At 39.9% G+C, this 144,179-nt stretch overlaps 2 protein-coding genes across 3 annotated transcripts; both read left to right on the top strand.

The window, feature by feature from the left end:
• Window positions 1–34,492: 34,492 nt before the first annotated feature.
• Window positions 34,493–71,742, top strand: LOC107400468 (uncharacterized). Its single transcript, XM_076558935.1, is given in 9 exon segments — window positions 34,493–34,609; window positions 36,721–36,838; window positions 40,909–41,006; window positions 45,769–45,781; window positions 46,747–46,841; window positions 57,180–57,306; window positions 57,509–57,569; window positions 68,878–69,196; window positions 69,198–71,742. Coding segments are annotated over 9 exon segments (2,235 nt in total). The 3' UTR covers window positions 70,485–71,742.
• A 4,234-nt stretch (window positions 71,743–75,976) lies between these two features.
• LOC102915466 (uncharacterized) lies at window positions 75,977–119,252 on the top strand. Of its 2 annotated transcripts, none has more exons than XM_076559029.1 (4): window positions 75,977–87,503; window positions 109,645–109,771; window positions 109,975–110,035; window positions 114,623–119,252. In XM_076559029.1, the coding sequence occupies exons 1-4, from the start codon at window positions 87,462–87,464 to the stop codon at window positions 116,844–116,846; spliced, it is 2,454 nt and encodes an 817-aa protein (XP_076415144.1). In that variant the 5' UTR covers window positions 75,977–87,461; the 3' UTR covers window positions 116,847–119,252. The 2 variants fall into 2 exon arrangements, with proteins under 2 accessions (XP_076415144.1, XP_076415145.1); XM_076559030.1 differs by having other exon boundaries at window positions 75,977–107,465.
• The last annotated feature ends 24,927 nt before the right edge of the window (window positions 119,253–144,179 follow it).

Below are 144,179 nucleotides of genomic sequence, written 5' to 3'. Positions count from 1 at the left end.
CCATATTAGATCTGGGGATGAAACTCATGTCTTTTCCAAGAGCAATATGTGGCCTTCACTGCTGAGCCATTTCTCTACTCCTAAACTTGACAGATTATCAGAATTGTGTGTGTGTGCATGCAGAATCTCACCGTGAAAACTGAGTGTTCAGAGAGTTGAGGTTTGATTAAAATTGGGTGTTTGGGCGCTGGAGATGATTCAGTAGGTATCAGATTGTCATGTAGGCAAAGATTGTCCCCTTTCATTGTAAATCTCCACAAGACTGACCACAAATAACCACTGTGTAGAATAAATACTAGTCTGTCTTGAAATCTCTTCTCCCAATGCCATTAATCTAAACCTCTTCTATTTAGCCTCCTTCAGAAAGCAGGGCCCAAAGTGACCACATTCTTTGTCACAATACCACTGGAATGGTCTCTATGGCACTTACTGATATTCTCCACTCACTTCTCTTGAGCAGGACCATCATTGTCTACATTTTTCTCTGCACCTCTGCCTCCAAGCTCTTTCTAATATGGCCCACTATCCCTCCCTTAAAACATTCAGCCACTTTCCTAATCCAAAGTGCCAAAGTCCACAGTCCACCAACAAGCATCATTCTGGATTGAGTGTAGTTGTTATTGTTGGGGCCCCATCCTCCTTCTGGAGACTTCAGAGATTGCTATTGGAAAAACTTATTTTTTATCAAAATGAAAGTTTGGATTTAAACATGACATGACATGTAAGAAAGGATTCTGAGAAATCAAGATTAAGAGAAAGGACCCATTCAGTATTCTTTATGAATTTTATTCTCTTGCTTTTGGGATAATGGTTATTAATCTCTCCCAAAAGGTTACTGCAGGGTCTCTGCCAGTATTCATTATCTTTCCATAGTGATGAAATTTCCTCATTAGTTAAAGGTACTCCAATTTCTGTTGGGTGCATTCCTGTCAACTGGTGAAGTCTTAATTTACCTTTTTGAATCAAATCAGGGATCTTTTCTATATAAGTCTTTAATTTCTTATTTGGTTTACGTGGTAGGAATATCCATTCCAATATAATATCTTCCCTCTGCATCAAAATACCTGTGGGGGAATGTCTGGATGGGGAAAATGACAAGAATGCATTTAAGTTCTGGATCTACATGATCCACATGTGCTTCTGGAATTGTCTTTTCTACTAGAGCCAATTCCTTCTCAACTTCGGCTGATAATTCTATTGGACTATTTAATTCTTTGTCCTCTTCTAGAGTATTATTAGCCAAATTTTGTAATCCATCTTTGGGTATTCCCACGATACCCAGTAACTTGGAAATGCTTCCTAACAACTTTTGAAAATCCTTAAGAGTCTTCAGTCGATCTCCCCTTAGTTGTACCTTTTGGGGTCTATTTTTTGTAGCTCTATCTTATATAATAAGTAATTAGTAGAAATCTACTCTTTGTATTTTTTTCAGGAGCAATTTCCAGTTCCCAGCAAAGCAAAACTTTTTTTTTTACTTCTTCAAAAATGCTTTTTAATGTGTCTAACATTGGATTGGCTAATAGGATATCATTCATATCCTATTAATATAAATTATGGATTGTGGAAACTTTACATGAATTATCTCTAATTGTTTTTGCACAAAATATTGGCACAAGGTAGGGCTGTTTAACATTCCCTGTGGGAGGACCTTCCATTGATATCACAGTATAATTAGGGACTGTGAAGGCAATTTTTTTCTCTTTCATTTTCTTTTAAGGGTATGGTAAAGAAACAGTCTTTTAAGTCAATAACTATTATATGTCATTCTTTGGGTAGCAGATAGGGCACGGGCATCCCAGTCTGTAGGGAGCCCATTGGCTGAATTACTTTGTGAATAGCTCTCAGATCTGTCAGCATTCTCCAATTACCAGACTTTTTTAAAATGACAAATACAGGAGAGTTCCAAGGGCTGGTAGATTCTTCAATGTGTTGAGCATTTAACTGCTCTTGAACCAGCTGTTCTAAAGCTTGTAACTTCTCTCTTCAAAAGCCATTGTCCAACCCAGACAGGTTTATTAGTTAGCCATTTTAAAGGTAAGGCAGTTGGTAGTTCTGGGAGTTCAACAGCATTTGTGCTCTGTTTGTGTACAGATTGAATAGTTGGTGACTTTTTTATAGCATGTTATGATGTTATTCCTAGGAACATGTGTTGATCTGTATTCCTTTTCTGAGAGTGTAGGAATTTTAATCTGGGTATTCCACTGTTGTAACAGATCTCGGCCCCAAGGATTTACTGCTACATTTGCTACATATGTCTTCAGCCTTTCTCTCTGTCCTTCTGGCCCTATGCATTCAACCCATCTCAAATTCTGTTTTATCTGAGATAGGATTCCATTCCCTAGAAGTTGGACATCTACCTCTTTAAGAGGCCAATTCCAATGCCATGGTTTTGGTATAATTATAATCACAGCTGTACCTATGTCTACCAGGCCCTCCAGAACCAGGCCATTAATTTGAATTGTAAGCTTTGGTCTTGGTTCATTTATGAAAGTCAGCCAAAATATTTGTTTTGTTTTGTTTTTTGGAAATTGTGATTTATCTATCAGAGGTGTTTTATCATGCATTGCAGTATTGATTTTTACATTAGGCATTGGTTTATTCAGTTGTCCTGGAGAGGAATTTCTTGCACAGTGGCTGGAAAGGTTTGTAGCATGTTTGATTTTGGGGCCTTTAAGAGGCCCCCTCTGGTGACAGGTTGTTGTGTGTTTACCCACCAACCCCACAGCTCTCCATGGTTTTCTTGAGTGTGAGCAGCAGGAAATAGTAGATAGAAGGAATTATATTGTGGAGAATATTGCGGAGATAAGTAGAAAATAAAGGATAGCCTCAAGAGGGCCTGGAACCCTTTTCAATGGGCCCTGACTATCTCTGCCTCAGGGTATTTATAGAGACACCAAGGGGGTGGAGCAAACCCCCCCCCAGATCAGCCAAGTGCAGACCATCTCAGACACCTGTACTGAGGCCTGTGGTCCTAATCATCCTCTATGTGGACATGCTGGGTAAAGCCACAACGAACCCAAAAATGGGCTCCCACAGGTCCCCCTTTCTGAATATATAAAAAATAACTAATTATTAATGGCTTACAGCAAACTCCAAGCTGTTACACCTCTCAGTATGGAGTAGAGGATGATAAAGATGGCATTTCTCTTTTGAATTAGGTCCAAGTTGACTACAGCAGTCTTAGCTGCCTCAAGCCCTTTCTAAACCAAAAACTCTTAAGTCAACTACAAACTTAAAGAATCCCTTAGCTTCATGATTACCATTAACAGGTTAATATAAATAATGCTATACATAATCACAATCTCCCAATCTTACAACACAAAGCAAACTCCTAACAGAATCATTTGAATTAGCATATATGGTGCAATATATAGTTAATAATTTTTTCACTCTTACAACTTTAACTCTTAATCATTTGAATTTTCTTGCTAACAGAACATAGGAAAAACTTCAGTGTATTCACATCAAACTTAAATATTTCCTTAACTCCACAAAACCAGTGTGCATTAATATCAATAGGTTAAACATAATTTCTGCAAACATACATTCAACCTTAATTCACTCATAACTCCTTCTTTATATTTTTTAAAGAAAATCTCAAACCTAGTTAGAGGAACTGAAACTTACACAATTTATATAAACCCATATTGAAATGCAGTATTCCCAATCTAACCATTAACACTTTGAAAACTTTTAGCAAAACATCCAAAAGCAGTTTCATAAAACGCTTTACACTTTAAAAATAGTCTTAGTATACCCCACTTGCATTTCTTACGAACAAAACATGACATTAATCCATTCAAACAATTTTTTTAATTAAGTAGACTAAGGAATATTAACTCTCCCTTTTCTTTATAATTTTTTTTAAGTAAAATCACAAGCTTAGGTAGAAAACCCAAACTTTTCCATTTATAACACAAAACCAGTTCGATAAGTCATTCCATTTTTACATAAACAGTTTCACAAAACAATTGCATTTTAAACACAGAACAATTCATGGATCACCAGCATATATGCATACACAAAACTGCATCTTGAGCAAGGTAGAAACAATAAATTTCTTCATTTAAACAGTTCCATTTTTAACCCAATTCCAGAAAACAGTTCTTTGGTCATTACTATAAGTAAACTCAAAATTGTCCCATTGCAATGAAATCTCTGTTGTTCATTTCATCTCTTAAGTCCCAAAATTCAAATGATAAATTCCGGTACTAGCCTTCCAAATATGAAGAAATCCATAATTAAAATCTTTTTGTAGTCTTATCTCATTTTAAGTTCCAAAAGTTCAAAGAAGAAATAAATTCTAGTATCAGGCTTTCACTTCCAAATATGAAGAGACATTTATGAGCAAAACTTTTGCAGTTACCAATTTTAGTTCAAACAAGCTTCTCTACAACTTTTGCTCTCACAGACAGAGACCTTTCTAGGTAAAGTAGTATTCTAAACCACACCATTTTTGATGTTAGCTCAGGTTTTTCTGTGTTGCATTGATATTCCACAGATCTCAGCTCCAGATGCCTTGTGCTGGTTCTGGCGTCCACCATTCTTAGCTTCTTAGCGGCTTCTGGAGCTTTTGAAACCATTGAGACTGCCTACTTTGCAGTCTACTAGACACTACCTTCTGTGTCTCAGGTTCTTTTATCATATACATTAAGCATAGATTCACACTCAATATTTACACTTTCACAAACTCACATATAACATGTGCTTAAGCATAAACTCACACTCAACATTTACACATTTTTACAAACTCACATAGAACATATTAACATCTACTTATTTATACTCTTTAAGGAAAGTATAGAAATACTTTAGCAAATACATTTCTTATTACTTCTTATATACTTCTTATATTCATTCCATCTTCTTATTTAAACTTACATTTACAAGTGGTATCTTACAAGTTTATTGCTACATGTCTTAAAACTACCTTAGATACTTCTTGCACGCTTATATTCTTAAAGGAACTCTATAGATCTATTTTACAAACTTATATAGGGCTACCATTAGCATATATCTAATTTAGCAAACACCCAAAGATTTCTTAACACAGAGATCTAACAAGAGAATAATTTCTACAAACTCACATATCTTATTTTCATCTTTTTCTACTTCTTACTCTTAATTATTATCACTATCTCTATTAGAAAGATTCTCTTAACTAGACAGGAAGTATGTACATCATTTCTAATGTTTAGAGTTTATAGTCAGCTTTGCTATACAACACTGGGATTCAGTGAGTGTTGTCATTATAGAGTTGTGATACTTGTTGCTAGGGGACTGTAACATTCTCGGGAACAAGCCACACCCCAAAGTTGCCAGTTCTCTCAGCCATTCCTGAACCGGCAGAGATGCACTGTCAGCGGTAAATGGATTTAGCTAGAGGCTGTCCCTTCACCCAAATTCATAATAGCTCCCCTAAGTGCTTCAATTCAGACAAATGTTTCTATTACAGCAGTACTTTTGGTTTGTTCTACAGAAAAACTTCACTTCACGCTGAGGGTGAAATTACCTTATTTAGCTACTGTAATGCTCTTCGCCAAAGACTGCACAGCTATTAGGTGATATAAAGTATTTTTCTAAAGGAGCTAGTAAAGCCAAAATCGGCACAGCTCAGAACTCTATTTCCTCACTGTTTGCATTAAACCATGACAAAACCTCAGAAACACTAATTGAGCCACTTTCGTTCTGGTTCCTTTATAGGTTTTTTGCTTTTGCAATGGGAGATGTGAACAAGCATTTTACATTTTCAACTATGGGACATTGGGAGGTTTCTGGTCTTTCCTAAGCTGGCCAACAGGTGACTCTCCTTCATTTGACACTGGCCCCAAATCAGAACTGCACCTGCCTCATTAGCCGGCTTTGAGGCTGGCATTTCTGATCACAACTTTCCTAGGGCCTTATGTTTGCCTTAGCCAGTCAGTGAAAAAAAAAAAAACAAACAAACAAACAAAAAAAAAAAACATTTACAACAGAACTTTTCAATAGCTCCTTCAGAGACATTTTCTCCCACTGATAGATCTTTATCATATTTTACTTGTTTCTTTCCCCTCCTGTAAATGTAACCAACTGTCTTATTAAATAAGAAACACAGAACCAATGCAAAGAAGAAAGCCAAGAGATCAAAGCTACTGCCTTACCCGCCTGCTGCAGCTAGCCTCTTCAGCCAAGAGACCTCTCCCTAGAAGACCTACTTCCTGTGTGTTTATCTTTGTATAGTGTTTCTGTTCTGCTTTCTCTTTGGCTGTAAACCCAACCACATGACTGCCTCATCACTGCCTGTCTGTTCAGACTTCCAGGTCTTCTATGGTTGGTATTGACATTAAAGGCATATGTCTCCAATGCTGGCTGTATCCTTGAACACACAGAGATCTACCTAGCTCTGCCTACCAAGTGCTGGGATTAAAGCCGTGCACCACCAATGCCCAGCTTTTGCTATGGGTCTAATAGCTCTGACCCCTGGGCAACTTTATTTATTAACATACAATTAAAATCACATTTCAGTACAAATAAAATATCACCATATTTCTCCTTTTATATTTTAATAAAAAGAAAAATGGAAAAAGGTTATAACTAACATAAGAAAAACTATATACAAAAGTACAATAACTATATACAATATATACAAATAATAAATACCTAAACAATGTCTAGTCACTTGGTATTTGACAAATTCAGAGAAAATAATTCCATTATCTATCCTATTTTTGTAAGTCCAAAATGTACCTAATTCACTTTCTATCCTAACTATTCTTCAAGTATAACTAACTAATCTTCAACTCCCTCAGAGATCCATGATGGAAAATAATATTACCTAACAAAAGTAAAAACAGCAAGTGCATGCAAGCAACTTTCAAAAAATTTGTGAGTTGACAGAAACAGCTAGCTGCCTGGACATTCACCCAAGGTTTCTCCACAGTGTTGGTGCATCATCTTCAGCCTATGGGCTTAGCATATCTGACAGACTCATTTGTGAAGTAGGGTGTACACAAGGTCAATATTTGACCTCACATTGGGTGAGAGCAGTCCATGTACCAGAAACACCTGAATTCTACTAGTGTCCTGTTATGATTCAGGATTTTAAATTCTGGAAATTGTTGATGTTTTTTGAATTTAGCTGTCCATTCTTCTTGCCTGTGTATATGTGGCTTCATCTCAGCATCCCGTTCTTCACATCCCTCTATTAAATGCCAGTCTACTATTGAGAGGTGTGAGCTTAGTTACTCTTCAAGAATAACTGTTTCAGCTGCTGTTCCATTGCACAACAGAAGCCATCGGCCCACTGCCTGTTCAGCTGCCTTCAAAGAAAAGGGCACTGTACCTTTTCCGGGTTGCAAAGGCCATTTCAGGGATGGTGCCATATTGTCCTGGCCTCAGAAGATGCCTTTTGATAAAGCCATAACCACACTTGTTTTGGAAAGAATCAGTAGTTCTTTGTTTCATTTCCTGTCTGTCCATTTTGTCCTGTTTTTTCAAGGATACTATGTTGTCCAGTGGCTAACTTTTGCCACAATGAAAGTTAACTCCATGTGCAGTTTCTACAATGCCCATATTTTCTCTGAAGTAGATTGGTACTGCCAGGAGCTGACGTGTCTCAGAGTCATAACAACAACAAAAAAATTCTAAGTTATTAAAACATTTTAAATGCCATATTCTGTAGGTCTGTGAAGGGTTTGCAGATGACCTGTCTGTATAAAATATATCTGCTCAATTTTTAAAACATACCTAATATGGCTACAAGTTCTATTATACTGTCTAACTACTAACTGTCATTTCTTTATATCCTAATAGGTTGTAATAATAACATTTAAGGATCAGAAAATTGCATTACATTGTTAAATGAATGATATTAGTACAAAAGAAATATACATATAGCATTTTCTAACAATATCAATTTCAATATATATAATTTGCATACAATATAAAACAATCCAATCCAATGTAAAGTATTTAAAACTAGTAATTGTCTTTTTCTTTTTCTTTTCTTTTTTTTTTTTTTAACAAGAACCTTACATCTAATCTTTGGTTAGCCTTTTTCCTAACCTCTCAGGAGAACTCAGCTAGGTCTACCTCCAGCAACCAGGGTCCAGGAACCAAAGAGCTGTCCTATCTGGATCTCAGGTCTTCAGTGTCCTCTCTCAGCACCACCTTGTAGGCATGACAATTACCTAAGCCTCAATGGGGGTTGGAGCTTCCAGATCAAAGCTGGAATGACTACCCTCTACAATAATCTAATTTTATTGATTGAATTTTTGATATAACTCCCCAGTGATCTCCTAGGAGATTTGAAAACATACAATTATGGTTTCATTTTTTTTGGCCATCATATTATCAAGAATGGGGGAGCCCATTTTCGGGTTCCTCGTGGCTTTACTCAGCATGTCCGCATTAAGGATGATTAGAACCACAGGCCTGAGTGCAGGTGTCTGAGATGGTCTGCACTTTGCTGTGCTGGGGGAGGAGATCTTTTGCTCCTCCCCTTGGTGTCTCTATAAAAACCCTGGCACAGAGACAGTCAGGGCCCGTTGGAAAAGGTTCCAGGCCCTCTCGAAGCTATTCTTTATTTTCTGTCTGTTTATCTCCACAATAAATCCTTCTATCTAGTATTTCCTGCTGTCCACACTCAAGAAAACTTTGGGAAGCTGTTGGTGGGTAAACAGCTCACACAAGCTGTGTGTGAGGGGTTGGTGGTTAAACACTCCACACAAGAAGAAATCCTTTAAAAACTTTCTTGATTTCAATTTACTCCTGTTTTTAAAAATGTGTCCATGTTTGTTCATGTTGTTTGTTATCACTCATTTTTTGTTATTTTGTACAAAAATGTAAATTTCAAAAAACCATTTGATAATAAAACACTATAAAATTTCTTTTTCTAAAGGATCTATTTATTAGATATAATTTCTTATTTTCCTAGTGAGTTATTAGATAGATGCATAATTTCATCAACAACCAGCTATTCACTATACCTGATTTTAAGCCAACTTTTTTTTTTTAGTTAATTGTTTGAGGCCTAAGATGAGAACATATATAGAAGGGCAAAACTTGTTTTTAAAATGAATCTTATTTCTCCTCGGCAAGACTACAAGTTAGCTTTGAGCACTTTAAAGGATTTGATCCTCATATGGTGATTGGTCATTACATGTCTTAATTATCTTTAACAGTTTACAACAAGCTTGTAGCTTTCATAAGATTAAGATTTTATAATTTTAGACAGAGATCTCTAAGTTAACTCTTCTTAGTTTGAATATAACTTTGTAACCTTAGGAATTTATCTTTGTATAAAACTCCATTCTAATCTAAAATAATTGGGAGATTTGCTGTTGCTTCTCAAGTTTGAAAGAAGATGTAATAATGAACAGAGGACACATTAGCACTAAGGAATGTCAGAGTTGCTGCCCTTTTCCAGTAACAGTCAGAGCTGCTCCTGGCTTTCCTCCTATGCATGTTTCTCCTGTTAGTGTTTTCATGAGATGGAGGTGCCACAGGTTCAGTATTACTGTCATGCTTCAATAAGGTTTTATTTATTTATTTATTTATTTATTTATTTATTTATTTATTTATTTATTTATTTATTATTTTATAGCAAGGAAACTGAGGGGAAGCAACACATTGAGCCTTTTTTCCACTTTTTGTCTCCTTTCCATTCCTGTTCCCAAACAACGAAGGTTTCATCCATTCCAACTTTCTGTTAAGTAGACTTCAGACTCAAGTAACTCATTCCAAATGTTTCCTCCTACTATATCCTTTCTACATTCAGAATCCTTCTGCAACTTTCTTTTTCTTTCACACTAGCCCTCTCTCATTTTTTAAGTAGCTATATGTATTAATTTTGTGACTTGATAATTCCACAAATGTATGCTTATATGGAACCATTATATTGCCTTTCTATATATAAAACTTGTAAAATATTTTACATATTAACTATAGTTTTGCCTCCATGCCCTCCTCCCATTACCTCCCCCTACTCCCAATATTCCCCTTTTCCCATCCACTTCTCTCTGTTTTAATTCAGAAAGGGACAAGACACCCATGGTCTTAAACAAAAAATAGTACATCAACTTGAGGCAAGTCTGAGCTCCTTCTATGGAATAACGCTCTTTCAGGTAATTCAACAAGAGGAACAGGTTCCCAAAGCTATCTAAGCACCAGAGACAGGTCCTGATCTCATTGCTAGGAGCCTTACAAATAGACCAAACTACACAGCTATCATACACATGCAGAGGGCCTAGGTTGGTCCCATAAAGGCTCGCTAATTGTTGGTCCAGAGTTTATAAGTTCCTACCAGCTCAGGTCAGCAGTCTCTGTAGGTTTCTCCAACATGACCTTGATCCCCCCCAAACCCAGGCTTTCTTCAGGAAAATTCCTGGCACTTGTTCTAGTGCTTGCCTGTGGATCTCTGCATCTCTTCCATCAGTTATTGCATAAAGGCTCTCTGATGACAATTAGGGTGGTCACCAATCTGGTCACAGTACATGGCCAGTTCAGGCACCCTCTATACTATTGCTAAGGGTCTTAGCTGACATCATCCTTGTGCATTCCTGGGAAAATTCATCACCATGTGGATCAAACACCTCAACATAAATCCAGTAACAACCAACTTGATAGAAGAAAAGGTAGGAAGTAGCCTTGAATGCATTGGCATAGAAGCTACTACCTGATTACAACACTAGTGACACAGACGATGAGATCGACAGTTAATAAATGGTGCTCCCTGAAAGTCAAAAGCTTCTGTAAAGTAAAGGACACTGTCAGTGAGATAAAACAGCATCTTACAGAATGGAAAAAGATCTCCACCAACTCCACATCTGAAAGAGGGCTGATCTCCAAAATATGTAAAGAACTCAAGAAACTAGACATGAAAATACCTTTTCATGCTCAGAATGTGTATTTTGGTTTCTTTACTGCCCCCATTTTCATTCATGGTACACTATAAAAGGATCAGTAAAGTTGCCAGTCTCTATATGGACTATAATGAGGCATAAAAGTTTTATTTTGATACTAAAAGAGCTGCAATACAAAACCATTTTAAGGCAAAATCCTAACAGGGATGGAACACATATTCCTACTCGTATGAAAGTTACTCACTTATTGTAACCTGTTAGGGATGCCAGTTAATGGTCAGTCACCTTTAATCCAATTGAAATGTAAAGTCTTAGTCTTATGAAAGCTCCTAACTTATTGTAATTTTTAGAGATAATTAAGAAATATAAGTTAATGGTTAGTCACCTTTTAAATGATAAAATTCTTAAATATTCTCAGAACTATACTTATAGTCATTCTATGCACTAATATAATTAATTATAAGAATAAGCCTTATTTAGCCCCATGTATATATTTTCAAAGTTAATCCTAAAATAAGTGACTAGAAGCAAGCAAAGTTTCTCTACTCAGACATACCTAATAGACATACCTAATAGGTTCTCAAATGCTTCAGAGATCTGCAGAATATGGCATTTAAAATGTTTAAGCTCTTGAGGCCAGCCTGGTCTACAGAGTGAGTTCCAGAGCAGGCACCAAAACTACACAGAGAAACCCTATCTTGAAAAACTAAAGAAAAAAAAAGTTTAAGCTCCTTATTAAGATAGAATTGCACCAACATAGATGGAACCATTAAGCTATCTGAAGAATATAGATAGCACAGGTCAACTCAGTCTGGATTGTGGTAGCACTAACTGCTAATGGACATATCTTTCCCACCTGCTTATTCCTAAATAACCACTCAGAGGCTTATATTAATGATAAACATTTGGCTGATGGCTCAGACATATTATTAGCTAGCACTTACATTTAAATAAACCCATTCCTATTCATTGATGTATATTTGCAGGTTCTGCCCTGACCCCACCCTTCCTCATTCAGTACTTAGTTTGAATGGATTGCCTAACCTATTCTGCCTGGCATTGGGACAAAATAGCTTTATTTATCAACCAACAAGAGCAACACATATTCACAGCATGCAGAAAGACCATCCCACAGCAACTAACCACTGGGAAAACTGCTCTATGCCTTACCTGCTGTCAGGTCTCTGCTCAAACTGAATATTTTTGGATTCATTGCCGTTCTTTGCCTAGTAAAAATACTGTCACTCCCCCAAGTTGTTCCTCCACAGAACAAAATTTCAGACTTGTGTCTGACAGCCAAAGCAATGTGTATTGTGGGAATTCATTCCATTTAGCCAATGGCTTTGGCCCACAAGAGATAGGCTGTGGCTTTGTCTGCATATGTGACCCCTTAGGAGCTGAGGGAGAGTTGTCATTTATATTCTTGGATCGTCAAGACTGGGTCAGGTGGTGGAGAATGGCTTTCAGTTGGTCCCCATTGGTCTTGAGGTGATTGGAATCTGGTTCAGCAGCAGATCAAAAGTGTGTCTACCTTGCTTTGTATTAGTGAGTCTGTATTCCCATTGCACCCCTTAATAAATTGAGATATATACATTTGTGGGCTCTTGCTACACCTATGCTGTCTTGTATGACAGCTGAAGACCTAAAACTACTGTCCCCACTGAAACTGTGGAGACTACTACAGTGCTGTGGGATATCTTTCTGTGTGCCATGAATATATGTTGCTCTGATTGGTTGATAAATAAAGCTGTTTAGCCTATGGCAAGGTAGCTTAGAAGCAGGCAGGAAATCCAGGAAGTGACAGGAGGAAGAAAGGCAGAGGCAGAGGAGCCATCCTGCTGTCCAGGGAGCAGCATGTAATGGCACACAGGAAAATCCATGGAACAGTGGCAACATAGAGATTAATAGAAATGGGCTGAGTTCAGTTATAAGAGCTAGATAGCAAGAAAATTGAGTCATAGGTCATGGCCATACAGTTCATAATTAATATGAGCCTATGAGTAATTATTTTATAAGTGGCTGTGGGACCGCAGGCTAGGTGGGACTGGAGAAATCTTTCCACTACACTGCAGATTATGGTAACCTGTATAGATAAAGGGTCACTCTCATTTTATTTGATACATAGATCATTTAGATTATATTTCCAGTTATAATGTATCCTAGTTAAATCTCTGAGGATATTGACTGACTAGGTTTATCAGCTGCAAGCACCCAGCTGCTTTCCTAAGGCTTCAGCTGCCTTCTCTGTTCTCTTCATATGTAAAAATATGCCCACAGGCTTCACTTTCCTGGAGTTACTAATGAGTCTAGTCACCATTTACCCTGTTATCAGACTCCAAAGGAGAGAAACTCACAAAACCTATTTCAGTGTAATATTTGCTTTTTTTAAAGGATAATTGTGTAAAAATGACCTCTGTCTCATTGTGAATGTTTGGAATGAAAAAGGTGTAACATTTGAAGCTTAAGTTTTGAAGATCTTTGAAATGTTTTAAGGAAGGGGTTTTGAATTGTGTAAATGCAAGTTTATATAAGGTGTGAAGATGTCAAAGTTTAAATTATGATAAGATATTGATGTAAGGGATATAAAAAGAATGAATAATGCTTCAAATTTCTGTCTCTCACCATGCTACATTTATGTTAAGACTTCAAAGCTCAAAGTCTTATTAATCAATGCAGTTCTGATAAGCTATTAATCTAGCCCTGGGAAAGCTTTGCTTCTATTGTTAGAGTCACAAGCTTGAGATTTTAAATTCCATTTGGATGTTTTTGAGGTACAGACTTAAAAGTTCTTCTTATTGAGCTAAAACACCAGAATAATCTACATACATCCAGACTTCTGGATACAGAGAAGAGACCCTGCTTTTTTTCATATTTAAAATCAAGATCAAGTGAGCTATTGCCCTTCTCCTCCACAGAATGTTCCTGTCCTCTCTGAGATCACCTTAAAGAGTGAGTGTTCATGCTTTTAACCCTGAATTATTTTGGATCCCCAAGGTTTTACCATGACATAAGGGCGTGAGTCTACTGTGCTTCCTACAATGTGATATTAGTACATATTACAGATAGTAGTAATGCTAACATATCTACAACTTGTGCCTCTTTATATAAATTTTAAAAAGTCTTGTAAGCTTCAGGTCATCTACTTTCACCCACCTCTCACATGTCAAATGGACTCAAGACAAATGCTCTTGTCAATCAATGGCCTGCTTCCCCACCTGACTATTCCTGAGGGTGGAATCTTCCCCTTTCTCTGGTCTTGGGACTCCCCTCCCAGAGTGACAAGGACTGTGGACCTAAAGGTTTCAATGGACACCTAAGAAACAAATTTCCCCCTAACCTCCTTAGCTTTATCTTCTCTTGCTAATATGTGTCTCTTCCAGCAGATTTCCAAGAAATCAAATGCTGTAGACTGCTCTAACTGCTACCTGATTTTCTATCAACAAAAGGCTGGGATGTTAAGTTTCAAGCTTGGGAAAACCAGCTGAGGTGACTATTTATCATAGCATATCTGGATTTGGTCACCAGTTTCTCCCAGAATCTTTCAGTCTCTACCTGTTACAGGGTATGGCTGGCATACTGAACCCCCTACCCTGAACTCTTCTGCCCAGAGGCTGGGCTATCCTCCCCCCAGAGGCTCTTCCATATGTAATTTAGACATTTTGTTCACCTGTCTCTTTTGTATGTTTGGCCTCCTGACTGCTCCACCCGGTTCCCATCTCTTCTCCTCTCCTCCCACTCTCTTTACATGTCCCAGCTCAGTGTGATTTTATCCACTCTGGCCTCCCTCAGATATTCCTGTCTCTGGCTATGCTCTCCCACACAAGTACAGTAAACTTTCTCCTCCACCATCCTTAGGAGCACTCATGTCCTTTTCTTTTGATTCTTTTTCTCATTCAAGCACACCAAATGATACAGTTCAAAATTATAAAATTTGCTTCATTAGTTCATATACCATGAAATTAAGCATTCATTTAAGCATTAACTAAAGGATCAGGAGAAGAGATCTGAGTTTTAGTCAGATCTTGTGAAAGGAGAAGTCCCAAAGCTCCATGGCTGGTATGGAAGTCTAATGGTCTAGAAACGATTTGGTCTTTGTGGCCAAGATGTGTCCAGAAGAAAATTCCCTCTCTCCCCTTTATAAAAACTCTTTGACAGGGACTTTAGTGCCAGAGTCCAGCTCTGTCGAGGTTCAGGTCCAAAATTGGAGGTGTGGAGTTGGTGAGGGAAGCAGACTGACAGAATCTGAGGCTGAATCTCAACAGCTGCTGTTTATTTCATTAGTAACTGTGCAGAATTACTAGAAGTCATGCAGAGTGGAGCAGCCCTTTAATCTAGCACTGTAAAGCAGAGGCAAACTTTTCTTTATGATTCTTATGCCAGTCTGGTCAGCAGATCAAGTTCCTGTCCAGTCAGGGCTGCAGAGTGTGACCCTGATAAAAAAATGAAATAATAGTATGATATAAAAATAAGTATTCTTAATTTGCTTTACTTATTTTCACTAATGATGCAGAAGTAAGAGAAAACAAATCTATTGACTGTAACACGAATCTTAAAAGGTCTTATTAATAAAAACAAAGCCAGAGCTAAGTATTGGGGTGAAAACAGAAAGATCTGAGAAACAGAACAAGCCACATCCAACCTCACGTTGCCAATTCCTCAGCTGATCTTGTTTCCTCAGACTGAAAGCTTCTGAGTCCTCATGGGAATGGATCTCAGTTGAACTGCTGCTGAAAGCTAAAAGCTTAAAAAGACTAGTTTATGGTGATCTTTTATTTAAAATGTTTTTAGTATGTTAATAAATAAAGTTGCCCGGGGGTCAGTGCTATTACCAAGCCATAGGAACGCAGGTCAGTGGTTGTGTATGCTTGTAATCCCAACACTTGGTAGGCAGAGGTAGGTAAGTCTCTATATTCAGGGATACAGCCAGTATTGGATACACATGCCTTTAATCTCAATACCAAACATTGAAAACCTGGAGGTCTATACAGACAGGCCGTGATGAGGGGGTCATGTGTTTGGGTTTACAACCAATGAGAAGACTGAACAGAAACTCTATATAAAGACTTTAACACAGGTAGTAGCTCTGGTTCACGAGAGGTAGGACCACCACAGGAGGAAAGGTAAGGTTTTAGCTCTTAGCTCTGACCTCTTGGCTTTCTTCTTTGCATTGGTACTGTGTTTCTTATTTAAAAAGACGGTTGGTTACATCTACATTAGTTCCTGATTCATTCCTTATATACCTTTCTGCTTCCTGCCATCACTTCCTGGGATTAAAGCCATGTGTCACCATTCCTGGCTCTATCCAGTGTGGCTTTGAATTCACAGAGATCTGGATGGATCTCTGCCTCTGGAAGGCTAGGATTAAAGGGTTGTGTGCTCTCATTTTCTGGCCTCTATGTCTATCTAGTGGCTGTTCTATTTTCTGACTCCAGATAAGGTTATTAGGGTGCACAATATATTGGGGACACAATATCACCACAATAGACTCCTATGTCAAATGGGCAATTATACATATATATGCTTATTTAAATATATAAATTATATATAATTTAGTCATTAGACTATTGAGGTTCTCTAGTAAATATCATTATAAGTAAAAAAGCTCACTCTGATCCCATAGTTTTACTTCTCTAAATCCTGTATTTACATTGATAGGCCATTTCCACAGAATAATAGTTTGAGTGCATATTAGTGTATCGTTTTTTTAATTACATTTTTTTTACACAAATGAAAATCATAGCACGTTTTCTACAGCACATCTGAGGTATTGTTAGTTCAGAAAGTGGCAGGTTTTCTTTGTCCTTTCTCAGTTCATAGCAAAACCTAATTCCCCAGAAAAGAGTCCTCCTGAGGGCAGGAAGAGTTCAGGGAAGACTTTGCAGTCTAGCCCCAAGTTCTGCATCAATGTCAATTTCTGCAGGTCTGGGGCAGTTCAAGCACCTGGGGTGAAAGCCAGGGATGCCAATCCTTGGTCTTCCTCACTTCACAGCACTGTCCCTAAGGGAGCTGTTCAGATCACTCAGGCCTCAGTAGCCAGTCAGGAACTCCAGATGGACTGTCAATCAGAATGGGGAGGGCACTTCCGGTCCGCCCTGCAGGATGGTTTGTGGCTGGGTGATTAAAGGTGGATCTTCTGTTCTGTGTGCTGGGCTGTGATAACTGCTGCTGGAAGCCATAAGGAGAGAGTGTGAGCATGTAATCTGTCATGGTGAGTGAGTGGCCACCATCCCTAATGGGGAGAAGCCTCGGGAGCCAGTCAGGGGTCGCCCCCCCCCCCCCCCCCCGCCCGGGGCTGTGGAAATGACCTCAGGACGCAGTGTCTGGAGTGATTCCCTTTGGTCCCCTGAGGTCCCTGCAACTCCCAGGCAAAAGCGGGACCTCTGAGTGATTTATTGCTCGTTTTGGCACCTTCACAGAGCATGGGGGAGTGTGAGCTTTTGTGCGGAAATACCCTAGTCACCATGCAAGGCATGGTGATCATGGTGATCATTTTTTTATTTCATTCAGTAAAATCTGTCGCCAGAGAGGGCAGATTTGCTAACTTCCAGAGCCCTGATCACTCTAGTGTCTTCTAAAAGTTCTGCAGTTGGCACTGAAAATTCAGGTGTAGATCCGTCTGCAGTTAATTCTGTGCAGGTGTAAAGTCTGTGTCATTAACACATTTGCATGTAGATGTCAGGGTCGTCAGGTCACGTGTGTCAGTAAGGCCAGACTTACTATGATTCCTGGCCTCATGTGGCAAAATTGACTCTATATTTATTGTGGTTTTATCATGTTCTGTTGATCTCTTTATTCTTTGCCAGACTACACAGTCCCACACACACACACACACACCATATGTTTTTTCTGTGTAGCCCAGGCTGTCCTGGAACTCACTCTGTAGATCAGGCTGGCCTCAAACATCCAAGTGCTTCGTTAAACAGTGTATGCTGCCACCACCGCCCAGTTCAGTGCAGTCTTTATTTCAATTTCATTCAAAGTTGGAAGTCAGATGGTGTCACAGTGTTTATGTACTGTTTATTCAGTCGTGTGTTGATCAAGTTTTCATTAATGATGACATTTTTTCATGTTATTTTTGTTTCTCATGCAATTTAGTTTGTAGCATAAATTGTTAGAGTTTAATTGAACTTTGCTCTATCTGTAGCTCAAATTCTGCATTGTCATAATATAATAGTGACATGATAGACACATGGTTGCTTTCTACTCAAGGTTAGTCCTGCTCCCTGCTAAGGCAGCCCATCCTCCATTAGGCACAGTTCCCAGTGGGATCCCCAACTCTCCATGGTTAAATCGTACTGTTTTACCCTTTCCTAAAAAGACTCTTTAATTAGGTTTGCATGCATGTAGGATGAGATGGTCCTTGTATCTTAGGCAGGTAAGCCCCATGCAGCTAGGGAACAGAGGAAAGAATTCCATGGCTCCAACAAGAGACAGCTGAATCCATTGACGAGTTTCACCAACTGATTGTAACAGTTGAAGCCAGTTGTTGTCATCCAGGTCTTTCACCTTCTCCTTAGTCCCCAAACAAAAGATGTTGCTTGGCCCCATTTTCTCCCAAATGAGTCTGATCTAGGCTGTGATCAGACAGATGTGTGACTCTCCATGTTTCCTGGACTGAAGTCTTTTGGGTTTAATTTGTTAAAATGTTTAAATCAGTGGTAGTGTTGCTTGCTATTAATCCCAGCACTTGAGATGCAGAGGCAGGCAGATCTGTGAGTCTGAGGCCTGCCTGGTCTACAGAGTGAGTTCCTAGGACAGCCAGGTCTGTTACATAGAGAAACCCTGTCTGGAAAAACAAAAACAAACAAAAAGAGTTCCCTTGGACATATTCTTTCACAGCAAGGGAAAAGTCAGTAAGATAGGTTATGTAGTATTTTGTTATATTATGCCTGTATTCTCCACATGCCCTGGGAAATCAAGTCAGGCTAAATGAAAGAGTAATGTGCTGTGGAATATTATCTTAACTGGACAAAGATTTGTTACCTTTGTTTATGATGTGGAATATTATCTCATGTGAAGATGTTATATGTGTACCTGCTGCATTTGTTTAATGATGCAAGGATGTGTTACATTTGTTTATCCTGCATTTGTTTAATTATGAAGAGATGTGTTGCTGTTTCACCATGCCTGTCTAAGGCACCTGAGTGATCTAATAAAAAGCTGAATGGCCAATACCTGGGCGGAAGAGGGATACACAGGTGGGCAGAGAGAATAAACAGGAGCAGAATCTATGCTCCAGAAGAAAGAGAGGGAGGAAGAAAGGAGAGAATCAGGTGGAAAGAGAGGGACACACCCAGGGCCAGGAGCCTGGCAGCCCCCAGGTAGACATGGAGACAGCAGGAAAGATATACAGAAAGAATGAAAGGCACAAAGCCCGGGGGCGTAAGGCAGATAAAGAGAAACAGGTTAATTTAAGTTGAAAGAGCTAGCCAGAGGTGAACCTCAGCTAGGCCAAGCATTCAAATCTAATAATAAGTCTCTATGCCATGGTGTGGGAGCTTGCTGGTGTCTACCTTAAAAGTACCTGGTACATTTGGTGTTTCAGTGTGGAGCATAGAATTTCCACATACAGCCTGAGAAAGGTGGGAAAAAAACAGTAAAAAGAAAACAACAACAACAAAAAACCCTGATCCAGTTCCTTTAAGAGGTTCTGCCATAGAAAAAGCATTTAAAGAGCCCTTTTCACCTGTGGACAATCAAACAGTATTGGACTATCACATAATATGGGGATCTTTGAAATCAGACTAAATGCATTGTGCATCATGATTTGACTGTGAACCTGTCATGACCTGTGTCAAAAGGTTGAGGGTTGAATGAAAAATCTTCCAGGTAGTGTGCTGACTTTGAGCATTTGTCTTTGGTGTGAGCCTTCATTGGTGACATACAATAACAATTGGCAACTTCTCCTTAGGAAGAGGATCCTTGTAGATGAACGGTCTTGTTAAATAAGAAACCCAGAGCCAATGCAGAGATGAAAGCCCAAGAGGTCAGAGCTAAGAACCTTACCCTTCACTGCTGCTGTGGTCCTCTTCAGCCAGAGAGCTACTTCCTGTCTGTCTTTTTTATAGACTTTCTATTCTGCCTTCCCGTTCATCATAAACCCAACCACATGACCTCTTCACTGCCTGTGAACTACTCCAGGTCCTCTATGGTTGGTATTGAGATTAAAGGCGTGTGTCTCCATGCTGGCTGTATCTTTGAATACACAGAGATCCACCTAGCTCTGCCTACCAAGAGCTGGGATTAAAGTTAACTCCATATGCAGTTTCTTCAATGCCCATATTTTCTCTGAAGTAGATTGGTACTGCCAAGAGCTGGCATGTCTCATAGTAATAACAAAAAAAAATTTTTCTAAGTTATTAAAACATTTTAAATGCCATATTCTGTAGGTCTCTGAAGGGTTTGAAGATGACCTGTCTATCTGAAATATATCTGCTCAATCTTGAAAACATACCTAATATGACTATAAGTTCTATTGTAATGTCTCATTACTAACTTTCATTTCTTTATATCCTAATAGTTGGTAATAATAACATTCAAGAATCAGCAATTTGCATTACATTGTTAAATGAATGGTATAAGTACAGTATCTTGAACAAAATTAGAAATATACATATAGCATTTTCTAACAATATCAACTTCAATATATATAATTTGTATACAATATAAAAAAACAAATCCAATGTAAAGTATTTAAAACTAGTAATTGTCGTTTTCTTTTTTTTTTTTTAAATGACCTTAAATCTAATCTCCTTTGCTTAGCCCCTTTTTAATCATTAACAACAACTTGTAACCAACCCTCCTAAACAATGAAAATTATCCCAGACCCAAAATCCATTAAAAGGCCAAAAAACCCACCCACCCCACACCACCTCTTTGGGAATGTGAGCATCGTATTCTTAAAATTACTTCCTGCTGTGTATGGGTGAAGGCATCTTTATCCTGAAAAGAAAAATTGTGGGTTAATTGTCAAATTCTAGGGAAGGTAGCTATATCCTTCGTTATCCAGTCTGTGCATAGTGCCAAAGTTCAGGGTTTATCTCAAGTCCTTATTCAAGTAATCTTTGAAACTGGATCATCTCAGCTAGTCCTCTCAAAATTGCTCTGAGCACTTTCTAGTCCAAAGCTGATCTGTAGATGATGTTTGTCAGCTTAGTGATATTATTGTCCACGTGGGATTGTTGTTGTTGTGGGGCCCCATCTTCTTCCTGGAGACTTCAGTTGATGTTAGGCCTGGCCATGATTTCCTGCAGAAAACTGATAAGAGACTCGAACACAAAGACATATATATGCAGCTAATTGAAGCCTTATTTCTAGAATTAGTTAGTACTCTGTATGACCATTCATATCTTAACAAAGTTTAAAATGTATATATATATGTACATATATGTATATTAATGTTGTAAATTTTGATATAAAATTCATACTTTAAGAAAAGTTTAAAGAATTAGAATAGAATCAAAGAGTTGAGATTAGTAGTAGACTAGTCTTTTAATTAATTTAGTTTTTTTCCTGTCCCATAGCAGAAGATGTCTCTTTTCTTCTGGCATGATACAGGGAGTTTGCATTTTCCTTTTAACAACATGCTTGAGTTTAAAAAAGGAGAGAGCCATTCTCAAACTCCAAAGTCAGCTTTCAATTTTAATTGAACTGGGACTACAAGAAGACCAATAGTGTTAAATGTCTTTAGAGAAGAGCAGAAACAAACATTTAGGAAGACATATAAAATTGTATAGATGATATACTATGAGGGACTATGGTGTTCCAGCCCCTCAATAGTCCCCTCCCAGGGTCTGGGAAGAATCTACAACCAGCTGATAATTAATCTTTGATGAAAAGAAATGAATCTATGTACACAAAACTCCTTAGTTCATACATTTGATTATTCTGTGATAATTCTCTCTCTACACAGCTTCTATTCTGCTCTCATGTCTAGCTCCTTTTCTGCCTGATTTCTCTATATTTATCTACTGTCCCCTCTAGGTTCTATCTTAATTCCTTCATCTAGTTCTGTCCCTTCTAGGTTCTCATCTATCTAGTTCTTTCTCCTATCAGCTCCTCTCTCGTCTCCTTCTCTTGTTGCTAGAGTTTGCCGCCTTGCCCACAGGACAAATCTTTGTCACCCGCCAGTCCCACAGCCGCCCAGACCCAACCAAGCAAACACAGAGACCCACATTGCTTACAAACTGTATGGCCATGGCAGGCTTCTTGCTAACTGTGCTTATAGCTTAAATTAGTCCATTTCCATAAATCTATACCTTGCCACGTGGCTGGTGGCCCACCGGCATCTTCACATGCTGCTGGTCATGGCGGCATCTGGCAGTCAGTCCTTCTGCCTTCCTGTCCTTTTATTTCTCCTCTCTGTTAGTCCCGCCTATCCTTCCTGCCTAGCCACAGCCGATCAGGTTTTATTTATTGATCAATCAGAACAACTTGACATACAGACCATCCCCCAGCACAGCCAAGTGCAGACCATCTCAAACACCTGCACTCAGGGCCATGGTCCTAATCATCCTCTATGTGGACCTGCTGGGTAACGCCAGAAAGAACCCAAGAAGGGCTCCCACAGGACATACAGAACATCCCACAGCATTCTCTCTCACCTGGCTCTTCCTCATCTAGTTCTTCCCCATCTGGCTCTTCCTCATCTTCCATCTCGTTCCTCTAGTACTGTCTTCTAGCCCTTCAATCTAGTTTTTCCCCATCTCAGTTTGTTCCTCTCAAGTTCTTTCCCATCTAGTTCTTTCATTCTGTTTTCTCTTCTCTGACCTTTGCCATGGAAGTCCCGGTATATAAAGGGAGGGTCCGAGCTAAATTGTGTAAAGCTATTACTTAACATCCACCTCTCCTAGGCGGAGTCTCCTTGTGGAATTTACCTCAAGTCAGGAGAGTTGCCTGTGGGCTGCTATCATTGTTAGTCCTCCAACGTTGCCCCCCCCCCCCCCCCCCCCCCCCCCCCCCCCCCGGTAGTGTTTCCTGTAGTCCTTGAAAGTGGCTAAGGAAGATATCTGATTCCAGAAGAAGCCTTTCCTGAGGCTGTTCTCCAAATACCTGGAATGTGTACAGAGAGTGATCAGTCCACATTGTTAGCCCTTCTTAGGGAAAAGTCAATTGGGAAAACTATGAAGGCACACATGATTTTCATAACAGAATACAGCTGATATATAACAAGCCCAGTAACACCAAAAACTCCTTGGGATTTGGCTTCCTCTGGAGGAATTCCCTGATCCCTCCAAGTAGTGACTTTGCCATAACCAGCTGAGTTCTTATGATATATTCCTGTGGCCTGCAGCAATACACCAATAGGCCATTTTACTCTGTTTCCTCAGGTATATGATTTGTCCTTTTCTTCAGTTGTCTCATTTGTCCAGTGTTCTCCAGATTTCTTAACTTTCATTCTCCAAAAAGACAAAAACAAAAACCTTTCCCCAAGACTAATTTTGGGGACATTCCTTTTTGGCAAGTTATTATCTGATTAAATGTAGGCATGTGTTGCTGGTACAAGTTAGTTTAAATTGGATGTTCATGCTGGTTGATCAACTATCACCTCCTCTAATTAAGAGGTCTCTCTTGTTCAAATTGAACTTTTATCAATTTTGGTGGTATCCACAGCTTATCTTCTCCTGTAGAAACAAAAGCAAAACCTCATCCCCAACGTAACACATATCCTGGTTTTCATTCTGAGATCAGTACATCCTTAAAGTATATAGGCTGATTTAATTCTGTAGTTTTTTTCTATTATCCAATGTTTCTCTGCAGCTGCTGTTCCTTTCTCATTGACATTGAGAAAATTCAAAGTTAATAGAGCAATATGCAGTCTCTTTCTGGGGATTTTGTTACCCCTTTCTGTTTATTTAGCATATCCTTAAGAGTTCTGTTTGATCTTTCTATAATGGCTTGACCTGTAGGATTATGTGGTATGCCTGTAATATGCTTTATATTGTAATAAGCAAAAAACTATATCATTTCAACAGAGACATATGATGGAGCATTGTCAGTTTTGATTTGTGCAGGTATGTCTATGATGGCCATAACTTCTAGCAAATGAGTGATTACAGAATCAGCTTTGTCAGAATTCAAAGCAGTTGCCCATTGAAATCCTGAATAAGTCTCGATGGTATGGTGTACATATTTCAATTTTCCAAATTCTGCAAAGTGAAACACATCCATCTGCCAGATCTCATTCCTCTGAGTACCCTTTGGGTTACATCCTGCTTGGAATGGTGTTTGATTGTAGAAGAAACAAGTAGGACATTTCTTTACTATTTCTTTGGCTTGTTACCAGGTTATGGAAAAATCCTTTTTTAAACCTTTACTATTGACATGATGTTTGTAATGAAATTCTGAGTCTTCCACATTTCCTATCAATAATTTATCAGTCTCACTATTGCCTTATGCTAGAGGGCCTGGCAGACCAGTATGGGATCAGATGTGAGTTATATGTAAAGGATGACTCCTTTTCCTGATTGTATCTTGTAATTGAATAAATAGTGAAGTTAATTCTCAAGCATCAGGGATAAATTCTGCAGTCTCAACATGTAACACCACTCTTTCAGCATACTGAGAGTCAGTTACTATGTTGAGAGGTTCTGAAAAATCCATTAATACCAACAAAATAGCATACAATTCCAATTTTTGAACTGATTTATAAGAACTTTGAACCACTTTACTTAAAATTTCTGATTTGTAACCTGTCTTTCCTTGTTTGTTGGCATCTGTATAAAATGTAGAAACTCCAGATATGGGTTTTTCCTGTACAATTTGCGGCAAGATCCAACCAGCTCTCTTTATAAGATCAATTCTATTGCTTTTTGGATATTTGCTGTTAATTTCTCCCAAAAAATTACTGCAAGCTCTTTGCCAAGGTTCACTTTCTGTCCATAATTTTTTAATGTCCTCCTTAGTTAAAGGTACCACAATTTCTGCTGGGTCTATTCCTGCTAATTAACCAAGTATCAATTTTCTTTTCCAAATCAAATCAGATATTTTTCCACGTAAGTTTTTAATTTTTATTCGGTTTATTTGGTAAAAATATCCATTCCAATATAGTATCTTCCCTCTGCATTAATATTTCTGTTGGGGAATGCCTAGAAGGTAAAATAACCAAAGTGCAATCCAGCTTTGGATCAATATGATCCATGTGCCCTTCATGTACTTTCTTTTCTACCAAGCCAATTCTTTCTCAGCTTCAGGTGATAATTCTCTTGGACTATTTAAGTCCTTGTCACCTTCTAAGGTTTTGAACAAATTATTCAGTTCATCATTTTTTACCCCAACAATAGTTCATAGATGAGAAATGTCTCCAAATAATCTTTGAAAGCCATTAAGAGTGTGTAGTCTATCTTTCCTAATTTGCACCTTTTGAGGTCTAATTTTTTGTAGCTCTATTTTATATCCTAAATAACTAATTGAATCTTCTCTTTGTATCTTTTCAGCAGCAATTTGTAATCCCCAGCAAGGCAAAATTTTCTTTATTTCTTCAAACATTTCTTTCTAAAGTATCTGCATTTGAGTCATCTAGTAAAATATCATCCATACAATGATAAATTATGGATATAGGGATTTTTTTACATATCACTTTCAATGCCTGTTTAACAAAATATTGGCACAAAGTTGGGCTATTCAACGTTCCCTGTGGGAGGACTCTCCATTGAAATCTTTTAACCTGTTGAGAATTATTGTAAGTAGGCACTGTGAAGGCAAATCTTTCTCTGTGTTTTTCTTGTAAGGGTATTGAAAAGAAACAGTCTTTTAAATCAATAACTATGAGAGGCTATCCTATGGAAATCCCATTGGCTGAATTACCTTGTTAATTGCTCTAAGATCTGTTACCATTCTCCATTTACCAGATTTCTTTTTAATAACAAATACAGGAGAATTCCAAGGGCTGGTTGATTCTTCAATATGTTGATCATTTAACTGTTCTTCTACCAGCTCTTCTGAAGCCTGGAGTTTCTCTGTTGTTAAAGGCCATTGCTGAACCCATACAGGCTTGTCTGTTAACCATTTTAAAGGCAGAGCTGTTGGTGTCTTTGGAAGATCATCAGTTGTTGTGCCCTGTTCTTGTATAATATGGATGGCTGGTGACCACTCATTAGAATAATATCTTCTAATATTTCTCTCAGAAACATGTGCTAGTTTATGATTTGTTTCTGAGATTGGAGGGATGTTATTCTGAGTATTCCATTGTTGCAACAGGTCTTGACCCTACAGGTTCATAGCTATGTTACCCACATATGGTTGTAATTTTCCTCTCTGTCCTTCTGGACCTATACATTAGAGCCATCTTGCACTCTGTTTCACTTGAGATAATGTTCCAATTCCTAACACTTGAACATTTACCTCCTGAAGAGGCCAAGTTGGATGCCAAAATTCTGGTGCAATTATGGTAATGTCAGCACCTGTGTCTACCAGAGCAGACAACAAAACACCATTTATTCTTACTGTTAATTTTGGTCTTTGTTCATTTATTGTGATGGTATTGTGTTCCCCAAAATATTGTTTACCTTAATAAACTTATCTGGGGTCAGAGAACAGAAAAGCCACTAGGTAGGCAGTGATAGCACACACCTTTAATCCTAGCATTCCAGAGGCAGAAATCCATCTGGGATCTCTGTGAGTTCAAGGCCACATTGGAAACATTGAGGCATGGTGACTCATGCCTTTAATCCCAGAAAGCGAGCATTTAATCCTAGGGAGTGATGGTAGAAAGCAGAAAGGTATATAAGGCACGAGGACCAGAAACTAGAAGCATTTATCTCGTTAAGCATTTGGCTTGTTAAGCTTTCAGGCTTTGACACAACACAATTCAGCTGAGAGCCATTGGGATGAGGACACAGAAGCTTCCAGTCTGAGGAAACAGGACCAGCTGACCATCCGGTGAGGTGAGATAGCTGTGGATTGTTCTGTCTCTCTGACCTTCCAGTATTCACCCTATAACTGGCCCTGGGTTTGATTTTATTAATAAGAACTTTTAAGATTCATGCTACAATTTATAGAAGTTTGCCAAAATTTTTTCTTTATGTTTTCTCCTGAATTTTCTATTCTCTCTGTTTCATCATCCTGACCAGCATGACTTATTCCAATAGGCATTTGGTTATTTAATTGCTCTGAGTAGGGGTTTTCTCTGTGACTGCAGGAATGGTCTGAACTGGATTTGCTCTGGGGACCTGCCTGAGGCCCCTCTGGTAGTTTCCAAAAGAACAAGGCAAAATATTACCTTGCCTGTCCCTTGGTGATCTACATTCATTGGTCCAGTGTTTTCCTTTACCACACCTTCTGCATACTCCAGAAGGAAGGGGCATTCTGTTGCCATTATTCCTTGAAGAAACATTGTTTCTAGGAATGCCCTGTTTACAGTCCCTTTTCAAATGTCCTTGCTTTCCACATCCAAAACATCTAACATTCCTCAAACCTTTTGAAATTGCTTCTCCTACCCACATATCATCTTGGTCATGAGCCTCTACATTAACTGTGTCTCTAATCCAATCTTCCAAGGGTACAGATCTTGCTTTTAACAGCCTGATTATTCTCTTGCATGCTGCATTTGCTTTCTCAAAAGCCAGAGACTCAATTATTATCTGTCTAGCTTCTGAATCCTGGACCATTCTCTTTACTGCTGAAGCCAGTCTTTGTAAGAAATCTGTGAAAGATTCTTTTGGGCCCTCTATAACCTTTGTAAATGACTCAGTTTTCTTCCCTGGTTCCTCAACTCTGTCCCATGCATTCAAGGCTGCCATTTGACATAGAATTAAGTTTTGGATATCATATAAACATTGTGTTTGTACTGCAGCATATTGGCCTTCTCCAACAAGCTGATCCTGGAAGACTTGTATTCCTTGATCCCTCCATTGTTTTTCTATGTTTGCAGCCTCCTCTTTGAACCACATTTGCCACTGGAGCTGTTGTACAGGTTCCAGAACAGCATGTGCCAGCTCCTGCCAGTCCTGTGGTATAATCTTATTATAAGTTGACGGCATGTTTAACATTTGATTTACATATGGGGAATGCATGCCATAAGATATTATTGTCTACTTAAACCTTTGTAAATGTAACATTTGAATTGGAGTCCAAATATTTTGTGTATTCACTTGATCAGCTAACTGCTGTATGGTTCCTGGATAAATTAAGGGTGACTGTGTGAAAACAGGCTTTCTTTCTGTAACCTTATGATCCAATCCTGAAACAACTTCACTGTTAATTTCTTCTGACTGAATTTGAGTTTCTCTGTAATTTATTTTAACAGGTTTTCCTAAAACTTTTATCCTGGCACTTAAATTGACTATCTTTTTAAATATTAATATGAGGATAAGAAAAATAATAAAGTGCATAATTTGATCAACATTAATCTTCTCATATAGTTGTTCCATTGTCAGACTGCCTATTTAAACAAAGCCCAATTTTCTTCCAATGTACACATAAAACCCATTTTTTTTTTTGTTTTTTCAAGACAGGGTTTCTCTATGTAGCTTTGCACCTTTCCTGGAACTCGCTTGGTAGACTAGGCTGGCCTTGAACTCACAGAGATCTGCCTGCCTCTGCCTCCCGAGTGCTGGGATTAAAGGCGAGCACCACCACCGCCTGGCAAAACCCATTTTTTTAAATGTAAAAAAATAATTTCTCTTTTAAATAGTTTTCTTTAAAATATCTGATATCTTAAATGACTTACCAAGTCTGCATAGAAAGGTAGAAATCCGAGGAAATTTCAAAACAGCTACCTAGTGTCTAAGGTGTGATTCCAAAGAAAGAGAGAGAGAGAGAGAGAGAGAGAGAGAGAGAGAGAGAGAGAGAGAGAGAGAAGGAGAAAGCAAGCAAGAAAGTGTAGCAACAAGTAGTTCTGGCTAAAAGTTTAAATCCAGCCTGGGCTCTGGCTTTCTTAAACTCTGACCACAGCAATTAGTGGTAGCTCTGGCAGGGCAGGCCTGAGTTGTTTGTAGCACCAGCTTTAAGCAAGTAGCTCCAGCTGTGGGTAACTGCTTGGGGCTACAGTCAGTGTGGCCTGAGACTAAACTGACCTGGGCCTGAGCTAGGGAGCCAGGCCGCCTAGGCGGGAAACTGGACCTGCTGCCAAGCCAAGCCAAGTGGTATTTAATGAATTGTTGCCCCATGGGTGCCAAATGTAGATGAACGGTCTTGTTAAATAAGAAACCCAGAGCCAATGCAGAGATGAAAGCCCAAGAGGTCAGAGCTAAGAACCTTACCCTTCACTGCTGCTGTTGTCCTCTTCAGCAAGAGAGCTACTTCCTGTCTGTTTGTGATTTTTATAAACTTTCTCTTCTGACTTCTCATTGGTCATAAACCCAACCACATGACCTCTTTACTGCCTGTGAACTACTCCAGGTCTTCTATGGTTGGTATTGAGATTAAAGGCATGTGTCTCCATGCTGGCTGTATCTTTGAATACACAGAGATCCACCTAGCTCTGCTTCCCAAGAGCTGGGATTAAAGATGTGCACCACCACTGCTGAGTTTCTGCTCTGGCTTGCTATTAGCTCTGATGCCCAGGCAACATTATTTATTAACATACAAATAAAATCACATTTCAGTACAATTAAAATACCACCATAGATCCTTTATGGAGGACTATAGTCTCACCATATATCTTTGTTTTGTTGAAAGTGAGCAGCCTCCTTCCTTCTCATGTAGGCATGCCATCAGCAACAGTGGAGACTCCATTCTGAAATAATGTAAGGTAAAGTAGAAGCAATTGCTTTTCCTTGGCAATCCATATTTCATGCCTGATATTTTCATGTTTATATTTTTGGCAGATTAAATCAGGTTTTTGTACATGTCAGGCATTTGCTCTTGTGCTGAACTTTAGCCCTGTAATGACTTAGAACTTTGGCATTGGTTTCATTTTTCAGAGCAAAAATCCATTCATTCATGAAATTAATAGTGATCTCCTGAATCACTGAATTGTCAATGTGTAACATTGTCCCTACCTTTGTGTATGTTTTTATATTTTTACATTATTTTCAAATGTGTGATCATATCTGTTGACCCATCCGTATATACTCCTTCCCTTTTGGTGTTTGTTTTACTGTTTTAGGATCAGCATTTACTTTACTAATGTTCTTGAGAACTCATTGATCTTTCAGACAGCAACTGAATAAAAATGCTTTGCTTCTTGGGAATTATTAGTTTTACCTGTCAACAGACAAATATAGAACTGGCATGAATGTTTAACTCTAGGGAGAAATTTTGAGTGAGGCCTGAGTGCTTATTGTTTTTTTTTTTTGTTTGTTTTTTTTTTTTGTTTTTTTTTTTGTTAGAGACAGGGTCTCACTATGTACCTTTGTCTGTCCTGGCAATCTCTGAATAAACCAGGCAGGCTTGGAAATCACAAATTTCACCTGTCTCTGCCTCCTGAGGGTTGGGATTAGAGTTGTGCACCACCCACCCTTATTGCCCATCCTTTCTTGAAGTTAATAATTTTGATAAAGTTCTGCTGATGTATACTAAATAGTGTTGCTCTGTTTGCATGTCTCTCTGTATAAATCCCTAGGCATTTCTCCTGCTGTGCCGTAATCTATTCTGTGGACAGTGGAATGGAAGGTGTCATTCTCTCTTGATGTTTCCTTTCAAAATGAGTTGGTGACTGCATTTGCTATTGACTGACCCATGTCAGAGAATGTATCAAGCACATGGAATTATGTAAATATATTCTCAATGAAGTGTACATTTGCAATGCAGTCAGTCTCACCATTTCTATTATGTACATATATGGGATACTTTAGGATGCAGTGACCTATGAGGATGTGCATGTGAACTTCACTCATGAAGAGTCGGCTTTGCTGGATCCTTCCCAGAAGAGTGTCTACAAAGATGTGATGCTGGAAACCTACTGGAGCCTCACTATTGTAGGTAAGAATGTGAGCTTTCTGTCAGTTTTTAACTTAAGGGAAGAAGCCTTTCTTGGAGATTGGTGATCTCCTATAGTTTTGAATGTTAAAGAAGAAAAACATCTGGTGAATATATTGGGCATTGTTCTAAGGTTCTTGAAAGACATTAATTTCAATTGTTCCTAATTTCCAGTAATATATCACATTTTCTGGTACTGTATTTTAGGGTACAAATGGGAAGACCACAATATTGAAGAACATTATCAAAATTCTCCAAGACATGGCAAGTAATTTTCAAGTGTAAGCTGATATATATGTATGTCTGTGATAAGTACTGGATTCCTGGTTGCTGGGTTCCTCTTTCACTGATGCAATAAGTCAAATCAAACCAAATTAATAAATCCAGATTTAATAAATAGAGCATAGTAAAGCAGAGCACTCCAGGTTCTCTCAAGAAGGCATGAGACAGAAGAGGAGAGCACCCATGGCAGCTCTATGGGCCAGGTCTTAAATAGCCAGTAGGCATGGGCATGGTCCCAGGCATCTCTGGGGGGAGGAGCTGCCAAAGGTGGGCTTTCTGGAATGAGGCCCCCTCAGCTGGAGATTCTGAACAACACAAATTTTTGGTTATGTATGTGTAGCAGGTTTTTTAACAATTCTTATTATTAAAATCAGACCTGAGGCCAGTTATTGGGCTGAATGCTTGTTGTTGATGCAGAACAAGCCACAGCTATTTCACCTTGCCAGTTCCTCAGCTGTTCCTATATTCTCAGACTGGAAGTGTCTGTTTCCTCATTCCAGTGGCTCTCAGCTGAACTGCTGCTCCAAAACCTGAAAGCTTAATGAGCCAAAATGCTTAACCAGGCCAAATGTTTCTAGCTTCTAGTCTTCACACAGTATATACCTTTCTGCTTTCTCCCACCACTCTCTGGGATTAAAGACTTGCTTTCTGGGATTAAAGGCGTGATGAGTCACCATGCCTGTCTGTATTTTTTAACACATGGATTTCTGCCTCTGGAATGCTAGGATTAAAGGTGTGTGCTACTCCTACCTATCCTTTATGTTTAATATTGTGGCTCCTCTGTCCCTGACCCCCGATAAGTTTATTTGCATGCACAATATTTGGGGGAATACAATACCACATATATGGGTGCAGGTTCAAGTCTGTCTACTTCCTGTTAGCATGGGACCATGTGTGTCAGAGGGAGTTGGGAGTCAGGTGGGCCCATGCTCAGCTGGGGTATGGGTGGAGAAGCATTTGGATAGCTGCCATCCAGGAGACCTCATGCATCTGTTCTTGAGGCAGAGAATGCAGGTTGCTAGGAGAAAAACAATAGCTTTTTATCACTGGCCTTATGAACAGGGATCCCTTTGGTAGTAGGAAGAATGATAGAAAGAATGGAACTGAGAAGTGTCCTCATTGTACAGAAGAGTCAAGGGTGAATGAGTGAGGCATGAGGGCAGATATGCCCTTAATTGGGACATCTTGGAAAACAAGGTTTCAGTTGCTGGGTAGGTGCCCACTTGTGTCTGTAGAGGTGGTACCAGCAGTGAAGTCCCTGGAGCTTGGGGAGATGGCATGCTAAATCAGGGATGATGTTTTCCAGGAGTACTGGAGTCATAGCATCTGCTGTTTTTCTGGAGGTTGGGAGAGCACCCATCCTGCAAATGTGTCAGGAAGAGTTAAGAGATATGGAGCCTTTTTATGAGCAGGCATATGGGTGAAATCCACCTGTTAGTATTTGTCCAGTTGGCATCCTTGGTTGGTGGTTGGCACCCTCAGAGCTGTTCTAGGAACTGGTGTATCTGCAGGTCCCCTGGGGGTTTGGCCTTGGCCCAGGCAGGAGGAGTGAACCTACAGAATATGCTCAAAAATGGTTGGGGTAAAAAATAGGCTCTGGAAACAGAAATTAATTTCCATTAAGTCAGACTTCTTTATAAAGTTCCAGAGCTCTTTTCCCAGGAACGTTCAGGTGTCTGTAAAACTACTGGAGCAGATTTACATCTTGGTGTCATAGTACAAAGCTATGGATTTAGGTTAAAAGGCATGAATAATTTTAAGTCTAAATTCACTGAACAAAGGAGGTTGTGTGAGTGAAGGAGGAGGGAGTTGAACATGCCTGCAGGGTTTTGTATCCTCTCTAATGCTAACCTAGCTCTAAAAGCTGGAGCAATAAAATCCACAGGAATTTAAGGACCCCTGAAAACTGTTTGTAATCAATGCTTTATTAGTTTGTCAAAACTGAATTTATCAAAGCTAAAACTTTGAACCTCTGAAGTTATATCTGAAACCAGTTTATCCTGTACCATGGAGTCTGTGAATGAGGTACACCTGTATGTGTTTTTAACAGGAAACATACTAATGAGCTACTAAGGTGCTTGTAGGTTTGGGGTTGGTTATGGTGTTAAACTGGCAAATCTCTTAGTACCCTAGTCATCAAACACCATCAGATCTGAGAAGGATAAGTAAATGAGCAGGAGTGAGCAGGCTTTCCAGTTACCCAGGCAGTCCCAAGTCTTTCCATGTCCACTGGGTGACAAGTCCCAGAGGTAGCACTTGTTCAGATGCCAAGCTCAGAGGATCTGACAGATTCTCTGTAGAGTAGAAATTTGGGGAAATCAGCCTACCTGTCTTGGAAGATTTGCACAATTGTTCCCCCAATGTTCCAACTATTCATAGTCTGGAGATGATCTCAGCAGCAGTTAATGTTGTAAAGCAGGTTTTGTCTGTGTGGCTGGCTTTGTTACTTTTGAGGCAAGCCTCGAGGTGGAAGTTCTTCTGTGGCCATCCATCTTCTTGGAGAAGATACAGGATACTTCCAGGAGTTGGCATGTCTCTCCTAAAAAGCTTTTCTATTAGATGCCATATTCCCAGATCTCAGAGTGTTTGAGAATGGGGGAACAAAATCTGTTAGGTATATCTAAATTAGACAAATGTTGTTTAGGTTTAACTTTGAGGGCATATGTAAGTTAAGTCTAAACATACAGTTTACCCAATTAGTTGTAGCTTACCAATGTTAGTAAAAGCCAGAAGATTCAGTCTGTAGTTTTCAGTGGTGATCCTAAGATATATCAGGCAAAACCAAGTTTTAACCTTGCAAACAATTTGTATGTTAATATCAATGATCAAAACCAGCATTGTTTTAAATCCTGTTTAATAATCCTTGTTTTTAGGACAGGACAGAAATTATCAAACAGAAATATATCCTAACCCAAATGATATTGGAGTCCTAATGTCTCCTTGGTGGGGCCAGTCCAAGTGGTTACCCTTACCAAAGATGATGGTGAAGTATTTCTTTAACCTCAGTCAATATGGCAGCTGATGATGTTCTTCAGAACAGTTTTGATCTGGAGTCACAAGCCTTACAGATTTTAAAACATACCCAATTAGCAAGACACATTCAGGACACGTAAACTCAGGCATTCAAAACTAGTCAGAAACACACTTGTGTGGCCACACCATTCACACATTTCCACCACACATAAGAAGTAAACAGCATCATTAACAGAAACAATTTTTTTTTAATGAGTATCCTAGCAGTCCAGGCATCCTGATACCCGGATCCCAGGGAAGGCTCTGCAGAGGGAAACTGAAAAACAGAGAAGCAACACATGCTGCCCAGTTGAGTAAGTCAGAGCAGCCGGTTGAGAATTTTGGAGAAAGATTTTTATGATGGCAGATGGTGTAGCAGAGTGTACTGAAGGAGAACAGTTTTAAGGTTGGAGTGGGCAATCAGAATTTTAGGGGTGGGGAGTATGGGAACAGGGACCCCCCTGGGCTGAAGCGAAGTTGTGGCAGTGGTGGTGGCAATGGTGGTGGTGGGCGTGAAATTGGTGGAGGCCGCAGTGAAGATGGTGGTGGAGGTGAAGGCAGTGGTAGTGGTGGAGATGATGGAGGTGGTGATGAAAGTCGTGGTGGTGGTGGAGGTGGTGGTGGAGGTGAAGGCAGTGGTAGTGGTGGTAGTGGTGGAGATGATGGAGGTGGTGATGAAAGTGGTGGTGGTGGTGGAGGTGGTGGAGGTTAGTGGTGGTGGTGACAGCATCTCTGGTGGGAGGGAGGAAGAAAGAGGAAGCAAACAGTTACACCAACAAGGAGGAGACATTTATGCAGTAGTTCAGGGTGTAAGAATAGACAGGAATACAGAGAATGGATGCATTGTGATGAGAATCCCAGTGTGACCAGATCATATTTCAGGAAGGAGAGAGGCTGGCAGACAAACAGTACTGGGGAAGGAAAGGAATGGGAGCATTAGAATCACAGTGTGGCCGATCTATATGCTGGGAACAGGATGCAGAGTAACAGGGAAGAGAGAGGAATGGGGCCAGTATTCTTGCAGCCCCAATTTGTAAGAGACAACCCCAGAGTTTCTGGGGACTGAACTTGGACTTAGAAAGCATTCATTCACAAGCCATTTGCAGGGGATGTGGTTGTGAGGGCAGGTACACAAATCGCATCTGGGAGCTGTGTGTGGGGTGGACTCTGTGATGAAGTCTGTGTCACACAGGGGAATTCCAAGGGCAGCAACTGTTTCTTCCCTGAAACAGGCTGGAGTAGCCTGGCACTGCAGTGGCTCAGCAGGCAGTCTGGAAGTTGGAAGAGGTCCTGAACCTCTTAAGACATTTTTGTTTGGGAAGGGAGGCTAACTGAGCGGTTCATTCAGTGTGGCAAAAGTAGAATGGGGAGAGAGAATGAATGGCCTTCCACAGCCACACCACATGGTTGTGGAAGGACTACTCACCCTGGCCAGTGCACCAAAGATAAGTATTGAATCTCTGGTTGGTGGGTTCCTCCGTCACCAATGCAATAAGTCAAATCAAACTGAATTAACAGGGCAGCCCAAAGGAGAGCACTCTCAGGTGGCTCTCAGGAAAGCTGGAGTCAGATCACGAGAGCACCCATGGCAGATGTATGGGATGGGTCTTAAATAGCTGGTAGGCATGGTCCCAGACATCGCTGGGGGAGGAGCCACGGATGGCGGGCTTTCTGCAATGGGGCTGCCTGAGCAGGAGATTTCAAATAATTTGAAAAAATGTTAATATGCCCTGAATTTTTAATGAGAAGCAACTGTGTAAATAGGCATAGCTGTGTGAGGATTATTAAATTCTCACAACACCATTCACTCCAGTGTTAAGTAGCTGATCACTGTTTGCAAAGCATTCATTTAAGGACAAGACAAGAAAACAAAGCCATAATAGATGTCACAATTTCAATCATAGCCATGTGAGAGGCATGCTGCAGAACTGTCCAACCAATTACCATCATGCCTTCCCATTATCATATCATTGATGAGGGATTAGTGTATGGCCAAGACCTTTTATAAGCAAAGCTTTGGTATTAAAGCTAGTGTTGCTCATATACTTGTAGTGATTGATTTAGCATAGTTTAGTGAGAGGAGCACTTTATGAGAGACTAGGAGGTTGTCTTGGTGTAGAAACATGAATCTCTTTTCCACATCTGTATGACACACAAAACATTTGACTATGGGAATGCAATGTGAAAATCCTTTATTTGTTATCTTCCTCTAGCAGGCATGTCATCTGTCACTCTGGATACAATCCATGTGAGCATAAGGGGTATGGAAAGAAGCATTGTATTTCTGGCACTCTCAGAACAACTGGAAGATATGTGGTAGTCCCCACTATGAGAAGACATGATGACTGTGTTGCAAGTTTACAATTAATTGGTTTTCCACGTTCATTGGGAATTCATCAACAAACTCTCATTGCAGAAAAACCTTATGAGTACCAGGAATATGGGAATTCACCTCTCTCTACTGGTTCACTGTGCATATGTAGTGTGGCTCACAGTATAAGAAAATGTTATAAATGCAATCAGTCTGGTCAGACCCTGAGTTGTTCAAGTTCTCTTCAAAGATGTGAAAAATCTCATGTGGGAAGAGAAAAAAATAGATGTGAGTCATTTACTAAAGGCTTTAGGCTTCACAGCCATCATCAAACACACCAAACAGACAATAACGAAGAGGTTCTCTATGAATGTAATCAACATTTTAAACCCTTTATATCTGATTGTTTTTCAGAAGTATACCACAGAACTCATTTGGAAGGAAAACCCTATGAGTATAATCAAAGGAATAAAGCCTTTGCATGTGACAGTCTTCAGCATCAAGTACATAGAATTCAAACTCCAGAGAAATGGTATGAATGTAATCAATGTAGTAAAGCCTTTGTGCAGAAGAATAGCCTTGTAGGTCATGAAAGAATTCATAATGAGGAGAAATCCTATAAATGTGACCAATGTGGTAAATAAAGCATTTGCAAAGAAGAGTAATTTTCAAGTCATGAAAAAATTCATACTGGACATTACCATGTGGATGTAATCAATGTGGTAATTTCAGATGTGAGCTGATGTGAGCTGCCATGTGGGTGCTGGAAACTGAATTGTGTTTTCTACAAGAGGTACTTGCTGGAGTCCAGTGTCATAAGGCTTCAGGTCCCAAAGAAGAGATCACTCATTAGTAGAGGAAGGAGACTGCCATGATCTGAGCATGAAGCAGTATAGCTGCTGCTTTATTGAAAAAACGACTACACATTTTATGCTCTATAACTGAATCTTAGTTTAGACTCAAGCAGGTTAAAAACAGACTTAATGATTCCAGGATAAAGGCAGCCACCAACCTCATTACAGCATTTTCCCCAAGGCAACAAGTGATAAATTCAGCAAGTATCTTAATGCCTTTCTGGATGTGATCCTATTTTTTTCTTTCATAGTTGCTTTCATCCTTGCAACTAGGTGTATCCAGTTAGTAAATCATTAATTTCTCTATTTTTGTTGTAATCAGGTGGACTCAATGGGGCTTCTTGTGGGGGAGTAGGCATAGTAATCACATTGTGTGGTTCCTCGGTGGTGGGATTTTTTCCAAGAATTTTGTTTAAAGAGACTGCCTTTCTCTATGTATATGTTCCCATCATCCAGTGTAGCCAGCAAAATGAATTTCCCACAGTAAAAGGCATAAGGAAACTCCACAACATATAGTGAGAATTATTAAAATTGAAATAAAAATGATGCTGGAGAATTAAGATTGGCAATCAGGAAATGCTGGAACTTTGTCAAACAGCAATGGTCACTGTGCAGTCCACGCCAGGTGGTAAACTGCTAAACAATTTCTCATCCCTTTTCATTTGTTTTAAGATTCTTTTTATTATTGTTACCTTTGTGGGTCCACATGAATAGTATAGTTTGAAATCAGATGTCAGCCTGTGTGACCCAGTTCTTCCTTTCTTCCACGTCTGTTCTGAGGACCACACCAGGTCCATCAATCTTGGCTGCAATCACTTTTACCTGATGAGCCATGCCATGATGAACTGTGATATTTTTTGCTAATCGTTGATTTTTTTTGTTTGTTTTTTTAAACAGCCTGATGAAGTTCAGGCTGACCTTAAACTTCAGCCCTTTCTGCTTCCACCTCCAGTTACTGGGATGATAGGCTTTACTTCTATGCCCAGTGTATGCAGAGGTCTTTTGTGTGATGAGCAAGTATTCCATCCAATGACCGCCATCTGATATGAAAACATTGATGTAGCTGCGTTTTTCATATACAAGTCTACACTGAGAACCTGCCTCAAAACCAAACCAAAACTGCAAACACAAACTTTTGTTAAAATAAACTGTATGTATGTGTTTTGAGATGGGGTCTATCTCAGTTTCCTAGACTGGCCTAGAACTCACACTGTATCCTGCCCCTTGGCTTGCCTTCCTAAGTACCAGGAGAACAGGGCTGGACTAGGGAGTGAGCAATCCAGAGCACAGAGTGGACTACCTGTGTGTCCTGGGGCTCACAGGTAGTAGCCAGAGGTACTTGACAAGATCAGAATGTTCCTAGGGTTGGGTTATATTCCAGAACCTTGCTTGAAATGGAATGCCAGCATTTCAGCATGGAAGGATGGGAAGAGGCCCAGGATTCAATCCTCTTTGGGGTAGAAATGTCCTAAGAGTCTCATGTAGACTAGGGCCACAAGTGCAGTGTGAGGCATTGCTTATGAAAAGAGAGATATACACTGTCGAGTCCATGGTCATGGCTTAGGTGCATCTTCAGTGGCCTCATATAGTGGGTGAGTGAGCATGCCAGGGCTAGAGCTGTGCCCAGGAGTCCATGGACAAGGAAAAGGAGAATGATGGAGAAGAGGCTTCCTTCTTGCTCATTAGTGGAGCACACTAAGCTGAGGTTACACAAAATTAAAAAACTTCCCAGGGTGCAAAGTATTGCAGAATCCGTCCACTTCTCACATGGGAAACTGAAACAGAGAAGGAAGAAAATCATGGCCAGAGCAATTCTGGGTATTGTTCCAATTAGTTATTGTAACTATAGTAACAATTGTGGTGCACTTACATCTGTCTGAATAACAGGCATAGGGTCGGGAAGTCACTCAACAAAGGTGAAAGACAATAAATGGACCATTAGTAGGATTTGAACCCATATATGCCATGTGTACTTGTATAAAATTTTTAAGTTTCCAAGTATTTATTAGTGTAGGGGCGAGAGAATGCATGTGTGGGAAACAGAGGACAACTTACCTGAGTCCATTTTCTCCTTCAACCATTTGGTTCCCAGGGATGGTTCTCTGATAGAACAGGTTTGGCAGCAAGTATCATTACCACCACAATCATGTCTCTAGCCCTCAGTTGTATCCTTTTGTTTGTGTGCTTTGTGTGAATGTGCATGTGTGGAGGTCACAGGTCAAAATTGGGCATTTCATAAATTGATATTATACTCCAAGTTGACTTTATCATTATTGGGCATAGCACAGCATCTCCAGACTCTAGAATTCCCCAAGATGTTCCAATGGAGACCATATGGACAGTGGAGGCATTGTGGCTTTCTATCTAGAGCCAAATAGATAAAGTATTTGCTGCCCTAAAGTTGAGACAGTGGACAGTGACTGGTTTATTTGTGCTGTGAGTAAACAGGGCCTTGAGTCATTAAAAGATAATCTGTGTTTTTGATTGTGGTAACAAATCACACCCCCATAAATTCATGGCTGTATTGTCCACATATTGCTTTACTTTTCCTGTTTGTCATTCTGGCCCTATATATTCCACCCCTTTTGTACTTTGTTTTTACCTGAGATCAAGTTCAAATCCCTAGGAGCTGAATATTTCCATCCTGAAGAGGCCAATGGATGCCATCATTTCATGAACATCAAAACATGATCTGTTATCCCTTCGAGAGTAACAAAGTAATTGTTTGTATGTTTTTCTTACCAAACATTTAAATGAGAAACATTTTCAGCACCTGGGGCATTCAAACACAAGTTCTGTGTTGGAACAGCTCCTGTCCTGAATCTGGTATCTTGTACTTAGTTCCAGTGAAGAGGTCCCTGGTTGCATCCTGGCTCAGGGTGACCGCTCATAAAACCGCTTCCCCCTTCAGATTACAGAACTTCCAAAGAAGCCTTTCTGCTAAAGGAGTCCTTGAGGTACAGCAGGCTATCCTGGCCAGGTCTGAGGAGGAGGAAGAGGAAGAGGAGGAGGTGAAGCCCTGAGAAGTCAAATCACAGACTTGCTGCAGACAATATAGTTATTACTGGCTCTATGGAGCATGGTCAGGTGATGGAACATAGTGAAAACCATCTCTGTACAGAGAGGGATAGTTTGCTGGATCCAGCCTGGGCCAGGTGCCTCAGGGACATGTCCCTGCTTCAGCCATCTATGACCAATGAATGTGGGGATTTGATTTATGATCAGAGTTGTGTGGATGTGTCTTGCTATAGATGCAGCTGATGCAAGCCCTGGCCTGTTGAGGAGACAGCTCAGTCATTCAGTCTCCATCATTGACCTCTGCAATATAAAACCTTAGGGACCACCTTTCTCGGCCTGCAGAATGATGACCAGGACTCCTGCACTGGGAGATCAGCCTGAACATTAACAATTGTGCTCAGCCAGCCCCATCACACCATGACTCCCTACACTCTCACTGTGATTCCCATTACTCTGCAACACTTCACATGTTACAGCTTCTGATATGCCACTTACATCACAAGAATACACCAGGGAGTGTAAACTCACTGTGAAAGGGAAACATAACCAATGTGGAACATGGGGTGATTGCAGAAATATTATAGATGGGCTTAGTAGATAGTTTTGAGCTTCTGGACCCAAAACTCAGTTATGACAATAAACATGAGTACAGAACAATATTTAAGAAATCCAGGAAATGTTGTGGCTCATGGGTAAAGCCCCTGCATAGAATGTACATCATTTTTTCTAGAGATAATTAAAAAAGGTCTCAGCCTCCTGGAGTATGCAGAAGGTGTGGCAAAGGCTGGCATGGTAATGCTGAATTCAGATATTGAAGGGACAGACAAGGTAAACCTTTGACATTGGGAAATGTTCTGAGTGGGCCTTCTGAAGGCCCCAATATCAAATTTGATCTAGTCACTATCTGTCAGCATCAAAACTCCCAATGTCAGATTACACAGTGATTTATTAACATCAAATTTATATATGCCCTTGAGAATAGACAATAGGCACAATGAGATAATGTATAGTACAAATAACTTTTGAATTAAATTAGTTTGTATATTTTAAAGATGCATTAACCTCAGAATGGAAACTGGGATATGTGTTCCATTGGGGAAGAAATTTTACCTTTGCTTTCACAGGAGAAAAATAGCGGGGAATACTATCAGGATTGATAAAGGTAAGGTTTGAATAGTGCTGCGGGCCGCAGGAATATATCATAAGAACTCAGCTGGTTATGGCAAAGTCACTACCTGGAGGGATCAGGGAATTCCTCCAGAGGAAGCCAAATCCCAAGGAGTTTTTGGTGTTACTTGGCTTGTTATATATCAGCTGTATTCTGTTATGAAAATCATGTGTGCCTTCATAGTTCTCCCAGTTGATTTTTCCCTAAGAAGGGCTAACAGTGTGGACTGATCACTCTCTAGACGTACACATTCCAGGAATTTGGAGAACAGCCTTAGGAAAGGCTTTCTCTGGAACCAGTTATCTCCCTTAGCCACTTTCAAGGACTACAGGATACACCACCCAGGTGGACGCCTAACTGCCAAGGACTAACAATGATAACAACCCACCTGAAAGTCTCCTGACTTAAATTCCACAAGGAGACACCACCCAGGGGGGCGCCCAACTTCTAAGGACTAACAAGTGATAGCAGCCCACGTACAAGTCTCCTGACTTACAGTAAATTCACAAGAGGACGCCGCCTAGGCCAGGTGGACACTAAGTAATAGTTTTACGCAATTTAGCTTAGGCCCTCCTTTCTTACAGCCTTACTAACTTTATAGACCTCTAACTACTTACCTAACCACTTTTAGGAATATTTAGATTTCTAACATTTTTTACCAAACACATTTTAGAGTACAATTGTGCACATAAGATCCCTCTTAGATATTACCCCAATTTAACCTTTAGTCAGTTCACTAGTCACTCCCCTTTGAGTTGCAAATGATAATTAACAACTATTGCCCCTCATCGTAATTCTTATTACCCCTCCATTTGATCCTGATAATGGACAATCACTGCCTGAGGAAGTTCAGGCTGGGTGTCCTGGGTGGAGGGGAGGATGGTGATTTTGGGGGGATATATAACTGTAAAGGGAGGGATGGAGAATTAGAATTAAAGCGAATGGACCAAAGAACTCTGCGTGCGTAGTCTGATTTACCGACCCTAAAGATTCTCTGCTGGTTGATAGAGCCTTCTGCGGACCCTGGGAGGGGACTATCGAGGGGCTGGACCCCCCATAGTCCTCGTTACCTGGCGCCACGAACAGACTTAACTGTTTAGGTACTCAGGGACCTGTTTAGGTACTCAGGACCTGCTCAATAAGAAGAGGTGACAGTTCATCAGCTTGGTCATTCAATCCAAGCTAATATGAAGACTAATAAATGCCCCTCATGTGATCAGACAAGAAAAAATTAAAAAAAAATTCAAATGATAATTTACCAACATCACACTTGTCTTACTGGCATGAAATGAAACATGGGTTTTCTTGTACCACATGTCTGAATTCCATGCTACAGTATTAGACTGTAGATTGTAATGTGACCCATGACATTTTGGACATCAGCTTTTGAGTTTTCTTCTTAAACAAAAAGGACAATTTTATTATTTGCTGTTAAAAATTACAGTTAAGAGATTTAAGTTTTTTAAAGTAAATTCAAAGGGTTACTTCAGCTCAAACTGTTTTTCTAAATCTCTCAGAGTTAGATTGGGAGCTAAGATGCATGAGAGAGCAGTGATGGCCCATGCTCTTTATCCCTGCAGAGACAGACAGATCTCTATAGCTTACTTGTTTCTTAAAGGGGTGGTAGTTCACCTTTTTAATGCCACTACTCAGGGTCAAAAGTCAGATACAGTGTCTATAGGTTACTGTAATAAATCCTCTACAGAATTACTAGAAAGGCAGCTAATTTCCAATGGGGACAGGAGCAAAGAGCAGCTTTTGTGGCTGCCTTTATGCTCTTCTCTGTGCATGCAACCTTGACCACTGTTTAACCAGATGGTATCCTGATGATAGATATCATCATACTTATTGCTTAATTGGCATCTATGGACTCTTCGTAAAGCAAAAAGAATCCACCTACATTTACCATATGGATTCTATTGCAAACACTTTCCATATAAGGAGAATAAATATCCTTTCAGAAAAAAAATCCACATTTTTTTTGAGGCATGGAGAACCTGATAGTGAAGGCCAACTATCCTATGGTGATCTGGGCACTCCTTATAATGCTGGATTGGACCTCTTCAAAGTCTGAGTCCTCAGCATGGAAGGAAAGGTATTACAGTGGAAATAGTACATATCAGAATTCCTTAGACTAGGATATGGGTAGCACTGAAGAAATAGTTCAGAGCCTAAAGTCGTCACCCCTCGTCCAAGAGAGGCAACTATGAACTGCAGGAACCTACAGAATGGTCAAATCATTTGGCTAAGTCATGGTTTACTGATTGCTCATCAACCATTGATGGATCTCAAACTAAAATAGAAAGTGTCAGCCTCTAGACTTGAGATGGAATGGCCAAGTTTGAGGAAGAAGACACCACAAAATCATTAAACCACAATTATATTTAGGACAAACAGCTAAAGAATGCCAAAGGAACATCTGCAGTTCACGGGGCCTGTGCAGTAGCATAGTTATATGGCAATCAAATGGAAAAGCACTCACTGGCAGGTGAATGGCAAAGACAGCTGGTTATGGGAGGCATGGATGGAAATGGCAGCACTGGGCAAAGAGGATCTATGAGGTTGTGTGAGAGTTTCCATGATGACCCAGGTGGTCTTATGAGGTTCCTTGAGGTCCCATGACTTCTCATGGTGACCAGTGAGGTCCTGTGGGTTTCTCCAAGGAAACATGAAATCCTTTGAGGTGGGTTTCATATCCTCATTTGTCAACACCGACTACATTTTTATTGTATCTATTTCTAAGGTTTTTCTGCTATTCTGTTAATGTCTTTATTATTTTCCAAATAGTACAGTCTTATTGTAGGTAAATGGGAAGTTTTCAAGCTAGTTGATGTCACTTAGTCTTGTGTAGATCATTTGTTCTTCATGGTGATCTTTTTTCATTTTTCTGTAGTTGAGAGCATTAGTAGTTAGATATTTTGTTGGACTATTGTTGAATCTATAGCTTAAATCTGTACTGACATAGTAATGAAGCTTCCTGTCTACAGTCATAGAAATCTATCCTTTTATCTAATTCCTTGATTCTTTTAATTACTAATTTATAGTTTTAGCTACAGATATTTGTCACATTTCTATGTTTCCCTGGCTGTTTATCCATGATGATGTATAAGAGATTGGGGGTTGTGTTTTTAATTTACTGAATTTCCTTATTTCATTTCAACTGTATGGGTGTTTTACATCCATGTATGTATGTACTTGACGAGTGTTTGGTGCCCATAAAAGACAAAAGAGGGCATCAGATCCTCTGCAGGAAGATGTAGGCATGATTGTGCATCACCATGTCAGATCTGGGGATGAAACTCATGTCTTCTCCAAGAGCAATATGTGGCCTTCACTGCTGAGCCATCTCTCCACTTCTAAACTTGACAGGTTATCAGAATTGTGTGTGTGTGCATGCAGATGCTCACACTGAAAACTGAGTGTTCAGAGAGTTGAAGTTTGATTAAAAGTGTGTGTTTGGGCACTGGAGATGATTCAGTAGGTATCAGAGATTGATATGTTGGCAACGATTGTTCCCTTTCATTGTAAATCTTCACAAGACTGACCACAAATTACCACTGTGTAGAATAAATACTAGTCTGTCTTGAAATCTCTTCTCCCAATGCCATTAATCTAAACCTCTTCTATTTAGCCTCCTTCAGAAAACAGGGCCCAAAGTGTCCACATTCTCTGTCACAATACCACTGGAATGGTCTCTATGGAACTTACTGATATTCTCCACTAACTTCTCTTGAGCAGACCATCATTGTCTACATTTTTCTCTGCACCTCTGCCTCCAAGCTTTTTCTAATATGGCCCACTATCCCTCCCTTAAAACATTCAGCCACTTTCCTAATCCAAAGTGCCAAGGTCCACAATCCACCAACAAGCAGCATGGTCTGGCCTGTCACAGCTGTACCCTGTTCCCTGCACCAGTTCCTGTCTCAGTCAGTGTTCTCTTCCTGTGAAGAGACAGCATGACTAAGGCAAGTATTTTAAAGAAAGCATTTCATTACAGTTTCAGATGTTTATTCTATTATCATCATGGTGGGGAGTGTGGCAGCACCCAGCCAGCCATGGTAGCTGATACTTCTACCTCCAGATCCACATGCAGCAGGAAAAGTGAAAAGCAGTGGGCCTGGCTGTGGCCCTTGAAAGCTCAAAGCTCATTCCCAGTGATAGACTTCCTCCACCAAGACCACACCTTCTCCAACAACACCTCACCCCCTAATTCCTCCTTAGTAGCATCACTCCCTGATGTCTAAGCTTTCAGACATATGGGCTAAGGGAGGCCATTCTCATTCAACACACCACAGTACCTCTCTTTTTTATTGCATTTTTTGTACATAATGTCAATAAGTTGTGTTTCCTACATTTCTGATGTCTCTCAGTCATTAGAAACTTCTTTTGATTTTCCACAAATTGCTATTTATTTCTTTTTAGAGCAAGTTTTCAGGTAGGTGTCTTAGTTTTGGATTATTTGCTGTGATGAGTCACCATGAGAAAAAATACATATTGGGGAGGAAATGGTTTATCTGGCTTACACTTCCATGTCATCAAAGGTAGTCAGCACAGGAACTCAAACAGGGCAGAGATTTGGAGGAAAGAGCTGATGCAGAGGCCATGGAGGGGTGCTCCTTATTCTGTTGCTCTCCATGACCTGCCCAGGCTTCTTTCATATAGAACCCAGGAACACTAGGTTTGAAATAGCCCCACTGACCGAACTGCCTGTTCCCTATCAATCACTAATTAAGAACAAGCCTTACAATCCAGCTTACTACCTGAGCATGCAGAGGAATTCGTTTTCAATATCGGTCCCTGGTTCCCAGGTGATTTCAGCCTGTATCAAGTTGACACCAGACAACCCAGTCCATTAGGCCAGATTTGCCTTGTCATTGAGAATTGCTTTGAACACATCAAACTGCATGTGTCACTCAGTGCTGGGAACAAAGGAATGCAGGTCAACAAGGAGAGTGAGACAAGGGAATGAATGTCCTCATAGCTCCAAAGCAGGTCCTGTTGAATGCCTTGGCAGGTGGCAGAGTGAGCACAGGCAGTAGGCAGTTCTTCTGGTGACTCCCTGGAGCTTCAGTGCATCGAGAATTCCAGGCTGAGGAGAGTTCCAGGCCACTCTAAGCCACTCTCTTCCACAGGACTTCCACAGGAGGTCTGCCAGCACGCACGGCTCCAAGCCCTCCTTGTGCCTAAGTAGGGTGCCAGCAGGGACAGTGCCAGTGTCTATTTTAACTAGGTGAAACTGTGGAAGCATCAGAATAGGGCAGGGAGCCAGCAGTCAAGGAGGAGGGGGGATGTCTCACTCACATCAGTTTCGTAAGTCTGGGAGTTAAACTTGCCTTAGAATTGAGAAGGGATTAGCTCTTTTTCAGAAATGAAATCATGTAGTTTTTCCTGGTTTTCCAGAGCTCTGCAGGTGGTACCCTGCTGCTTCAAGTGCCTGCCAGCCAGGGGAGGAAGATGAGGGTGGGAGCCACCCAGGCCGTTGGAATTTGTCCCAGGTGAGCACCAGATATTGGTGAAAGTATTAACGCTATTCCATGTAGTTAAAAGGGAGGTTTATTTTGTGGGGTAACTTACAAGTGAAGGGATAGGTAACAGGGTCTGGTAAAGGACACTGTCAGTGAGACAAAATAGCAGCTTACAGTATGGGAAAAGATCTTCACCAACTCCACATCTGAAAGAGGGCTGATCTCCAAAATATGTAAAGAACTCAAGAAACTAGACATGAAAATACCTTTTCATGCTCAGAATGTGTATTTTGGTTTCTTTACTGCACCCATTTTGATTCATGGTACACTATAAAAGGATCAGTAAAGTTGCCAGCCTCTATATGGACTATACCAAGGTTAAAAGTTTTATTTTGATACTAAAAGAGCCCCAATACAAAAACATTTTTAAGGCAAAAACCTAACAGAGATGGAACATATATTCCTACTCTTACAAAAGTTACTACTCACTTATTGTAAACTTTTAAGGATGATTATGAAATGCCAGTTAATGATAGGTCACCTTAAATACAATTGAAATGTAAAGTCCTAGTCTTATGAAAGCTCCTAACTTATTGTAACTTTTAGATAATTAAGAAATACAAGTTAATGGTTAGTCAACTTTTAAATGATAAAATTCTTTAATATGCTCAGAACTATACTTATAGTCATTTTACGCACTAATACAATTAATTATAAGAATAAGCCTTATTTAGCCTATTGTATACATTTTCAAAGTTAATCCTAAAACAAGTGACTAGAAGCAAGCAAAGTTTGTCTATTCAGACATACCTAATAGACAGGTGGTTCTCAAATACTTCAGAGATCTGCAGAATATGGCATTTAAAATGTTTAAGCTCTTGAGGCCAGCCTGGTCTACAGAGTGAGTTCTAGGACAGGCACAAAAACTACACAGAGAAACCCTGTCTTGAAAAACTAAAAAAAAAAGTTTAGGCTCCCTATTGCAGATAGAATTGCCCCAACATAGAAGGAACAATTAAAGTATCCGAAGAATATAGTGAGCACAGGGCAACTCTGTCTAAATTGTGGTAGCACTAAAGTTAGTGGACGAATCTTTCCTGCCTGCCTGTTCCCAAATAACCACTCAGAAGCTTATATTAATGATAAACATTTGGCTGAGGGCTCAGACATATTATTAGGTAGCTCTTAAACTTAAATTAACCCATTTATATCCATCGATGTATATTTGCATATTCTGCCCTGACCCCACTCTTCCACATCCAGTACTTAGTTTGATTGTAATGCCTAACCTTATTCTGCCTGGCATTGGGACAAGATAGCTTTATTTATCAACCAATAAGAGCAATACATATTCACAGCATGCAGAAAGACCATCTGTCAGCACCTAACCACTGGGAAAACTGTCCCACCCCTTATCTACTATCAGGTCTCTGCTCAAACTGAATATTTTTGGATTCATTGCCATACTTTGTCTAGTAAAAGTAATGTCACTCCCCCAAGTTGCTCCTCCACAGAACAAAATTTCAGACTTGTGTCTGGCAGCCAAAGCAATGTGTATTGTGGGAATTCATTCCATTTAGCCAATGGCTTTGGGCTACAAGTCATAGGCTGTGGCTTTGTCTGCATATGTGACCCCTTAGGAGCTGAGGGAGAGTTGTCATTTATATTCTTGGATCATCAAGACTGGGTCAGGTGGTGGAGAATGGCTTTCAGTTGGTCCCCATTGGTCTTGAAGAGATTGGCATCTGGTTCAGCAGCAAATCAGTAGCATGTCTACCTTGCTTTGTATTAGTGAGTCTGTATTCCCATTGTACCCCTTAATAAATTGAGATATATACATTTGTGGGCTCTTGCTACACCTATGCTGTCTTGTATGACAGCCGAAGGCCTAAAACTACAGTCCCCACTGAAACTGTGGAGACCACTGTAGTGCTGTGGGATATCTTTCTCTATGTGGTGAATATGTGTTGCTCTGATTGGTTGATAAATAAAGCTGTTTGGCTTATGGCAAGGCAGCTACCTTAGAAGCAGGCAGGAAATCCAGGAAAGAGACAGGAAGAAGAAAGGCAAAGGCAGAGGAGACACCCTGCTGTCTAGGGAGCATCATGTAATGGTACACAGGTAAAGCCACTGAACAGTGGTGACATATAGATTAATAGAAATGGTCTGAGTTCAGTTATAAGAGCTTGCTAGCAAGAAAATTGAGTCATAGGTCATGGTCATACAGTTCATAATTAATATGAGCCTCTGAGTAATTATTTTATAAGTGGCTGTGGGACCGCAGGCTAGGCGGGACTGGAGAAATCTTCCAACTATACTGCAGTCTATGGTAACCTGTTTAGGTAATGGGTCACTCTCATTTTAATTGATACACAAATGATTTAGATTATATTTCCAGTTATAATGTATCCTTCTCAAATCTCTGAGGATATTGACTAGCTAGCTTTATTAGCAGCAAGCACCCAACTGATTTCCCAAGGCTTCAGCTGCCTTCTCTGTTCTCTTCATATGTAAAAATATGCCCACAGGCCTCACTTTCCTGCAGTTACTAATGAGTCTAGTCATCATTTACCCTGTTATCAGACTCCAAAGGAGAGAAACTCACAAAACATTCTTCAGTATAAATTTTTACTATTTTTTAAAAGGATAATTGTGTTACAATGACCTCTGTCTCAATGTGAATATTTGGATAGAAAAAGGTGTAACATTTAAGATTAAGCTTTCAGGATCTTTGCAATATTTTAAGGTCCAAAAAAAAGGGGGGTTTTGAGTTGTGTAAATGTAAGTTTATATAAGGTGTGAGGATGTCAAAGTTTAAATTGTGATAAGATATTGATTTAAGGGATATAAAAAGAAGGAAGTGCTTCAAATTTCTTTTTCTTACCATGCTACATTTATGTTTAGACTTCTAAGCTCAAAGTCTTATTAACCAATGCAGTTCTGATAAGCTATTAATCTAGCTCTGGGAAAGCTTTGCTTCTTTTGTCATAGTCACAAGCATGAGATTTTAAATTCTATTTGGTGTTTTTTGAGGTACAGACTTAAAAGTTCTTCTTATTGAGCTAAAACACCAGAATAATCTATATACATCCAGTATTCTGGATGGAGAGATGAGGCCCTGCTGTTTTTCATATTTAAAATCAAGATCAAGTGAGCTATTGCCCTTCTGCTCCCCAGAATGTTTCTGTCCTCTCTGAGATCACCTTAAATAGTGTTCATGCTTTTAATCCAGAATCATTTTTGGGTGCCCAACCTTTTACCATGACCCAAGGGCATGAGTCTACTGCTCTTCCTACAATATGGATATGAGTACATTATTACAAACAGTAGTAATGTTAACATATCTAAAACTTGTACCTCTTTATATAAACTTAAAAAAGTCTTGTAAGCTTCAGGTCATCTACTTCCACCCACCTCTCACATGTCAAATGAACTCCAGATATATACTCTTGTCAATCAATGGCCTGCTTCCCCACCTGACTATTCCTGAGGGTGGAATCGTCCCCTTTCTCTCGTCATGGGACTCCCTTCCCAGGGTGACAAGGACTGTAGAACTAAAGGTTTCAAATGGACATCTAAGAAACAAATTTCCCCCTAACCTCCTCAGCTTTATCTTCTGTTGCTAATATGTGTCTCTTCCAGCAGATTTCTAAGGAATCAAATGCTGCAGACTGCTCTAACTGCTGCCTGATTTTCTATCAACAAAAGGCTGGGATGTTAAGTTTCAAGCTTGGGAAAACTAGCTGAGGTGACTATTTATCATAGCATATCTGGATTTGGTCACCAGTTTCTCCCAGAATCCTTCAGTCTCTACCTGTTACACGGTATGGCTGGCATACTGAACCCCCTACCCTGAACTCTTCTGCCCAGAGGCTGGGCTATCCTTCCCCCAGAGGCTCTTCCATATGTAATATAGACATTTTGGTCACCTGTCTCTTTTGTATGTTTGGCCTCCTGACTGCTCCACCCGGTTCCCATCTCTTCCCTTCCCTCCCACTCTCTCCACATGACCCAGCTCAGTCTGGTCTTGTCCACTCTGGACTCCCCCAGATATCCCTGCCTCAGACTATGCTCTCCCACACAACTACAATAAACTTTCTTCTCCACCATACTTAGGAGCACTCATGTCCTTTTCCTTTTATTCTTTTTCTCATTCAAGCACACCTAATGATACAGTTCAAAATTATGAAATTTGCTTCATTAGTTCATATACCATGAAATTAAGCATTCACTTAAGCATTAACTAAAGGATCAGGAGAAGAGATCTGAGGTTCAGTCAGATCATGTGAAAGGAGAAGTCCCAAAGGTCCATGGCTGGCCTGGAAGTCTAAAGGTCTAGAAACGATTCGGTCTTTGTGGCCAAGATGTGTCTGTAAAATGAATCTTAAAGAGTCTTATTAATAAAATCAGACCTGAGGCAGGTATTGGGGTGAACACTGGAAGATCAGAGAGACAGAACAAGCCACAGCTAACCTCACCTGGCCAACTTCTCAGCTAATCTTGTTTCCTCACACTGGAAGCCTCTGTGTCCTCATATCTGAATGGATCTCAGCAGAACTGCTCTGCTTGAAAGCCTGAAAGCTTAACCAGCCAAATGCTTCTAGTTTCTTGTCTTCATGCCTTATATATCTTTCCTTTCTACCATCACTCCCTGGGATTAAAGGTGTGAGTCACCATGCTTGGCTGTATCCTTGAACAGATGGATTTCTGCCTCTGGAATGCTAGGATTAAAGGTGTGTGCTACCACTGCCTATCCCCTATGTTTAATATTGTGGCTGTTCTGTCTCTGATCCCAGATAAGTTTATTAGGGTGCACAATATTTTGGGGAACACAATACCACCACCTTTGTCCAGCAGAAAATTCTCTCTCTCCCCTTTCTAAAAACTCTTTGACAGGGACTTTATTGCCAGAGTCCAGCTCTGCTGAGGTTCATGTCCAAAAGTGGAGGTGTGGAGTTGGTGAGGGAAGCAGACTGACAGGATCTGAGGCTGAATCTCAACAGCTGCTGTTTATTTCATTAGTAACTGTGCAGAATTACTAGAAGTCATGCAGAGTGGAGCATCCCTTTAATCTAGCACTCTACAGCAGAGGCAAACTTTCCTTCATGATTCTTAGGCCAGTCTGGTCAGCAGATCATGTTCCTGTCCAGTCAGGGCTGCAGAGTGAGACCCTCATAAAGAAAATGAAACAATAGAAGCGTGATGTAAAAATAAGTATTCTTAATTTGCTTTACTTATTTTCACTAATGATGCAGAAGTAAGAGAAAACAAATCTGTAGACTGTTACATGAATCTTAAAAAGTCTTATTACTAAAAACAAAGCTGGAGCTAAGCTATTGGGGTGAACACAGAAAGATCAGAGAAACAGAACAAGCCACATCCAACCTCACCTTGCCAAATCCTCAGTGATCTTATTTCCTCAGACTGAAAGCTTCTGAGTCCTCATGGGAATGGATCTCAGTTGAACTGCTGCTAAAAGCTAAAAGACTTAAAAAAGACTCTTGTTGCCTTTCTTCATGCCTTATATACCTTTCTGCTTCCTGTTATCATTTCCTGGGATTAAAGGCATGTGTCACCATGCCTGGCTCTTTCCAGTGTGGCTTTGAACTCACAGAGATCTGGATGGACTTCTGCCTCTGAAAGGCTAGGATTAAAGGGGTGGGTGCTCTCTTTTTCTGGCCTCTATGTCTATCTAGTGGCTGTTCTGTTTTCTGACCCCAGGTAAGTTTATTAGGGTGCACAATATATGGGCGGACACAATATCACCACAGTAGAATCCTATGTCAAATGGGCAATAACGTATACATTTATTATTTAAATAATGAAAAAATAAATTTATATATTATTAATTAAATAAATATATAAGTTATATATAATTTAGTCATTAGAGTATTGGCGCTCTCTAGTAAATATAGGTATAAGTAAAAAGCTCACTCTGATCCTGTAGGGTTTACTTCTCTAAATCCTGTATTTATATTGATGGGCCTTTTCTATAGAATAACAGTTTCAGAGAGTGCATATTAGTGTATAGGTGTTTTTTAATCATATTTTTTTTTTACAAAAATGAAAATCATAGCACATTTTCTACAGCACGCCTGAGGTATTGCTAGTCCAGAAAGTGGCAGATTTCCTTTGTCCTTTCTCAGTTCATAGCAAAACCTAATTCCCCAGAAAAGAGCCCTCCTGAGTGCAGGAATACTTCAGGGAAGACTTTGCAGTCCAGCCCTAAGTTCTGCATGAATGTCAATCTCTGCAGGTCGTGGGCAGATCTGTGCCTGGGGTGAAAGCCAGGGCTACCAATCACTGGGCTCCCTCACTTCACAGCACTGCCCCTAAGGGAGCTGTTTAAATTACTCAGGCCTCAGTAGCCAATCAGGACCTTCAGATGGACTGCCAATCAGAATGGGGAGGGCACTTCCGGTGCGACCGGCAGCTTAGTCTGTGGCTCGGTGGTTAAAGGTGGATCTCCTGTTCTGTGTGGTGGGCTGTGACTGCCTGCTGGGAGCCAGGAGGAGAGCGGGTGAGCATGGAATCCGCCATGGTGAGTGAGGGGCCACCGTCCCATGTGAGGAGAAGCCGCGGGAGCCGGAGTGGGGTCCCCCGCCCCGGGGCTGTGGACATGGCGTCAGGACTCAGTGTGTGGAGTGATTCCCTTTGGTGTCCTGAGGTCTCTGCAACTCCCAGGCAGAAGCAGGACCTCTGAGTGATTTATCGCTGGGGTTTGCGCCTCTCAGAGCATGGGGGAGAGTGAGCCTTTGTGAGGAAATACCCTAGTCACCATGCAAGGCATGGTGATAATTTTTTTCATTTCTTTCAGTAAAAACTGTGGCCAGGGAAGGCAGATTTGCTAACTTGCAGAGCTCTGGTCACTCTGCTGTCTTCCAGAAGTTCTGCACTTGGCATTGAACATTCATGTGTAGGATCCGTCTGCAGTTAATTCTGTGCAGGGTGTAAAGTCTGTGTCATTAACACATCTGCATGTAGATGCCAGGATGGTTCATTTACCTGTGTCATTAAGGCCAAACTTACTGTGATTTCTGGCCTCGTGGTAAAATTGAATTTATATTTATTGTGTTTTTATTTCTAAGTTTGCTTTCATGTTCTGTTGATCTCTTTATTCTTTCCCAGACAGTACAGTCCTGCCCCCCTCCCCCCCGACACACACATACGTTTTCTCTATGTAGCCCAGGCTGTACTGGAACTCATTCTGTAGATCAGGCTGCCTTCAAAAACCAAATGCTTCGTTTAAAGGTGTGTGCCCCGACCACCACCCAGTTCATTGCAGTCTTTATTGCAATTTCATTCAAAGTTAGAAGTCAGATGGTGTCACAGTGTTTATGTACTATTTATTCAGTCGTGTGTTGTTCAGTTTTTCATTCCTGATGACATTTTCTCATGTTATTTTTGTTTCTCATGCAATTTACTTTGTAGCATAAATTGTTAGACTTTAATTGAACTTTTGCTGTATCTGTAACTCCAATTCTGCATTGTCATAATATAATAGTGACATGATAGACACATGGTTGCTTTCTACTCAAGGTTAGACCTGCCCCCTGCTAAGGAAGCCCATCTTGCATTAGGCACAGGTCCCAGTGAGGTCCCCTAGTCTCCATGATTAAAAGTGTGTGGTTACATCCTTTCCTTAAAAAGACTCTTTTAATTTGGTTTGCATGTATGTGGGTGGAGATGTTCCTTGTGTCTATGCAGGTAGGCCCCATGCAGGTAGGGAACAGAGGAAAGAATTCCATGATGCCAACCAGAGACAGCTGAATCCATCGATGAGTTTCACCAACTGATTGTAACAGTTGAAGCCAGTTGTTCTCATCCAGGTCTTTCACCTTCTCCTCAGTCCCCAAACAAAAGATGTTGCTTGGCCCCATTTTCTCCTAATTGAGTCTGATCTGGGCTGTGATCAGACAGATTTGTGACTCTCCATGTTTGCTGGACTGAAGTCTTTTGGGTTTAATTTGTTAAAATGTTTAAATCAGTGGTAGTGTTGCTTGCTATTAATCCCAGCACTTGAGATGCAGAGGCAGGCAGATCTGTGAGTCTGAGGCCTGCCTGGTCTACAGAGTGAGTTCCTAGGACAGCCAGGTCTGTTACATAGAGAATCCCTGTCTGGAAAAACAAAAATGAACAAAAAGAGTTGCCTTGGTCATAGTCCTTCACAGCAGTAACACAGGTTATGTAGTACTTTGTTATATTATGTCTGTATTCCCCACATGCCCTGGGAAATCAAATCAGGCTAAATGAAAGAGTAATGTGCTGTGGAATATTATCTTAACTGGACAAAGATTTGTTACCTTTGTTTATGATGTGAAATGTTATCTCATGTGAAGGTGTTATATTTGTATCTGCTGCATTTGTTTAATGATGCAAGGATGTGTTACATTTGTTTATCCTGCGTTTGTTTAATTATGAAGAGATGTGTTGCTGCTTCACTTTGCCTGTCTAAGGCACCTGAGTGGTCTAATAAAAAGCTGAATGGCCAATACCTGGGCGGAAGAGGGATACACAGCTGGGCAGAGAGAATAAACAGGAGCAGAATCTATGCTCCAGAAGAAAGAGAGGGAGGAAGAAAGGAGAGAATGAGGGGGAAAGAGAGGGACACACCCAGGGCCAGGAGCCTGGCAGCCCCCAGGCAGACCTGGAGACAGAGGAAAGATATACAGAAAGAATGAAAGGTACAAAGCCCGGGGGCGTAAGACAGATAAAGAGAAACATGTTAATTTAAGTTGAAAGAGCTAGCCAGAGGTGAACCTCAGCTAGGCCAAGCATTCAAAACTAGTAATAAGTCTCTATGCCATGGTTTGGGAGCTTGCTGGTGTCCCCCTAAAAATGCCTGGTACATTTGGTGTGTATACGTGGTGCATAGAATTTCCACATACAGCCTGAGAAAGCTGAAAAAAATAGTAAAAAGAAAACAAAACAAAACAAAAAAGAACACAAATCCAGATACAGCTCCTTTAAGAGGTTCTGCCTTACAAAGAACATTTAAACAGCCCTTTTTATGTGTGTATATTCAAAGAGTATTGGGACTATCACATAATATGTCGATCTTTGAAATCAGACTAAATGCATTTTACATCATGGTTTGACTTGAGCCTGTCATGACCTGTGTCAAAATGTTGAGGGTTGAATGAAAAATCTTCCAGATAGTGTGCTGAGTTTGAGCATTTGTCTTTGGTGTGAGCCTTCATTGGTGACTTACAATCACAATTGTGACTTAGATTCATAATTGGTGACTTCTCCTTAGGAGGAGGATCTTTTCTGGAGGACTATAGTCTCACCACATTTCTTTGTTTTGTTGAGAGTGAGCAGCCCCCTTCCTTCTCATGTAGGCATGCCATCAGCAACAGAACAGACTTCATTCTGAAATAATGTAATGTAAAGTAGAAGCAATTGCTTTTCCTTGCCAATCCATATTTCTTGCCTGATTATTTTTATGTTTATATTTTTGGCAGTGAATCAGGTTTTTGTACATGTCAGGCATTTGCTCTTGTGCTGAACTTTACCCATGACATGACTTTTGAACTTTGGTATTGGTATCATTTTTAGAGCAAGAATGCATTCATTCATGAAATTAATAGTGATCTGCTGAATCACTTTTATATTGTTTTCAAATGTGTGGTCTTATCTGTTGACCCATCTGTATATACTACCACCCTTTTTGTGTTTGTTTTACTGTTTTAGGATCAGTATTTACTTTACTAATGTTCTTGAGAACTCATTGATCTTTCAGACAGCAATTTAATAAAAATGCATTGCTTCCTGGGAATTATTAGCCTTACAGTTCAATAGACAAATATAGAACTGGCATGAATTTTTAACTCTAGGGAGAAATTTTGAGTGAGGCCTGAGTGCTTTCTGTTTTTTGTTTTTGTTTGTTTGTTTTTTTGTTAGAGACAGGGTCTCACTATGTACCTTTGGCTGTCCTTGCAATCTCTACATAGACCAGGCAGGCTCAGAAATTACAAATTTCACCTGTCTCTGCCTCCTGAGAGTTGGGATTAGAGTTGTGCAACACCTACCCTTATTGTCTATCCTTTCTTGAAGTTAATAATTTTGATAAAATTCTGTTGATGTATACTAGATAGTGTTACTCTGTTTCCATGTCTCTCTGTATATATTCCTAGGCATTTCTCCTGCTGTGCCGTAATCTATTCTGTGGACAGTGGAATGGAAGGTGTCATTCTCTCTTGATGTTTTCTTTCAAAATGAGTTGGTGACTGCACTTGATATTTACTCACCCATGTCAGAGAATGTATCAAGCACACGGAATTATGTAAATATATTCTCAAAGAAGTGTACATTTGCAATGTAGTCAGTCTCACCATTTCTATTATGTACATAAATGGGGTACTTTAGGAAGCAGTGACCTATGAGGATGTGCATGTGAACTTCACTCATGAAGAGTGGGCTTTGCTGGATCCTTCCCAGAAGAGTGTCTACAAAGATGTGATGCTGGAAACCTACTGAAGCCTCACTATTGTAGGTAAGAATGTGAGCTTTCTGTTAGTTTTTAACTTAAGGGAAGAAGCCTTTCTTGGAGATTGGTGCTCTCCTATAATTTTGAATGTTAAAGAAGAAAACAATGGTGAATAAATCAGGCATTGTTCTAAAGTTCATGAAAGACAGTAATTTCAATTGTTCGTAATTTCCAATAATTTATCACATTTTCTGGTGCTGTATTTTAGGGTACAAATGGGAAGACCACAATATTGAAGAATATTATCAAAATTCTACAAGACATGGCAGGTAATTTTCATGTGCAAGGTGATATATATGTATGTCTCTGATAAGTACTGGATTCCTGGTTGGTGGGTCGCTCCATCACTGATACAATAAGTGAAATCAAACCAAATTAATAAATCCAGATTTAATAAACAGAGCACAGCAAAGCAGAGCACTTCAGGGGCTCTTAGCAAGTCAGGAGACAGAACACCAGAGCACCCATGGCAGCTCTATGGGCCAGGTTTTAAATAGCCAGTAAGGATGGGCATAGTCCCAGACATCTCTAGGGGAGGAGCCATTAATGGTGGGCTTTCTGCAATGAGGCCACATCAGGTGCAAATTGTAAACATCCCAACTTTATTTTGGGTATATATGGGAGCAGGTTCCGGTCTGTCTACTTCCTGCTAGCATGGGATCATGTGGGGAGGGGGTAGGTTCAAGTCAGGTGGACCCATGCTCAGCAGGGGTATGGGTGGTGAAGCATTTGGATACTTGCCATCCAGGAGGCCTCAGGCATCTGTCCTTGAGGAGGCGGAGAATGCGGGTTGCTAGGAGAAAAAAGAATAGCTTTTTATCACTGGCCTTATGAACAGGGATAGCCATTGGTAGTAGGAAGAATGATGGAAAGAATGGAATTGAGAAGTGTCTTGGTTGTATAAAAGAGTCAAGGTTGAATGAGTGAGGCATGAGGGCAGATATGCCCTTAATTGGGACATCTTGGAAAACAAGGTTTCAGTTGATGGGTAGATGCTCACTTTTGCCTGTAGAGGTGGTACCAGCAGTGAAGTCCCAGGAGCTTGGGTAGATGGCATGCTAAATCTAGGGATGATGTATTCCAGGAGTATTGGAGCCATGTATCTGCTGTTTTTCTGGAGGTTGGGAGAGCATCCATCCTGTGAATGTGTCAATAAGAGTTAAGAGATATGGAGCCTTTGTATGAGCAGGCATGTGGGTGAAATCCACCTGTTAGTATTTGTCCAGTTGGCATCCTTGGTTGTTGGTTGGCATGCTCAGAGCTGTTGCAGGAGCGAGTGTATCTGCAGGGCCCCAGGGGGTTTGGCCTTGGCCCTGGCAGGAGGAGTGAACCTACAGAATATGCTCAAAAATGGGTGGGGTCAAAAATAGGCTCTAGAAACTGTTATTATTTTCCATCAGGCCAGACTTCTTTACAAAATAGCTGAGCCCTTTTTTCAGGAAGCTTCAGGTGTCTATAAAACTGGAACAAATTTACATCTTGGTGTCATAATAAAAAGCTATGGATTTCAGTTAAAAGGCATGAATATTTTTAAGTCTAAATTGTGTGAGTGGAGGAGAGAGTTGAACTTGTCTGCAGGGTTCTATATCCTCTCTAGTGCTAACCTAGCTCTAAAAGCTGGACCAGTAAAATCCACAGAAATTTAAGGACCCCTCAAAACTCTTTGTAATAGATGCCTTATCAGTTTGTCAAAACTGCATATATCAAAGCTAACACTTTGAACCTCTGAAGATATATCTGAAACTAGTTTATCCTGTACCATGGAGTCTGTGAATGAGGTACACTTGCATGTATTTTTATCAGGAAACGTACTAATGAGCTACTAAGGTGCTTTTAGGTTTGGGGTTGGTTGTGTTGTTAAACTGGCAAATCTCTTGGTACCCTGGTCATCAAACACCATCAGATCTGAGCATGATAAGTAAATGAGCATGAGTGCACCAGCTTTCCAGTTACCCAGGCAGTCCCAAGTCTCTCTATGGTCACTGGGGGACAAGTCCCAGAGGTAGCACTTGTTCAGATGCCAAGCTCAGAGGATCTGACAGATTCTTTGTGGAGTTGAAATTTGGGGAGATAGGCCTACCTGACTTGGCAGAGTGGCACAATTGTTACCCCATTGCTCTACTTATTCACAGTCTGGACATGATCTCAGCAGCAGTTAGTGGTGTAAAGCAGCTTTTCACTGTGTGGCTGGCTTTGTTACTTTCGAGGCAAGCCTCCAGGTGGAAGTTCTGTGGCCATCCATCTTCTTGGAAAAGATACAGGATGCTTCCAGGAGTTGGCCTGTCTCTCATAAAAAGCTTTTATATTAAATGCTATATTCTCAGTTCTCTGAGCATGTTCGAGAATGGGGGAAAATCTGTTAGGTATATCTAAATTAGACAAATGTTGTTTAGGTTTAACAATCAGAAACACACATGTGTGGCAATACCATTCACACAATTCCACCACCCATAAAAAGTAAACAACATCATTAACAGAAGCAATTTGTTTTTAATGAGGCTCCTAGCAGTTTTTGCATCCTGATACCCAGATCTCAGAGAAGGCACTGCAGAGGGAAACTGAAAAACAGAGTAGCAGCACATGCTGCCCAGTTGAGTAAGAGCCGGAAGTTGAGAATTTTGGAAAAAGAGATTTTTCGGAGGGAAGAAGGTGTAGCAGAGTGTTGTACTGAAGGAGAACAGGTTTAAGGGTGAAGTGGGCAGGTAGAATTTTAGCGGTGGGGAGTATGGGAACAGGGAACCCCCTGGGCTGCAGTGTGGTGGTGGCTGTGGTGGTGGCTGTGGTGGTGATGGCAGCGGTGGTAGTGGAGTTAGTAAATACAGTGGTGGAGGTGGTGCTGGAGGTGAAGGCAGTGGTAGTGGTGGTGGAGATGATGGAGGTAGTGATGGTGGGGGAGTTGGTGGAGGTTATGATGGAGGTGGAGGTAGTGGTGGAGGTGGTGGAGGTTAGTGGTGGTAGTAGTGGTAGTGTGGTGGTGGTGGCAGCATCTCTGGTGTGAGGGAAAGAGGGAGTGAGGAAACAGACAGGCTGGAGACATTTATGCAGTAATTCAGGGTGTGAGAGCAGAGAGGAACAGAGAGAATGGATGTATTTCAGGGAGAATCCGAGTGTGATCAGATCATATTTCAGGAAGGAGAGAGGCAGAGAGACAAACAGAGCTGGGGAGGGAGAGGAATGGGAGCATTAGAATCACAGTGTGGCCACACTGTACACTGGGAACAAGATGCAGAGTAACAGGGAAGAGAGAGGAATGGGGGCAGTATTCTTGCAGGTCCAATTTGGAGGAGCCAACCCCAGAGGTTCTGGGGACAGAAATTGGTTTTAGCAAATACTTATTCACAAGCCGTTTGCTGGAGATGTGGTTGTGAGGGCAGGTACACAAATCGCATCTGGGAGCTGTGTGTGGGGTGGACTCTGTGGTGAATTCTCTCTCACACGGGGGAATTCCAAGGGCAATGACTGTCTCTACATTGAAACAAGGTGGAGTCACCTGGCACTACAGTGACTCAGTAGGCAGTCTTCAGGTTGGAAGAGGTCCCGGACTTCTTTTTTTTTATTTTATTTTTTTTTTTTAGTTACCTCAACTTTATTCCAGAGTATAGGTTATATATAGGATTGGGGTGGTATCTGAGGTGGCACACTCCTACCACAGAGCTGGGTTAGTAGCAGCACAGCCCCATGAAAATAACTAGAGCCTGCTACTTAATTACCAGTTGGGCAGCAGGGGAAGAGTATTTGCAGGGAACTGTATCAAGTGTCATTCTTGAGGTAAGTCAGGCATCCAGGCCTAGAGGCATCCTTCAGATAAGGCTAGGTAGAGATCAGGAAGCTCCCACTGGGGGTTAGAGAGTCCTCCATATTGTTTTGAGCCTGAGGAGAGCTGCTAAGCTATGGTAGACTGCAACTTCTGACCAGTGGGGCCTCCCAACATCTCCCTCTGTTTTATTTTATAATGGAGAAGTGTCATCCTAAGCCTTGAAGAGCCTGTTGTCTTCATTGGATGGGTCTGGGGCTTGGTAGTAAACCTGATTGGTGGTGGTGTTAGACATAGCGGTGTTCTGCTGCTGGAGGAACTGAATAAGGCAAAGGGCATGCTTCAAATAAAATATAGCACAATTGGATGACTGATAAGGGGTTTCTAAGCCAGGAAAACAAGGGGTTACTGAACCAGATAAGTTGCTCTAGGGGCTGGAATTTTGAGAGCCAGTCTTTGTGGAGTTTTTTTTTTTTTTTTTTTTGTGTGTGTGTGTGTGTGTGTGTGTGTGTGTGTGTGTGTGTGTGTGGTCTGATTGTTCTTTATTTTATATCTAGAATCCACTTGTGAGTGAGTACATACCATGACTGTCTTTCTGGGTTTGGATTATCTCACTCAGGATGATTTTTTTCTAGTTCCATCCATTTGCCTGCAAATTTCATGCGTTCATTGTTTTTCCCTGCTGAGTAGTACTCCATTGTGTATATGTACCACATTTTTTTCATCCATTCTTCCATTGACGGGCATCTAGGTTGTTTCCAGGTTCTGCCTATTACAAATAGTGGTGCTGTGAACATAGCTGAGTGTGTATCTTTATGGTATGACTCTGCATTCCTTGGGTATATGCCCAAGAGTTGGATGGCTGGGTCTTGAGGTAGTTCGATTTCTAATTTTCTGAGAAACCCCATACTCATTTCCACAGTGGTTGTACAAGTTTACATTCCCACCAACAGTGGAGGAGTGTTCCCTTTGCTCCACATTCTCTCCAACATTGACTGTCATTGGTGTTTTTGATTGTAGCCATTCTGACAGGTGTAAGGTGGTATCTCAGAGTCGTTTTGATTTGCATTTCTCTGATGATTAAGGATGTTGAGCATTTCTTTAGATGTCTTTCAGCCATTTGTGATTCTTGTTTTGTGAATTCTCTGTTTAGCTCTTTAGCCCATTTTTTTAATTAGACTGTTCAGTACTTTGATGTCTAGTTCCTTGAGTTCTTTATATACTATGGAGATCAATCCTCTGTCAGATGTGGGGTTGGTGAAGATCTTTTTCCATTCTGTAGGCTGTCTTTTTGTCTTATTGACTGTGTCTTTTGCCCTGCAAAAGCTTCTCAATTTCGTGAGGTCCCGTTTATTAATTGTTGTGCTCAGGGTCTGTACTGGTGGTGTTTTATTTAGGAAATGGTGTGCAGTGCCAATGCGTTCAAGAGCGTTTCCTACTTTCTTTTCTATTAAGTTTAGTGTAACTGGATTCATGTTCAGGTCTTTGGTCCACTTGGACTTGAGTTTTGTGCATGGTGACAGATATGGATCTATTTGTAATCTTTTACATATTGAGATCCAGTTATGTCAACACCATTTGTTGAAGATACTTTCTTTTTTCCATTGTATAGTTTTGGCTCCTTTGTCAAAAACCAGGTGTTCATATGTGCATGGATTAATGTCAGGGTCTTCAATTCGATTCCGTTGGTCCATATGTCGGTTTTTATACCAGTACCAAGCTGTTTTTATTACTATAGCTCTATAGTAGAGTTTGAGGCCAGGGATGGTGATGCCTCCAAGGGTTGCTTTATAGTATAGGATTCTTTTAGCTATCCTGGGTCTTTTGTTTTTCCATATAAAGTTGAGTATTTTTCTTTCCAAGTCTGTGAAGAATTGTGTTGGGATTTTGATGGGGATTGCATTGAATCTGTAGATTGCTTTTGGTAAGATTGCCATTTTTACTATGTTAATCCTACCTATCCATGAGCATGGGAGATCCTTCCATTTTCTGATATCTTCTTCAATTTCTTTCTTTAGAGATTTAAAGTTCTTATCAAAAAGGTCCTTCACTTGTTTAGTTAGTGTTATCCCAAGGTATTTTATATTATTTGTGGCTATCGTAAAGGGTGATGTTTCTCTGACTTCTTTCTCAGCCCTTTTATCATTTGTGTATAGGAGGGCTACTGATTTTTTTGAGTTGATCTTGTATCCTGCCACTTTACTGAAGGAGTTTATCAGCTGTAGGAGTTCCTTGGTAGAGTTTTTGGGGTCACTTACGTATACTATCATATCATCTACAAATAGTGAAAGTTTGACTTCTTCCTTGCCAATTTGTATACCTTTGATCTCCTTTTGTTGTCTTATTGCTCTAGTTAGAACTTCTAGTACTATATTGAATAAATATGGGGAGAGTGGACAGCCTTGTCTTGTTCCTGAATTTAGTGGTATCGCTTTGAGTTTCTCTCCATTTAATTTGATGTTTGTTGTTGGCTTGCTATAAATTGCTTTTATTATGTTTAGAAATGTTCCTTGTATTCCTGGTCTTTCGAAGACCTTTATCATGAAGGGGTGTTGGATTTTGTCAAAGGCTTTTTCAGCATCTAAGGAGATGATCATGTGTTTTTTTTTTTCTTTCAGTTTGTTTATATGGTGTATTACATTGACTGATTTTCGTATGTTGAACCATCTTTGCATCCCTGGGATGAATCCTACTTGGTTGTGATGAATAATTGTTTTGATGTGTTCTTGGATTCGGTTTGCTAATATTTTGTTGAGTATTTTTGCATCAATGTTCATGAGGGAGATTGGTCTGTAGTTCTCTTTCTTTGTTGTATCTTTGTTGTTTTTTGGGTATCAGGGTAATTGTAGCCTCATAAAAAGAGTTTGGTAGTGTTCCTTCTGTTTCTATTGTGTGGGACACTTTGAAGAGTATTGGTATTAGTTCTTCTTTGAAAGTCTGGTACAATTCTGCACTGAAACCATCTGGTCCTGGGCTTTTTTTAGTTGGGAGACTTTTGATGACTTTCTATTTTTGTAAGGGTTATTGGTCTATTTAAATGGTTTATCTGGTCTTTATTTAATTTTGGTATGTGGTACTTATCCAGAAAATTGTCCATTTCTTCCTGGTTTTCCATTTTTGTGGAGTATAGGTTTTTAAAGTATGATCTGATGATTCTCTGGATTTCCTCATTGTCTGTTGTTATGTCTCCCTTTTCATTTCTGATTTTGTAAATGTGTGTGCTCTCTTTTTGCCTTTTGGTTAATTTGGCTAGGGGTTTGTCTATCTTGTTGATTTTTTCAAAGAACCAACTCTTTGTTTCATTGATTTTTTTGTATTGTTCTCTTGTTTTCTATTTCATTGATTTCAGCCCTCAATTTAATTATTTCCTGGCCTGTATTTCTCCTGGGTGAGTTTGTTTCTTTTTGTTCTAGAGCTTTCAGTTGTGCTGTTAATTCATTGGTATGGGATTGCTCCATCTTCTTTATATGTACATTTAGAGATATGAATTTTCCTCTTAGCACTGCTTTCATAGTGTCCCATAAGTTTGGGTATGTTGTACTTTCCTTTTCATTGAATTCTAGGAAATCTTTATTTCTTTCTTTATTTCTTCCTTGACCCATTGATGTTTCAGGTGGGCATTATTCAGTTTCCATGAGTTTGTGGGTTTTCTATCATTTTTGTTGTTGTTGAGGTCTAACTTTAAGGCATGGTGGTCTGATAAGATACAGGAGGTTATTCCAATTTTTTTGTATCTGTTGAGATTTGTTTTGTGTCCAAGCATGTGGTCAATTTTTGAGAAGGTTCCATGGGGTGCTGAGAAGAAGGTATATTCTTTTGTGTTAGGATGGAATGTTCTATAGATATCTATTAAGTCCATTTGAGTCATAACTTCTGTTAGGTCCTTTATTTCTTTGTTAAGTTTCAGTCTGGTAGATCTGTCTTTTGGTGAGAGTGGTGTGTTAAAATCTCCCAGGACTAATATGTGGGGTCTGGTGTGCATTTTAAACTTTAGTAGTGTTTCTTTTATGAATGTGGGTGCTTTTGTATTTGGAGCATAAATGTTTAGAATTGAGACTTCATCTTGGTGGGTTTTTCCCGTGATAAATATGTAATGTCCATACTGATCTCTTTTGATTGATTTTAGATTTAAGTCTATTTTATTAGATATTTGGACAGCTACACCATCTTGTTTCTTAGGTCCATCTGCTTGGAAAGCCTTTTCCCAGCCCTTTACTCGGAGGTAGTGTCTGTCCTTGAAGTTAAGGTGTGTTTCTTGTATGCAGCAGATGGATGGGTCCTGTTTTCTTATCCATTCTGTTAGCCTGTGTCTTTTTATAGGTGAGTTGAGACCATTGATATTGATGGATATTAATGACCAATGATTGTTAATTCCTGTTATTTTTTGTGGTTGTGTTGTGTTGTCCTTCTTTGGTGTATGTTGGTGTGGGATTATCTATTGCTTGATTTTTCATGGATGTGTTTAGCTTCTTTGGGTTGGATTTTCCCTTCTAGTGCTTTCTGTAGGACTAGGTTTGTGAACAGGTATTGATTAAATCTGGTTTTATCCTGGAATATTTTGTTTACTCTGCCTATGGTGATTGAGAGTTTTGCTGGGTATAATAGTCTGGGTTGGCATCCATGGTCTCTTAGTGTCTGCATAAGATTTGTCCATGATCTTCTGGCTTTCATAGTCTCTATTGAGTAGTCTGGTGTGATTCTGATGGGTTTGCCTTTATATGTTACTTGGTCTTTTTCCTTTGCGGTTCTTAATATTTTTTCTTTGTTCTGTGTGTTTAATGTTTTGATTATTATGTGGCGAGGGGACTTTTTTTTTGATCCAGCCTATTCGGTGTTCTGTACGCTTCTTGTATCTTCATAGGTATTTCTTTCTTTAGGTTAGGAAAGTTTTCTTCTATGATTTTGTTGAATATATTTTCTGTGCCTTTAAGTTGGTATTCTTCTCCTTCTTCTATCCCTATTATTCTTAGGTTTGGTCTTTTCATGGTGTCCCAAATTTCTTGGATGTTTTGTGTTACAACTTTTTTTTGTCTTTAGTGTTTTCTTTGACTGACGAATCTATTTTCTCTATTGTGTCTTCAGTGTCAGAGATTCTCTGTTCCATCTCTTGCAATCGGTTGGTTATGCTTGTTTCTGTAGTTCCTGCTCGTTTAGTCATGGATTCTGTTTCTAGCATTCCCTCAGCATGTTTTCTTTATTGTCTCAAATTCATTTTTCAGATCTTGGAATGTTTCTTTATCTGTTTAATTGCTTTTTCTTGGCTTGATTTGAAATCTTCCCATTTTTTGTTCGTTTTTTCTTCCATTTCATTAAGGGAATTTTTTATTTCCTCTTTAATGTAGTTTTTCATTTCCTTTTTAAGGAAAATTTTTATTTCCTCTTTAAGGCAAGTTTTTATTTCCTCTTTAAGGGAATGTTTTATTTATTCTTTAAGGGCCTCTATCATCTTCTTTAAGTCATTTTTTAGGGTTGATTTCTTCTGTTTCTTCTGTCTTGGTATGTTCAGGTCTTGCAGGTTTAGAATCACTAGGTTCTGATGTTGCCATATAGGTCTTTATGTTGTTGCCTGTATTTTTGCACTGGCTTCTACTCATCTCTTCCTCTGCTCGGTGCAGGTGGTGTCTGTGTCTGAGAGTGCCTCTCGTTCTATTTTTTAGTCTTGGTTCAGTAGGAGTTCCTGGTTAAATTGGTGCTATTGGGTTGTTTCTTCAGTAGTAGATGATCTCATTCAGTGAACTATATACTCATAATTCTGGTTTGATGGCTGGGCAGCGCCTTCTGTTCCCAGATCACTTTTTGTTCATTTGTCAACTCCTCAGCTGATCTTGTTTCTTCAGACTTCAAACTGTAGGGATGTGAATCCTCTCCCGGATGGATTTCAGCTGAGCGAGGTAGTCTCACCAACACCTCCAAGTTGTTGGGTTTTGCAGGATCAGCAGCTGGGCCCTGGGTTGGCCTCAGATGGAGTGTTCAGATTCGTTCTGGTTCTGTCACACGGAAATAGCTTCCTCCCCGGGTTAGAGGCATCCCTGTTCTAAGGTTTTGATTAAGTTTGTTTTCACTAGCTCTTCAGTGGGTAATAGCTCAGTTTCTGGTCTTTATTGCAATTGTGTTTCGGCCGCCGCCTGCTGTGGCTGCCTGCTTCCGCTCCGGGCCAGCCTGCCTCTGCCGGGCCATTATACCTCTGCTGGCCGCCACCGCGGGCCTACCTGCATCTGCTTGTCTCCGCCGCCGGGCCTGTATGTCTCTGTCGGCTGCCTCCGGGCCTGTATGTCCCTGCCGACTGCCACTGCCAGCCTTATCTGCCTCTGCCTGTTGCCACCACTAGGCCTGTATGTTTCTGCTGCCACTGCTGCAGGTCTACCTGCCTCTGCTTGTCGCCACTGCTGTACCTGCCTACCTCTGCAGGCTGCTGCCACGCCTGTATGTCTCTGCCGGCTGCCGCCACTGGGCCTGTCTACTTTTGCGGGCCACCGCCAGGCCTGTATGTCTCTGCCGCCGCCGCCGCCGCTGTTGGCCTACCTGCCTCTGCCTGTTGCCACCGCTGGGCCTGTCTGTCTCTGCAGGCCGCCGTCAGGTCTGTATGTCTCTGCTGGCTGCCGCCCGGCTTGTATGTACCTGCTGGCCACGGCCGCTGAGCTTACCTGAATCTGCCTGTTGCTGCCGCTGGGCCTGTCCATCTCTGCTGGCTGCCACCGGGCCTGTATGCTCCTGCTGGCCGCCGCAGCTGCCGCCGGGCTTACCTGCCTCTGCCTGTTGCCGCCGCTGGGCCTGTCTGTCTCTGCGGGCTGCCGCCGGTCATCTATGTCTCTGCCGCCACCTCTGCAGGCCTTCCTGCCTCTGTGTATCGCCGCTTCCGTGCCTGTCTACCAGTCCCGGACATGTTAAGACATTTTAATTTGGGAATGGGAGGCTTACTGAGCTGTTCATTCCGTGTGGTAAAAGTGGAATGGGGAGAGAGAATGAATGTCCTTCCATAGCCATACCACATGTTTGTGGAAGGACTACTAACCCCGCCCAGTGCACCAAAGATAAGTATACAATCCCTGGTTGCTGGGTTCCTTTGTCACTGATGCAATAAGCCAAAGCAAACTGAATTAATAAACCCAGATTTAACAAAAAGGACAGCACAAAGGAGAGCACTCTCAGGTGGCTCTCAGGAAAGCAGGAGAAAGATCATGAGAGCACCCATGGCAGATGTATGGACTGGGTCTTAAATAGCTGGTAGGCATGGTCCCAGACATCTCTGGGGGAGGAACCACGGATGGCGGGCTTTCTGCCATGGGACTGCTTGAGCAGGAGATTTCAAACAGTTTGAAAAAATGTTAATGTGTCCTGAACTTTTAATGTAAAGCAACTGTGAAAATAGGCATAGCTTTATGAGGATTATTAAATTGTCACAACACCATATACTCCAATATCAGGTAGCTGATAACTGTTTTCAAAGCATTCCTTTGAGGACAAGACAAGGAAACAATGCCACAACAGATGTCACAGTTTCAATCATAGCCACGTAGGAGGCATGTTGTTGAACTGTCCAACCAATTACCATCATGCCTTCCGATTATCATATCATTGATGAGGGCATTAGTGTATGGCCAAGACCTTTTGTAAGCAAACCTTTGGTATTAAAGCTAGCGTTGCTCATATACTTGTAGTGAGTGATTTAGCATAGTTTAGTGAGAGAAGCACTGTATGAGATTGCAGGAGGTTGTCTTGGTGTAGAAACACGAATCTCTATTCTGCATCTGTATAACACACAAAATATTCGACTATGAGAATGCAATGTGAAAACCCTTTATTTTTTTATCTTCCTTTCCCAGGTGTGTCATCTGTCACTCTGGATACAATCCATGGGGGCATAATGGGTATGGAAAGAAGCATTGTACTTCTGGCACTCTCAGATCAAATGGAAGATATGTGGTAGTCCCCACTATGAGAAGACACGATGACTGTGATATAAGTTTACAATTACTTGGTTTTCCAACTTCAGTGGGAATACACCAACAAACTCTCATTGGAGAAAAACCTAATGAGTACCAGGAATATGGAAATTCATCTCTCTCTACTGGTTCACTGTGCATATGTAGTGTGGCTCACAGTATAAGAAAATGTTATAAATGCAATCAGTCTGGTCAGACCGAGTTCTTCAAGTTTTCTTCAAAGATGTGAAAAATCTCATGTGGGAAGAGAAAATAATGATTGTGAGTCACCTACTAAAGGCTTTAGGCTTGACAGGCATCGTCAGTCACACCAAAGAACCAATAACGAAGAGGCTCTCCATGAATGTAATCAACATGATAAACCCTTTATATCTGATTGCTCTTTAGAAGAACACCAAAAAATTCATTTTGAAGGAAAACCCTATGAGTATAATCAAAGGAATAAAGCCTTTGCATATGACAGTCTTCAGCATCAAGTACAGAGAATTCAAACTTCAGAGAAATGCTGTGAATGTAATCAATGTAGTAAAGACTTTGTACAGATGAGTGATCATCACAGACATGAAAGAATTCATACTGGAGAGAAACCGCATGAATGTAATCATTGTGGTAAAGCCTTTGCAATGAAGAGTTATCTTCTCAACCATGAAAGAATTCATGCTGGAGAGAACCCTGGTGAATGTAATATTTGTGGTAAAGCCTTTGCACAGAAGAGACGTCTTCAAAATCATGAAAGAATTCATACTGGAGAGAAACCCTATGAATGTCATCATTGTGGTAAAGCCTTTGCATCGAAGATTTATCTTCACAATCATGAAAAAAATACTGGAGAGAAACCCTATGAATGTAATCAATGTGTTAAAGCCTTTGCATTGAAGAGTAGTCTTCACAAACATGAAAGAATTCATACTGGGGAGAAACCGTATAAATGTAATCAATGTGGTAAAGCCTTTGTACAGAAGAATAACCTTCTAGGTCATGAAAGAATTCATACTGGAGAGAAACTATATAAATGTAATCAATGTGGTAAAACCTTTGCACATAAGATTTCTCTTCAATGTCATGAAAGAATTCATACTGGAGAGAAACCCTATGAATGTAATCAATGTGGTAAAGCCTTTACACAGAAGAGTTATCTTCTCACCCATGAAAGACTGCATACTGGAGAGAAACCCTATAAATGTAATCAATGTGGTAAAGCCTTTGCATTGAAGAGTCGTCTTCACAATCATGAAAGAATTCATACTGGAGAGAAACCGTATAAATGTGACCAATGTGGTGTAGGCTTTGCACAGAAGAATACTCTTCAAAGACATGAAATAATTCATACAGGAGAAAAACCCTATGAATGTAATCAATATAGTAAAGCCTTTGTACAGAAGAGTAGCCTTCTAAGTCATGAAAGAATTCATACTGGACAGTACCATATGGATGTAATCAATGTGGTAATTTTAGATGTAAGCTGCCTTGTGGGTGCTGGAAACTGAATTGTGTTTTCTACAAGAGTTACTTGCCTGGAGTCCAGTTTCATATGGGTTCAGGTCCCAAAGAATAGATAGGCATCAGTAGAGGAAGGAGACTGCCATGGTCTGAGCATGAAGCATTATAGCAGCTGCTTTTTTGAAAAATGACTACACATTTTATGCTCTATAATTGAATCTTAGTTTAACTCAAGCAGGTTAAAAACAGACTCAATGATTCCAGGATAAAAGCAGCTATCATCATCATTACAGCATTTTTCCTGGGGCAAAAAGTGATAAATTCAGCAAGTATCTTCATTCCTTATTGGATGTAAGCCCATTGTTTCCCTTCATAGTTGCTTTTATCCTAGGAATTTGGCGTATCCAGTTAGTAAACCTTTAACTTCTGTTTTTGGTGTAATCAGGGGAACATAATGGGGCTTCTTGTGTGGGAGTAGGCATAGTAATCACATTATGTGGTTCCATGGTGGTGGGATTTTTTCAAAGAATTTTGTTTAAAGAGACTACCTTGCCTATGTATATGTTCCCCTCCTCCAGTGTAGCCAGCAAAATAAATTTCCCACAGTAAAAGGCATAAGGAAACTCCATAACATATAGTGAGAATTATTAAAATTGAAATAAAAATGATGTTGGAGAATTAAGATTGACAAAGAGGAAATGCTGGAACTTTGTCAAACAGCAATGGTCACTGTGCAGTCCATACCAGGTGGTAAACTGCTAAACAATTTCTCATCCTTTTTTATTTCTTTTAAGATTCATTTTATTATTGTTACCTTTGTGGGTCCACATGAACAGTATAGTTTGAAATCAGATGTCAGCCTGTGTAACCCAGTTCTTCCTTTCTACCATGTGGGTTCTGAGGACCAGACCAGGTCCATCAGTCTTGGTTACAAGCACTTTACCTCCTGACTCATGCCATGATGAACACTGAGCACTGACATTTTTTTTTTGTTGTTAACTGTTGATTTGTTGTTTGTTTGTTTGTTTTTTAAACAGGCTGATGAAGTTCAGGCTGACCTTGAACTTCAGACCTTTCTGCTTCCACCTCCAGTTACTGGGATGATAGGTTTTACTTCTATGCCCTGTGTATGCAGAGGTCTTTTGTGTGTTGAGCAAGTATTCTATCCAATGACCACCATTTGATATGAAAACATTGATATAACTGAGTTTTTCATATACAGGTCTACACTGAGAACCTACCTCAAAACCAAACCGTAACTGCAAACACAAACTTTTGTTAAAATAAACTGTGTGTTTGTGTGTGTGTGTGTGTGTGTGTGTGTGTTGAGATATAGTCTCTCTCAGGTGCCTATACTGCCCTGGAACTCACACTGTAGCCCTTGAATCCTGCCCCTTGGCCTCGGCTTCCTTAGTACCAGGAGAACAGGGCTGGACTAGGGAGTGAACAAGCCAGAGCACAGAGTGGACTACCTGTGTGTCCTGGGGCTCACAGGTAGTAGCCAGAGGTGCTTGACAAGATCAGAATATTTCTAGGGTTGGATTATATTCCAGAACCTTGCTTGAAATGGAATGCCAGCATTTCAGCATGGAAGGATGGGAAGAGGCCCAGGATTCAATCCTCTTTGAGGTCGAGGTGTCCTGAGAGTCTCATGTGGGTTAGGGCCACAAATGCAGTGTGAGGCATTGCTTTTGAAGAGATTGATATACACTACCAAGACCATGGTCATGGCTCAGTTGTACCTTCAGTGGCCTCATATAGATGGTGAGTAAGCATGCCAGGGCTAGAGCTGTGCCCAGGAGTCCCTGGACAAGGACAAGGAAATGGTGGAAAAGAGACTTCCTTCTTGCTCACTGGTAGAGCACACTAAGCTGAGATTACACAAAATTGAAAATCCTCCGAGGTGGTAAAGTATTGCAGAATCCGTCCACTTCTCACATGGGAAACTGAAACAGAGAAGGAAGGCAGTCATGGCTAAAACAATTCTGGGTATTGTTCTAACTGGTTATTGTAACTGTGATAGCAAGTGTGGTGCACTTACATCTGACTGAATAACAGGCATAGGGTCGGGAAGTCACTCAACAAAGGCGAAAGACAATAAATGGACAATTAGCAGGATTTGAACCCATGTATCCCATGTGTACTCTTATAAAGTTTTTAAGACTGCATCTATTTATTAATATAAGGAGGAGGGCATGCATGTGTGGGAATCAGAGGATAACTTACCTGATTCCATTTTCTTCTTCAACCATGTGATTCCCAGGGAAGGAACTCAGATAGAAAAACAGGCTTGGCAGCAAGTATCTTTACCACCAGAATCATCTCACTAGCCCTCAGTTGTATCATTTTGTGTGAATGTGCATGTGTGGAGGTCACAGGTCAATATTGGGCATTTCATAATTGATATTATTCTCCAAGTTGACTTTATGGGTTATTGGGTATTGAAAGGCATCTCCAGACTCTAGAATTCCTGAAGATGTGCCATTTGAGACCCTAAGGACAGGGGAGCCATTATGGCTTTCTGTCTGAGCCAAATAGACAAAGTGTTTGCTAATCTGAAGTTCAGACGACAGTGCCTGGTTTATTTGTGCTGTGAGTACACAGGGCCTTGAGTCATTAAAAGATAATCTGTGTTTTTGATTGTGGTAACAAATCACATCCTCATAAATTCATGGCTGTATTGTCCACATATTGCTTTAATTTTCCTGTTTGTTCTTCTGGCCCTATATATTCCACCCCTTTTGTACTTTGTTTTACTTGAGATCAAGTTCAAATCCCTAGAAGCTGAATATTTCCCCCCTGAAGAGGCCAATCTGTATGCTATGATTTGAAGAACATCAAAACATGATCTGTTATCCTGTCAAGGGTAACAAAATAATTGTTTGAATTCTTACCTTCCCAAACATTTAAATGAGGAACATTTTCAGCACCTGGGGTATTCAAACACAAGTTCTGAGTTGGGTCATCTCCTGTCCTGAATCTGGTACCCAGTACCAAGCTTTAGTGAAGAGGTCCCTGGTTGCATCCTGGCTCAGGATGGCCACTCATGAAACCCCTGGCCCCTCCAGATTACAGGACTTGCCAAAGAAGCCTTTCTGCTAAAGGACACTTTGAAGGTGCAGCAGGTTATCCTGGCTAGCTCTTGGAGGAGAAGGCACTGAGAGACCAAATGTCAGTCTTGCTGCAGAGAATCTAGTTGCTACTGGCTCTGTGGAACACAGTCAGGTGACAGGACATAGAGAAAACTGTCTCTGCAAAGAGGAATAGCTTGCTGGATCTAGCCTGGGCCAGGTGCCTCAGGGACATGTCCCTGCTGCAGCCATCTATGACCACTGAAATTTGGGGTTTAATTTAGGTACAGAGGTGTGTGGTTGTGTCTTGCTATAGATTCAGCTTTTGCAAGCTCAGGGCTGTTGAGACAGCTCAACCATTCTGTCTCCATCATTCACCTCTGCAAGATAAAGCCTATCAAGGACTCTAGGAGTCCAGCCCCTTGATAGTCCCCTCCCAGGGCCCGGGAAGAATATACCACCACCTGATAATTGCTCTTTGATGAGAAGAAATGAATCTATGTACACGAAACTCCTTAGTTCATACACTTGATTATTCTGTGATAATTCTCTCTCTACACAGCTTCTATTCTGCTCTCATGTTTAGCTCCTTCCTTGCCTGATTTCTCTATATTTGTTTACTGTCCCCTCTGGGTTCTATCTTAATTCCTTCATCTAGTTCTGTCCCTTCTAGGTTCTCATCTATCTAGTTCTTTCCCCTATCAGCTCCTCTCCCGTCTCCTGTCTCATCTGGCTCTTCCTCATCTTGTTCTTCCCCATCTGGCTCTTGCTCATCTTCCATCTCGTTCCTCTTGTCCTCTCTTCTAGCCCTTCAATCAAGTCCTTCCCTATCTCAGTTTGTTCCTCTCAAGTTTTTCCCATCTAGTTCTTCCATTCTCTTTTCTCTTCTCTCCTGTGCCCTGGAAGTCCCAGTATATAAAGGGAGGGTCCGAGCTAAATTGTGTAAAACTATTACTTAACGTCCACCTCTCCTAGGTGATGTCTCCTTGTGGAATTTACCATAAGTCAAGAGATTTGTATGTGGGCTGTTATCATTGTTAATCCACCTGGGACTAACAATGGGCACCCACCTGGGTGGTGTTTCCTGTAGTCCTTGAAAGTGGCTAAGGGAGATAATCTGATTCCAGAGAAAGGCTTCTTTTAGTCCTTCTTAGGGGAAAGTCAATTGGAAAAACTATGAAGGCACACATGATTTTCATAACAGAAAACAGCTGATATATAACAAGTCAAGTAACACCAAAAACTCTTTGGGATTTGGCTTCCTCTGGAGGAATTCCCTTATTCCTGCAATATGACTTTGCCATAACCAGCTGAGTTCTTATGATATTCCTGCAGCCCGCAGCAGTTCCCCTTTTTCCGTTTAGTTCAATTTTTTTTTTCTAGGACAGTGAATATGTAGATAAAATTAAGTTTGGAGATTTCTGAAAAGTGATAAATAATGATTAATTAACATTGATATTTAATCAATATTATAACTATAATATATATTTATAATCAGTACTCTATATACATGCCAGGCTGAGGATTATTTTAACCATCTAATTGTTATAGCTGTATATAGGTAGAATATCTCTCATTCTCAAAAAGGGAGCAGAGGAGTAACATAAAAATCTATGAATACTATGATTGTGACTTATGAAAAAGAAATGGTTAGTTTGGAACACTAACTCTATTAATCTTTGGTTAGTGGTATTGATTTGGTTAACCTGTATTTTAAGGAGGCATAGTTAAGGAGTTACCTGAGCTAATCCTAGTCCTGAACATCTGTGGGACCAAGGCTGCAGCTGAAGCTCTCCTAATTTAAATTTGTAATCAATGCAATATTAAATTATTAACTATGAGAGAACAGTAATAACCTGTGTCAGGGTATACATATCAAGACTTACATGCATACAATTCAGCATCATGGGCAGAACTTATACAATTAATAATAGAGCATTTTTTAAGGGCAGTCCAGCCCCTGGGCTGGAGAGTTCAGTTCAGAAAAAGGGGAACGTGACAAAGGGGCCTGTAGAAATCTCTCATGGTTACTTCCTGCAGATATGGGGGCGAAGCTGGGGGTCTTGAGGCCTGGGGTGCAGTAAAAACCCAAGAAGCGCAGGCTGTATCAGGCTCTGTGAGGCATGAAGTGTAGCAGCAGAATGTTCTGTCTTGTGGGCTGGAGGGCATCATGATGCAGGGCTGGGCAGGACAGCACATCGTTGTGGGCTGGAGTGTGGGGTGCAGACCTGCAGCTAGACAGCATGTCCGTGGTCCAGAGGATGAATTGCAGCTGGAAGTAAATATATGTATTAATGGTAAAAATGCAGCTGAGGAGTTTTAAAGATGAGGAGTTTTTTTTTTTTTTTTTTTTTTTTTTGGTTTTTCGAGACAGGGTTTCTCTGTGTAGCTTTGCGCCTTTCCTGGGACTCACTTGGTAGTCCAGGCTGGCCTCGAACTCACAGGGATCCGCCTGGCTCTGCCTCCCGAGTGCTGGGATTAAAGGCGTTAAAGATGAGGAGTTTTAAAGATGAAACTTTTCTCATAGGTGTACCTATGGAATATTAAATGCATGGTTAACAGATGAGAGAAGGGGATACCAGGCCAGGGAGAGGGAAGGCTCCCCACCACCCAGAGAAGAAAAAGAAATTTTGTAAGCGGGAGATTAGAACTGTAGTTAAGTTGCATTCCTCCCAATCCTTGGCTTGTGAGCGTTGGCAAATTTTGATCTCTGAAGCTTGTGAGAGCCTTCTTAATGGAAAAAATCTTAGACATGTTAGCAATATAACAGTGGTTAATTTTGTCAGAGCAAAATTACGAATCCTTGGAGCCTCAACAAAACATCAGGATAGCCAGAGAATGAAATCTGAAATGTGTCATTTATATATCTCTCAAGTCTCATTTACCTTTTTTGATAAAAATTAATAAAATGTATTTAGAACAGAATTATTACTTCTAATCATATAATTTTTATATCATTGATGAACAGTTCGTCAAAAGGACCTGGAATTGTATCAATTTATTTATATTCAGCACTCAATATTTAAGAATCTAGAGGTAAATAACAGCCAGTATTCAGACTGGCAGCTTTAGAGCACCTTTGTCCTGCAGTGGCCTAGTATATGGTGTGACCAGGCAATTCAGGATTCATAAAGGCAGGTCAATGTCCTGTGAAGACATGTAGGCATATCCTCCTCCTGACATTATGAAAACATCAGGACCTTTTCAAATACCAGTGAGAAGATCACAGAGGCTTAGGTGTAACTTTGTGTTTGGGTCTGGGGGGAATAAGGAATGCCTGTAGTGGGAGATATGAAAAATCAACCACCGATTCTTAAGAGCTCTGGAAATGTATGTAAGACCGTTGTCTATGTATGAGCTCTAGGCATTCTTAAAATTGAAAAGCTGTAAAATAAATGGTGTATTATTTTTTATTTCATAACCAGTAATCATAAGGATGTAAGCCTCGTGGTGAGCTTCCATAGGGAGAGAATTTGTAATTGTTGGACAGACATAAGAAAAGGTACTAATATGTCCTGTAGAGCTATCTGCCAATATATAGACTCATTAGTTTCATAGTTTGATATAACTATAATATCATCTGTGTAATAAATGTATTACAAGATATATGTATATACATACACACACACACACACACACACACACACACACACACACACACATATATATATATATATATATATATATATATATATATATATATATATATATATATATATATATAATTAGGTTGGGGGACTGTGAGGAAGCTATAATTGACATTTAGTTCTGAAAGTTCATCTGTATGGATAAAATGAGGACTGAGGAGCTTGAGGTGCAGGCTGTGGACCGGGGCCTCACGGATGTCTTTGCTCAGCCTGTGCCTGGAGGCAGAGTGAAGGTGATCTTATACCTGTGCAGGATCTTCAGGAAGCCAACCTTGACTAGAAAGCTGTTGTCACTCTCCTGAGTAACCATGGCCACTGAGTCATGCAGCTTTTCATTCCCTGTATGTTAAGTGTTTAGTTGGTTTAGAATATTTAATTTCCTGAACCCAGAAGGCCATATCACTGGAATCCACACCAGCAGCTCCCTTAGGTGCTACCCTGCATGAATCTGAATTTTTTTTTTAGAGGGTTGTACAATAATCTTAATTTCTTTAGTAAAGTCAAGATCAACCTTTACTGGGACAATTTTTATACCTTGTAAAGCAGAGGAGCTACAGCCTATATTTATCCCCAGTGTCGCTTCTGGGGAGGTCCACAAAGACTCTTGTGTTATGGCATATAAGTCCATTCCTAAAGCTTATATATCTCAATAAAAAATTTATCCATAGATCTAACTTAGGCATGCATCCTCAGTATCTCTAGGTTACTACTGAGATTTATGTATCATTAATAACATATCTAGATGTTTATGTGTTACATTGATCTATCCTAATAACAGGCAATTCATATGTCATAAGTAATTTTTTAACTTTCCTAAACATTTTCTATATATAGACCTTTATATCCCTATAAAAACTTTATATCCAAAAGCATCTATGTATTAAATTTGTCAGGAGAAATAAGTGATTGATTATTGAGAATGTAAAGTGAATTTCTTTTAATTCAAGAGCAGTAAAGGGTCATTTTGAAATCTGTTAGGTGAGCTATCTTTTACTTGAAATTGGAAAGTAAGGCAAATTATCTTTAAACCTGGTAAATGGAAATATAATCTAAATTATCTCAAAGCATAGTTTGGACAAAACCCTGGCAATAAGGGGTATGGCCGTTTTGTCCAAAGTGTAAACTTTTTAAATGTTAGGGGGCTAAGTAATGAATTGATTATATGAAATTTAGCACACTTAGCAGGCATATAAATATGATTTTGTATACATTAGAGAATCTGATCATTTATGATGATCAAGTTTAAATTTTATCCTAATAATTATCTCTAATAGGTATAGCTTAAGTAAAACTTTTCTTTAACAGTTTACAGTTTAGGTCGGCCAATCATTCAATAAGTTTTATTTCTTAATTATCTTTAATTAAAGTAAACTTATTCTTAACAATTTACAAGTTAGTTGCCCTTATAAGCTTAGAACTTTGGTTTTAAAATAACTGTACTGAAGTTATTTTAATATTGAAACAGGAACTCTCATTCAAAAATATAGTATATTAGGAGAGTAACAATTTAATAAATCCTTTAAGGTGTATCATGAAATGAGATAAGCACAGTAAAAGGCCCAAACTAAAACAGAGGAGAAGGAATTATTTTTTAGCAGTTGCAGCCGGTTTGTCCAGTCTGTATCAAGCGGGATAGCCACCAGGAATGGCAAGGTGAGGAGATGGATGGAGAGGACTCAAAGGCCCAAGTGAGCTGAGATGCAGATAGCAGATAGTTAGGTTCAGAGAGAAGCAGACAGATGTTTAGGATTCCAAGCTCCAAACGTCTTCGGGGGTCTGATGAATCCATACAGGTTGTAGCAGGGCGTCCCCTAACCAGGACCTGTTTTTTTGAAATAGGTTAACTGAAGTTCTTGTACTTGGCCGAGATTTTTGTAAATTACCAAGAACTTAATAGTCAACCCAGAAAGAGGAAAGAGAGAGAAAGGGACACTTTTTTAGGAGAGCTGGGAGTTGCCCTTAGTTTTTAAACCAGCTCTGGCTGTGAGGCTTGCATTATTATTTAAATGAAGGCCACTGGAATGAGCTCCTAGTTGGCTGCTGGAGTGAGAAGTTTAGGGCTCAAGTTAGCCATTAGATTCCAATAGTTTTAGCAAAAAAGACTGTAGCAGGCCGCTGCTGCTACTATGGAGACCATAGTGAACTTTATTAGCTCTGGTTTATGCTCTCAGGAGGTCTGGTAGTGTGAGAACATCGTGTTACCTCCTTGTAAGACCCTGAATGAAGTAACCACAGGTTTCTCCCTAAAAGGGAGGGGTTAGCATCTCTGCTGCTGGTCATAGTCTGATGGTAGTCGATTTCATAAGGTTGGCAGCTTTTAGGGGTCTCCTAAGTCTTTCCATATGTTTTTTAGGAGGCCTTATGGGATTAAGATAGTCTGTTTCCTTATTTAAGCTTGTAAACTGACTGGAGTTGACTGAAATGCCTTTTGTCTTAATCCTGTGTCCTGTAACGTCTATCAGAAGCTGTTTCTCTTCAGACTCATTCTGACTATTTGGGTGGGGGGGTGTTATTCATAGCTACTCACCGCTCCAAACAGGAGTGGGGTGGTCGGTGTCCCCGGGATCTGCAGCATCCTTCGGTGAGGACTGATTGTAGCTGATACTCCAGAGGTCTCCAAAAATCGTACCTCTGTGAAGCGATACCTCTCTCCCTGGATGTGCCCCAAAACTTACTTCCTATCAGTCCCCTGAGTACCTAAACAGTTAAGTCTGTGTGTGGCACCAGGTATCAGGGCCTAAGGGGGTTCAGCCCCTCGATAGTCCCCTCCCAGGGCCCATGAAGAATCTACAACCAGCTGATAATTACTCTTTGTTGAGAAGAAATGAATCTATGTACATGAAACTCCTTAGTTCATACACTTTATTATTCTGTGATAATTCTCTCTCTACACAGCTTCTATTTTGTTCTCATGTTTAGCTCCTTTCCTGCATGATTTCTCTATATTTATCTACGATCCCCTCTAGGTTCTATTTTAAGTTCTTCATCTAGTTCTGTCCCTTCTAGGTTCTCAGCTATCTAGTTCTTTCCCCTATCAGCTCCTCTCCCATCTCCTCTCTCATCTTGTTGTACCCAGATCGTGACCCCCAGAGAGACCACCAAAAACAAGCATACCAGAATGCAAAAGCAAGGTTTAATTCTGGATATCCAAAAGCAATACAAGCCTAGGCAGGGACTTCGTCCAATACATCCTACCCAGAGGAGGCTGGAGAAAACGCCCACCTGTCTGTAAGCTCAGCTTTTAAAGGGAAAAGTCACAAGGTTACATCATTTAGGGGTGCTAGTATGGATACAATTCTGATTGGCTCGCTTCTAGGGACTTCTAGAAATTACTTCTAAGGGAGTGGTTGCCCACTACCATTTCTCATTGGCTGCCCTCAGGTGGAGGCATTTCTGTGGTCAGTTACCCTGGAAACCAGGGAGAAGACATTCCATAGTCTGGCAGGCATTACCTCCTGACTATCTTGTGACTCTGAACTTCTACACTTCCTGATTTCTGGAATCTGAACTGACTGGTTTCAGTAACTAATGACCTATTCCCAAAAGGAGAAATCTTAGGCCTTAAATTTAGGGTGAAAGCATTTTGGTCTTATTTCTAATATGGCTCATTTTGGTCTCACAATCTAGCTCTTCTTCATCTTGTTCTTCCCCATCTGGCTCTTCCTCATCTTCCATCTCGTTCCTCTTGTTCTCTCTTCTAGCCCTTCAATCTAGTTCTTCCCCATCTCAGTTTGTTCCTCTCAAGTTTTTACCCATCTAGTTCTTCCATTCTCTTTTCTCTTCTCTCCTGTGCCCTGGAAGTCCCAGTATATAAAGGGAGGGTCCGAGCTAAATTGTGTAAAGCTATTACTTAACATCCACCTCTCCTAGGTGGTGTCTCCTTGTGAAATTTACCATAAATCAGGAGACTTGCATGTGTGCTCTTATCATTGTTAATCCACCTGAGACTAACAATGGGTGCCCACCTGGGTGGTGTTTCCTGTAGTCCTTGAAAGTGGCTAAGGGAGATAATCTGATTCAAGAGAAAGCCTTCTGTTAGTCCTTCTTAGGGGAAAGTCAACTGGGAAAACTATGAAGGCACACATGATTTTCATAACAGAATACAGCTGATACATAACAGGCCAAGTAACACCAAAAACTCCTTGGGATTTGGCTTCCTCTGGAGGAATTTCCTGATTCCTCCAGTTAGTGAATTTGCCATAACCAGCTGAGTTCTTATGATATTCCTGTGGCCCACAGCAAAAGCCTTAGGGACCACCTTCCTCAGCGTGCTCGGTGATCACCAGGACTCCTGTATTGAGAGATCAGCCTGGACTTCTCCAATGTTGCTCAGCTAGCCCCATCTCACCATGACTCCCTACACTCTCCCTGTGATTCCCAGACTCTGCAACACTTCACATGTTACAACTTCTGATGTGCCACCAATATCACAAGTATACACCAGGGTGTGTAAGCTCACTGTGAAAGGGAAAAATAAACAGCGTGGAACATGGGGGTGATGGCAGGAGGGTGGTAGATGGACTTAGTAGATAGTTTTGAGCTTCTGGACCAAAAGTCAGTTATGGCAATGAACATGAGTACAGTGCAATATTTAACAAAGGCAGGGTATGTTGTGGATAGAACATTCTGCATAGAATGCCCATCAATTTTCTAGAGATAATTTAAAAATGTCTGAGCCTTCTGGAGTATGTGGAAAGAGTGGCAAAGGCTCTCATTGTACTACTGAATTGAGATCATGAAGGGGCAGACAAGGTAACCCTTTGACGTTGGGAAATGTTCTGAGTGGGCCTTTTGGAGGCCCCAATATCAAATTTGATCCAATCATTATCTGTCAGTATCAGAACTCCCAAAGTTAGATTAGACAGTGGTTTATTAACTTCAGATTTTTACATGTCCATGAGAACAGACAATAGGTACAGAGAGATACTTTATAGTACAAAGAACTTCTGAATTGAATTAGTTTGCATATATGTGCTATTTATTCAGTCTTGTGTAGATCATTTATTCTTTATGGTGATCTTTTTTTATTTTTCTGTTGTTGATACGATTTACAGTTAGACATTTTATTGGACTTTTGAAGAATCTATAGCTCAAATCTGTACTGACATAGTAATGAAGCTTTCTGTGTACAGTCATGGAATTCTATCCTTTTATCTACTTCCTTGATTCTTTTAATTACTAATTTATAGTTTTACCTACAGGTACTTGTCACATTTCTATGTTTGCCTGGCTGTTTATCCATGGTGACATATAATTCATTTGGGGTTAGTGTTTTTAATTTGCTGAATTTACTTATTTTATTTCAACTGTATGGGTGTTTTGCATCCATGTATGCATGTTCTCCACGAGTGTTTGGTGTGCACAGAAGACAGAAGAGGGCATCAGATCCTCTGCAAGAAGTTGTAGGCATGATTATGCATCACCATGTTCGAACTGGGGATGAAACGTCTTCACCGAGAGCAATATGTGGCCTTCACTGCTGAGCCATTTCTCCACTCCTAAACTTGACAGATTATCAGAATTGTGTGTGTGTGTGTGTGTGTGTGTGTGTGTGTGCGCGCGCGCGCGCATGCAGAATCTCACCGTGAAAACTGAGTGTTCAGAGAGTTGAGGTTTGATTAAAATTGGATGTTTGGGCGCTGGAGATAATTCAGTAGGTATCAGATTGTCATGTAGTCAAAGATTGCTCCCTTTCATTGTAAATCTCCACAAGAGTGACCACAAATAACCACTGTGTAGAATAAATACTAGTCTGTCTTGAAATCTCGTCTCCCAATGCCGTTAATCTAAACCTCTTCTATTTTGCCTCCTTCAGAAAGCAGGGCCCAAAGTGGCCGCATTCTTTGTCATAATACCACTGGAATGGTCTCTATGGCACTTACTGATATTCTCCACTAACTTCTCTTGAGAGGACCATCATTGTCTATATTTGTCTCTGCACCACTGCCTCCAAGCTCTTTCTAATATGGCCCACTATCCCTCCCTTAAAACATTCAGCCACTTTCTTAATCCAAAGTGCCAAAGTCCACAGTCTACCAACAAGCAGCATGGTCTGGCCTGTCTCAGCTGTACCCTGTTCCCTGCACCAGTTTCTGGCTCAGTGTTTTTTATTGCTGTGAAGAGACAGCATGACTAAGACAAGTATTTTAAAGGAAAGCATTTCATTAGAGTTTCAAATGTTTGTTCTATTATCATCATGGTGGGGAGTGTGGCAGCACCCAGCCAGCCATGGCAGCTGACACTTCTCCATCCAGATCTACATACAGCAGGAAAAGAGAAAAGCAGTGGGCCTGGCTTTGGACCTTGAAACCTAAAAGCTCACCTCCAGTGATAGACTTACTCCACCAAGACCACACTTTATCCAACAACACCTCACCCCCTAATTCCTCCTTAGTAGCATCACTCCCTGATGACTAAGCTTTCAGACACATGGGCTAAGGGAGGCCATTCTCATTCAACACATCACAGTACCTCTCTTTTTTATTGCATTTTTTTTGTACATAGGTCACCAGTTTGTGTTTCTTACATTTCTGATGTCTCTCAGTCATTAAGAACTTCTTTTGATTTTCCACAAATGGTTATTTATTTCTTTTTAGAGCAAGTTGTCAGGTAGGTGTCTTAGTTTGGTTTCTTTGCTGTGATGAGACCACATGAAAAAAATACATATTGGGGAGATAACAGTTTATCTGGCTTACACTTCCATGTCATCAAAGGTAGTCAGGACAGGAACTTGAACAGGGCAGAGACCTGGAGGAAAGAGCTGATCCAGAAGCCATGGAGGGGTGCTCCTTATTCTATTGCTCTCTATGACCTGCCAAGGCTTCTTTCATATAGAACTCGGAAGGACAACACTTATATTGTCAGCAGTTGAGGCAAGGGTAGTTCTTTGCTCATTAGGCCATTTTGTACCAAGAACAGAAACTTCCAAATGGAAATGTCTTAGAAGCCCGATGTTCCTTTGGGATCAAATTATTTCTGCCAGGAGCAATTGTGTCTCATGTCAACAGAATTCTGTTATTTAAATGCCATCTTTTGTAGGTCTATGAAGTGTTTGAAGATTACCTGTCCATCCGACATATGTATCTCTAAATCTGGATAACCTAACTAACATAACAATAGACAGGACAAGCATAGGTGACTCTAAATCTCTAAGTCTTATCCACCTAAATACACTAAGGACTAAGGCTTCATGTAAACAAGCGAAAAGGTCTATAAGCAAATGTATAGTAAAGGATGATGACTTCAAAACTGTGACAATACACAAGATATGTATAACAGAGGTAGGAATGTATAGTGCAATATGCTGTGCTTATCTCATTTCATGATACACCTTAAAGGATTTATTAAATTTTTACTCTCCTCATATACTATATTTTTGAATAAGAGTTCCTGTTTGTATATTAAAATAACTTCAGTACAAACTTAATATTTTTAAGGCTAAAATGATGGGTATAAAACAAAAGTTCTAAGCTTATAAGGGCAACTAACTTGTAAATTGTTAAGAATAAGTTTACTTTAATTAAAGATAATTAAGAAATAAAACTTATTGATTGATTGGCCAACCTAAACTGTAAACTGTTAAAGAAAAGTTGTACTTAAGCTATACCTATTAGAGATAATTATTAGGATAAAATTTAAACTTGATCATCAAAAATGATCAGATTTTCTAATATATACAAAATCATATTTATATGCCTGCTAAGTGTGCTAAATTTCATATAATCAATTCATTACTTAGCCCCCTAACATTTAAAAAGTTTACACTTTGAACAAAACTGCCATACCCCTTATTGCCAGGGTTTTGTCCAAACTATGCATTGAGATAATTTAGATTATATTTCCATTTACCAGGTTTAAAGATAATTTGCCTTACTTTCCAATTTCAAGTAAAAGATAGCTCACCTAACAGATTTCAAAATGACCCTCTACTGCTCTTTTATTAAAAGAAATTCACTTTACATTGGCTATTCTCAATAATCACAGAGCACAGGCAGCAGGCAGCAGAAAGCTTGCAATGAGTCTGGCAGGGAGCGGCTGCACAGCTGCTACTTCGGGGACCCAGGGTGCCGCTGAGAGGGCTAGGCGGCCCGTGAGCATCATGGGGCCTCGATGCAGCGGTTTCAGGACTTCAGCTGGCTCACAAAACTGTGGAGTAGAGGCTTGGCTGCATGGGAACTAGGCATGGCTTTGTGCTAGAGCGGGTTGTGAGCACTGTGGGGCCCAGACATGGCCGGCACGTTCTGGCTGGGCTCCTGTCTGGACATGGGGCAGAGCTGGCAGGAGCCAGGAGCCTCAAGGACCTCAGTGTGGGGGCTGGTAGAGAACTAACTGCCCCTCCAGGGTACAGCTGAGGAGTGACCTACAGGTCTGTGGGCCCAGCCAGGACATGGATCTTTATATCCCTATAAAAACTTTATATCCAAAAGCATCTATGTATTAAATTTGTCAGGAGAAATAAGTGATTGATTATTGAGAATGTACATGAAACTCCTTAGCTCATACACTTTATTATTCTGTGATAATTCTCTCTCTACACAGTTTCTATTTTGCTCTCATGTTTAGCTCCTTTCTTGCCTGATTTCTCTATATTTTCGACTGTCCCCTCTAGTTTCTATCTTAATTCCTTCATCTAGTTCTGTCCCTTCTAGGTTCTCATCTATCTAGGTCTTTCCCCTATCAGCTCCTCTCCCGCCTCCTGTCTCATCTGGCTCTTTCTCATCTTGTTCTTCCCCATCTGGCTCTTCCTCATCTTCCATCTCGTTCCTCTTGTCCTCTCTTCTAGCCCTTCAGTCTAGTTCTTCCCCATCTCAGTTCGTTCCTCTCAAGTTCTTACCCATCTAGTTCTTCCATTCTCTTTTATCTTCTCTCCTGTGTCCTGGAAGTCCCGGTATATAAAGGGAGGGTCTGAGCTAAATTGTATAAAGCTATTACTTAACATCCACCTCTCCTAGGTGGTGTCTCCTTGTGAAATTTACCACAAATCAGGAGACTTGCATGTGGGCTGTTATCATTGTTAATCCACCTGGGACTAACAATGTGCACCCACCTGGGTGGTGTTTCCTGTAATCCTTGAAAGTGGCTAAGGGAGATAATCTGATTCCAGAGAAAGCCTTCTGTTAGTCCTTCTTAGGGAAAAGTCAACTGGAAAAACTATGAAGGCACACATGATTTTCATAACAGAATACAGCTGATATATAACAAGCCAAGTAACACCAAAAACTCCTTGGGATTTGGCTTCCTCTGGAGGAATTCCCTGATTCCTCCAGGTAGTGGCTTTGCCATAACCAGCTGACTTCTTAGGATATTCCTGTGGCCCACAGCAAAAGCCTTAGGGACCACCTTCCTCAGCCTGCTGGATGATGACAAGGGCTCATGTACTGAGAGATCAGCCTGGACTTTACCAATGTTGCTCAGCTAGTTCCATCTCACCATGACTCCCTACATTCTCCCTGTGATTCCCAGACTCTGCAACACTTTACATGTTACAACTTCTGATTTGCCTCCAATATCACAAGTATACACCAGGGCATGTAAGCTCACTGTGAAAGGGGAAAATAACCAGTGTGGAACCTGGGGTGATGGCAGGAGGAGGGTAAATGGACTTAGTAGATAGTTTTGAGCTTCTGGACCAAAAGTCAGTTATGGCAATGAACATGAGTACAGTGCAATATTTAACAAAGGCAGGGTATGTTGTGGATAGAACATTCTGCATAGAATGACCATCATTTTTTTCTAGAGATAATTTAAAAATGACTGAGCCTTCTGGAGTATGCAGAAATTGTGGCAAAGGCTTTTATTGTACTGCTGAATTCAGATCATGAAGGGGCAGTCAAGGTAACCCTTTGACATTGGGAAATGTTCTGAGTGGGCCTTTTGGAGGCCCCAATATCAAATTTGATCCAATCATTATCTGTCAGTATCAGAACCCCCAAAGTTGGATTACACAGTTGTTTATTAACTTCAGAAATTTTACATGCCCATGAGAACAGACTATAGGTACAGAGAGATACTTTATACTACAAAGAACTTCTGAATTGAATTAGTTTGTATATGTGTGCTATTTATTCAGTCTTGTGTAGATCATTTATTCTTTATGGTGATCTTTTTTTATTTTTTCTGTTGTTGATACCATTTAGAGTTAGACATTTTATTGGACTTTTGATGAATCTATAGCTCAAATCTGTACTGACATAGTAATGAAGCTTTCTGTCTACAGTCATGGAATTCTATCCTTTTATCTACTTCCTTGATTCTTTTAATCACTAATTTATCGTTTTACCTACAGGTATTTGTCACATTTCTATGTATGCCTGGCTGTTTATCCATGGTGACATATAATTCATTTGGGGTTAGTGTTTTAATTTGCTGAATTTATTTATTTTATTTCAACTGTATTGGTGTTTTGCATCCATGTATGCATGTTCTCCACGAGTGTTTGGTGTGCACAGAAGACAGAAGAGGGCATCAGATCCTCTGCAAGAAGTTGTAGGCATGATTGTGCATCACCAAGTTAGATCTGGGGATGAAACTCACATCTTCTCCAAGAGCAAAATGTGGCCTTCACTGCTGAGCCATTTCTCCACTCCTAAACTTGACAGATTATCAGAATTGTGTGTGTGTGCATGCAGATGCTAACACTGAAAATTGAGTGTTCAGAGAGTTGAGGTTTGATTAAAATTGGGTGTTTCTTCGCTGGTGATGATTCAGTAGGTATCAGATTGTCATGTAGGCAAAGATTGTCCGCTTTCATTGTAAATCTCCACAAGAGTGACCACAAATAACCACTGTGTAGAATAAATACTAGTCTGTCTTGAAATCTCTTCTCCCAATGCCATTAATCTAAACCTCTTCTATTTAGCCTCCTTCAGAAAGCAGGGCCCAAAGTGACCACATTCTTTGTCACAATACCACTGGAATGGTCTCTATGGCACTTACTGATATTCTCCACTAACTTCTCTTGAGAGGACCATCATTGTCTCTGCACCACTGCCTCCAAGCTCTTTCTAATATGCCCACTCTCCCTCCCTTAAAACATTCAACCACTTTCTTAATCCAAAGTGCCAAAGTCCACAATCTACCAACAAGCAGCATGGTCTGGCCTGTCACAGATGTACCCTGTTCCCTGCACCAGTTTCTGGCTCAGTGTGTTCTATTGCTGTGAAGAGACAGCATGACTAAGGCAAGCATTTTAAAGGAAAGCATTTCATTAGAGTTTCAGATGTTTGTTCTATTATCATCATGGTGGGGAGCATGGCAGCACCCAGGCAGCCATGGTAGCTGATATTTCTACATCCAGATCCACGTACAGCAGGAAAAGAGAAAAGCAGTGGGCCTAGCTTTGGCCCTTGAAACCTAAAAGCTCACCTCCGGTGATAGACTTACTCCACCAAGACCACACTTTATCCAACAACACCTCACCCCCTAATTCCTCCTTAGTAGCATCACTCCCTGATGTCTAAGCTTTCAGATATATAGGCTAAGGGAGGCCATTCTCATTCAACACACCACAGTACCTCTCTTTTTTATTGCATTTTTTGTACATAGGTCACCAGTTTGTGTTTCTTACATTTCTGATGTCTCTCAGTCATTAAGAACTTCTTTTGATTTTCCACAAATGGTTATTTATTTCTTTTTAGAGCAAGTTGTCAGGTAGGTGTCTTAGTTTGGTTTCTTTGCTGTGATGAGACCACATGAAAAAAATACATATTGGGGAGATAACAGTTTATCTGGCTTACACTTCCATGTCATCAAAGGTAGTCAGGACAGGAACTTGAACAGGGCAGAGACCTGGAGGAAAGAGCTGATCCAGAAGCCATGGAGGGGTGCTCCTTATTCTATTGCTCTCTATGACCTGCCAAGGCTTCTTTCATATAGAACTCGGAAGGACAGCACTTATATTGTCAGCAGTTGAGGCAAGGGTAGTTCTTTGCTCATTAGGCCATTTTGTACCAAGAACAGAAACTTCCAAATGGAAATGTCTTAGAAGCCCGATGTTCCTTTGGGATCAAATTATTTCTGCCAGGAGCAATTGTGTCTCATGTCAACAGAATTCTGTTATTTAAATGCCATCTTTTGTAGGTCTATGAAGTGTTTGAAGATTACCTGTCCATCCGACATATGTATTTGTAAATCTGGATAACCTAACTAACATAACTATAGAGAGGACAAGCATAGATGATTATAAATCTATAAGTCTTATCCACCTAAATAACCTAAGGAATAAAGCTTCATTTAAACTAGGGAAAAGTTTTATAAGCAAATGTATTAGTAAAGGACGATGACTTTAGAATTGTGACAATACACAAGATATGTATAACAGAGGTAGGAATGTATAGTGCAATATACTATATGACAATAACCTTAAATAGATATCAATACACAGAATATCCTAAAAAGAAGTAAAACATACATACAGTATGACAGATGTAAATTTATATTTGTATCAATATATAAATATTTCAATAAGAGTAGAAATATATGTACATTATAACAAATATAGTTCTGTATTTGTATTAATATACAAATTATCTTAAACAGGAATATAAAAATAGTTTACATTAGTATCCACATATAAGAATCCATAACAGTGCAAATTATCTAAGACTGCTATTTTACTAAATTTGTTTACTAGCATATACAATAATCTACCATAGTATCTTCTTCCTATCCATTCTATTCCTTCTTTCCCACTTTTTTGAGACACTTTTTCTGAAGGAGAATACTGAGTTTAATATTTTCTTCCACCCCCAACCCTATAACCACCACCTATAACCCTGAGAAATATGAAACCTTAGGGAGAAGGTGCATTGTTTTCTTAGAATTCCTTCCTGCAGTTCAGGGGGTGACAGTATCTCTTTTGGATAATGTAAGAAAGCTAAAACATAGTTAAATCTCAGTTAGACTAACTGTAGATTCCACAGCAAGTCTCAGAGTAATGGGTAAGATTGTATGAAATTTTGGCAAGAGTGTAGTATGATGATGATTACCATGGCATCATTCTGGATTGAGTAGAGTTGTTCTTGTTGGGGCCCCATCTTCCTTCTGGAGACTCAGAGATTTCTATTGGAAAAATTTATTTTTTATCAAATGAAAGTTTGGACTTAAAGATGACATGACATGTAAGAAAGGATTCTGAGAAATCAAGAGTAAGAAAAAGGACCCATTCAGTATTCTTTATGAATTTTATTCTCTTGCTTTTGGGATAATGGTTATTAATCTCTCCCAGAAGGTTACTGCAGGGTCTCTGCCAGTATTCATTATCTTTCATAGTGATGAAATTTCCTCATTAGTTAAAGGTACTCCAATTTCTGCTGGGTGCATTCCTGTCAACTGGTGAAGTCTCAATTTACCTTTTTGAATCAAATCAGGGATCTTTTCTATATGTCTTTAATTTCTTATTTCGTTTATTGGTGGTAGGAATATCCATTCCAATATAATATCTTCCCTCTGCATCAAAATACCTGTGGGGGAATGTCTGGATGGGGAATATGACAAGAATGCATTTAAGTTCTGGATCTACATGATCCACATGTGCTTCTGGAATTGTCTTTTATAGTAGAGCCAATTCCTTCTCAGCTTCAGCTGATAATTCTGTTGAACTATTTAATTCTTTGTCCCCTTCTAGAGTATTAGCCAAATTTTGTAGTCCATCTTTGGGTATTCCCACAATACCCAGTAACTTGGAAATGCTTCCTAACAAATTTTGAAAATTCTTAAGAGTCTTCAATCAATCTCTCCTTTGTTGTACCTTTTGGGGTCTATTTTTTTGTAGCTCTATCTTATATACTAAGTAATTAGTAGAAATCTCCTCTTTGTATATATTTCAGGAGCAATTTGCAGTTCCCAGTGAAGCAAAACTTTTTTTACTCCTTCAAAAATGCTTTCTAATGTGTCTAACTTTGGATTGGCTAATAGAATATCATTCATATCCTATTAATATAAATTATGGATTGTGGAAACTTTACATGAATTATCTCTACTAGTTTTTGCACAAAGTATTGGCACAAGGTAGGGCTGTTTAACATTCCCTGTTGTAGGAGTTCCATTGATATCACAGTATAATTACGTACTGTGAAGGCAAATTTTTCTCCATCATTTTCTTTTAAGGGTGTGGTAAAGAAACAGTCTTTTAAGTCAATAACTATTATATGTCATTCTTTGGGTAGCAGAGAGGGCAAGGGCATCCCAGTCTGTAGGGAGCCCATTGGCTGAATTACTTTATTAATACCTCTCAGATCTGTCAGCATTCTCCAATTATAAAACTTTTTTTTTAAATAACAAATACAGAAGAGTTCCAAGGGCTGGTAGATTCTTGAATGTTTTGAGCATTTAACTGCTCTTGAACCAGCTGTTCTAAAGCTTGTAACTTCTCTTGTCAAAGGCCATGTCCACCCCAGACAGGTTAATTAGTTAGCCATTTTAAAGGTAAGGCAGTTGGTACTTATGGGAGTTCAACAGCATTTGTGCTCTGTTTGTGTACAGATTGAATAATTGGTGACTTTTTTATAGCATGTTATGATGTTATTCCTAGAAACATGTGTTGATCTGTATTCCTTTTCTGAGAGTGTAGGAATTTTAATCTGGGTATTCCACTGTTGTAACAGATCTCGGTCCCAAGGATTTACTGCTACATTTGCTACATATGTCTTCAGCCTTCCTCTCTGTCCTTCTGGCCCTATGCATTCAACCCATCTCGAATTCTGTTTTTTCTGAGATAGGATTCCATTCCCTAGAAGTTGGACATCTACCTCTTTAAGAGGCCAATTCTAATGCAGTGGTTTTGGTATAATTATAATCACAGCTGTACCTGTGTCTACCAGGCCCTCCAGAACCAGGCCATTAATTTGAATTGTAAGCTTTGGTCTTGGTTCATTTATGAAAGTCAGCCAAAATATTTGTTTTGTTTTGTTCTTTGGAAATTGTGATTCATTTATCAGAGGTGTTTTATCATGCATTGCAGCATTGATTTTTACATTAGGCATTGGTGTATTCAGTTGTCCTGGAGAGGAGTTTCTTGCACAGTGGCTGGAAAGGTTTGTAGCATGTTTGATTTGGGGGCCTGGAAGAGGACCTCCAGGTTGTTTTGTGTTTACCCACCAACACCACTGCTCCCCAGGGTTTTCTTGAGTGTGAGCAGCAGGAAATAGTAGATATGTTTTATATTGTGGAGAATATTGTGGATATAAATAGAAAATAAAGGATAGCCTCAAGACAGCCTGGAACCTTTTCCAATGGGCCCTGACTGTCTCTGCCCCAGGGTATTTATAGAGATGCCAAGGGGGTGGAGTAATAGGCCTCCCCTCACACACACAGCCAAGTGCAGACCATCTCAAACGCCTGCACTGAGGCCTGTGGTCCTAATCATCCTCTATGCGGACATGCTGGGTAAAGCCACAAGGAACCCAAAAATGGGCTCCCACAGGTCCCCCTTTTTGAATATATAATAAATAACTAATTATTAATGACTTACAGCAATCTCCAAGCTGTTACATCTCCCAGTATTTAGTAGAGGATGATAAAGAAGGCATTTCTCTTTTGAATTAAGTCCAAGTTGACTACAGCAGTCTTAGCTGCCTCAAGCCCTTTCTAAACCAAAACTCTTAAGGCAACTACAAACTTAAAGAATCTCTTAGCTTCATCATTGCCATTAACAGGTTAACATAAATAATGCTATACATTGTCACAATCTCCCAATCTTACAACACAAAGCAAACTCTTAACAGAATCATTTGAATTAGCATATATGGTGCTATATATAGTTAGTAATTTTTTCAGTCTTACAAATTTAACTCTTAATCATTTGAATTTTCTTGCTAACAGAACATAGGAAAAACTTCAGTGTATTCACATCAAACTTAAGTATTTTCTTAACTCCACAAAACCAGTGTGCATTAATATCAATAGATTAAACATAATTTCTGCAAACATACATTCAACCTTAATTCACTCATAACTCCTTCTTTTCTTATATTTTTTAAACAAAATCTCAAACCTAGTTAGAGGAATTCAAACTTACACAATTTATATAAACCCATATTGAAATGAAGTATTCCCAATCTAACCATTAACACTTTGAAAACTTTTAGCAAAACATCCAAAAGCAGTTTCATAAAACTCTTTATACTTTAATAATAGTCTTAGTATACCTCACTTGCATTTCTTACTAACAAAACATGACATTAATCCATTCAAACAATTTTTTTATTTAAGTAGACTAAGGAATATTAACTCTCTCTTTTCTTTATAATTTTTTATGCAAAATCACAAGCTTAGTTAGAAAACCCAAACTTTTCCATTTATAACACAAAACCAGTTCCATTAGTCATTCCATTTTTACATAAACAGTTCCACAAAACAATTGCATTTTGAACACAGAACAATACATGGATCACCAGCATATATGCATACACAAAACTGCATATTGAGTCAAGATAGAAACAATAAATTTCTTCATTTAAACAGTTCCATTTTTAACCCAATTCCAGAAAAGAGTTCTTAGGTCATTGCTATAAGTAAACTCAAAATTGTCCCATTGCTATGAAATCTCTGTTGTTCATTTCATCTCTTAAGTGCCAAAATTCAAATGATAAATACTGGTACTAGCCTTCCAAATATGAAGAAATCCATAACTAAAATCATTTTGTAGTTTTATCTCATTTTAAGTTCCAAAAGTTCAAACAAGAAATAAATTCTAGTATCAGGCTTTCACTTCCAAATATGAAGAGACATTTATGAGCAAAACTTTTTGCAGTTACCAATTTTAGTTCAAACAAGCGTCTCTACAAATTTTGCTCTCACAGACAGAGACCTTTTTAGGTAAAGTAGTATTCTAAACTGCACCGTTTTTGATGTTAGCTCAGGTTTTTCTGTGTTGCATTGATATTTCACAGATCTCAGCTCCAGATGCCTTGTGCTGGTTCTGGCGTCCACCATTCTTAGCTTCTTAGCGGCTTCTGGAGCTTTTGAAACCATTGAGACTGCCTACTTTGCAGTCTACTAGACACTACCTTCTGTGTCTCAGGTTCTTTTATCATATACATTAAGCATAGATACACACTCAATATTTACACTTTTACAAAGTCACATATAACATGTGCTTAAGAATAAACTCACACTCAACATTTATACATTTTTACAAACTCACATAGAACATATTAACATCTACTTATTTATACTCTTTAAGGAAAGTATAGAACTACTTTAGCAAATACATTTCTTATTACTTCTTATATACTTCTTATATTCATTCCATCTTCTTATTTAAACTTACATTTACAAGTGGTATCTTACAAGTTTATTACTACATGTCTTAAAACTACCTTAGATATTCTTGCAAGCTTATATTCTTAAAGGAACTCTATAGATCTATTTTACAAACTTATATAGGGCTACCATTAGCATATATCTAATTTAGCAAACACCCAAAGATTTCTTAACACAGAGATCTAACAAGAGATTAATTTCTACAAACTCACATATCTTATTTTCATCTTTTTCTACTTCTTACTTTTAATTATTATCACTATCTCTATTAGAAAGATTCTCTTAACTAGACAGGAAGTATGTACATCATTTCTAAAGTTTAGAGTTTATAGTCAGTTTTGCTATACAACACTGGGATTCAGTGAGTGTTGTCATTATAGAGTTGTGATACTTGTTAGGGGACTGTAACATTCTTGGGAAGAAGCCACACCCCAAAGTTGCCAGTTCTCTCAGCCATTCCTGAACCGGCAGAGATGCACTGTCAGTGGTAAATGTTCTTTAACTAGAGGCTGTCCCTTCACCCAAATTCATAATAGCTCCCCTAAGTGCTTCAATTCAGACAAACGTTTCTTTTACAGCAGTACTTTTGGTTTGTTCTACAGAAAAATTTCACATCACGCTGTGGGTGAAATTACCATATTTGGCTGCTGTAACACTCTTTGCCAAAGACTGCACAGCTATTAGGTTATATAAAGTATTTTTCTAAAGGAGCTAAAAAAGCCAAAATCGGCACAGCTCAGAACTCTATTTCCTCACTGTTTGCATTAACCAGTGGCAAAACCTCAGAAACACAAATCGAGTCACTTTCATTCTGGTTCCTTTATAGGAACGTCATTGGAGCTGACCCTTCCTTAGTTCCGCGTTCCTTACCAGACGCTCTGCTCCGGTAACCACCGAGCTTCATTCTCCTCTTGTGAAAAAACACAAACATGTCCTGACCACATATTGAAACAGGATCAGGACCCTTCCATAATCCCGAGCAGGGATATTTCCATTTCACTTGAGCAGAAGTCGCTTGGATGCCAAAATCTAAATGCGGCAGGCTGTTCTTAGACATACATATTCAAAAAGTTCAGAACAAAAAGAGCATGATTTAATGCATTATGTGGAGATTGAGGGTAAACTTCTTCCTTTTTTATTTTTATATTTAGAAGTTGTACTTTAACACTGCTATGAGCCCTTTCCACAACACCTTGTCCCTGAGGAATATAAGGAATACCTTTTTTATGTACGATTTTCTATTGAGTACAAAATTGTTGACATGCGGCCTGGAGAGATAGCTCAGGGGTTAAGAGTGCTGACTCTTCTTCCAGAGGAACCGAGTTCAATTCCCAGCACCCACAGGGCAGCTTAGACCTGTCTTTAACTCCAGTTTCATGGGACCCCTGACACCCATGGCAAAAACACCAATGCACACAAAAATAAAATAAAATATAAAAAAAAATGTTGAAATGCCTTATTACTATATCCAGAACCATTATCAGTTTTAATAATTTTTTCATATACCCATATATGAAGAATACTTCAAGCAGTGAATAATTACATGTTTTGTAGTGAATAATTACATGTTTTGTAGCTTCCCCAGGTTGTGCACTAGCCATTAGAAATCCTGAATAAGTGTCAATGGTCACATGTACATATCTTAATTTGCCAAATTCTGCAATATGAGTAACATCCATTTGCCATAGATGATTGGTAAGAAGACCTCGAGGGTTTACCCCTAAGTGAGGGACAGGAAAATGTTTTGGACATACCCCACATCATTTAACTATTTGATGAGCAGCTTCTTTGGTAAGATTGAATTGCTTTCTTAAGCTTTTGCTATTTTAATGAAGAGCATGTGACTGTTGAGTCATTTCCACTTGGGATAATGCTCAGCCATTGCATTACCCTCAGCTAAAGGACCAGGAATACTGGAGTGAGCTCTAATATGGCCCACAAAGCATGGCAGCTTTCTTTTGTGAATAGTGTCTTGAATTTGTTGAAACATTTTGACTTGCTTGTTGTTAGTTCCAATATTTCCAAAACTGTTACTATTCAAAGGACTCAAGAATAGATGGTCTTTCATGAAACATTTTCTTCATTAGCTTACTTTGAGAAAAAGCATTTTCAGGATTTAGTATTTTCACTTCATTAGCTTTAACTCCTGATATTAGCAGCTGTGATATTTAGCATTGATTTCTTATAAGGAACTTTCAGGTGAAGCAACTCTTTTGTAAGACAGCTAGATTTTCTGAAGTTTGTTCCCATCTATAAAGCAGTCATTTCTTTTTGAATGCCTGTTCCCTTGTCTCCTTATTAGATTTGCAAAGGAATTACTCATTGCAGGCAGTTTGTTCAAAAGCCAAAGAACTTTTTAATTTGAACATAAGTTTCTTCATATCTAAGACAACATTCAGTGTATAAACTGCTTTACCTTGTTTTAAGGATTTTAAAGTGGCTTGTTTGCTCTTAAAAGTAGCTTTTTGTCATCCAACTCCCATAAAAAATTTGCACAGCTATTAGGGTTAATAAGGCATTTTACTAATGGAGCCCCAAACTTCGAAGCACCTAGTTCCATATCCTTTCAATTTTTTATTGGAACTGACAAACTCTTAGACGATTTTCCTCCTCCTTATTCTTTTAAAAGCTGTATTTTAAGTTTACCATGAATGTATTTTTAAGCAGACAAAAATGTTTCAGAGCAATGTTGCTGTCTTCTTCGGAAAATCTACCTTTCCAGAATTCATTTCCCTTATTGCAAGCTAGCTTTTTTACTTCATTTCCCATAGTTCTTTCGGGTCTGAGAGTCAACTGGATCTCTTTTACCAGACTTGCTTACAGATTCTTGCCTGGGAGGTTTGAACAAAGTTTTTTGCTTTTCAACAGGAGAATGTGAACAAGCATTTTACATTTTCAACTATGGGACATTGGGAGGTTTCTGGTCTTTCCAAGCTGGCCAATAGGTGTCTCTCCTTCATTTGACACTGGCCCCAAATCAGAACCGCACCTGCCTCATTAGGAGGCATTGAGGCTGGCATTTCTGATCACAACTTTCCTAGGGCCTTATGTTTGCCTTAGCCAGTCAGTGAAAAAAAAAAAACAAAAACATTTACAACAGAACTTTTGAATAGCTCCTTCAGAGACATTTTCTCCCACTGATAGATCTTTATCATATTTTGCTTGTTTCTGTCCCCCCTGTAGATGTAACCAGTTATCTTATTAAATAAGAAACACAGAACCAATGAATGTAAAGAAGAAAGCCAAGACATCAAACCTAGTAGCCTTACCTGCCTGCTGCAGCTAGCCTCTTCATCCAAGAGACCTCTCCCTAGAAGACCTACTTCCTGTGTGTTTGTCTTTGTATAGTCTTTCTCTTCTGCCTTCTCGTTGGTTGTAAACCCAACCACATGACTGCCTCGTCACTGCCTGTCTGCATAGACTTCCAGGTCTTCTATGGTTGGTATTGAGATTAAAGGCATTTGTCTCCAATGCTGGCTGTATCCTTGAACGCACAGAGATCTACCTAGCTCTGCCTAACAAGTGCTGGGATTAAAGGCATGCACCACCAATGCCCAGCTTTGCTATGGGTCTAATAGCTCTAACCCCCGGGCAACTTTATTTATTAACATACAATTAAAATCATATTTCAGTACAAATAGAATATCATCACATTTCTCCTTTTCTATTTTAATAAAAAGAAAAATGGAAAAAGGTTATAACTAACATAAGTAAAACTATATACAAAAGTATAATAACTATATACAATATATACAAATAATAAATACCTAAACAATGTCTAGTCAATTTGTATTTGACTAATTCAGAGAAAATAATTCCATTATCTATCCTATTTTGGTAAGTCCAAAATGTACCTAATTCACTTTCTATCCTAACTAGTCTTCAACTATAACTAACTAATCTTCAACTCCCTCAGAGATCCAAGATGGAAAATGATATTACCTAACAAAAATAAAAACAGCAAGTGCATGCAAGCAACTTTCAAAAAATTCGTGAGTTGACAGAAACAGCCAGCCTTCTGGACAGTCACCCAAGGTTTCTCCACAGTGTTGGGTCAGCATCTTCAGCCTATAGGCTTAGCATATCTGACAGACTCATTTGTGAAGTAGGATGTACACAAGGTCAATAGTTCGACCTCACATTGGGTGAGAGCAGTCCATGTACCAGAAACACCCAAATTCTACTAGTGTCCTGTCATGATTCAGGATTTTAAATTCTGGAAATTGTTGATGTTTTTTGAATTTAGCTGTCCATTCTTCTTGGCTGTGTATATGTGGCTTCATCTCAGCATCCCATTCTTCTTCACATCCCTCTATTAAATGCCAGTCTACTATTGAGAGGTCTGAGCTTAGTTACTCTTCAAGAATTACTTTCAGCTGCTGTTCCATTGCATAACAGAAGCCATCAGCCCACTGCCTGTTCAGCTGCCTTCAAAGAAATGGGCACTGTACCTTTTCTGGATTGCAAAGGCCACTTCAGGTATGGTGCCATATTGTCCTGGCCTCAGAAGATGCCTTTTGATAAAGCTATAACCACACTTGTTTTGGCAAGAATCGGTAGTCCTTTGTTTCATTTCCTGTCTGTCCATTTTGTCCTGTTTTTTCGAGGATACTATGTTGTCCAGTGGCTAACTTTTGTCACATTGAAAGTTAACTCCATATGCAGTTTCTGCAATGCCCATATTTTCTCTGAAGTAGATTGGTACTGCCAGGAGCCAACATGTCTCATAGTCATAACAACAAAAAATTTTTTCTAAGTTATTAAAACATATTAAATGCCATATTGTAGATCTCTGAAGGGTTTGAAGATGACCTGTCTATCTAAAATATATCTCCTCAATTTTTAAAACATACCTAATATGACTACAATTTCTATTATAATGTCTAACTACTAACTTTCATTAATTTATATCCTAATAGTTTGTAATAATAACATTTAAGGATCAGAAAATTGCATTACATTGTTAAATGAATGGCATGAGTACAAAAGAAATATACATATAGCATTTTCTAATAATATTAATTTCAAATATATAATTTGCATACAATATAAAACAATCCAATCCAATGTCAAGTATTTAAAACTAGTAATTGTCATTTTCTTTTCTTTTCTTTTCTTTTCTTTTCCTTTCTTTTCTTTTCTTTTTTCTTTTAACAAGAACCTTAAATCTAATCTCCTTTGGTTAGCCTTTTTCCTAACCTCTCAGGAGAACTCGGCTAGGTCTACCTCCAGCAACCAGGGTCCATGAACCAAAGAGTTGTCCTATCTGGATCTCAGGTCTTCAGTGTCCTCTCTCATCACCGCCTTGTAGGCATGACAATTACCTAAGCCTCAATGGGGGTTGGAGCTTCCAGATCAAAGCTGGAATGGCTACCCACTACAATAATCTAATTTTAGTGATTGAATTTTTGATATAACTCCCCAGTGGCCTCCCAGGAGATTTGAAAACATACAATTATGGTTTCATTTTTTGGCCATCATATTATCTAGAATGAAGGAGCCCGTTTTTGGATACCTCGTGGCTTTACCCAGCATGTCCACATTAAGGATGATTAGGACCACAGGCCTGAGTGCAGGTTTCTGAGATGGTCTGCACTTGGCTGTGCTGGGGGAGGAGATCTTTTGCTCCTCCCCTTGGTGTCTCTATAAAAACCCTAGTGCAGAAACAGTCAGGGCCCATTGGAAAAGGTTCCAGGCCCTCTTGAAGCTCTCCTTTATTTTCTGTCTGTTTATCTCCACAATAAACCCTTCTATCTAATATTTCCTTCTGCTCACACTCAAGAAAACTCTGGGGAGCTGTGGAGTTGGTGGGTAAACGCTCCACACAAGAAGAAATATTTTAAAAACTTTCTTGATTTCAATTTACTCCTGTTTTTAAAAATGTGTCCATGTTTGTTCATGTTGTTTGTTATCACTCATTTTTTGTTATTTTGTACAAAAATGTAAATTTCAAAAAACCATTTGATAATAAAACACTATAAGATTTCTTTTTCTAAAGGATCTATTTATTAGATATAATTTCTTATTTTCCTAGTGAGTTATTGGATAGATGCATAATTTCATCAAGCAACCAACTATTCACTATACCTGATTTTAAGCCAACTTTTTTTAGTTAATTGTTTGAGGCTTAAGTTGAGAACATATATAGAAGGGCAAAACTTGTTTTTAAAATAAATCTTATTTGTACTCAGTATGACTACAAGTTAGCTTTGAGCACTTTAAAGGATTTCATCCTCATATGGTGATTGGTCATTAATTTACATGTCTTAATTATCTTTAACAGTTTACAACAAGTTTGTAGCTTTCATAAGATTAAGGTTTCATAATTTTAGACATAGATCTCTAAGTTAACTCTTCTTAGTTTGAATATAACTTTGTAACCTTAGGAATTTATCTTTGTATATAAATCCATTCTAATCTAAAATAATTGGGAGATTTGCTGTTGCTTCTCAAGTTTGAAAGAAGATGTAATAATGAACAGAGGACACATTAGCACTAATGAATGTCAGAGTTGCCGCCCTTTTCCAGTAACAGTCAGAGCTGCTCCTGGCTTTCCTCCTATGCAGGTTTCTCCTGCTAGTGTTTTCATGAGATGGAGGTGCCACTGGTTCAGTATTACTGTCATGCTTCAATAAGGTTTATTTATTTATTTATTATTTTATAGCAAGGAAACTGAGGGGAAGCAGCACATTGAACCTTTTTCCCACTTTTTGTCTCCTTTCCATTCCTGTTCCCAAACAACGAAGGTTTCATCCATTCCAACTTTCTGTTAAGTAGACTTCAGACTCAAGTAACTCATTCCAAATGTTTCCTCCTACTATATCCTTTCTACACTCAGAATCCTTCTGCAACTTTCTTTTTCTTTCACACTAGTCCTCTCTCATTTTTTAAAGTAGCTATATGTATTAATTTTGTGACTTGATAATTCCACAAATGTATGCTTATATGGAACCATTATATTGCCTTTCTATATATAAAACTTGTAAAATATTTTACATATTAACTATAGTTTTGCCTCCATGCCCTCCTCCCATTACCTCCCCCTACTCCCAATATTCCCCTTTTCCCATCCACTTCTCTCTGTTTTAATTCAGAAAGGGACAAGACACCCATGGTCTTAAACAAACAATAGGAGATCAACTTGAGGCAGGTCTGAGCTCCTTCCATGGAATAACGCTCTTTCAGGTAATTCAACAAGAGGAACAGGTTCCCAAAGCTATCTAAGCACCAGAGACAGGTCCTGATCTCATTGCTAGGAGCCTTACAAATAGACCAAACTACACAGCTATCATACACTTGCAGAGGGCCTAGGTTGGTCCCATAAAGGCTCGCTAATTGTTGGTCCAGAGTTTATAAGCTCCTACCAGCTCAGGTCAGCAGTCTCTGTAGGTTTCTTCAACATGACCTTGATCCCCCCCAAACCCAGGCTCATACAATCCCTCCTCCCTTTCTTCAGGAAAATTCCTGGCACTTGTTCTAGTGCTTGCCTGTGGATCTCTGCATCTCTTCCATCAGTTATTGCATAAAGGCTCTCTGATGACAATTAGGGTCATCACCAATCTGATCACAGTAGATGACCAGTTCAGGTACCCTCTATACTATTGCTAAAGGTCTTAGCTGATGTCATCCTTGTGCATTATTGGGAAAGTTCATGACCATGTGGATCAAACACCTCAACATAAATCCTGTAACATCCAACTTGATAGAAGAAAAAGTAGGAAGTTGCCTTGAATGCATTGGCACAGGAGGTTACTACCTGATTACAACACCAGTCACACAGACACTGGGATCAACAGTTAATAAATGGTGCTCCCTGAAAGTCAAAAGCTTCTGTAAAGTAAAGGACACTGTCAGTGAGATAAAACAGCATCTTACAGAATGGAAAAAGATCTTCACCAACTCCACATCTGAAAGAGGGCTGATCTCCAAAATATGTAAAGAACTCAAGAAACTAGACATGAAAATACCTTTTCATGCTCAGAATGTGTATTTTGGTTTCTTTACTGCCCCCATTTTCATTCATGGTACACTATAAAAGGATCATTAAAGTTGCCAGTCTCTATATGGGCTATACTGAGGTTAAAAGTTTTATTTTGATACTAAAAGAGTCCCAATACAAAAACATTTTTAAGGCAAAACTTAACAGGGATGGAACATATATTCCTACTCTTATGAAAGTTACTCTCTTACCTGTTAGGGATGATTACGAAATGCCAGTTAATGGTCAGTCACCTTTAATCCAATTGAAATGTAAAGTCTTAGTCTTATGAAAGCTCCTAACTTATTGTAACTTTTAGAGATAATTAAGAAATATAAGTTAATGGTTAGTCACCTTTTAAATGATAAAATTCTTAAATATTCTCAGAACTGTACTTATAGTCATTCTATGCACTAATATAATTAATTATAAGAATAAGCCTTATTTAGCTCCATGTATATATTTTCAAAGTTAATCCTAAAACAAGTGACTAGAAGCAAGCAAAATTTGTCTACTCAGACATACCTAATAGACAAGTGGTTCTCAAATGCCTCAGAGATCTGCAGAATATGGCATTTAAAATATTTAAGCTCTTGAGGCCAGCCTGGTCTACAGAGTGAGTTCTAGGACAGGCACAAAAACTACACAGAGAAACCCTGTCTTGAAAAACTAAAGAAAAAAAAAAAGTTTAAGCTCCTTACTACAGATAGAGTTGCCCCAACATAAAAGGAACCATTAAGCTATCTGAAGAATATAGATAGCACAGGTCAACTCTGTCTGGATTGTGGTACCACTAACTGCTAATGGACATATCTTTCCCACCTGCCTATTCCAAAATAACCGCTCAGATGCTTATATTAATGATAAACATTTGGCTTATGGCTAGGACATATTATTAGCTAGCTCTTACATTTAAATTAACCCATTTCTATCCATTGATGTATATTTGCAGATTCTGCCCTGACTCCACCCTTTCTCATCCAGTACTTAGCATGAATGGAATGCTCTGATTGGTTGATAAATAAAACTGTTTGGCCTATGGCAAGGTAGCTTAGAGGCAGGCAGGAAATCCAGGAAAAAGACAGGAGGAAGAAAGGCAGAGGCAGAGGAGCCATCCTGCTGTCCAGGGAACATCATGTAATGGCACACAGGAAAAGCCATGGAACAGTGGTGACATATAGATTAATAGAAATGGGATGAGTTCAGTTATAAGAGCTAGATAACAAGAAAATTGAGTCATCAGTCATGGCCATACAGTTCATAATTAATATGAGCCTCTGAGTAATTATTTTATAAGTGGCTGTGTGACCGCAGGCTAGGCAGGACTGGAGAAATCTTCTGACTACACTGCAGACAATGGTAACTAGTATAGGTAAAGGGTCACTCCCATTTTATTTGATACATAGATCATTTACATTATATTTCCAGTTATCATGAATCCTTCTCAGATCTCTGAGGATATTGACTAGCTAGCTTTATCAGCAGCAAGCACCCAGCTGCTTTCCCAAGGCTTCAGCTACCTTCTCAGTTCTCTTCATATGTAAAAATATGCTCACAGGCCTCACTTTCCTGGAGCTACTTATGAGTCTAGTCACCATTTACCCTGTTATCAGACTCCAAAGGAGAGAAACTCATAAAACCTATGTCAGTGTAATTTCTGCTATTTTTTTTTTAAAGGATAATTGCGTTACAGTGACCTCTGTCTCATTGTGAATGTTTGGATGGAAAAAGGTGTAACATTAAAAGCTTAAGTTTTGAAGATCTTTGAAATGTTTTAAGAAGGGGTTTTGAATTGTGTAAATGCAAGTTTATGTAAGGTGTGAAGATGTCAATGTTTAAATTATGATAAGATATTGATGTAAGGGATATAAAAAGAATGAATAATGCTTCAAATTTCTGTCTCTCACCATGCTACATTTTTGTTAAGACTTCCAAGCTCAAAGTCTTATTAGTCAATGCAGTTCTGATAAGCTATTAATCTAGCCCTGGGAAAGCTTTGCTTCTGTTGTTAGAGTCACAAGCTTGAGATTTTAAATTCCATTTGGTTGTTTTTGAGGTACAGACATAAAAGTTCTTCTTATTGAGCTAAAACACCAGAATAATCTACATACATCCAGACTTCTGGATAGAGAGAAGAGACCCCTCTTTTTGTCATATATAAAATCAAGATCAAGTGAGCTATTGCTCTTCTGCTCCACAGAATGTTCCTGTGCTCTCTGAGATCACCTTAAAGAGTATTCATGCTTTTAACCCTGAATCATTTTGGATCCCCAAGCTTTTGACATGACATCAGGGCATGAGTTTACTGTGCTTCCTACAATGTGCATATTAATACATATTACAGATAGTAGTAATGCTAGCATATCTAAAACTTGTGCCTCTTTATATAAATTTTAAGACGTCTTTTAAGCTTCAGGTCATTTACTTCCATCCACCCCTCACATGTCAAATGGACTCCAAACATATACTCTTGTCAATCAATGGCCTGCTTCCCCACCTGACTATTCCTGAAGGTGGAATCTTCCCCTTTCTCTGGTCTTGGGACTCCCCTCCCAGAGTAACAAGGACTGTGGACCTAAAGGTTTCAAATGGACACCTAAGAAACAAATTTCCCCCTAACCTCCTCAGCTTTATCTTCTGTTGCTAATATGTGTCTCTTTCAGCAGATTTCTAAGGAATCAAATGCTGCAGGCTGCTCTAACTGCTGCCTGATTTTCTATCAACAAAAGGCTGGGATGTTAAGTTTCAAGCTTGTGACAAATAGCTGAGGTGACTGTTTATCATTGTAAATCTGGATTTGGTCACCAGTTTCTCCCAGAATCCCTCAGTCTGTATCTGTTTCAGGGTATGGTTGGCATACTGAACCCCCTACCCTGAACTCCCCTGCCAAGAGGCTGGGCTATCCTCCCCCCAGAGGCTCTTCCATATGTAATTTAGACATTTTGGTCACCTGTCTCTTTTGTATGTTTGGCCTCCTGACTGTTCCACCTGGTTCCCATATCTTCCCTTCCCTCCCACTCTCTCCACATGACTCAGCTCAGTCTGGTCTTAAACACTCTAGACTCCCTCAGATATCCCTGCCTCAGACTATGCTCTCCCACACAACTGCAATAAACTTTCTCCTCCACCAAACTTAGGAGCACTCATGTTCTTTTCTTTTTATTCTTTTTCTCATTCAGGCACACCCAATGATATAGTTCAAAATCATGAAATTTGCTCCATTAGTTCATATACCATGAATTTAAGCATTCATTTAAGCATTAACTAAAGGATCAGCAGAAGATTTCTTAGTTTCAGTCAGATCCTGTGAAAGGAGAAGTCCCAAAGATCCATGGCTGGCATGGAAGTCTAATGGTGTAGAAAACCATTTGGTCTTTGGGGCCAAGATGTGTCCAGGAGAAAATTCTCATTCTCCCTTTTATAAAACCTCTTTGCCCAGGACTTTATTGCCAGAGTCCATCTCTGTCAAGGTTCCAGTCCAAAAGTGGAGGTGTGGAGTTGGTGAGGGAAGCAAACTGACAGGATCTGAGGCTGAATCGTAACAGCTGCTGTTTATTTCATTAGTAACTGTGCAGAATTACTAGAAGTCATGCAAAGTGGAGCAGACCTTTAATCTAGCACTCTACAGCAGATGCAAACGTTTCTTTTTGATTCTTAGGCCAGTCTGGTCAGCAGATCAAGTTCCTGTCCAGTCAGGGCTGCAGAGTGAGACCCTCATAAAGAAAAAGAAACAATAGAAGCGTGATGTAAAAATAAGTATACTTAATTTGCTTTACTTATTTTCACTAAAGATGCAGAAGTAAGAGAAAACAATCTGTAGACTGTAATACAAATATTAAAAGGTCATATTACTAAAAACAAAGAGGGAGCTAATTATTGGGGTGACTGCTGAAAGATCAGAGAAACAGAACAAGCCACATCCTACCTCACCTTGCCAATTCTTCTGCTGATCTTGTTTCCTAAGAATGAAAGCTTCTGAGTTCTCATGCAAATGGATCTCAGCTGATCTGCTGCTGAAAGCTAAAAGCTTAAAGAAGACTCTAGTTCCTGGTCTTCATGCCTTATATACCTTTGTGCTTCGTGCCACCACTTCCTTGGATTAAAGTCATGGCTCTTTCCAGTGTGGCTTTGAACTCACAGAGATCTAGATGGACCTCTGCCTCTGGAATGCTAGGTTCAAAGGGGTGTGTGGTATCATTTTCTGGTCTCTATGTCTATCTAGTGGCTGTTCTGTTTTCTGACCCCAGATAAGTTTATTAGGATGCACAATATATTGGGGGACACAATATCACCACAGTAGAATCCTATGTCAAATGGGCAATAATATATATATATATATTATGTAAGTATATAAAAAATATATATTTATTATTATTTAAATAAATATATAAATTATATATGAATTAGTCATTAGAGTATTGAGGCTTTCTAGTAAATATACATATAGGGAAAAAGCTTACTCTGATTTCATAGGGTTTACTTCTCTAAATCCTGTATTTATATTGATGGGCCTTTTCTACAGAATAACTGTTCAAGAGTGTGCATATTAGTGTATCGTTGTTTTTTTAATCATATATATATATATATTTACAAAAGAAATCATAGCACGTTTTCTACAGCGCACCTGACGTATTGTTAGTTCAGAAAGTGGCAGGTTTCCTTTGTCCTTTCTCAGTTCATAGCAAAACCTAATTCCCTAGAAATGAGTCCTCCTGAGGAAAGGAATAGTTCAGGGAAGACTTTGCAGTCCAGCCCCAAGTTCTGCATGAATGTCAATCTCTGCACATCTGGGGCTGTTCTGTGCCTGGGGTGAAAGCCAGGGCTGCCAATCATTGGGCTCCCTCACTTCACAGCACTGTCCTTAAGGGAGCTGTTTAGATAACTCAGACCTCAGTAGCCAGTCATGACCTCTAGATGCACTGCCAATCAGAATGTGGAGGGCACTTCCGGTCCGCCCTGCAGCATCCTCTGTGGCTCAGTGGTTAAAGGTGGATCTCCTGTTCTGTGTGCTGGGCTGTGACTGGTGGCTGGGATCCATGAGGAGAGCATGTGAGCACGGAATCCGCCATGGTGAGTGAGGGTCCACCGTCCCATGTGAGGAGAAGCTGCCGGAGCCTGTGTGGGGTGCCCCCCAGGGCTGTGTATATGCTGTCAGTGTGCGGTGTCTGGAGTGATTCCATTTGGTCCCCTGAGGTCTCTGCAACTCCCAGGCAGAAGCAGGACCTCTGAGTGATTTAGCGCTGGGGTTTGCACCTTCACAGAGCATGGGGGAGAGTGAGCCTTTGTGGGGAAATATCCTAGTCACCATGCAAGGCATGGTGATCATTTTCTTCATTTCTTTCAGTAAAAACTGTGGCAGGGAAGGCAGATTTGCTAACTTGCAGAGCCCTGATCACCCTAGTGTCTTTTAAAAGTTCTGCACTTGGCACTGAACCTTCAGGTGTCTGATCCGTCCGCAGTTAATTCTGTGCAGGGAGTAAAGTCTGTGTCATTAACGCATTTGCATGTGGATGCCAGGATGATTCATTTACCTGTGTCATTAAGGCCAGACTTACTATGATTCCTGGCTTCGTGTAGCAAAATTGACTCTATATTTATTATGTTTTATTTCTAAGATTGATTTCATGTTCTGTTGATCTCTTTATTCTTTCCCAGACAGTACAGTCTTTTTTTTCCTTTTTTCCCTGAGATAGGTTTCTCTGTGTAGCCCAGGCTGTCCTGGAACTCACTCTGTATTATCAGGCTGGCCTCAAACAACCAAGTGCTTCGTTTAAAGGTGTGTGCCGCCACCACCACTCAGTTCATTGCAGTCTTAATTGCAATTTCATTCAAAATTGGAAGTCAGATGGTGTCACAGTGTTTATGTACTATTGATTCAGTCGTGTGTTGATCAATTTTTCATTCATGATGACATTTTCTCATGTTATTTTTGTTTCTCATGCAATTTAGTTTGTAGCTTAAACTGTTAGAGTTTAATTGAACTTCTGCTGTATCTGTAGCTCCAGTTCTGCATTGTCATAATATAATAGTGACTTAATAAACACTTGGTTGCTTTCTACTCAAGGTTATTCCTGCTCCCTGTTAAGGAAGCCCATCGTCCATTAGGCACAGTTCCCAGTGGGGTCCACACATCTCCATGGTTAAATGTACACTGTTACACCCTTTCCTTAAAAAGAGTCTTTAATTAGGTTTGCATTTATGGAGGAGGAGATGGTCCCCGTGTCCTAGGCAGGTAAGCCCCATGCAGCTAGGGAACAGGGAAAGAATTCCATGACCCCAACCAGAGACAGCTGAATCCATCGACCAGTTTCACCAACTGATTGTAACAGTTGAAGCCAGTTGTTCTCATCCAGGTCTTTCACTCTCTCCTCAGTCCCCAAACACAAGATGTTGCTTGGCCCCATTTTCTCCCAATTGAGTCTGGTCTGGGCTGTGATCAGACAGATTTGTGACTCTCCATGTTTGCTGGACTGAAGTCTTTTGGGTTTAATATGTTAAAATCTTTAAATCAGTGGGAGTGTTGCTTGCTATTAATCCCAGCACTTGAGATGAAGAGGCAGGCATATCTGTGAGTCTGAGGCCTGCCTGGTCTACAGAGTGAGTTCCTAGGATAGCCAGGTCTGTTACATAGAGAAACCCTGTCTGGAAAAACAAAAACAAACAAAAAGAGTTGCCTTGGTCATAGTGCTTCACAGCAAGGGAAAAGTGAGTAAGACAGGTTATGTAGAGAAATTTTGAGTGAGGACTGAGTGCTTCTTGTTTTTTTTTTTTTTTTTCCCGTTAGAGACAGGGTCTCACTATGTACCTTTGGTTATCCTGGCAATTTCTCCATAAACCAGGCAGGCTTGGAAATCACAAATTTCACCTGTCTCTGCCTCCTGAGCGTTAGGATTAGAGTTGTGCACCACCCACCCTTATTGTCTATCCTTTCTTGAAGTTAATGATTTTGATAAAATTTTGTTGATGTATACTTAATAGTGTTACTCTGTTTGCATGTCTCTCTGTATATATTCCTAGGCATTTCTCCTGCTGTGCCGTAATCTATTCTGTGGACAGTGGAATGGAAGGCATCATTCTCTCTTGATGTTTCCTTTCAAAATGAGTTGGTGACTGCATGTGATATTTACTCACCCATGTCAGAGAATGTGTCAAGCACACAGAATTATGTAAATATATTCTCAGTGAAGTGTACATTTGCAATGCAGTCAGTCTCACCATTTCTATTATGTACATATATGGGATACTTTAGGATGCAGTGACCTATGAGGATGTGCATGTGAACTTCACTCATGAAGAGTGGGCTTTGCTGGATCCTTCCCAGAAGAGTCTCTACAAAGATGTGATGCTGGAAACCTACTGGAACCTCACTATTGTAGGTAAGAATGTGAGCTTTCTGTCAGTTTTTAACTTAAGGGAAGAAGCCTTTCTTGGAGATTGGTGATCTCCTATAATTTTGAATATTAAAGAAGAAAAATTTGGGTGAATATATCAGGCACTGTTCTAAGGTTCATGAAAGACAGTAATTTCAATTGTTCCTAATTTCCAGTAATATGTCACATTTTCTGGTGCTGTATTTTAGGGTACAAATGGGAAGACCACAATATTGAAGAACATTACCCAAATTCTACAAGACATAGCAGGTAATTTTCAAGTGTAAGCTGATATATGTATGTCTGTGATAAGTACTGGATTCCTGGTTGCTGGGTTCTGCCATCACTGATGCAATAAGTCAAATCAAACCAAATTAATAAGTTCAGATTTAATAAACAGAGCATAGCAAAGCAGAGCACTCCAGGGGCTCTCCAGAAGGCATGAGACAGAACTGGAGAACACCCATGGCAGCTCTATGGGCCAGGTCTTAAATAGCCAGTAGGCATGTGCATGGTCCCAGGCCTCTCTGGGGGGAGGAGCTGCCAAAGGTGGGCTTTCTGGAATGAGGCCCCCTCAGTTGGAGATTCTAAACATCCCAAATTTGGGGTATATGTGGGTGCAGGTTCAAGTCTGTGTACTTCCTGCTAGAATGGGACCATGTGGGTAGGGGGGAGTTGGGAGTCAGGTGACCCCATGCTCAGTAGGGGTATGGGTGGAGAAGCATTTGGATAGCTGCCATCCAGGAGACCTCATGCATCTGTTCTTGAGGAGGCAGAGAATGCGGGGTTGCTAGGAGAGAAAAGAATAGCTTTTTATCACTGGCCTTATGAACAGGGATAGCCATTGGTAATAGGAAGACGGCCAGAAAGAATGGAACTGAGAAGTGTCCTGGTTGTACAGAAGAATCAAGGGTGAATGAGTGAGGCATAAGGGCAGATATGCCCTTAATTGGGACATCTTGGAAAACAAGGTTTGAGTTGCTGGGTAGGTGCCAACTTGTACCTGTAGAGGTGGTACCAGCAGTGAAGTCCCAGGAGCTTGGGGAGATGGCATGCTAAATCTAGGGATGATGTATTCCAGGATTACTGGAGCCATAACAGCTGCTGTTTTTTGGAATGTTTAGAGAGTATCCATCCTGAAATTTGTCAATAAGAGTTAAGAGACATGGAGCCTTTTTATGTGCAGCCATGTGGGTGAAATCCACCTGTTAGTGTTTTCCATTTGGCATCCTTGTTTGGTGGTTGGCATTCTCAGAGCTGTTGCTTGAGCTGGTATATCTGTAGGGCCCCCTGTAGGTTTGGCCTTGGCCCAGGCAGGAGGAGTGAACCTGCAGACTATGCTCCAAAATTTGTGGTGTCAAAAATAGGCTTTGGAAACAGAAATTAATTTCCATTAAGTCAGACTTCTTTATAAAGTAGCAGAGCCCTTTTCCCATGAGCGTTCAGGTGTCTGTAAAACTACTGGAACAGATTTACATCTTGGTGTCATAGTACAAAGCTATGGCTTTGGGTTAAAAGGCATGAATATTTTTAAGTCTAAATTCACTGAAGAAAGGAGGTTGTATGAGTGAAGGAAGAGGGAGCTGAACATGCTTCCAGGGTTCTAGATCCTCTCTAATGCTAACCAAGCTCTAAAAGCTGGACCAGTAAAATTCACAGAAATTTAAGGAACCCTGTAAACTGTTTGTCATCAATTTTTTTTATCAGTTTGTCAGAGCTGCATTTATCAAACCTAAAACTTTGAACCTCTGAAGATATATTTGAAACCAGTTTATCTTGTACCAGGGAGTCTGTGAATGAGGCACACCTGTCTTTATTTTTACCAGGAAATGTACTAATGAGCTTCTAAGGTGCTTGTATCCTTGGGATTGAGGGTGCTGTTAATCTAGCAAATCTATTAGTACCCTAGTCATCAAACACCATGAGATCTGAGAAGGATAAGTAAATGAGCAGGAGTGAACCAGCTTTCCAGTTATCCAGGCAGTCCCAAGTCTCTCTATGGTCACTGGAGGACAAGTCCCAGAGGTAGCACTTGTTCAGAGGCCAAGCCCAGAGGATCTGACAGATTCTCTGTGGAGTAGAAATTTGGGGAGATCGGCCTACCTGTCTTGAGAGAGTGGGACAATTGTTCCCCCAATGCTCCATCTATTCATAGTCTGGACATAATCTCAGCAGCAGTTAAAGGTGTAAAGCAGCTTTTCATTGTGTGGCTGTCTTTGTTATATTTGAGGCATGCCTGCAGATGGAAGTTTTTCTGGGGCTATCCGTCCATCTTGGAGAATATACAGGATACTTTCAGGAGTTGGCATGTCTCTCCTAAAAAGCTTTTATATTAAATGCCATATTCCTAGATCTCAGAGTGTTTGAGAATGTGGGAACAAAATCTGTTAGGTATATCTAAATTAGACAAATGATGTTTAGGTTTAACTTTGAGGGCATCTGTTGGTTAAGTATAAACATACATTTTACCCAATTAGTTACAGCTTACCAATGTTAGTAAAAGCCAGAAGATTCAGTCTGTAATTTTTAGTGGTGATCCTAAGATATATCAGGTAAAACCAAGTTTTAATCTTGCAAACAATTTGTATTTTAATATCAATGATCAAAACGAGCATTGTTTTAAATCCTGTTTAATAAACCTTGTTTTTAGGACTGGACAGAAATTATCAAACAGAAATATATCCTAACACAAATTATATTGGAGTCCTAATGTCTCCTTGGTGGTGCCAGTCCAAGTGGTTACCCTTACTAAAGATGGTGGTGAAGTATTTCTTTAATTCAATCACATGGCAGCTGGTGATGTTCTTTAGAACAGTTTCCATCTGGAGTCACAAGCCTTACAGATTTTAAAATATACCCAATTAGCAAGACACATTCAGGACACGTAAACTCAGGCATTCAAAACTAGTCAGAAACACACATGTGTGGCCACACCATTCACACATTTCCACCCCACATAAAAAGTAAGCAGGATCATTAACAGAAACAATTTTTTTTAATGAGGCTCCTAGCAGTTTGGGCAGCCTGATACCTGGATCCCAGAGAAGGCACTGCAGAGGGAAACTGAAAAAGAGAGAAGCAGCACATGCTGCCCAGTTGAGTAAGTCAGAGCAGCAAGTTGAGAATTTTGGAAAAAGAAATTTTTAGGAGGGAAGAAGGTTTGGCAGGGTGTACTGAAGGAGAAAATGTTTAAGGGTGGAGTGGGCAGGCAGAATTTTAGGGGTGGGGAGTATGGGAACAGGGAACCCCCTGGGCTGCAGCGAGGTGGAGGCCGTGGTGTCGGTGGTGGCGGTGGTGGTGGAAGTTAGAGGTGGTGGTGGTGGTGGTGGTGGTGGTGGTGTGGTGTTGGCAGCATCTCTACTGGAGGGAGGAAAGAATGAGGGAGCAAACACTCAGACAACAGGCTGAGGACATTCATGCCATAGTTCAGGGTGTGAGAGCAGACAGGAACAAAGACAATGGATGTTTTATGGGGATAATCCCAGAGTGACCCGATCATAAAAGAGGAAGTAGTGAGTCAGGCAGACAGACAAACAGAACAGGGGAGTGAGAGGAATGGGAGCACTAGAATCACAGTGTGGCCAAACTGTACACTGGGAACCAGATGAAGAGTAACAGGGGAGAGAGAGGAATGGGAGCAATATTCTTGCAGCCCCAATTTGGAGGAGACAACCCCAGAGATTCTGGGGACAGAAATTGGACTCAGCAAGTACCCTTTCACAAGCCGTTTGCTGGGGATGTGGTTGTGAGGGCAGGTACACAAATTGCATCTGGGAGCTGTGTGTGGGGTGGACTCTGATGAAGTCTCTCTCACACAGGGGAATTCCAAGGGGAGCGACTATTGCTCTCTGAAACAGGCTGGAGTAGCCTGACACTGCAGTGGCTCAGCAGGCAGTCTGGAGGTTGGAAGAGGTCCTGGACCTCTAAGACATTTTGGTTTGGCAATGGGAGGCTTACTGAGCTGTTCATTCATTGTGGCAAAGGTGGAGTGGGGAGACGGAGTGAATGGCCATCCACAGCCACAACACATGGTTGTGGAAGGACTACTCACCCCGGCCAGTGCACCAAAGATAAGTATTGGATCTCTGGTTGGTGGGTTCCTCTGTCACCAATGCAATAAGCCAAATCAAACTGAATTAATAAACCCAGATTTAATAAACAGGGCAGCCCAAAGGAGAGCACTCCCAGTTGGCTCTCAGGAAAGCAGGAGTCAGGTCATGTGAGCACCCATGGCAGATGTATGGGATGTGTCTTAAATAGTTGGTAGGCACGATCCAGACATCTCTGGGGGAAGAGCCATGGATTTCGGGCTTTCTACAATGAGGCTGCCTGAGCAGGAGATTTCAAACAGTTTGAAAAAATGTTAATGGGCCCTGAACTTTTAATGAGAAGCAACTGTGTGAATTGGCACAACTTTATGATGATTATTAAATTGTCACAACACCATTCACTCCAGTGTCACGTAGCTGATCACTGTTTGCAAAGCACTCCTTTAAGGACAAGACAAGAAAACAAAGACATAGTAGATGTCACAGTTTCAATCATAGCCATGTGAGAGGCATGCTGTAGAACTGTCCATCCAATTACCATCATGCCTCCCCATTATCATATCATTGATGAGGGCATTAGTGTATGGACAAGACCTTTTATAAGCAAAGCTTTGGTATTAAAGCTAGTGTTGCTCAGGTACTTATATTGCGTGATTTAGCATAGTTTAGTGAGAGGAGCACTTGATGACAGACCAGGAGGTTGTCTTGGTGTAGAAACATGAATCTCTATACCACATCTGTATGACACACAAAACATTTGACTATGTGAATGCAATGTGAAAACCTTTTGTTTGTTATCTTCCTTTAGCAGGCATGTTATCTGTCACTCTGGATACTATCCATGTGAGCATAAGGGACATGGAAAGAAGCATTGTACTTCTGTCTCTCTCAGAACAACTGGAAGATATGTGGTAGTCCCCACTATGAGAAGACATGATGCTGGTGATACAGGTTTACACTTAATTGGTTTTCCAACTTCAGTGAGAATTCATCAAGAAACTCTCATCGGAGACAAACTTTATGAGTATCAGGAATATGGAAATTCATCTCTGTCTACTGGTTCACTGTGCACATGTAGTGTGGCTCACAGTAAAACAAAATGTTGTGAATGCAATCAGTGTTCTCTGATTTCTTCAAGTTCTCTTCAAAGATGTGAAAAAGCTCATGTGGGAAGAGAAAATAATAAATGTGAGTCATCTGCTATAGGCTTTAGGCTTGACAGGCATCGTCAAACACACCACAGAACCAATAACAAAGAGGCTCTCTATGAATGTAATCAACATGCTAAAGCCTTTAGATCTGATTACTTCTTTGAAGTATACCAAAGATGTCATTTGAAAGGAAAACCCTATGAGTATAATCAAAGTTATAAAGCCATTGCATGTGACAGTCTTCAGCATCAAGTACATAGAAATCAAACTCGAGAGAAATGTTATGAATGCCATCAGTGTAGTAAAGCCTTTGTACAGATGAGTGATCTTCAGAGACATGAAAGAATTCATACTGGAGAGAAACCATATGAATATAATCAATGTGATAAAGCTTTTGCAGAGTCAAGAAATCTTCACAGTCATGAAAGATTTCATACAAGAGAGAAACTCTATGAGTGTAATCAATATGGTAAAGCCTTTACACAAATGAGTAATCTTCAAAGTCATGAAAGAATTCATCCTGGAGAGAAACCCTATGAGTGTAATCAATGTGGTAAAGCCTTTGCACGAAAGAGCAATCTGCACAGTCATGAAAGAATTCATACTGGAGAAAAACCATATGAATGTGATCAATGTGGTAAAGCCTTTTCACGAAAGAATTGTCTTCAAAGTCATGAAAGAATTCATACTGGAGAGAAACCCCATGAATGCAATCAATGTGGTAAAGCCTTTGCAATGAAGAGTTATCTTCTCAACCATGAAAGAATTCATTCTGGAGAGAAACCTTATGTATGTAATCAGTGTGGTAAAGCCTTTGGAGTGAAGAGTAGTCTTCAAATTCATGAAAGAATTCATACTGGAGAGAAACCCTATGAATGTAATCAATGTGGTAAAGCCTTTGCACTGAAGAGTAGTTGTCAAATTCATGAAAGAAGTCATACTGGAGAGAAACCCTATGAATGTAATCAATGTGGTAAAGCCTTTGGAGTGAAGAGTAGTCTTCAAATTCATGAAAGAATTCATACTGGAGAGAAACCTTATGAATGTAATCAATGTGGTAAAGCCTTTGCACTGAAGAGTAGTCTTCAAATGCATGAAAGAATTCATACTGGAGAGAAACCCTATGAATGTAATCAATGTGGCAAAGCCTTTGCAAAAAAGAGTTATCTTCTCAACCATGAAAGAATTCATACTAGAGACAAACCCTATGAATGTAATCAATGTGGTAAAGCCTTTGCAACAAAAAGTTATCTTCTCCTCCATGAAAGCATCCATACTGGAGAGAAACCCCATGAATGTATTCACTGTGGTAAAGCCTTTGCAATGAAGAGTTATCTTCTCAGCCATCAAAGAATTCATACTGGAGAGAAACCATATGAATGTAATCAATGTGGTAAAGTCTTTGCACACAAGAGTAGTCTTCAAATTCATGAACGAATTCATACTGGAGACAAACCCTATGAGTGTAATCAATGTGGTAAAGCCTTTGCAACAAAAAGTTATCTTCTCACCCATGAAGGCATCCATACTGGAGAGAAACCCCATGAATGTATTCAATGTGGTAAAGCCTTTGCAATGAAGAGTTATCTTCTCAGCCATCAAAGAATTCATACTGGAGAGAAACCGTATGAATGTAATCAATGTGGTAATGCATTTACACGGAAGAGTAGTCTTCAAAATCATGAAAGAAGTCATACTGGAGAGAAACCCTATGAATGTAATCAATTTGGTAAAGCCTTTGCAAAAAAGAGTTATCTTCTCACCCATGAAAGAATTCATACTGGAGAGAAACCATATAAATGTGACCAATGTAGTAAAGCCTTTGCACAGAAGATTAGTCTTCAAAGTCATGAAAGAATTCATACTGGAGAGACCGTATGAATGTAATCAATGTAGTAAAGCCTTTGTAGAGAAGAGTAGCCTTCTAAGTCATGAAAGAATTCATACTGGGGAGAAACCCTATTAATGTGACCAATGTGGTAAAGCATTTGCAAAGAAGAGTAATCTTCACAGTCATGAAAATATTCATACTGGACAGTACCACATGGTAATTTCAGATGTGAGCTGATGTGAGCTGCCATGTGGGTGTTGGAAACTGAGTTTTGTGTTCTACAAGAGGTACTTGCTGGAGTCCAGTGTCATAAGAGTTCATGTACCAAAGAAGAGATGAGGTATCAGTAGAGGAAGGAGACTGCCATGATGTGAGCATGAAGCACTGTGGCTGATGATTTATTGAAAACAACTACACAGTTTATGCTCTGTAACTGAATCTTAGTTTAGACTCAAGCAGGTTAAAAACAGACTTAATGATTCCAGGATAAAGGCAGCCATCATCCTCATACAGCATTTTTCCTAGGGCAAGAAGTGATAAATTCAGCAAGTATCTTAATGCCTTGTGGATGTGAGCCCATTGTTTCCTTTCATAGTTGCTTTCATCCTTGCAACTAGGTGTATCCAGTTAGTATACATTGGGGCTTCTTGTGTGGGAGTAGGCATAGTAATCACATTTTGTGTTTGCATGTTGGTTGGGATTTTTTCCAAGAATTTTGTTTAAAGAGACTGCATTGCCTATGTATATGTTCCCATCCTCCAGTGTTGCCAACAAAATAAATTTCGCACATTAAAAGGCATAAGGAAACTCCATAACTATAGTGAGAATTATTAAAATTGAAATAAAAATGATGCTGGAGAATTAAGATCGGCAATGTGGAGATGCTGGAACTTTGTCAAACAGCAATGGTCACTGTGCAGTCCATGCCAAGTGCTAAACTGCTAAATAATTTCTCATCCCTTTTTATTTGTTTTAAGATTCATTTTATTTTTGTTATCTTTGTGAGTCCACATGAATAGTATAGTTTGAAATCAGATGTCAGCCTGTGTGACCAAGTTCTTCCTTTCTACCACTTCTGCTCTGAGGACCAGACCAGGTCCATCAGTCATGGTTACAAGCACTGTTACTTGCTGAGCCATGCCATGATGAACACTGAGCACTGATATTTTTTTCTTAATTGTTGATTTTTTTTGAAAATAGGCTGATGAAGTTCAGGCTGACCTTAAACTTCAGACATTTCTGCTTCCACCTCAAGTTACTGGAATGACAGGTTTTACTACCATGCCCTGTTTATGCAGAGGTCTTGCATGTGCTGACCAAGTATTCTATTCAATGATCACCATCTGATATGAAAACATTGATGTAGCTGAGTGTTTCATATAGAGGTCTACACTGAGAACCTGCGTCAAAACCAAACCAAAACTGCAAACACCAACTTTTGTTAAAATAAACTGTGTGTATGTGTTTTGAGATAGGTGTCTATCTCAGTTGTCTAGACTGGCCTAGACCTCACACGTTAGCCCTTGAACCTTGCCCCTTGGCTTGGCTTCCTCAGTACCTGGAGAACAATGCTGGACTAGAGTGAGCAAGCCAGAGCACAGAGTGGACTAACTGTGTGTTTGGGGCATCACAGGTGGTAGCCAGAGGTGCATGATGAAAGCAGAATATTTCTGGGGTTGGATTATATTCCAGAACCTTGCTGGAAATGAAATGCCAGCATTTCAGCATGGAAGCATGAGAAAAGGCCCAGATTTCAATCCTCTTTGGGGTCGACATATCCTGAGAGTCGCATGTAAGCTAGGGCCACAAATGCAGTGTGAGGCATTGCTTATGAAGAGAGAGATATACACTGCTGAGTCCATGGTCATGGCTTAGTTGCATCTTCATTGGCCTCATTAGAGGGTGAATGAGCATGCCAGGGCCAGAGCTGAGCCCAGTAGTCCCTGGACAAGGACAAGGAGAAAGATGCAAAAGAGGCTTCTGTCTTGCTCGCTCGTAGAGCACACTGGACTGAGATTACACAAAACTGAAAAACTTCCCAGGTGGCAAAGTATTGCGAAATCCTTCCAATTCTCACATGGGAAACTGAAACAGAAGGAAGACAGTCGTGGCCAGACCAATTCTGGGTATGGTTTCAACTGGTTATTGTAACTATATTAACAAGTGTGATGCACTTATGTCTGTCTGAATAACAGACATAAGGAGGTGAAGTCACTCAACAGAGGTGAAAGACAATAAATGGACCATTAGCAGGATTTGAACCCATGTATCCCATGTGTACTCATAAAATTTTTATGTCTGCATGTATTCATTAATGTGGGGTGAGGGCATGCATGTGTGGGAATCAGAGGACAACTTACCTGAATCCATTTTCTCCTTCAACCATGTGGTTCCCAGGGATGGTTCTCAGATATAAAACATGTATGGCCACAAGTATCATTACCACCACAACCATGTCTCAAGCCCTCAGTTGTATCATTTTGTGTGTGTTCTTTGTGTGAATGTGCATGTGTGGAGGTCACAGGTCAAGTTTCGTCATTTCATAAATTGATATTATACTCCAATTGACTTTATGGGTTATGGGGCATGGCAAGGCATCTCCAGACTCTAGAATTCCCCAAGATGTGCCAATGGAGACTCTAAGGACAGGGAAGGAATTGTGGTTTTCTATCTAGAGCCAAATAGATAAAGTATTTGCTGACCTGAAGTTCAGACAATGGACAGTGCCTGGTTTATTTGTGCTGTGTATACACAGGGCCTTGAGTCATTAAAAGATAATCTGTGTTTTTGATTGTGGTAACAAATCACATCCCCATCAATTAATGGCTTTATTGTCCATATATTGCTTTATTTTCCTGTTTGTCATTCTGGCCCTATATATTCCACCCCTTTTGTACTTTGTTTTATCTGAGATCAAGTTCAAATCCCTAAAAGCTGAATATTCCCCCCCACCCCCCCTACCCCCCGAAGAGGCCACTCTGGATGCCAAGATTTGATGAATATCAAAACATGATCTGGAATCCCTCCAAGGGTAACAAAATAATTGTTTGAATTTTTTCCATTCCAAACATTTAAATGAGAAACATTTTCAGCACCTGGGGTATTCAAACACAGGTTCTGAGTTGGGTCAGCTTCTGTCCTGAATCTGGTACCCAGTACCAAGCTTTAGCGAAGAGGTCCCTGGTTGCATCCTGGCTCAAAATGGCCACTCATGAAACCCCAGACCCCTCCAGATTACAGGACTTGCCAAAGAAGCCTTTGTGCTAAAGGAGGCTTTGAAGGTGCAGCAGGTTATCCTGGCTATTGGAGGAGGAGGCAAAAGAGGCCAAATGACAGACTTGCTGCAGAGAATCTATTTAGTATAGGCTCTGTGGATCACGGTCAGGTAATGGAACATAGAGAAAACTCTCTGAACAAAGAGGGATAGCTTGCTGGATCCAGCTTGGGCCAGGTGCCTCAGGGACATGTTCCTACTTCAGCCATCTATGACCACTGAAGTTTGGATTTTGATTTAAGTACAGAGGTGTGTGGTTGTGTCTTGCTAGAGATGCAGCTGCTGCAAGCCCAGGGCTGTTGAGGAGACAGCTCAGCCATTCAGTCTCCATAATTCCCCTCTGCAAGATAAAGCCTTAGGGACCACCTTCCTCAGCCTGCAGGATGGTGACCAGGACTCCTGTACTGGGAGATCAGCCTGGACATTACCAATGGTGCTAGCCCCATCACACCATGACTGCCTACACTCTCCCTGTGATTCCCATTACTCTGCAACACTTCACATGTTACAACTTCTGATATGCCACCTACATCACAAGTATCCACCAGGGACTGTAAACTCACTGTGAAAGGGAAACATACATGTGTGGAACTTGGGGTGGTGGCAGGAATGTGGCAGATGGGCTTAGTAGATAGTTTTGAGCTTCTGACCCAAAACTCAGTTATGGGTCTAGAAGCATATAAACATGAATACAGTGCAATATTTAATAAATCCAGGGAATGTTGTGGCTCATGGGTAAAGCCCCTGCATAGGATACCCATCATTTTTTCTAGAGATAATTAAAAAAGATCTCGGCCTCCTGGAGTACTCAGAACGTGGGGCAAAGGCTGGCATTGTACTGTTGAATTCGATCATGAAGGGACAGACAAGGTAACCCTTTGACATTTGGAAATGTTCTGAGTAGGTCTTCTGGAGGCCCCAATATCAAGTTTGATCCGATGTTCTGAGTAGGCCTTCTGGAGGCCCCAATATCAAGTTTGATCCAATCTTTATCTGTCAGCATCAAAACTCCCAAAGTTAGATTACACAGTGGTTTATTAACTTCAAATTTTCATATGCCCATGAGAACAGACAATAGCACAGAGAGATACTGTATAGTACAAAGAACTTCTGAGTTAAATTAGTTTGTGTATTTTAAAGATGTGTTAACCTCAGAATGGAAACTGAGATATGTGTTCCATTGGGGAAGAGATTTTACCTTTGCTTTCACAGGAGAAAGAATAGTGGTGAATACCATCAGGATTGATAAAGATAATTTTTGAATAGAAAGGACCTGCTTAATAAAAAGAGGTGAGAGTTCATCAGACAGCTTAGTCATTCAATCCAAGCTAATACAAAAACTAACAAATGCCTTTCATTTGATCAGACCAAAAAATTTTTTTAAAAATTTTTCAAATGATAATTTACCAATGGCACACTTGTCTTACTGGCATAAAATGAAATATGTGTTTTCTTGTGCCACATATTTCAATTCCATGCGACAATGTTAGACTGTAGATTTTAAGGTGACCCATGACATTTTGGACATTAGCTTTTTAGTTTTCTTCTTAAACAAAATGGATATTTTTATTGTTTGCTGTTAAAAATCACAGTTAAGAGATTTACATTTTTTAAAGTAAATTCAAAGGGTTACTACAGCTCAAACTGTTTTTCTAAGTCTCTCAGAGTTAGGTTGGGAGCTAAGATGTTTGAGAGAGCAGTGATAGCCCATGCTTTTCATCCCTGAAGAGACAGACACATCTCTATAGCTCACTTGTTTCTTAAAGGTATGGTAGTTCACCTTTTTAATGCCACTACTCAGGGTCAAAAGTCAGATGCAGTGTTTACAGGTTATTGTAATAAATCCTCCACAGAATTACTAGAAAGGCAGCTAATTTCCAATGGGAACAGGAAGAAAGAGCAGCTTTTGTGGCTGCCTTTATGCTCTTCTCTGTGCATGCAACCTTGACCACTGTTTAACCAGATGGTATCCTGATGATAGATATCATCATATTTATTGCTTAATTGGCATCTATGGACTCTTCATAAAACAAAAAGAGTCTACCTACATTTACCATATGGATTCTATTGCAAAATCTTTCTATATAAAGAGAATAAATACCTTCTCAGAAAAAAAAATCTGCACATATTTTTGAGGCATGGACAACCTTAGGCCAACTATCCTATGGTGATCTGGGTCCCCCTTACAATGATGAATTGGATCTGTTCAAAGTCTGAGTCCTCAGCATGGAAGGAAAGTTATTACAGTGGAAATGGTACATATCAGAATTCCTTAGTGAGTGAGATATGGTTAGCACTGAAGAAATAGTTCAGAGCCTAAAGTGGTTACCCCTCCTCCAAGAGAGGCAACTATTGAACTGCAGGGACCAACAGAATGGTGAAATCATTTGGATAAGGCATGGCTCATCAACCATTGATGGATCTCAAACTAAAACGGAGAGTGTCAACCTCTAGACTTGAGATGGAATGGCCAAGTTTGAGGAAGAAGATACCTCAAAATCATTAAACCACAATTATACATTGGATAAACTGCTAAAGAAGGCCAAAGGAACATCTGCAGTTCATGGGCCTGTGCAGTGGCACAGTTACACAGCAATCAAAATGGAAAAGCACCTACTGCCAGGTGAATGGCAAAGACAGTGGGTCATGGGAGGCATGGATGGAAATGGCAGCACCCGGTAAATAGGGAACTATGAGGTTTTGTGAGAGTTTCCATGGTGATCCAGATGGTCTTATCCTTGAGATTCCATGACTTCCCATGGTCACAAGTGAGGGTTTCCTGCGGGTTTCCCTAAGGAAATATGAAATTCTTTGAGATGAGTTTCATGTCCTCATTTGTCAACACTGACCATATTTTTATTGTATCTATTTCTAAGTTTTTCTGATATTCTGTTAATGTCTTTATTCTTTTCCAAACAGTACAGTCTTATTGTAGGTATATGGGAAGTTTTCAAGGCAGTTGATGTCACTATGTGTGCTATTTATTCAGTCTTGTGTGGATCATTTGTTCTTCATGGTGATCATTTTTCATTTTTCTGTAGTTGATAGCATTAATAGTTAGACATTTTGTTGGACTTTTGTTGAATCTATAGCTCCTGTCTACAATCATGAAATTCTATCCTTTTATCTAATTCCTTGATTCTTTTAATTACTAATTTATACTTTTACCTACAGGTATTTGTCACATTTCTCTTTCCCTGGCTGTTTATCCATGGTGACGTATAAGAGATTTGGGTGTTGTGTTTTTAATTTACTAAATTTCCTTATTTTATTTCAACTGTATGGGTGTTTTGCATGCATGTATGCATGTTCTCCATGAGTGTTTGATGTGCACAGAAGACAGAAGAGGCCATCAGATCCTCTGCAAGAGGATGTAGGTATGATTGTGCATCACCATGTCAGATCTGGGGATGAAACTCATGTCTTCTCCAAGAGCAATATGTGGCCTTCACTGCTGAGCCATCTCTCTACTTCTAAACTTGACAGATTATCAGAATTGTGTGTGTGTGCATGCAGATGCTCACACTGAAAACTGAGTGTTCAGAGAGTTGCTGCTTGATTAAAAGTATGTGTATCAAGGACTAAGGGGGTCAAGCCCCTCAATAGTCCCCTCCCAGGGTCTGGGAAGAATCTATAACCAGCTGATAATTAATCTTTGATGAAAAGAAATGAATCAATGTACACAAAACTACTTAGCTCATACACTTTATTATTCTGTGATAGTTCTCTCTATATACAGCTTCTGTTCTGCTGATTTCCCTATATTTATCTACTGTCCCCTCTAGGTTCTATCTTAATTTCTTCATCTAGTACTGTCCCTTCTAGGTTCTCATCCATCTTGTTCCTTCCCATATCATCTCCTCTCCCACCTCCTCTCTCCTCTTCTCATTCTAACTCATCTTGTTCTTCCCCATCTGGCTCTTCCTCCTTTTCCACATCGTTCCTCTAGTACTCTCTTGTAGCCCTTCAATCTACTTCTTCCCCATCTCAATTTGTTCCTCTCAAGTTCTTACCCATCTAGTTCTTCCATTCTCTTTCTCTTCTCTGTCCTGTGCCCTGGAAGTCCTGGTATATAAAGGGAGGGTCCGAGCTAAATTGTGTAAAGCTATTACTTAACCTCCACCTCTCCTAGGTGGTGTCTCCTTGTGGAATTTACCATACGTCAGGAGACTTGCATGTGGGCTGTTATCATTTTTAGTCCACCTGGGACTAACAATGGGCACCCACCTGGGTGGTGTTTCCTGTAGTCCTTGAAAGTGGCTAAGGGAGATAATCTGATTCCAGAGAAAGCCTTTCCTGAGGCTGTTCTCCAAATACCTGGAATGTGTATGTCCAGAGAGTGATCAGCCTACACTGTTAGTCCTTCTTAGGGGAAAGTCAATTGGAAAAACGATGAAGGCACACATGATTTTCATAACAGAATACAGCTGATATATAACAAGCCACATGGCACCAAAAACTCCTGGGATTTGGCTTCCTCTGGAGGAATTCCCTGATCCCTCCATGTAGTGACTTTGCCATAACCAGCTGAGTTCTTATGATATGTTCCTGCGGCCCGCAGCAGTTCCCCTTTTTTCATTTAGTTAAAAATTTTTTTTTTCTAGGACAGTGAATATGTAGATGAACTTAAGTTTGGAGATTTCTGAAAAATGATAAATAATGATTAATTAACATTGATATTTAATCTATATTGTACCTATAATATATATTGATAATCAATACTCTAGATAGATGGCAGGCTGAGAATTAGTTTAACCATCTAATAGGTATAGCTGTATATAGTTAGAATATCTCTGTCTCAAAAAGGGAGCAGAGGAGTAACATAAAAATCTATCCTTAGCTGGTATGGCATAATATGGTCAAAACTGTCTGAATACTATGATTGTGACTTATCAAAAAGAGATGGTTAGTTTGGAACATTAACTTTATCTATTAATCTTTGGTTAGTGGTATTAATTTGGTTAACCTGTAATTTAAGGAGGCATAGTTAAAGAGTTACCTGAGCTAGTCCTGAACATCTGTGGGACCAAGGAAGGCTGCAGCTGAAGCTTTCCTAATTTAAATTTGTAATCAATGCAATATTAAACTATTAGCTATGAGAGAACAGTAATAACCTGTGTCAGGGTATACATATCAAGACTTACGTACATACAATTCAGGATCATGGGCAGAACTTATACAATTAATAATAGAGCATTTTTTAAGGGCAGTCCAGCCCCTGGGCTGGAGAGTTCAGTTCAGAAAAAGGGGTATGTGACAAATGGGGCTGTAGAAATCTCTCATGGTTACTTCCTGTGGATTTAGGGGCGAAGCTGGGGGTCTTGAGACCTGAAATTCAGTGGAAACCCAGGAAGCTCAGGCTGTTTCAGGCTCTGTGAGATATGAATTGTAGCAGCAGAATATTCTGTTTCGTGGGCTGGAGTGTGTGATGTAGAGCTGGGCTGGACAGCACATGGGCTGGTGGGTGGGGTGCAGACCTGTAGCTAGACAGCATGTCTGTGGTCCAGAGGATGAAAGCCTGTAACTCTTTAAATGGTTAGAATTCATGCTGGAAGTAAATATATGTATTAATGGTAAAAATGCAGCTGAGGAGTTTTAAAGATGAGGAGTTTTAAAGATGAAACTTTTCTCTTAGGTGTACCTATGGAATATTAAATGCATGGTTAGCAGATGAGAGAAGGGGATACCAGGCCAGGGAGAGGGAAGGCTCTCCACCACCCAGAGAAGAAAAAGAAATTTTGTAAGCGAGAGATAAGAACTGTAGGTAGGTTGCATTCCTCCCAGTCCTTCTTGGCTTGTGAGCGTTGGCAAATTTTGATCTCCTGAAGCTTATAAGAACCTTCTTAATAGACAAAATCTTAGACATGTTAGCAATATAACAGTGGTAAATTTTGTCAGACAAAAATATGAATCCTTGGAGTCTCAACAGAATCAGGATAGCCAGAGAATGAAATCTGAAATGTGTCATTTATAGATCTCTCAAGTCTCATTATCTTTTGACAAACGTTAATAAAATACATTTAGAGGAGAATTATTATTTCTAATCATATTTCTACAAGTTTTATATCATTGATGAACAGTTTATCAAAAGGATCTGGAATTGTATCAATTTATTTATATTCAATGCTCAATATTTAAGAATCTAGAGGTGAATAGCAGCCTGTATTCACTCTGGCAGCTTTAGAGTGCCTTTGTCCTGGAGCTGCCTAGCTTATGGTGTGACCAGGCAATCCAGGATTCATAAAGGCAGGTCAATGTCCTGTGAAGACATGTAGGGATATCCTCTTCCTGACATTATGAAAACATCAGGACCTTTTCAAATACCAATGAGAAGATCACAGAGGCTTAGGTGTAACTTTGTGGCTTGGCCTGGGGGTAATAAGGAATGCCTGTAGTGGGAGATATGAAAAATCTAAGTGCCAATTCTTAAGAGTTCTTGAAGTATATGTAAGACTGTTGTCTATATATGAGTTCTAGGCATTCCTAAAACTGAAAAGCAGTAAAATAAATGGTGCATTACTTCTTATTTCATAACCATAAATCATAAGTATGTAAGCCTCATGATGAGCTTCCATAGGGAAAGAATTTGTAATTGTTGGACAGACATAAGAAAAGGAGCCAGTATATCTTGTAGAGTTATTTGCCATTCTATAGACTCATAAGTTTCATAGTTTGACATCATCTGTGCAATAAAATTATTGTAAGACACACAAACACACACACACACACACACACACACACACACACACACACATATATATATATATATATATATATATATATATATATATATATAATTATTAGGTTGGGGGACTGTGAGGAAGCTATAACTGACAGTTCTGAAAGTTAATCTGTATGGATAAAATGAGGAACTCTGTTCAAAGAATGAGTCCTGGATAAACAGAACTCGCATTTCCTGCTCTGTATGTTGGCTTTGGCCTCCATCATAGCAGGGTGAGTAGGCAACTAAAAGTATTTGAAATGCTGACAATCTTTAGGGTGAGGAGGCATGGTAAAGAAGCAATCTTGTACATCTATGGTAATTATTTTTTGGTTACTGGGGATTGCCATGTGAGATGGGAAGCCTGGCTGTGAGGTTCCCCTTTGCTTTAATAAATTATATTTAATTTCTTAAGGTCTTGTAACAGTCTGTAAGTCTGATATTCCTAAATAAAAAAGATATTGGGGTGATTTAAAGGCAGGTGGGGAGCTTTATATGCCCAATATTTAAGTTTTCCTCCACCAGACAGGTAGCAATCACAATTCTCTCAGCATTTAAATGTCATTGCTTAAACCAGATAGGAGCATCAGATTTACAAGTAATGGGGTCAACAGTGGACAGTGGCCCCTAGGAGAAATTTTGATACCTTAGGCTATGTCTGTCATGTATGATTTCTGGAATAAAGGGCCCAATTATGTCTTGAGCTTGTTTACTCAAGTTCCTTTAAGTTTAAAACCCATCTAATGCATTTGAGATGATATTAGTTAATAGCAGAGATTAATGGTACATCTATTTGTTACAGTATGTCTCTTTCCAATAGTGTGTTAGGTATGGTGGATGACATATGGGCAGAATATGTCATAATTTTATCTCTCTGACCATCTTAATATTTTTGAGTTGCTAGCAATAATATTAGGTTGACCTAGGCCTATAAGAGATGAAGGAGTAATAGTCATCTTAAGTACCTGGCAAATCTTTTCCTGAAATATAAGAAACAAACGTGCTTATGTCTAGCAAGCCAATTATTATTCCCCCTGTATTTTAAGTGTTTAGTTGGTTTGGAATATTTAATTTCCTGAATCCAGAAGGCCATATCACTGGAATTCACACCAGCATCTCCCTTAGGCTCTGCCCTGCATGAATCTGAATTGTTTTGTAGAGGGTTGTACAATAATCTTAATTTCTTTAGGAAAGTCAGGATCAACCTTTACTGGGACAATTTTTATATTTTGTACAGCAGAGGAGCTATAGCCTATATTTAGCCCCAGTGTCCCTTCTGGGAGGTCCAGACTCTTATATTAAGGTGTATAAGTCCATTCCTAAAGCTTATATATCTCAGACCTCAATAAAAAATTTATCCATAGATCTAACTTAGGCATTCATCCTCAGTATCTCTAGGTTATTACCAAGATTTATGTATCATTAATAACATATCTAGATGTTTATGTATTTCATTGATCTATCCTAATAACTGGCAATTCATACATCATAAGTTATTTTTTAACTTTCCTAAACATTTTCTATATCTAGACCTTTATATCCCTATAAAAACTTTATATCCAAAAGCATCTATGTATTAAATTTGTCAGGAGAAATAAGTGATTGATTATTGAGAATAGCCAATGTAAAGTGAATTTCTTTTAATAAAAGAGCAGTAAGGGTCATTTTGAAATCTGTTAGGTGAGCTATCTTTTACTTGAAATTGGAAAGTAAGGCAAATTATCTTTAAACCTGGTAAATGGAAATATAATCTAAATTATCTCAATGCATAGTTTGGACAAAACCCTGGCAATAAGGGGTATGGCAGTTTTGTCCAAAGTGTAAACTTTTTAAATGTTAGGGGGGCTCAGTAATGAATTGATTATATGAATTTTAGCATGCTTACATTAGAGAATTTGATCATAAAGTAAACTTATTCTTAACAATTTATAAGTTAGTTGTCTTTATAAACTTAGAACTCAGGTTTTATACCTGCCAGCTTTAGCCTTAAAAATAATAAGTTTGTACTGAAGTTATTTTAATATAGAAACAGGAACATTTATTCAAAAATATAGTGTATGAGGAGAGTAATTTAATAAATCCTTTAAGGTGTATCATGAAATGAGATAAGCACAGTAAAAGGCCCAAACTAAAACAGAGAAGGAATTTTTTTTTTAGCAGTTGCAGCCGGTTTGTCCAGTCTGTATCAAGCGGGATAGCCACCAGGAATGGCAAGGTGAGGAGAAGGATGGAGAGGACTCAAAGGCCCAAGTGAGCTGAGATGCAGATAGCAGATAGTTAGGTTCAGAGAGAAGCAGGCAGATGTTTAGGACCTTCTGTCAGGGACAAGGACAGAACCTCTAGTTAATGGAAAAATACAGACCCCTGAATAGACAGTCAACTAGAATATCTTAAAGTCAGGTTGCCTAGCGACAGGACATTGAGTCAAAGCCCTTGACCTTTTCACCCTGTCAACATCCTGCATAAACATCCTACACAAACATCCTGTTAGCTTGTCCCACCCTATGCTGATAACTGCTTCTTTCTCCCCCGACACTGCAGGAACTACACAAACCCTCCTGGAGAAAAATAAAGTTGCACCTTGATCAGAATCTTGTCTTGGTGTATTCCTTTGTGTGTCCTGCCCCTATCATTCCATCCTTAGGGTGGTTGAGTTCCCATTGAAGCACTGCTGGCCAGGGCAACTGGCACCCAACATGAATGAAACCACCTCTTGAGGGTCCAGAATCCTCATCTCCTGGAGGAAAGACCAAGACCTTGCTGAAGTTGTTGGATCCCCCTGAAATCGACCATTTCAGGATGTGATCCTGGAGGAGAGCAAAGGCGACACAGGTAAGAAAATGACGAGCCATGGGACAGGCAACTTCATCACAAGATTTATTCCTTTCTGGCCTAAAAGAAGCACTCAGGACACAAGGAATTAGGGTGAAGAAAAAAGATCTTAAAGTCTTTTTTGATCATATGATGGACAAATGTCCTTGGTTCCACTGAGGGGAAACCATAGATGAAAAAAGATGGGGGAACAAGTTGTCAGGTAGGTGTCTTAGTTTTGGTTTATTTGCTGTGATGAAACACCATGAGAAAAAATACATATTGGGGAGGAAACGGTTTACCTGGCTTAACAGGGCAGAGACTGATACAGAGGCCATGAAGGTGTGCTCCTAATTCTATTGCTCTCCATGACCTGCACAGGATACTTTCATGTAGAACCCATTAACACTAGATTTGAAATAGCCCCACTGAATGAACTGACTCTTCCCTATCAATCACTAATTAAGAAAATGCCTTACAATCCAGCTTAATACCTGATCATGCAGAGGGACTCTTTTTCAATATAGGTTCCTGGTTCCCAGGTGATTTCAGCCTGTATCAAGTTGACACCAAACAACCCAGTCAATTAGGCCAGACATGCCTTGTCATTGAGAGTTGCGTTGAACACCTAAAACTGCCTGTGCCACACAGTGCTGAGAACACAAGAATGCAGGTCAGTGGCAAGGAAAATGAGACAGGGGAATGAATGTCCTCCTACAGCCCTGGCTTTTGTTGTGGAGTTGCAAATGTATAAGGACCTGTGTAAGAATCAGAGTCTATTGTCTGCTTACAAGTTGGTAGAGTCAATAAAATTAATTTTTGATGAAAAACTTCCAAATAATCTATTGGTGAAATTATTAAGGCCACTCCACATAGTTAAAAGGCAGTTTTATTTTGTGGGGTAACTTACAAGTGAACGGATTGGTAACAGGGTCTGGGAAAGGTGTGGCACAGTCCAGAGGTGTTCTCTGGAGAACTCTGCTCGGTCTACCTCAAGTGACCATGATTCAGGAACCAAGAGAGCTGGCCCATCTGGATCTCAGGTCTTCAGGATCATCTCTCGGCCCCGCTTTGTAAGCGTGACAGCTACCAAAGCCTCAGTGGGGGTTGGAACTTCCAGATCAAAGCTGGAATGGCTACCCCGTGCTTATCCTTCTTTTGTCTAAATAAGAAAGTTCTAACATAATACAAGACTATATACACATGAATAATTATCAAATATTGTTAAGGAGTAATGAGGGATAATGTCCTACCTAGATAAGGTGGAACTACAACCAATGTGAACAATATCAAGCAAGAAACACATACTAAAATCCAGAGAAGTCTAGAGCATAGGTAAATGGCATATTATAAAGATCATTCCAAAGGTGTCCTATCCTAAAGAACCTGAATCTAATACTTAATATGTTCTATCTAAGATATCATATATGTACTAAGTTGTAACTATAACTGCTAGTCCTCATTGCCATCAAAGACCTGAGAAGGAATATAATGGTACCTGAGAAATGGAAGATGGATGCAAGCAACTTTTGGGAATCTTGCAAGAGTAGACAGAGACAGCTGGCAGCCTGGACTGTCACCTAATGTTTCTCAGCCTTGTTGGCATATTCAAATTTGCAACAGGCCTAGAGTATCTGACAGACAATTTTCAGAAGCAGCAAATCTGAAAGACCATCTTACCCTGTCTTGGCAGAGTTCAGATGTCACTCTTTTTGTATCCTGCTTGTTCGAAGGACAGCACTCATATTATGGGCAGTTGAGGCAACAGCAGTTCTTTGCCCAATAGGTCATTTTGGGTCAAGAAGACAAACACCCAAATGTTCTGTGTGTCCTGTAGGAGCCTGTTCTTGGGTTCCTCGTGGCTTTACCCAGCAGGTCCACATAGAGGATGATTAGGACCATGGGCCTGAGTGCAGGTGTCTGAGATGATCTGCACTTGGCTGTGCTGGGGGATGATATGTATGTCAAGTTGCTCTGATTGGTCAATAAATAAAACACTGATTGGCCCGTGGCTAGGCAGGAAGTATAGGTGGGACTAACAGAGAGGAGAAATAAAAGAACAGGAAGGCAGAAGGAGTCTGCCAGCTACCTGCCAGGACAAGCAGCATGTGAAGATGCCGGTAAGCCACAAGCCATGTGGCAAGGTATAGATTTGTGGAAATGGATTAATTTAAGCTATAAGAACAGTTAGCAAGAAGCCTGCCACGGCCATACAGTTAGTAAGCAATATAAGTCTCTGTGTTTACTTAGTTGGGTCTGAGCGGCCGTGGGACTGGTGGGTGACAAAGATTTGTCCTGACTGTGTGCAAGGCAGGAAAATTCTAGCTACAGAAATGTCTTAGAAGACCAATGTTCTCTCGGGATCAGATTGGTGCTGCCAGGAGCAATTGTGTCTCACATCAACAGAATTCTAAGTTATTTAAGTGCTATCTTCTCTAGGTCTATGAAGTGTTTGAAGATTACCTGTCCATCCGACCTATGTATCGTAAATCTGGATAACCTAACTAACATAACTATAGAGATGACAAGCATAGGTGACTATAAATCTATAAGTCTTATCTATCTAAATAACCTAAGGACTAAGGCTTCATGTAAACAAGGTAAATGGTTTATAAGCAAATTTACAGTAAAGGACAATGACTTAAAAATTGTGACAATGCACAAGATATGTATAACTGAGGGAGGAATGTATAGTGCAACATGGTATATGACAATAATCTTAAATATATATCAATATACAGAATATCATAAACAGAAGAGGAACATACATACAGGATGACAGATATAAATTTACATTTGTATCAATATACAAATATTTCAAATCAGAGTAGAAATATATGTACATTATAACAAATATAGTTCTGTATTTGTATCAATATACAAATTATCTTAAACAGGAATATAAAAATAGTTTACATTTTTATGAACATATAAGAATTCATGACAGTAAAAATTACAGTGCAAATTATCGAAGGCTGCTATTTCACTAAATTTGTTTACTAGTATATACATTAATCTACCATAATATCTTATAACTATCCATTCCATTTCTTCTTTCCCCCTTTTTTTGAGACAACTTTTCTTTTCTTAAGGATAATACTGAGGATGCTATTTTCTTTCACCCCCAACCCTATAACCATCATCCATAAGCCTGAGAAATATGAAACCTTAGGGAGAAGGGGCGTCATTTTTCTAGAATTGCTTCCTGCTGTTTAGAGGGTGATGATATCTCTGTTGGGTACTGTAAGAAAGCTCAGATAGTTAAATCTCAGTTAGACTTACTGTAGATGCCACAGCAAGTCTCAGTACAATCGATAAGATTGTGTGAAATTTTGGCAATAAGTATAGTATGATGATGATCACCATGGCATCATCTAGATTGGTTAGAGTTGTTGTTGTTGGGGTCCCATCTTCCTTCTGGAGACTTCAGAGATTGCTATTGGAAAAACATTTTTTATCAAAATGGAAAGTTTGGATTTAAAGATGAGATGACATGGAAGAAAGGATTCTGAGAAATCAAGAGTAAGAGAATTAGAATTGTGAAGACAATGGTCCCTTTTTATTGGTTTCCTTCTGACCCACACCAGAGGGCTCTTCTGATATGGGACTGAGAATCTCTCAACCTTTTCTTTTAGCAATATGCTTGGGTTTAGAGAAGGAGTGAGCCAATTCCATCTCCAAAGCCAGCTTGGTTTATAATTGAAATGAAACCACAACTTTTCTTTATTGATAGAGATATAGATGTTAGACAGTGAGATTTTACCTTGTTTAGATTCATACCAATTGATTCTTTCTTTCTGCTGTAAACATCCAGATATCCAAGGACTTATGATTTCTGGAAGATGGGTATTTCCATTATCCTGGAAAGGCAAAAACAGAATCCAACTCCAATCTGATTCTTAAATTTTTCTTATAATTTGTAGAGATGTCACATTGGTGGATGAGATTTTACTTCTCCTCATCAAGGGGTTTCTCCTGTTCAAATCAAATTTTTATTAATTTTGTTGGTATCCATAGCTTTTCTTCTCCTGCAGAAAAAACAAAACCCCTTCCCCAACATTGGACATATCCAGGTTTCCATTCTGATGTCAACACTTCTTTAAAACAAACCGGTTGGTTTACTCAGGAGTTTTTTCTGTCAACCAATGTCTCTCCACAGTAGTTGTTCCTTCCTCATCAGCATTGAGAAAATTCAAAGTTAATAAAGCACTGTGCAATCTATTTCAAGAAGTCATTGCTACCAGTTGCTCTTTATTTATCATATCCTTAAAGTTTGACTGGATCTTTCTATGACTGCTTGGCCTGTGGGATTGTGTGGTATACCTGCAACATGCTTTATATTGTGATAAGCAAAGAACTGTCTCATTTTACTGGAGACATAGGCTGGGGCATTGTCTGTCTTTATTTGTACAGGTATTCCCATGATGGCCATAACTTCTAATAGGTGTGCAATCACAAACTTTTCAGAACTCATAAGAGTTGCCCACTGCAATCCTGAATAGGTATGGTGTACATACTTTAATGTTCCAAATTCTGCAAAATGAAACACATCCATCTGCCAAATTTCATTTCTTTGTATACCTTTTGGATTGCTCCCTGCAGGTAATGGAGCCTGGTTATTGGAGGAACAAGTAGGACATTTTTTCCCCACAATATCCATAGCTTGTTGTCAAGTGATGGAGAAATCCTTCATTAAACCTTTGCTATTTATATGGTGTTTCTTATGAAATTCTGAGGCTTCTAGCACATTACCTATTAGTAACTGATCAATCTCATCATTACCTTGTGCTAGAGGCCCTGGCAGACCTGAATGGGCTCTGATATGTATTATATATATATAAAATGTTCCCTTTTTCTGATGATTTCCTGCAATTGTATGAATAATGAAGTTAATTCTGCATTATCCATAATAAATTCAACAGTTTCAATATGTAAAACTGTCTCTGCATATTGAGAGTCAGTGACTATATTGAGGGATTCTGTGAAGTCCATCAGTACCATAGGAATGGCATATAGTTCTGCCTTTTATACAGAGTTTTATGGACTTTGTACCACTTTACCTAAGTTTCCAGATTTTTATCCTGCTTTCCCTGATTTATTTGGATCAGTATAGAATGTGAGGACTCCAAAAATTGACTTTTGTCATACAATGTGAGGAAGGACCCATTCAGTCTTCTTTATGAATTCTATTTTCTTGCTTTTGGGATAATGGTTATTAATCTCTCCCGAAAAGTTACTGCAGTCTCTCTGCCAGTATTCCTTAAGTTTCCATAGTGATGAAATTTCCTCATTAGTTAAAGGTACTCCAATTTCTGCAAGATGCATTCCTGTCAACTGGCGAAGTTTTAATTTACCTCTTTGAATGAAATCAGAGATCTTGTCTATATAAGTCTTTAATTTCTTATTTGGTTTATGTGGTAGGAATATCCATTCCAATATAATATCTTCCCTCTGCATCAAAATACCTGTGGTGGAATGTCTGGAGGGGAATATGACAAGAATGCATTTAAGTTCTGGATCCACATGATCCACATGTGCTTCTTGAATTGTCTTTTCTACTAGACCCAATTCCTTCTCAGCTTCAGCTGATAATTCCTTTGGACTATTTAATTCTTTGTCCCCTTCTATAGTATTAGCCAAATTTTGTAGTCCATCTTTGGGTATTCCCATGATACCCAATAAGTTGGAAATGCTTCCTAACAACTTTAGAAAATCATTAAGAGTCTTCAATCGATCTCTGCTTTGTTGTACCTTTTGGGGTGTAATTTTTTGTAGCTCTATCTTATATCCTAAGTAATTAATAGAATCTCCCATTTGTATTTTTTTCAGGAGCAATTCGCAGTCCCCAGCGAGACAAAACTTTTTTAACTTCTTCAAACATGCTTTCTAATGTGTCTAACTTTGGATTGGCTAATAGGATATCATCCATATAGTGATAAATTATGGATTGTGGAAACTTTACACGAATCATCTCAAATGTTTTTTGCACAGAGTATTGGCACAAGATAGGGATGTTTATCATTCCCTGTGGGAGAACCTTCCATTGATATCACAGTATAATTAGGTACTGTGAACGCAAATTTTTCTCTATCATTTTCTTATAAGAAACAGCCTTTTAAGTCAATAACTATTACAGGCCATTCTTTGGTTAGCAGAGAGGGCAAGGGCATCCCAGTCTGTAGGGAGCCCATTGGCTGAATTACTTTGTGAATAGCTGTCAGATCTGTCAGCATTCTCCAATTAGTAGACTCTTTTAAACAACAAATACAGAAGAATTCCAAAGGCTGGTAGATTCTTCAATGTGTTGAGCATTTAACTGCTCTTGAACCAGCTGTTCTAAAACTTGTAACTTCTCTTGTCAAAGGCCATTGTCCAACCCAGACAGGTTTATTAGTTAGCCATTTTAAAGGTAAGGCAGTTGGTACTTGTGAGAGTTCAACAGCAGTTGTGCTTTGTTTGTGTACACCCTGAATGGTTGATGACTGTTTTTTTTTTTTTATAGCATGTCATGATATTATTCCTAGAAACATGCATTGATGTGTATTCCTTTTCTGAGAGTGTAGGAATTTTAATCTGGGTATTCCACTGTTGTAACAGATGTTGGCCCTGAACACTTACTGCTTCATTTGCTACATATGACTTTAGCCTTCCTCTCTGTTCTTCTGGCCCTATGCATTCAACCCATCTCAAAATCTGTTTTATCTGAGGTAGGGTTCCAATCCCTAGAAGTTGGACATCTACCTCTTGAAGAGGCCAATTGGGATGCCATGGTTTTAGTGTAACTATAATCACATCTGCACCTGTGTCTACCCGGCCATTCCAGAACCAGGCCATTAATTCAAATTCTAAGCTTTGGCCTTGGATCATTTATGGAAGTCTGACAAAAGTTTGTTTTATTTTGTTCTTTGGAAATTGTGATTCATCTATCAGAGCTGTTTTATCATCCATTGCAGTATCGGTTTTTACATTAGGCATTGGTTTATTCAGTTGTCCTGGAGAGGAATTTCTTCTCCAGTGGCTGGAAATGTTTGTACCACATTTGATTTGGGGGCCTGCAAGAGGACCCTGGGGGGATGGGGAAAGGGTTGCCTTGTATATCTATTTTTGCGTGAACTCACTGGTCCAATTTTGACCTTTGCCACATCTTCTACATGATTCAGGAGGTTGGGGTCTCCTGTTTGGGGTATTTCTAGAAGTACTATTACCTCTAGGAGCACCCCATGTACAGTTTTTACTTATATGACCTGGAGTACCACATTTAAAACATTTGGTACCACAGGGCCTTCTTTCACCTCTGGGATTTGTCTCTCCTATCCAAGCCTCATTACTGTAGTTAAGAGACTCAACACCATTAGTATACTGAATCCATACTTCCAAAGGAGCTGATCTGTACTTTAATGGTGTAAGTATTCTTTTGCATTCTGCATTAGAATTGTTGAATGCCAAGGACTCAGTTAATACTTTTCTTAATTTTTTATCTTACACAGCTTTTGTTATAGTTGCATTCAGCCTTTATAGAAAATTAGTGAAGGTTTCATGCTCTCCTTGAAATATCTTTGTGTATACCTCAGTTTGTCTTTACAGGTTCTGGAATATTTTCCCAAAAACCCAGAAGTCACTGGCCAGTGTCTCTGAGTTGGAGTGTATTTCAGGGATAATAGGGTTCCTGCAGTTGTAAACTTCCTGGAGCACAGAGCTGAGGCAGGAAGGTGCAGGACCCAAGGGAAGATTGCTAATGAACAAAGCAAGCTAAAGCTGGTGGGCACAGTTGTCTGCTTTCCTACAAGTCCTGGGTTGATAGGTCCACAGCTGCAAAAAGAAATCTGAGAAAAGGCTTTCCTATTAGAGAAAGGACCTTTCTGGAAAAACAGTAAAGCTGAACTGTGTCTGAAGCATTCATGCTGCTGAGTCAGAATGCTGTCTGGGGAATGAGCCCAGCCAGGGCAGAACAGAACTATCCAGGAGTAAAGCTTTCTTTTCTGTCAGAGAAAGCATCTCTTTGAGAAAAGCTTTGTTTCAACTGACTCCATGAGATGAGGGAGTGTAGCCCTAAGGGGTGATTGCCTTTGGCATAAGCTCTGTCCTTGAGCACAAAGACAAGAAAATGTAACCCACTGGGGGACTGGGCCAGGTGAAGGCCTGATGAAGCAAAACACCTGTCCTAATGTGAGCTTAGAAATGGCAAAACACTCCTTTGTTAGATTTTCAGTCTGTGTGCAAACCACACAGACCTGGAAAACAGAAACAGACAAGAAACCCCTACCTTCAGTAGCAGGGCAAGCCGCCACTCTAGTGTCGGAAACTGTTTCTGGGGTAGAGGGGATAAACTGAGACCAAACTGGAAACTGTCAGAAAGAAAGACTCTGAAGAAACAGAGGGGGCAGATTCCTCTCCAGAAAATATATGACCTGAAAAAGCTGCTAGATTTGAGGTAGACTGGGGGGAGAAAAAAAAGCCCCTACCTCCAAAGGCAGCTAGCAGAGGTACCGAGAAACAGACACATACCTGAAGCTCTGCATCTGTGGGGGGAAAGGAACAAGCAAAATGAGAATAAAATCAGAGGGAGAATATCTCTGAAGGAGCTATCAAAAAACTGTTGTAAATGATCTTGTTTCTCACTGACTAAGGCAAACACAAGCCCCAAGGAAAGTTGCTATCAGAAATGCCAGCCTCAATGTCTGCTAATGAGGCAGATGAGGTTCTGATTTGAGTCCAGTGTCAAATGAAGGAGAGACACCTGTTAAAGCCAGCTGAGGAGAGAATAGAAATCTTCCAATGTCTCATAGTTGAAAATGTAAAATGCTTGTTCAAATTTCCCGTTGCAAAAGCAAAAACTTTGTTCAAACCTCCCAGGCAAGAATTTGTAAGCAAGTCTGGTAAAAGAGATCCAGTTGACTCTCAGACCCGAAAGAACTATGGGAAATGAAGTCCAAAATCTATGATATAAGGGAAATGCCTTCTGGGAAAGGTAGTTTTACCACTAAAGTCGGCGACATTGCCCTGAAACACTTTTGTCAGCTCGAAAATATATTCGTGGTAAACTTAAAATACATCTTTTAAAAGAATAACGAGGAAAATTGTTTAAGAGTTTAAGTCAGTTGTCAGTTCCAATGAAAAATTGAAAGGATATGGAACTAGGTGCTTCACAGTTTGGGGCTCCATGGGTAAAATGCCTTATTTACCCTAATAGCTGTGCAAAGTTTTTATGGCAGTTGGATGACAAAAACCTACCTATAAGAGCAAAGAGGTCACTTTAAAATCCTTAAAACAAGGGAAAACGGTTTATACACTAAACGTTGTCTTAGATATGAAGAAACTTATGTTGAAATTAAAAAGTTCTTTGCCTTTTGAACAAACTGCCTGCAATGCGTAATTCCTTTGCAAATCTAATAAGGAGACAAGGAAACAGACATTCAAAAAAGAAATGACTGCTTTATAGATGGGAACAAACTTCAGAAGATCTAGCTGTCTTACAAAAGAGTTGCTTCACCCAAAAGTTCCTAATAAGAAATCAATGCTAAATATTATAGCTGCTAATAACATCAAGAGTTAAAGCTAATGAAATGAAAATACTAAATCCTGAAAATCCTTTTTCTCAAAATAAGCTAATGAAGGATACATTTCATGAAAGAATATCTATGTTCTTGACTCCTGTGAATAGTAACAATTTTGGTGAAAATATTGGAGCCGACAATAAAGTCAAAATGTTTCAACAAATTCAAGACACTATTCACAAAAGAAAGCTGCCATGCTTTGTGGGCCATATTAGAGCTCACTCCAATCTTCCTGGTCCTTTAGCTGAGGGCAATGCAATGGCGGACAAGCTAACAAAGATAGTAGCATTATCCCAAGTGGAAATGGCTCAACAGTCACATGCTTTTCATCATAAAAATAGCAAAATCTTAAGACAGCAATTCAATCTTACCAAAGAAGCAGTTCGTCAAATAGTTTAATGATGTGGGGTTTGTCCAAAATGTTTTCCTGTCCTCACTTAGGAGTAAACCCTCAAGGTCTTCTTACCAATCATCTCTGGCAAATGGATGTTACTCATATTGCAGAATTTGGCAAATAAAGATATGTACATGTGACCATTGACACTTACTCAGGATAATTAATGGAGAGTGCACAACCTGGGGAAGCTACAAAACATGTCATTATGCACTGCTTGAAGTGTTTTTTTATATGGGTATACCAAAAATTATTAAAATGATAGTGGTTCTGGATATAGTAGTAAGGCATTTCAACAATTTTGTACCCAATGGGAAATCGTACATAAAACAGGTATTCCTTATAATCCTCACGGACAAGGTATTGTAGAAAGGGTTCATAGCAATCTTAAAGGACAACTTCAAAAAATAAAAATAAAAAAGGAAGAAATTCACCCTCAATCACCACATAATGCATTTAATCATGCTCTTTTTGTTCTAAACTTTTTGAATATGGATGTCCATGAGTAGTCTGCTGCAGATAGATTTTGGCACAGTGGCACTCAAGCGAATTTTGCTCAAGTGAAATGGAAAGACCCCTGCTCAGGATTATGGAAGGGTCCTGATCCTGTTTTAATATGGCGTTGAAGGCATGTTTGTGTTTTTTCACAAGAGGAGAATGAAGCTCGGTTGTTACCAGAGTGTCTGGTAAGGAACATGGAACTAAGGAAAGTCAGCTCCAATGACGTTCCTATAAAGGAACCAGAATGAAAGTGGCTCGATTAGTGTTTCTGAGATTTTGTCACTGGTTAATGCAAACAGTGAGGAAATAAAAGTTCAGAGCTGTGCTGCTTTTGACTTTACTGGATCCTTAAAAAAATACTTTATATCACCTAATAGCTGTGCAGTCTCTGGCGAAGAGCTTTACAGCAGCTAAATATGGTAATTTCACCCTCAGTGTGAAGTGAAGTTTTTCTGTAGAACAAACCAAAGTACTGCTGTAATAGAAACGTTTGTCTGAATTGAAGCACTTAGGGGAGCTATTATGAATTTGGGTGAAGGGACAGCCTCTAGTTAAAAACCGTTTCCCGCTGACAGTGCATCTCTGCCATTCCGGAATGGCTGAGAGAACTGGCAACTTTGGGGTGTGGCTTGTTCCCGAGAATGTTACAGTCCCCTAGCAACAAGTATCACAACTCTATAATGACAATACTCACTAAATCCCAGTGTTGTATAGAAAAGCTGACTATAAACTCTGTAGCTAGAGTTTTCCTGCCCGGCCCACAGTCAGGACAAATCTTTGTCACCCGCCAGTCCCACAGCCGCTCAGACCCAACCAAGTAAACACAGAGACTTATATTGCTTACAAACTGTAAGGCCATGGCAGGCTTCTTGCTAACTGTTCTTATAGCTTAAATTAATCCATTTCCATAAGTCTATACCTTGCCACGTGGCTGGTGGCTTACCGGCGTCTTCACATGCTGCTGGTCATGGCGGCGGCTGCAGTGTCTCTCTGCCTCAGCCTTCCGCTTCCCAGAATTCTCCTCTCTCCTTGTCCCACCTACTTCCTGCCTGGCCACTGGCCAATCAGTGTTTTATTTATTGACCAATCAGAGCAATTTGACATACAGACCGTCCCACAGCACTTCCCCTTTCTTTTTTTTAAAAGGAAGGTTTTAACTTTTACACCTCTCCAAAGTCAGCTTGGTATATTTGGGAATTTGGGCGTAGCTTCTCTTACTACTTCCTGCTGGAGGGGGGCGCTGTATCTTATGGGGACACAAAGAAAATTTTAGGATCATGGAGTAGTCCGTGAGACTGTATCGTCTGAGCCAGTTGCCTTGAAACGATTCTGGATGTTGGATCATCTGGGCCATGGTGTCATCGGAGACCTTTCAGGGGGTCTTGGCTGGTCAAACCTGATGTATCTTAATCTGGAACAAATCCATAGCCTCTGGCTTTCTGTGGAAACAAAAGCAGAGCCTCCTTTCCAAAGCAACATATCCTTACATCCAAATTTTGAAGTCAAGGTACCTTTAAAATATACATTTTGGCATAACTCAACAGCTTTTGTAATCAAATGTTTCTCTTCAGTTACGAATATCAAAGAGAACATAATCCAGATTCTCTGTGTGGTAGCCATCTTTATGTGGCTTATGTTTTATATCACCTTGAGCCTATTGCTTTAAACTGCAGCCTTTTAAGCCTGAAACGGCGCTGTGGCTGCTGGCTCCACCCACTTTAGCTTCCCAACATGGCGGTGGTACGTTTTCCGCCAGCTCTGGGAGCCATCAATTTTCAGAAATAGTGGGTCTATGCTTCTTATCAAAGCAGCGTGTAGCCCAGAAACCTCTTTTTGTTTTGTACTAGCAAAAGCTAAATCCACCATGCAGCTTAATGTGCCACTTGCAGAGGCCTCATTCCCGCCATACTGTAGATCAAGCGCACACGCCAGGAACCCGCCAGTAACTCAAACCGGCAGCTGCTGTTTATTTGAGAGAGACAATTAGGAAGCTGTTTTTAGTTTCATTTTAGACTTTTTTTTTAGGTTTTAGGTAGAAACTCTTGCCAACACGTTGGACGCCATTTGTAGCTAGAGTTTTCCTGCCCGGCCCACAGTCAGGACAAATCTTTGTCACCCGCCAGTCCCACAGCCGCTCAGACCCATGGTCATAGAAAAACAATGGAGGGATAAAGGAGTACAAGTTTGCCAGGATCAGCTTATGGGCGAAGGCCAATATGCTTCAGCACAAGCACAATGTTTATATGATGTCCAAACCCTAATTTTATGTCGAACGGCAGCCTTGAATGCATGGGACAAAGTTGAGGAACCAGGAAAAAAATCTGAGTCATTTACAAAGGTAAAACAAGGCCCAAAAGAGTCTTTTACAGATTTTTTACAAAGACTGGCTTCAGCAGTAAAGAGAACGGTCTCGGATTCAGAAGCTGGTAAGGCAATAATTGAATCTTTGGCCTTTGAGAATGCGAATGCAACATACAAAAGAATAATCAGGCCATTAAGGGCAAGATCTGCACCTATGGAAGATTGGATTAGAGAAACAATTAATGTTGAAGCTGATGAGCATGATGATACATGGGTAGGAAAAGTAATTTCAAAAGGTTTGAGGAATGTTAGATGTTTTGGATGTGGAAAACAAGGACATTTAAAAAGGGACTGTAGACAGGTCATCTTCAAACCCTTCAGAGATCTACAGAATATGGCATTTAAAATGTTTTAATAACTTAAAAAATTTTTCTTTTTTGAGACATGTCGGCTCCTGGCAGTACCAATCTACTTTAGAGAAAATATGGGCATTAAAGAAACTGCATATGGAGTCAACTTTCATTCTGGCAAAAGTTAGCCACTGGACAACAAAGTATCCTCGAATCAACAGGACAAAATGGACAGACAGATCACAAAACAAGGGACTACTGATTCTTGCCAAAACAAGTGTGGTTATGGCTTTATCAAAAGGCATCTTCTGAGGCCAGGACAATATGGCCCCATCCCTGAAGTGGCCTTCGCATCCAGAAAAGGTACGGTGCCCTTTTCTTCGAAGGCAGCTTAACAGGCAGAGGGCCGATGGATTCTGTTGTACAATGGAACAGCAGCTGAAAGCTCATGCCTCTCAAAAGTAGACTGGCATTTAATAGAGGGATGTGGAGAAGAAGGGGATGCTGAGATAAAGCCATATATACACAGCCAAGAAGAATGGACAGCTAAATTAAAAAACTGTCAACAATTTCCAAAATTTAAAATCCTGAATCATGACAGGACACTAGTGGAATTCAGGTGTTTCTGGTACGTGGACTGCTCTCACCCAATGTGAGGTTGAACTGTTGACCTTGTGTACATCCTACTTCACAAATGAGTCTGTCAGATACACTAAGCCTATAGGCTGAAGATGATGCCCCAACACTGCGGAGAAACCTCAGGTGACTGCCCAGGCAGCTGGCTGTTTCTGTCAACTCACAAAATTTTTTTGGAAGTTGCTTGCATGCACTTCCTGTTTTTATTTTTGTTAGCTAGGAGAGAGGAGAGAGAGAGAGAGAGAGAGAGAGAGAGAGAGAGAGAGAGAGAGAGAGAGAAAGAGAAAGGAGGACGTGACTGCTGTCAGCTTTGGTAGAGGAGAAGGTTTATAGTAGATATACAGGAGAAAACAGCCAGAGGCATCGGGAAGAGTCCAGAGTGAACATGGCCTTCATCCAAGCCGTGAGGAGGAGATGGGGTGGGGGAGAGAACCAGGAGCCAAGAGGCCAAAAGGACCCCGTGGCCCAAATGTCTGGATTATATAGGAAAGAGCAGCTGGGGGAAAGGTATCTCAGTCCCTGGATTGGAGAGTTCAGGGTAGAGGGCAGGGTATGCCAGCCAGGAGGGCCCTGTGACAGGTAGGGACTGAGGGATGCTGGGAGACCCTGGCAGCCAGCATCTGCTTGGATACATTACTAGGCATCTCAGCCCTTTGTCCTGGGTTTGAGGCCTACCAAGCACTATCTTGGGTTGACGCAGTCCAGATGACCACAGGCTCAGCTGACACAAAGCACAGATACATCAAACCCTGAGCAGATTGGGGTTGCATGCTTGCCTGCACCCCATGCTTGCCCTCACCCCGTGCCTGTCTCTACAGACACTGGCTGTGGGAAGGATGGC

This window comes from Peromyscus maniculatus, chromosome 22 (assembly GCF_049852395.1).
Source record: "Peromyscus maniculatus bairdii isolate BWxNUB_F1_BW_parent chromosome 22, HU_Pman_BW_mat_3.1, whole genome shotgun sequence".
NCBI classification, from domain to species: domain Eukaryota; kingdom Metazoa; phylum Chordata; class Mammalia; order Rodentia; family Cricetidae; genus Peromyscus; species Peromyscus maniculatus.
The sequence above is the reverse complement of the archived record's forward strand: the minus strand, read 5'-3'. Positions and strand labels throughout refer to the sequence as shown.

Bases quoted from the DNA above. Each gene is read 5' to 3' on its own strand.
- LOC102915466 (XM_076559029.1), top strand. From the start codon at position 87,462: ATGCCTGGCTGTTTATCCATGGTGACATATAATTCATTTGGG. The intron at 87,504-109,644 runs GTTAGTGTTTTA...GGGATACTTTAG, and splicing joins TGACATATAATTCATTTGGG to GATGCAGTGACCTATGAGGA. The intron at 109,772-109,974 runs GTAAGAATGTGA...GCTGTATTTTAG, and splicing joins CTGGAACCTCACTATTGTAG to GGTACAAATGGGAAGACCAC.